Source organism: Populus trichocarpa, chromosome 8 (assembly GCF_000002775.5).
Source record: "Populus trichocarpa isolate Nisqually-1 chromosome 8, P.trichocarpa_v4.1, whole genome shotgun sequence".
NCBI lineage: Eukaryota > Viridiplantae > Streptophyta > Magnoliopsida > Malpighiales > Salicaceae > Populus > Populus trichocarpa.
Genome location: NC_037292.2, coordinates 15,456,693 through 15,600,871, shown reverse-complemented (window position 1 = coordinate 15,600,871; position 144,179 = coordinate 15,456,693). Strand labels below are relative to the sequence as shown.

Below are 144,179 nucleotides of genomic sequence, written 5' to 3'. Positions count from 1 at the left end.
AACATGTTGAGCTTCATGATCCCTTACTCCTGACACGTGATGAGGAAGATAAAGATAATCATAATTTACTAGATGATGAGGATCAGCCCAACACCAAGCGTAATCATGCCAACAACCCATTGGAGGTGCCAATTGGGCCAATTACAGATTTTTCCTTTCCTAAATTCTCTTTTCTTCCTAGCTTTTCCCTTTCTTTATTTTTAATTCTTAACTTATTTCTTTAAAGCTTCTTTCTTACTTACTTTAATTCTTTTTGTTCATTGTTCTGCATCATCTTTGCTCATTGGTGAAACGTTTTCATTATTTTGGATAAATATCATGCATGTCTCTAGTGTAACTGAAAGGTTTGACCACAAGAATCCCAACCTTTCCAAGTTGTAGTGATGCGAACCTCGTGATCACTTGGTCACGCAACCCACGTGCAAAGACAACAATTTCCAGAAAGCCACATAAATGAGGTTTGATAGGAGTGTGACATAAAGATAACTTGTACCTAGGCACCAGCACTATTGGAAATGGAAAACCCCTACCTAACGAATATTGATTCGCGAACGAGAAGTATAAGGATGACGCTACGAAGCTAGTTGTTCTTTGATAAGTCATTTTCAGTTCTTTAAAGAACCATGGAAAGGAGATTATCTCACCAACACACACACACATAAAGTACGACAAACAAAAAGTTTTATTAATCTGAATTGTCTAACCTTTCATGTTTGCTTATGTCTTTATTTATACCGACTCTAGACTTAAACAAACCCAAATGTGAACATATATGAAGCCCACTTACAATTGATCCAAATAAGTAATAATAACCCAAAGACTAAGAAGAAAATAGTAAAAATAATAAAAATCTGAAAATTATCATCCTGAATATGCTAGAATCAGATTTGTCACCATTAAGAAGTCCAAAATAGACTAGGAAATCTGATATGAAGGTAGAATTTATTATGAAGTCTTCTTTCCTTTTTGTAGCTAGGATGAATAAGGAATCCTTGTGAGAAAAAGATTTTGAAACATTTATGAATCTTTGCCACACTTGGAAACCACGTTGCAGCCCATTAAAGATATTTGTAGAATTAGAAGATTTCCAAAATAAGCTGCCACATCCTTTTAGGAAAATAATCGTATCCAAATAGGAAGTCCACAAGTCAAAAGAAAGTAAATAACAAAATTCATACAGCCTCTGGTGACCCGTATTGCAAAGCCTTTCCTAACTCGGATTACCTGAAAGTTTAACCCAAGGTAAGACAATATGTTAGGAGACTCTACATAAAATTTCAGTCAGATCCAACGGTCGGATTGCGAATTATGATTGTTGGCGTAAAACTGGATAGTTGCATATTTTACATCAAAATCCGAATTTGACCTTTCTTGGATCGTATCATGTAGCTTGTATAATCCTCATGAATTAATAACCTCGTGTTTTTCCTGAGTTATGCATGTTATTTTATGAGTTGCTTTTGTTTTTATTGAATGAGAATTAAGTTGACAAGCAATACTGAATTGAATAATAGATACTGATTGTAAAAGTGCTCGATAATAATTTTCCCTTTAAAAGTAAATGGCCTTGTGATGCAAACCTCGTGATCACGTGGTCACACAACCCACAATCAAGATTGAGATCTGATCCCGGAAAGCCGAAATAGGTCTGATAGGAGTGTGACACAATGGAAACCTGCCCCAAGGCACCAACACTATTGGATTGAGTAGAATGACGCCACGAAGCCAGTTCATCTTCTATAAGTCAGATTCAGTTTGTTCAAGAACTGAAGAATGCAAGAATCACTCTCACACGTTAAAACTGAAAAATTCAGAAGTGATTGTCATCAAAGCTGCCGAAAATTTGGCTTACATGAGTTTAAATAGTTCTTAAAATAATGGATATATCCTTGTGGGCTGAATTGACCCAAAAACCCTAAACTGAAAAGCTCATAACCAGATCCAAACAAGCCTTGGATCCTAGCTCAAAACAAAGTTTTAATTAAGCCCAAACATGAAAGAAAATAATAAAAATAACTAATGTGTCATTAAATACCACTAGTCTTTCTTTCCTTGTTGTGTAGGTAGGATGAATAAGGAATCCTTATAAGAAAAGAATTATGAAACATTAATGAATCCTTGCCACACTTGGAGATTATATTGCAGCTCATTAAAGATCCTTGTGGAACTAGGAAATTCCCAAAACCAGTTGCCACATCCTTGTAGGAAAAGAATCTTAACCAAATAGGAAGTCCACAAGTCAAATAGAAGTAAATAACAAAATTCGTACAGCCTTTATTGACCAGTATTGAGGTGCCTTCCCGAACTCCGATTGACCTGCAATTTTAACCCATAGTAGGAAAACATGTCCGGAGAGTCCACATAACATTTTAGCCTGATCCAACGGTCGATTTGAGAATTATGATTGTTGCCGTAAACCTGGACTGTTGCGCTTTTTACGCCAAAATCCGATTCTGACCTTACTTGGGTCGTATCACAAGGCTGAACCGTATCACCTTGTTCATGCATAACTATAGGTTTTTCTCAGTTTGATGTTAGTGTCTGGTAGATCTTTACTATATCCGACTTTGCATCTCATGCAGGGCAGCACTCCTTGTATCGTGAAGTTATGGAACAACACCAGTTGTTGTGGTGGTACCCATGTTAATTTTTGCTATTTTAAAGATTATAAGTGATGTGATCCAAGCAATACCAAAGGATCCGAGGCTTGTTGGGATCGGGTTATGGGTTTTTTTTTTTGCTTAAAGTTTTTGGATCAGTTTTGTAAGTGGGCCAAATCAGTCCACTAGGGTAGATTCATTAGGATTAAATTTTTAAAAACTATTTAAACTCATGTAACCTAAATTTTAGCAGTCATTGATGAATATTACTTTTGAATTTTTTAGTTTTAACGTGTTAGAGTGATTCTTGCATTATTCAGTTCTTGAACGAACTAAATCTGACTTTTCAAAGATTAACTAGCTTTGTGGTGTCATTCTACTTCATTTCAATAGTGTTGGTGCCTTGAGAGAGGTTTTTATTGTGTCATACTCTTATCAAACCTATTTCAACTTTTCGAGATCAGATCTCAATCTTGATTATGGGCTGTGTGACCACGTGATCACGAGGTTCGCGTCAGTTGGTATCATGATCTCTTATGTCTAGGTACCCAAACCCCTTGTATGATCAATTTGCGGCAGAATTGAACCTCAAATTAAAACCTTAATCAAACGATATCACCATATACTGAAATTTAATGTATGGTGCAATCTCACCCCTAATAGACAGAATATAAAGTTTCAATTGATTCTGAGGTGGTTAACTTATGGTTCACTAAGAGTTGTATTTCTGCGATAGAATTGAACCTTGAATTAAAACCCCAAGCAAATGATGTCAAAATAAGACCAAATTTAGTATATGGTGTATCACCCCCAGTAGATAAATTGTGAAGTTTTAATTGATTTTGAGGGGTTTGATTATGGTTCACTAAGAGTTGTGTTTCTTTGGCAGAATTGAACCTCGAATTAAAACCTCAAGTAAACAACGTCAAAATAAGCCCAAATTTAAGATATGGTGCGATCTCATATCATAGGCTTGTTCTTTAGGAAGTTGTACGTTTGCATGGCATTTCTAGGAGTATAATGTTAGATCGTGATGTTAAGTTCTTTAGCTACTTTCAGAAGACTTTGTGGGGAAAGTTGAGAACTAAACTTTTATATTTACAACTTGTCATTCTCAAACATATGGACAAACTGAAGTAGTGAATAAAACTTTATCCCAACTTTTGTGTGTTGTTATTCAAAAGAATCTGAAAAGTTGGGAAGAATGTTTGTCTTTTGTTGAGTTTGCTTATAATAGAACTATCCATTCGACCACTTGCTTTTCTCCTTTTGAAATTGTTTATAGGTTTAATCCACTAATTCCTATGGACTTAATTCTTTCACCTTTTGAAGGAAGGGTAAGTTTGGATGGTGAAAAGAAGGTGAAGACGGTGAGACAACTCCATGAGGAAGTTCGACTGCAAATAGAGAAAAAGAACAGACTATACATTTCTAAAGCAAATAAGGGGCATAAACAGGTTGTTTTCCAATCCGATGATTGGGTTTGGGTGCACATGTGTAAGGAACGATATCCTAACCAAATGAAATCAAAAGTATAACCTCGTGGTGATGGTCCATTTTAGACTTTATAGAGAATCAATGACAACGCATATAAAATTGATCTTTCATGTTAGTATGGTGTTAGTGATACCTTTAATGTTGTTGATCTTACTTTGTTTGACACAGGTTTTGATTTGAGGTCGAATCCTTTCGAGGATAGAGGGGATGATATGGACAAGCCTAGAAACACCGGCAAGGATGCATGTTCCAAATGGTCCAATGACTTGGTCCAAGATAAAGGCATTGAAAGAGGCATTGAATGCATTGATTTTAAAGGTTTCGACCAAGTCAGATTTGAAGGGTCCATTGAAGTATTAAGAGGAGGCCCTAATACATCTTATCCATGTGCAAGAGGGGCCCAATCCAACCTTATTTGGTCCATGAGGTGAGGACAGCAAAGGACACAAAAAAATCCTACTATAACTTGGAAACAGTATGGGTGACTACCTTTTTAATGGAAGGCAATAAGCTTTGAATCAGTTCTGTAATATTTTATTTCCTTCTCTTCAACCCAAGGCTTGTTTGGGCTTAATTATTATTATGTTTTCATCTAGGATTCAAGGCTTGTTGGGATCGAGTTATGGGTTTTTTTGAAAAAAGTTTTTGGATCAGTTTTGTAAGTGGGCCAAATCAGTCCACTATGGTAGATCCATTAAGGTTAATTTTTCAACTATTTAAACTCATGTAACCTAAATTTCAGCAACTATCAATGAATATTACTTCTGAATTTTTCAGTTTTAACATGTGAGAGTGATTTTTGCATTCTTTAGTTTTTGAACGAAGTGAATCTGACTTTATCAAAGTGAACTGGCTTCATGACATCATTTTACTTCATTCCAATAATGTTGGTGGCTTGGGGCAGGCTTCCATTATGTCACACTTCTATCATACCTATTTCGGATTTCCAGGATCAGATCTCAATCTTGATCGCGGGTTGTATGACCACGTGATCATAATGTTTGCATCACTTTGGGCCAGAAGCAGCTATACCTAATCAGCCAGCTTATAGGAGCAACCCAGAAGGGACTAAAGAACTATAAAGACAAGTGGAGGAGTTGTGATGCGAATCTCGTGATCACATGGTCACGCAACCCACACGCAAAGACACCAATTCCCGGAAAGCCAAGTAAATCAGGTTTGATAGGAGTGTGACACAAAGATAACTTGTACCTAGGCACCAGCACTATTGGAAACGGAGACCCCCCACCCAATGAATATTGATTCGCGAATGAGAAGTATAAGGATTACGCCACGAAGACAGTTGTTCTTCGATAAGTCATTTTAAGTTCTTTAGAGAACCAAGAAAGGGAGATTATCCCACCAACACACAATAAGTGCAACAAAGATGTTTATTGATCTGAAAAATTGCGTAACCTTACATGTTTGGTTATGCCTTTATTTATACTGACTCAGACTTAAAGAAACCCTAATGGACCCCCCTTAGGTGGGCTTATATGAAGCCCATTTACAATTGACCCAAATAAGTAATAATAACCCAAAAACTAAGAAGAAAATAATAAAAATAATAATAATCAGAAAAATATCATGCTAAATATGCTAGAATCAGATTTTTCACTCTTAAGAAGTCTTAAATAAACTAGGAAAAATCTGATTTGGAAAATTTGTGTTGTTGCCCCCCTTTGATGTCTTTGATTAGCTTGGATTTCCTTGTTTAACTTGGACAAACAAGAAAACAAATTTCCTCCTTTGTTACTGATTTAATTACTTTCCTTTCTAAGTTAGGAAAAGCATTAAATAGTCCTCCCCTCTTTAGGAATAATGATGCGAACCTCGTGATCACATGGTCACGCAACCCACACAAAAGACACCAATTCCCGGAAAGCCAAGTAAATCAGGTTTGATAGGAGTGTGACACAAAGATAACTTGTACCTAGGCACCAGCACTATTGGAAACGGAGACCCCCACCCAACGAATATTGATTCGCGAATGAGAAGTATAAGGATGACGCCACGAAGACAGTTGTTCTTCGATAAGTCGTTTTAAGTTCTTTAGAGAACCAAGAAAGGGAGATTATCCCACCAACACACAATAAGTGCAACAAAGATGTTTATTGATCTGAAAAATTGCGTAACCTTACATGTTTGGTTATGCCTTTATTTATACTGACTCTAGACTTAAAGAAACCCTAATGGACCCCCCTTAGGTGGGCTTATATGAAGCCCACTTACAATTGACCCAAATAAGTAATAATAACCCAAAAACTAAGAAGAAAATAATAAAAATAATAAAAATCAGAAAACTATCATGCTAAATATGCTAGAATCAGATTTTTCACTCTTAAGAAGTCTTAAATAAACTAGGAAAAATCTGATTTGGAAAATTTGTGTTGTTGCCCCCCTTTGATGTCTTTAATTAGCTTGGATTTCCTTGTTTAACTTGGACAAACAAGAAAACAAATTCCCTCCTTTGTTACTGATTTAATTACTTTCCTTCCTAAGTTAGGAAAAGCATTAAATAGTCCTCCCCTCTTTAGGAATAATGATGTGAACCTCATAATCACATGGTCACGCAACCCACACACAAGACACCAATTCCCGGAAAGCCAAGTAAATCAGGTTTGGTAGGAGTGTGACACAAAGATAACTTGTACCTAGGCACCAGCACTATTGAAAACGGAGATCCCCACCCAACAAATATTGATTGACGAACGAGAAGTATAAGGATGACGCCATGAAGACAGTTGTTCTTCGATAAATCGTTTTTCAGTTCTTTAGAGAACCATGGAAGGGAGATTATCTCACCAACACACACACACATAAAGTGCGGCAAACAAGAAGTTTTATTAATCTAAATTGTCTAACTTACATGCCTGGTTATGCCTTTATTTATACTAACTCTAGCCTTAAATAAACCCTAATGGACCCCCTTTAGGTGGACTTATATTAAGCCCACTTACAATTGACCCAAATAAGTAATAATAACCCAAAGACTAAGAAGAAAATAATAAAAATCCAAAAATTATCATCCTAAATATGCTAGAATCAGATTTGTCACCATTAAAAAGTCTCAAATAGACTAGGAAATATGATCTGAAGGTAGAATTTATTCTGAAGTTTTCTTTCCTTTTTGTAGCTAGGATGAATAAGGAATCCTTGTAAGAAAAGGATTCTGAAATAATTATGAATTCTTGCCACACTTGGAAACTATGTTGCAGCCCATTAAAGATCTTTGTAGAATTAGTAGATTTCCAAAATAAGTTGCCACATTCTTTTAGGAAAAGAATACTAGCCAACTAGGAAGTCCACAAGTCAAAAGGAAGTAAATAACAAAATTCATACAGCCCCTGTTGACCCGTGCTTTGATACCTTCCTGAATTCTGATTGACCTGAAATTTTAAACCAAGGTAGGAAAACATGTACGGAGACTCCACGTAAAATTTCAGCTCAATCCAATAGTTGGATTGAGAATTATGACTGTTGCAGTAAAACTGGATAGTTGCACATTTTACGTCAAAATCTGAATTTGATCTTTCCTGGATCGTATCAAATAAGATATGGCCAAATTCCTTACTTAATTAGGAGAATAAATTTCTAACTTTTTATCCTTGTAGCATTAGGAAAAATAACAAGCCTAACAAGGCTGGTATTGGGTTGGACACATCAACCCCTTGTTCCACACGAATTGGGCTCTTCTTAGACCTGAACTAGATAAATTAAAGGCTATCCTTCATGCTCCTTAAATTTTCCAAGCCCCTCTAGGTCCATTTTGCTCCATATGTTCTGAACAAGTCCATTCAATGCTTCTTTAAGCTTCTTTGCCCTAGCTCTTGTGATTGGCCCAATTGGCACCTCCAATGGGTCGTTGGCATGATAACGCTTGGTGTTGGGCTGATCTGCATCAAGTTGACATCAAAGGATTACATTCGAGAGAGCATGAGTCATTGTATAGTTCATCGGTTTGGTATACATGGTCCCAATAGGTGCTCACTCTGTCTCCGCAACAATGAAGATCACAACCACTTGTTCTTTGAATGTTCCTATACTAAAGCAATATGGTGGGATGTTTGTGACAGATGCGACATTCCAAGAATGACAAAAGGCTGGGATGAATGGATTCGATGGGCTATTGTCACTTGGCATGGCAAAAGTTTCGTCAATTTTTCTCGTAAACTGGGTTTCGCAGCTACAGTGTATTATATCTGGCAAGAACGGAATGCAAGGACCTTTGCATGAATGTTTAGAACTTCGAATTTGATCTTTAATCAAATCGAATGTATCATTCGCGATAAGCTTGATTTGATGAGGAACGTTCTACCAACAGATGAAAACATAAGGATCCAAAGAGCTTGGAGGGTCAATAACATAGACTCTTAATTTGATATTTAGCTGGTTTTATTGGTGTCCCTAACAAGTCTAGTTAGGTCTCAGTATTCTGTTCGGTGGCTAGCTTGTAGCCATTTGTTGTTTTACGTTTCTGTTCACATTGTAAATCTGGGGAATGCCCCTTATAATCTTTGTATCTTCTTCTTTTAATACATTCGTCAACTTACCCAAAAAAAGAGTCATTGTACAGTTCCTATACTTCTAGTGCCCAAGAAAGACCATACTTGGCGAATGTATACTAATTACAGAGCCATTAATAATATCACTGTAAAGTATAGACATCATATCCCTAGATTAGATGATATGTTAGATGAATTGCATGGTTCTAATTTGTTTTCAAAAATTGATTTGAGAAATGGTTAAATTAAGATGAAAAAAGATGATGAATGAAAAACTGCTTTTAAAACTAAATATAGTTTGTATGAGTAGTTAGTTATGACTTTTGGACTTACTAATGCACCTAACACCTTTATGAGTTTAATGAATCAAGTTTATATGCATTTATTGGTAAGTTTGTGTACTTCGATGATAAACTCTTTTATAGTAAAGGATTAAATGAGCATATATGACATTTAAGATAGGTTCTTGAATTGCTTAGAAAGAAATCATTGTATGCTAATTTACAGAAGTGTGACTTTTGTATGGATAAGATTATATTTCCTAGTTATGTTGTTAGTGTAAAGTGCATAGAGATGGATGGGGCTAAGGTTAAGGCTATACAAGATTGACCTATGCCTAAATCAATCATAGAAGTTAGGAGTTTTCATGGTTTGACTAGTTTTTACAAGAGGTTTGTTAAAAATTTTAGTACATTAGCTGCCATTGACTGAAATAATTAAGAAATTAGTGGGATTCAAATAGGGTGAAGAACAAGAAAATGCGTTTAATTTATTGAAATCAAAATTAATTTTGGCACATTTGTTATCTTTACCTGATTTTAATAAAGTCTTTGAGATTACATGTGATGCTTCAGGAATATGTATTGGCGCTGTTCTAATGGAAAAGAAACGACCCATTGCTTATTTTAGTGAAAAACATAATAGTGCAACTTTTAATTATCCAACTAATGACAAATAGTTATATACATTAATAAGGGCATTGGAAAATTGACAACATTATCTTTGGTCAAGAGAGTTTGTGATACATACGGATCACCAATCATTGAAACATTTGAAAAGCCAAGGTAAGTTAAATAGGCGACATGCCAAATGGATTGAATTTATTGAGACATTCCCATATGTGATTAAGTAGAAGTAAGGTTAGAAAAATATGGTTGCAGATGCTTTATTACGAAGGTATGTTCTTCTTAATACTCTGAATACTAAATTATGAGGATTTAAGTATATTAAAGAATTGTGTCCTGATGATAATGATTTTGGTACCATATATGTTGAGTGTAGAGTTTCGGCCAAGGACATATGTTTTAAGCATGATGGATTTTTGTTTAAGGAGAATAGATTATGTGTGTCTAAATTGTTTTATGCATGAATTGCTTGTAAAGGAAGCTCATTGGGGAGGTTTAATGGGGCATTTTGGAATTGCTAAGACTTTAGAAGTTTTACATGAATATTTCTATTGGCCTAACATGAAAAGAGATGTGCAAGGAATTTGTGATAAATGCATAACTTGTAGACATGCTAAGTCTAGAGTAAAGGCTCATGGGTTATATATACCTTTACCTATTCCTAGAAAATCTTGGGTTGATATTTCTATGGATTTTATCTTGGGTTTACCCAGGTCTAAGAAAGGAAGAGACTCCATATTTGTTGTTGTGGATAGATTTTTTAAAATTGCACATTTCATTGCTTGCTATAAAACTGATGATGCTACAAATATCGCAGGTCTTTTCTTTAGAGAGGTCATTTGGCTACATGGTGTTCATAGGAGCATTATGTTCGATCGAGATGTTAAGTTTTTGAGTTACTTTTGGAAGGTTTTATGGGGTAAGTCAGGGACTAAACTTTCATTTTCTACTTCTTGTCATCCATAAATAGATGACCAAACTGAAGTTGTAAACAAGACTTTAATTCAATTATTAAGGGCTATCATTTAAAAGAATCTTAAAAATTGGGAAGATTGTTTACCTTATATTGAATTTAATATAATTGTAATGTGCATTCTACTGCTAATTATTCACATTTGAGATTGTTTATGGTTTTAATCCTTTAACACCATTCGATTTGATTTCTTTACCTATTGATGAAAAAGTTAGTCTTAATGGTGATAAAAAAGTATAGGTGGTGAAGGACTTAAATGCAAAGATTTGGTAGCAAATAGAAAAAAAGAATGAAAAATATGCATTCAAGGCTAATAGAGGATGAAAATTAGTAAGGTTTGAACCAGGTGATTGTGTTTGGGTGCATATGAGGAAGGAAAGGTTTTCTGAACAAAATAGATCTAAATTAATGCCTGAAGAAGATGTTTCTTTTTAGATCATAGAGATGATTAATGACAATACATATAAAATAGATCTACTAGGTGAATATGGTGTTAGTGCTACATTTAATATTGTTAATCTTATTTTTTTTATGTAAGTGATTATTCGATGTCAAATTCTTTTAAGGAGAAAGGGAATGATGCGACCCAAGCAACACCAAAGGATTCATTGGAGGTTCCAGTTGGTCCAATGACAAGGCTAAGGGTTAAGAGGTTCAAAAAGGCTTTCAATGAGCTTCTTCAAGATACATGGGCTAAGCTGGACTTCAAGAGGGTAATAAATAGTGAACAACAAGTCTTGATTAATCTGATTCATGTTTAGGAAGGGCTTATTGGTGGAACCATGGCCATTACACAATAATTGGGATACGAAGACTCAAATCGGATAGTTTGCCCTTGCGATACTGTTTTGATCATAACCGAAGCTAGATGTTGAATTTGGATGTGATTCTAGTTGGGCTGGAAACTAGACTTTCATACATTTCCAATAATATATGGCACGTCTTCTAATTCATTACGACGAGAGAGAACCATTTATTTGAAGTTGGGCTTTGATGCTGCCAACAAATTACGAGAAAAATTGACCTTGTCTTATTTTAATTAGTTGGGCTATTGATCTATCTTTGTTTCATGCAATAATACTTGTTTAAATTTTAGACTTGTTTATGTTATTTATTTTAATTAGTTTGGGCTAGTTTTAGTTTGGTTTGAGTATTATTTAAATTGAATTTATGTGTGATCCATTAGGGAAACTAGGGTTACTTAGCTTCTAGTATAAGTAATCTTTTTGAAAAATATTGAAAAAAATGAATTTTACAAAATAAAAATATTGCCTCTCTTGATTCTTGATTGGATTTCGACTCTTCAAATAATTGATCAATCTTTGCTAGTGATTTTATATTTCTTTTGCTCATCTCCAAGTCTAGACATTATGATTGAGTGGTGTATAGTCTTGTTGACTTGGAGCAAGTCTTCCATTATAATAAACTCAATTTCATACTCAAACTTGGATTAGATAGATTTTAAATTCACGAATTCCATTAAGTTCTGCTAGGTTTCGCATCAATAAGTTTGCAAGTATTTGTAGCTGATTGCTTGTTTCTGTCTTAACTGGAATCATGAACTCCTTGAAATAGGATGGTGAAAGAAATGCCTGAACACCATTTTGTCTTTTTTATTTAGAGTATGTTTGGAAATATGGTACAAAACGCGTTACTAAAAATTTTGAATTTTTTTGTTTAATTTTTAATATATATTTTTAAATCGTTTTAATGTGCTGATGTTAAAAATGATTTTTTAAAAAAATATTTTTTTTTTATTTTGATGCATTTTTAAATAAAAAGCACTTTGAACCGTCACTGCTATCATAATACCAAACCTGATGAAGAAGCAACATTCATGTTTGATTATGCATCAGGATTGCATACATTTGCATCGGTACCCTACACAATATGCTGTGATGCCACAAAAAGTACATTTTTTATTTCTGTCTTTTTTTTTTACATTGTAAAATGCCAAGGAAATTAAAAGAATATGGATCCAAGGATAAGCAACTTTGAAATGTCATCTGCATGGTTTATCACCGCAAGTGAATTTGGGTTTTATGATTTCTTCATGTTTTTGTATATTTATATTTTTTATTTTATTTTTTAGTTTAACGTGGGTGTTCGGGCCAGTTTGCGTGCATCTCGACTAATCCCACGGGCCCTGAAGTTAACGACCATGTAAGCCTCCAGTGGCCATCATATGAGCAACCACAGGGCTCGAAACTGAGACCACAGAGGGAGCAAACCTCTTAGTCCCAAGCTCTTACCACTGGGCCACCACCTAGATGGTTTATTTTCTATATTTTGATGGCTAGAAAAAGAGAAAAAAATGAGTTAAATGAGAAAATAATTTTATACAACATCTTATAATTTATTTTTATTTTTTAATAAATTTATCATTGTCTCGTATATAAAGTAGATCTAAGTTGTTGAAACATATATACTCTTATATGATTTGTTTATTTTTTTTTATATATTTATTCAATATTAGTTTGAGATTTTAGAGCTCTTCAACAACAAATAATTTAGCATTTGGCAAAGTTGACGTATAGTTTAGCAGCCAGAGCTGATTCAACAATTGTTGTCTTGGCTCTGGGACTCGATTTGCCTGGTAGATTCTGGCTAAAGCTGATTGAAAACATTTCTTCTCTATATATATATGTTTCAAACAACTGTGCTTTCCACCCCCTAAATCTGTGTCTTATTATGTGATCTTTTGTAAAAAGTTTTCAATGGTGCTGTCTGTCTTCTCATTGTTGTCAAACTCAATTGTTCAGCATCCAAATGATCTATTATGGTCACATTTCTAAGTAAAATCTGTTAAAATAGCCTTAGAATAAGGACATGTAAAGAAAAGATGGTCCCTGTCTTCACCAGCTTGATCACTAAGAAAACAACAACCATTGGTTCTACCCTTCATATTTCGCATGACCTCTGCTGTCAGACGAATAAGCACTGGTTGCTCCTGATACGCATGGTTGATGTGTTCCACTGACCAGCATGAAGAAGTACTTATCCAGTGCCGTTTAAATATCCAGTCTGGATGACCTGACCAGACGCCAAATGCATGGAAAATAAAGAGGGCAACAATTCATGACAAGCAAACACTGGAATATCACAATCCATAAATGCTTGGTCCTGTGGTTCAAAATTCACTGTCTTTATAGGAACACACGTGTGTAGTCAAGAATGCAGCAACTGTGGACTACATGCACCTTTGTGGTCCGCACATATACCTAGAACCATAGTTTTTAAACCCAACCCGGTAGTCGACCCGGTCTAATGATCGGGTCACTGGTCAGATGGGTTGACCCGGGTTAACCCGGGTCAACCCAAAAAAAAAAAATCCCAATAAAGTAAGCCTTCTCCTCAATCTCTTCACTTCCAGGGATGCCCACTAGATCAACCATCCCCAAATCCATAAGTCACAGATAGAGCTAGAAGGAAGAGATGATCCTCCCGATTAAGGTCAGCTCTTGAAATTCCTAAACCTGTACAAGTTCCTTTATTGAATGGAAAAGGTGGAATTTTGCATTGTGAGTAGAGATTATTTGGTAAAGAAAGAAAGGTAACCCAAAACGGTCCTTGCCTCGCCTGGGTTTTCATGTTTTTAACTGTGAGTGGAGATTAGTATACTTGTCAACACATGAAAATCCAGGCGAGCCAAGGACAAGTTGAGCTGCAGTGTACGCAACCGGGGTGACTCGGAGACTCACCCCACATGAAATTGCTGATTTTAGCTTTGCAGTCTCTCCTTCTGGCGTAAACACAGTTGTCACTTCTTATGGAGAGAGAGGATGGAGCGGTGAAGTGGAGGAACTCAGCACAAACATCTATTTATTCTTGACTCGTGATGGGACGAACTGAGTTAAGGTGGTCGAACACGGAGGGTGGCCGAGCTGGGTCGATGAGTTAGTGATCGTCAAGCGAGTTACACCACCTGGTCTTCACGCGTTCACCCCAGCTACTTCTCCAAGTAACAAGAAGTTTATAGCAGTAGCCACGAGAAGATGAAGAGCAAGACAGTTGCAAAAAAAAAAATAAGGCCCGGTCTCAGTCGGGTTTACCCGAGTCGACCGGGTTCCGGGTCGACCCGCCGGGTCGACCGGGTTTCACCGGGTCAAATCCCTGACTGTTTTTTACTTAAACCCGGCCTGGCTCCAGGTCCGGGTCGGCCGGGTTCCGGGTCGACCTGCCGGGCCGGGCCGGGTTTCAAAACTATGACTAGAACATCCAATTTGGGGCTCTGGTCTATTGATGGGTCATCTTCTCCTGTGCCCAGTCCCTACCATATCTCTTTTTTGGTTTAAAACAATCTTTAATAACACCCTCCCGTGTCAGCATGGTGGTCTTGGTTTCAAATTTTAAATTAAAAAAATTGAAGTATACCTTCATAATAACCAAATCAACTCCTTAATATTACTGTTAGTTTTATAATGAACTCCCACATAAAAAGTTATTTTCTTTCTTTCTTAAAAAAACATAAAAAAAACCCCACAAAGATATGTCTATCATTTGTGGTTACTTCAAAGGAGATATTCTAATCTTGTGCTCGAATAAAAAAAACTTAAATTTTAATCAAGTTAAAAATTAACGTATCAATTTAAATTAGATTAATTTTAAATTAATTTTTTTTACATTTAATTCAAGACAAGTACCAATTTAAAGGTTTGAAGTCAACCTAGCAGAGGTTGGACTAATGGTAAAGGTCTTGAGCTTAAGATTAAGTTTAGGGTTTGAATCTCACTAGCTATATTTTTTTGTGATCATGTCGCATAGTGTAAAAAACCAGTAATTTATCCTATTCTTGTGTAAGAAATTTCTGTTAGCACGAGCATAAAAACCTGAAAATTTAGTTAAAATACACGTAAATTCACCCAACATATCAATTACAAATAAAAAGAATATATTTAATTATAATCAACAACACAACACACTAACTTCAATACCATTATTCATTTAAAGGAAATGCACAGAAGGGTATTACTAAATTTTCATCCCTATAGACTCCATGCTAATCAACTTAGACCCTTAAATTTTGGGATCAACTCTAATGCAAGAATTGATGTTTCTAAGAATTTTCATTTTTCCACAAATACTTTAATGGCTCAATAAAGCTAATTACGGGCAAGGAACACTTTTAAAATTAATTTTTGTAAATGAAAAATTACTCTTATTCTTTCAAAGATTTGAACCAAATTTCATTTTTACTTTATAATTTTAGAAATTACACTTTACATGTAAAGTTGTTTTTTTATTAAATTTTGACTCAATATATAAAGGATTATCAACTATATAAATACTATGATATAAAATATAATTTCTAAAACTACGAAGAGAAAGTGAACTTGCATTTAAATTTTGGGAGGGCCAAAGTGATTTTTTCTTTTGAAAATTTTAAGTTTTTTTTATTGGATATTATCATATGTATGATGGCCTAGAAGAAAAAGGATAAAAGAAAAACATGAAAAGTGAGAGAAAAAATTGGGGCTGAAACTTTTGGAAACAAAAGAGTTGAAATCGGAAAAAGTTAAAGTAAACTGTAGGAATCTAAGTTGAATATTTTGAAAATCTTAGGGACTAAAATATAGTTTGGAGCTTGGAGTTCGGAGGAGATAGCGAGAGGTCGAGAGCCGAGAAGAGAGTTCAAATAGAACTCAAAAAAGGGGATTACTGGTTAACGTGAACCAAGCAAAAGAAAAGAAAGTTCCTCTTGTTTTCCTTTATATATATATATATATATATATATATATATTCTCCACCACCTAAAATATAATCTTTCCTTCTATATCTTTCTCTCTTAGATGTCTTGCCTTGCCTATTATTAGTACTTCTTGCCCTTTTATCCACACCTTTTCACTTAAGAGACACAACAAGCTTACATTCTCTGTCTGGTCCCTTGTTTTGGGCCAAACTACTGAGGTGGGAATTCATTTTTTAGCTCTTTATGTTCTGTTTTTCATTTGAATTTTGATTACTGTATGGATTTGGCTTACTGTTTTGATACCATCGGTGTTTTCTTGAATACTTGAATGTTTTTCTTGTTTTCTTGTTTAATTTGGTGTCTGTTTCTTGATTAGGAGATTTTGGCTTTTTCTTTGTTGAAGTAATCATCTATCTAGTCTTTAATGGTGCTTTCTTGTCAGCCAACTTCAGAAGTTAATTCAATATAGACAATAAATCTTTAGAGGAATATGAAATCCATGGAATGGCCAAATATAAATATGGATCATGATTACTGAACAAATTCAGAATTTCTTGATAGACATGATATATTTTTATTGGATCTTCTCATGCTTATTGAACTTAGATGCTTAAAATCTAAGAAATAGCTATTGAATGGGGTTTACAGTTGCATAAAATAGGGTTGAAATTTGGATGTGTATAAGCTATTTCTAAGTGCTTTTAGGTTTTTAAAGGCTAAAGCCCTCCTCCATCTGCATCTCTAGGATCCCTTTTCAAGTTGCCTGATATTACCTTGCAATCATCTTCTTTGGGAGACAATTCTAACATGGGGGGTGAAACTTGATCGATTCTGACAATCTCTTGATGAGCAAATGGACCCAAGGTGTTCTTTTAAGATTTACATAGCTTTCTGAAAGGACCTCTCGTCCCTATTATAAGTTTTGAACCCAAGGTGTTCTAAGGATCTCTAGTATCCGGTGGCTGATTCTTATTTATGATTTATCATGTGTTATAGTCATTAGCATGCGTGTGTTAATCTATTAATTTTGATTAATTTGTAAAATTTTACATCTTGATGTTCTATATTGAGAGATTAATTGCAGGTGCTTTCCTTATTTCATTGAAAAATAATGCTAGGAGAAAATACAGTTAATCCTGAAGGAGAATTCAAGATCAGTTTTGGTTATGAATGCAATGCCCATAACGGTTGCTCTTGCATGGTTCCTAGTGGATTTGAAAGTCTTCCTGGAAAAATCCCTAAGAATAGCAGCTTCTCTCGCTTGTCTGGTGCTGCCTTAAGTGCGAATGCCACATTGGCCAACACAAATATCTGCAATGGTGTAATAGGGGCAGAAATACTTCCCAGCTGGGATTCCCCTAATTCGTTTCGTAGGATTCCTTCATCACCAACTCTTTCAAGGTTGGATGTATTATCATCTTCTCTTCAAAGCAGTATGTCAAACCTAAGTTGTAGTCCACCCACCCCAAGTCCACCTGAATATGATTCTTGTTCATTTAGATCCATGAGTGCTCCTTCTAGAAATGAAGGTTTTCTTAATGCAATGGAAGTTCAAGTGGCAGGTGGAGCTGCTGGTGAAGACAGGGTTCAAGCTGTCTGTTCTGAAGAAAATGGCTGGCTCTTTTGCGCAATCTATGATGGCTTCAATGGAAGAGATGCAGCTGATTTTCTGGCTGGGACATTATATGAGAACATCATACATCAGACTAGATTATTAGATTGTGACTTGAAGCAGGATGTTACCGGAGCTTCGAATGTTTTCTATCCGCAGGGTCCCTTTCAACATGCTTTCAAGGGAGCTAATAATAGTCATGTAGAGAAACCACCGACAGGAACTTTTGATAAGAACAATTCAAGTATAAAAAAGTCCATTAATAATGCTCTAGTTCATGATTCATCTGATTCATTTAGACAGGGGATGCTAGATAGCCTTCAGCGTGCCCTTAGTCAGGCTGAGAATGATTTCTTGTACATGGTAGAGCAGGAAATGGAGGATCGCCCTGATTTAGTATCTGTTGGTTCATGTGTCTTGGTCGGCCTTCTTCACGGGATGGATTTGTATACACTTAATCTGGGTGATAGCAGAGCTGTATTGGCAACATACGATGAGGGCAGCAATATGAAGGGCTTTGGGCGAATAAAACCTATCCAGCTCACTGATTCTCACACTGTAGATAATGAACTTGAAAGAAGTAGAGTGTTGTCTGATCATCCCGATGACCCAGCAGTGATTGCAGGTGGAAAAGTTAAGGGAAAACTGAAGGTCACTCGAGCCTTGGGAGTTGGATACTTAAAAAAGGTTTGTAAAATATTCATTCAATTTATCTCCATAATCAAGTTAGCAATGACATTCCAAAAGAACCATTGTACATGTACCTGAAATTCTTACTCTATTTGTAATGTTTGCCTTTTCTTTTTCATGCAGAAAAACCTAAACGATGCATTGATGGGTATTCTTCGAGTTCATAACCTCATAAGCCCTCCATACATTTCTACTGAACCATCGCTGAATGTGCATAGGATATCAAAATCAGATCACTTTGTTATCGTTGGCAGCGATGGTTTGTTTGATTTCTTCAGTAATGATGAGGCAGTAAAGCTTGTGCATTCTTACATCATGAGCAACCCCAATGGTGATCCAGCAAAGTTTCTACTAGAGCAGCTTGTAGGGAGAGCTGCTGATTGTGCAGGTAAATTCCTTGATACCACATATGTCCTTCTTTTTCCAATTTATTCGTTATAAATTCCTCAACAATTTAGCATTGCTATTGCAGGTTTCAGCATGGAAGAATTGATGAATATTCCAGCAGGTAGGAGGAGAAAATACCATGATGATGTGACTGTAATTGTGATTATTCTTGGAATAAACCAGCGCACCTCAAAGGCATCAACTTGGGTGTAAGTTTTATGGGACTGTTCTCTGTCTTGCAATAGAGTATTTGGTTGTCTCTATTCTGTAGTTATAGGTTTCAAATTGTACATATCTGATGCAAAGAAACAAGATATATTTTCTTTTATTTTTTTATGATCTCAGAATTAGCACGAGTGTTTTTTTTTATTTATTTATTCTTTGAACTGTGCATGAGTGTCTAAAATAGGACTTTTTATATTTTCTTTTGGTCAAAATGAATTGGACTTTTCCTATAAACAAAAAAGAAAGGAAGAACAAAAACTTTCTCATCAAAATAATCAGTCTGTATATTTTATTAGAGACCCATTCGTGCTATATCAGAGGTTCCCTTTAAGATTAAGAATCACTTTCGAAAGGATGGTCCAGCATGGTTGCAGCTTCCTGTCTTTTCATGTCAATTCGATCCCACTAGTTTTTGCTCCTGTCTTCTTTTTGGTTTCTCTGCCTTGCAAGCTTCTGAAAGTGGAACTACTATTATTAACATGCTTCTGCTTTTCGTGTTTTTTGAACTTTATTTCACTGGTTTCTGCAAGCTCGTAGGCCCACAAACAAACGCTCCTCTTTTAATCACACAAAGTAGTTGCTTTAGAATCTTAAAAACTCGGATTGCCGATGATTGTGGGATTGAATTCTGCCTTCTCTCATGCTGCCTTTTCATCTTCATGCAAAGAAACATGAAAACTACTGAGCATTTTATATTATTGTCAAGACAACAAGCAAAATTAACACAAAATCCTGCAGAATAAAGTCACCACACAAAAGTTCTATTTTGAAATTTTATTACTCAATATTTTCTTTAATAAAAAAATCAATATCACAAATTTTCTAGGCTGATTATATACTAAGAAAAATGTTCTGAAAAAATATTGAGTTCTAAACTAAACAGGGAAAATAATCCTAATTAACTAAGAAAATATACATTCTAAATTGTAATATCTAGGTCTAATTTGAAGGTTTGATCTAAGATGGTTATGAAATTTTAACGTTTTTAAAATCTTTGAAAATTTTAAAATGATCAAAGCATTATATCAAAAGTTATACCTATATATTGGAGGAAAATTTTATACATCAATTTTTTTAGATTAGAGAGAACTTGTCATCGAAGTTTAAATTACTGTCTTAATTTTAAAGATATTCAATTCAAAAGTTACCAATTCTTTACATATTCAACATTTTCATTCATACCTACTAGAAACTTCATCATAATGTTAATTAGGGTATGCCATGTTTGTATTTTAGTTTACAGAAATATGCAAAAAAAAAAAGAAAATATAAAATATCATAAATATCACAAGAAATGATAAAGTTGAAAATAAATAGAGTAAAACATCAAAATAAAAATAAAAAAGGCATGGTTTGTTGAACAATGTTGTCCATTTCAAGTTTTAGGAGGGAGCAAAATAAACAATAGTAAAATAAAGTATTAACAAAAAACTAAAGGGGGAGGGGTCTATAATATACCCCTCCATACATTATATTATTTATTTTAATAGTGTTTTTTTTAATTTATATATTTTTTAAAATTTTAATTTCATCATTTAATATTAGGTTTATTGAGGAATGAGCTATATATTTTTTTAATTAATTGTTTTATGAGATTATCTCAGATTCATGACCCAAACTGCAAGTTTAATAGGTTAACTCGGTTGACTCGATTTTTTTTTCATTTTTTCAATTGACTTTTTTTTTCTTAGTTATATCCCTCAACATTAGGTTGATTGGAAAATAGACTTCGTGATTTGTTTTGATTTGTCTTTTATGAGGTTATTTTCTTCTCATGACCCAAGTCATAGATTTAGCGGATTACCATTGGTTGAATTGAGTTATTTTTTTGTTCATTTTTAATCGATTTTTTTTTTAATTTCATTTTTCAAAATTGAGTTGATTGAGAATTGAATTTCATAATTTGTTTCAATTTGATCTCTATTAGACTATCCTAGTCTCATGACTTGGATCGTAAGTTTGACAAGTTGACTCGAATTATTTTTTTTTCTTTTTTTTAATTTGTTTTTTTTTCAGTTTCATCTTTCAACATTGTGTTTATTGAAAATTGAGTTTCGTAATTTGTTTTGATTTGCTTTTTATAGGGTTATCATGATCTCATGACTTGGTATGTGTATGGGCAGGTTAACCCGGGTTGACCCGAATCGATTCAATATATTGTTGTCTTATTGTTTATTAAAAAATCTTATCTTAAATATTTACTTTGACCCAGACTATATTTTTACCGGTTATCTAAGTTGCCTTTAAATTTATCAAGATGATCAAGCCACATCAAATCAATTCCTACACAGTTTAAAAAACAATTAGCAATGTCTAAATATTTTTTTACATTAATTTTTTTTATATATGATCCACATTGAAGCGCTGAAAATAATCTAGCTGTATAATATATAATGAAAGCTGCTATCAAGTTACAAAATAAATAAACTTCCCTTCTTGTGAGCACCACGGACTTATGAGTGATTATGCAACCAGTGAATTGGGATATTTGTGCAAAGCCCTTGTACATGAGAAGTTAACGTTAGCTACAGTGAAAAAGCTGAAAGATACTTTAGATTGTGCTCTTGAACGAAATTTTATATTCCTTTAACTCATAAGTACTGAATAAAGTAAGTCAAGTTAAACTCTTATGCTTTTAAAAGGAATACAGTTACATGATGTATGGTTAAGAGTATGAAAAAAAAAAGGCTAGTCAAATTATATTCATCAAGGATTCTACAAGGTAAATGATAAGTGAAGGATGGAAGACTTTCCTGACTATGAGCATGCACAAGAAGGTACTACATTCTCCTGGAAGAACATGCAAAATTTCTCCGACTCCGGAGTTAACTAAATAAATACCAAGCCATGTATAAAATCTAAGTCGGCAGCCCATGAACCGGCCCAAGATTCAGGTCAACAATTAGATAAGTCAGCTAAGTTCATCTAGGTTAATTGAAAATGAAATTGTTTAAAAAAAAATAAAAAAATTGAACTAAATTTTACCTGGATTTTGATCTGGTCGCTAATTAATTGTTTGATTGACTAGGTTTAATTGAGTTAAATTTCACCTCGTTTGATTGAAATCAAACTTAAACTAGGAGTTAACTTATAGGAGCTAAATCAAGTTTAATAACACTACACGAAACCAAATTCATATATTAAAACACTAATAAACTTCTTCGGGGAAAAGTTGCACAATTCAATTTCTTAATTGGGATATACTAACTTGCTATAAAACCATACCATGCAAAATGTTTTTCTTATCGTCATATATATTCTAATGTCTCCCCTAGCAATATGTATTAATTATCCTACATTTTATGTATCTTTCTACAAGCCATCATGCACTCTCCATCACCATTCGTACAAAATCACTCCCCATACTGACTACACGATAGAGCATCCATTGACATTTTCATCACTGAAAATGTAGAAAGAATCCAACTGTGTTATTTGACATGCATTTGCATGTGTACATGGTGATGGAGGAGCGGGACTTCCATAAGGATATGCCATGTTATAACTTGAGGCATGCACTTGCGGAATGGATTAATCATGTCACCATGGAATGAATGCTGACGTGTAGGACTGAGATTACTCGGGCCCACAACTTGATTCATCCCCATATCTTGAGTTTGATATCCAGATATACCAGAAGATGCTGAGCCTGCCCCCGTAACATTGCTGCTGTTATAACCTTTCTACTCTATATAATTGGAATAATAAATTAATTGATGGTATATTTCATATTTATAAACGCATTCCAAGCTCTCGAGTCTTTACTAATCTCGTAAAATTTCAACTCAGATGGTCCTTGAAATTTCAAACTCTGAATATCGAATTAATGTGTCTTTAATTAGGTACCATTCTTACATTCTGATATTGATAATTGTGTTTCTTTTTTCCTTTGTTTTTTTAAATATAATTATTTATCCTCTTATCAACTTTTACCTATAAAAACTAAATTACGATTTCATGATTTTCAACACATCAAGAATTGCTATGCATAACAAAATGATTGATGAATTTGGGGAGTTATGAAACAACAATATGAAAAATAGCCCCCCAGAATGGAAATGTTACACTTTATGATGTGGATTAGCATGCAAACACCAAAAACTCATTATACGTTTCAAGTGAGCCCATCAGAAGGTCCAAAATAAAGACATTGAATAGATTGGTTGTGCAAGTGTCAACCAAGGATGAACTTGGGGTCTTTTGGAGCATCAAGACGAGGCCTTAATACATTTAATATATGTGCAAGAGGGGCTCGATCAACTCTTATTTGGGTCATGAAGTTTCGACAACAAGGCTGCACATTTTGTATCAGTTTCAGCTAGCCTTGCTATGTGATTTTTTCATGTGTTTTGTGGAATCTTAACTTGTAAAACCTAAAATAGTATTAGGCCAGCCTATGCTAGGAAGAAATTAGGGGAAAAGACCTGCTGCTCTAAGGGAAATTGTAGGAGGGGAAACCGGCCTACCCTAGGTGGGAATTGTGGGGGGAGGAAACCAACCCTAAGATAACCCAAGAGAGGGATAAGAACAATAATTACTAGCACCCAAACACCCCATCTCATTTAAAAGAATATAAATGCAGCCTCTCCCTCAAAACCAGCAGCCTTAGCTGCAGCAACAACCACCCTTTCCCAAGAAGAATACCTACCTAAACCCAGCTACATGTTGCCTTTATTGAGTGTTTGAGTGAAAGAAGAGTTGAGAGAAAGGGTGATGACCGAAACCATGGAAGAAGAAGGAGCATAGAAGGCTGGCTGGTGCAACAGGAGAAGAATGGAAGAAAACCAAGAGGAAGAGAAGAACAAATCACCAAAACCTTTCCTAGAGTTGTTAAAAACATGAGGTAAGAGTAGTATCATCTCCTTGGCTGGGTGTTACCTCATGGTTCGGACAAAGGAGAGGGGGGGAACTTAAAATGGGAGATTAGGGTTCTTACACTTTAACTCAAGAATCAACAACTAAATGAAAAGATCTAAGTAGAATAAGGGAGGAAAGATATGTGCAGACCCTTTACAAAGAAATATGAATGAATATGAATGATTTTGAGTGTATGAACCTAAGGGAGGATCGACCATGTTGAAAGGATGCATGGATTGTGATCTTGTTAAACTCATAGGAACATACTTGAGCTGAAACATAATTCATGTTGATGTTAATGTCTTGACTTTTCATATATGATTGATGAACTTGTATGGAATGTGAAATGAAATGATGAAATGCATGGATTGTGATCTTGTTAAACTCCTAAGAATATACTTGAGCTGAAAACAGAATTCATATTGATGTTAATGCTTTGCTTTTGTTATGTGATTGATGAATTTGCATGGTTGTGAACCAAGTGAATGAAGGTATGGTTGTAGCATGTTGTTGTGAATATACTTGTGATAAAAATAATGAATTGCATGTGTAAATTAGGAGGAATGGGTCATCAATGTCCGACCAAAGGAAATAGGAGGAAACCATGAAGGAAACCTTGCATGATGAACACCTTTAGAAAAAGAAGACATGGGATGGAAATGGAGCCCTTGTGTAATGTGAATTGACTATTAATTTGTGTTGATGAATTTTTCATGATGGAATTGAAAACATAGAATATATGATTGTAGCAACATTAGGTTTTGGTCTTAAAGTGATGGTGAAGAGAAACTTTGTAAAATATACATGTTGAAACTTGGTTGTGTATTGTTTGATAATCTTGTGATAAATTAGATGTGATTTGGTAACGGTCTATGTCCAACTAGGTTGGAGTATGTTATAAAAGGGAAAAACTTAGCGTAGACCTTATGCTTAGCCTAGGGAAAAAATAAAACCAGAAACGACTCAACTGTCACTAACGATTTTTGAATTGGTAGCAACATAGTTTTCGTTGATGATTTATGGGTTAACAGCAACTCAGTTTTCGTTGATGATTTCTGAGTCAACAATGATTGTATTCGCTGACGAATTCATGTGTCGGTAGCGACTCAGTTTTCATTGAAAATTAAGAGATTAAAACAGAAAAGATCAAACAAAATAGATGAATGTTCTTCATCTTCTCACAAAACATAATTCTCAATCCAGAGCAGATTTCAAACAAAGTAATGGATGTTTCTATTTGTAATCCTCCACAGGTCAAGAATCAAGGGTTCATTTGTTTTAATGATCAACAAAATCATGCAATTTTGCTAAAATAGGTCTCAGTCTGAAACTAAAACCCTAGGATTTAAATAGATTAAAACCTATTATTAATGTGAAAAACTCCTAGATTACTTATCAAAGATGATATGCGAACCTATTTGAACCACAAATTAAACCAAACAAGCCCTGAAACTAGAATCTAAGGCAAGATTCAAAGGATGATTCTCCTTACAACCTAGAAAAGGCTACTCATAAACCTTAGAGGCAAAATGCACCCAAAATGGCCTTTTTTGGCCTCTAAAGCGTGTCCTTCTTATCACCACATACCATACTATTGGTGAGGAACATGATTATGGCCAAAGAAACAACAACACAAAAACTAAAAAAATGCATTGATTTTCAATCCTAAAAGCTACCACCTCAAAACAACAACCATTCTTTAACAGAATGAGCTTTAAAATCTGACCATTTTCACATCAAAAGCTCATACCAGCTACTTAGAAGCAGGGGCTATCCTTTCATTAACAGAAAGTGCCCCTACCACCTTTGACATCCATTAAACTAAAGTTTCATGCAATAAAATGGTAGAAAAACAATCAAGAGCATTTCAAGGCATCCAAGACTTCGTATTGAATAAAAAAAAAAGGATCTAGGCGGCCTCATGAACTCCACTTTCAAGGTTTGAATATTTATACCTTCTTAGCTTTGAAAATCTGAATCTGAATGGATTCTTGGTTTTGCCTGCCTTTCTTCTTGTTTTCAGACCTCCCTAGACCAGAGCTGAAGCTTCAAAAACTTTCTAGATAAGACCCTTGCTCCTTAGCCTAAGTTTTTTTCTTCTTCTTTTCTTTCCCTTCTTTCCCTCTGTTTTTCTCTATTTTCTCCTCTTCTTCTTCTGTTCTTCATCCCCTTCTTTTATAGGCAGATTTATGTCTTCTAGATGGGTTGACTAGGGTTCCAATAGACTAAAACCTACTGGTTTTGCCATGGAGCTGCTGGTTTTGGGTGTAGGTGGTTTTGTAGGGTGCTTGGGGACCAATGTGAGGTGTTTTCTGCCCTCGGATCCAGAGAAAAAGGTTTTAAACCCCTTGATGTAATCCTTCTGGAGGCTTCTAAGTGGGAGCAAATGAAAAGGCTGAACGTTCTTCTACAAATGAGTGTTCTTGTCACGACTGACTGGGTTAACTACTTTCAAGACCTTGTTGGAGTATTTCTGATGTGAACATCGCCTGAGACCACCTGGACTTGGTAGAAGCATATGCCTTTTGATCAGACCCACTCTTTCTTGATTTGGAGGTCTGTAGTCCACATTCAAATATTTAAAAGTGTCGGCCCAAACAATATAATGTCTGAAACTGTGGCTTTGGATGATTTCATTTGCAAGTGCCCACCCACATTCGATCCCTTATCTTCTGATTTTGTTTTATTTTATCCTTAATTCCCCTTTTTCTTTCTAATTTCATGCAATTACATCCCTAACAACTTCATTCGTCACCCCCAATTTTGAGCACCTTTTACAAGTTGATCCTTGGTTTCTGACTTGTTCAATTACACCTCTAAATGACCATTAAGCTTTTAATTTTTTTATTTGACCCCTAATTTTCTTGATTCCAGTCCCTGAAGTTGCGCGCGTTTTGCAAATTGATTCTTATACACATAAAGTTCAATTAAACCCCTATTTGCTCACCATACTTTGAATTTTATGCAATTAAGCTCCTGATTTTGATAATTTAAACTTTCCAAGCTTCTAATTGAGTCCTTAAACTTCAATTGTTTCAATTGACCTCAAATTTGACTTCTAAAAGTTGATTTCCCTTGCAATTAAACCCTCAATTAAATAATTAAACTTTTGAAAATTCTAATTGAGTCTTTAAACTCTAAAAACAAATATTTTTACTAATAGGCATTGTCAATTAAAACCTTTGATTGCTACTTTGGCCTATCAACTTCACTTGGCATTCTTGTCTTTTATCATTGGGCCCATGCATTTCTTTTTAGGCTTGCTTCAGGTTCCTTGCACTTATCTTATATATATATATATATATTATTTTTATTTTTATTTTTTATTATAAAATGGGTAGCAACACATGCATTTTAATTTCTTTATAATGCTGAAAAAGCAAAAATTAAAGTTTTTGCACAGTGAGCTTGTAAAAAAAAGTGTCTACTTGACAAAAAGGTGGGTGACATACCCTTTCTAAAATTAAAAAACTAACCTACTTTTAAGGGCGAACAACCATTTCTGAATTTTCAAAAACTGATATATTTTCATGGGCGACCTCCCTTTTTTTTTTAAGACGGTCTACTTTCATTGGCGACCTACACTTTTTGAAATTTAAAAACTGGATTATTTTCATGGGCGACCTGCCCCTTTTTAGAAGATTGTCACCTGCCTTTTTTGAAATTCAAAAACGGGTCTATTTTCATGGGTGACCTAGCCTTTCAAAAGATAATCTATTTTCGTGGGTGACCTGCCCTTTCTAAAATTCAAAAACTGGTCTATTTTTATAGATGACCTACCTCTTTTTAGAAGATGGTCTATTTTCATGGGCGACCTGCCCCTTTTCAGAAGATGGTCTATTTTCACAGGTGACCTGCCATTTCTGAAATTAAAAATTAGTCTATTTTCATGGGCGACCTGCCCCTTTTTCAGAAGATGATCTATTTTCACAGGCGCCTTACCTTTTCTGAAATTAAATTATTTTCATGAGCCACCTGCTGCTTTTCAGATCATGGTCTGTTTTCATGGGCGACTAGTCCTTTTTTAAAATTCAAAAACTGGTCTATTTTAATGGGATAACCTGCCTTTTTTTCAGAAGATAGTCTATTTTCATGGGCGACCTGCCCTTTTTAAAATTCAAAATCTGGTCTATTATTATGGGTGACCTGACCCTTTTCAACTTAGTACTAGGATCAAATCCTTTCATTTTTTTCAAAGAACAAAAAGCAAAGTACTCTTTTCGGGTATATTGTTAACAAAAATTACCAGTTTTTGGAGCCTCTTGTCTTCTGCTCATAAATTCCATTATTCTTCTTCTTGAAAGTCAAACAATATTTTAATCTTGAGGTTAGATCATATGCAATGCAAATTGTTTTTTGAAATACAAGCCCCCTTTCCTTTTCTTCACAATCTTCGTTGAGATTTGTGATTTTTAGGATGGTCGTTATGGTTGGCTTTTCTTTCCATTTCACCTGAGTAGGTCCATGCGAGTTACTAGAGCATCGAGTTTGCCTTGTGTAGCCTTTTTTGTGTGGCTACGACGAATATCATCCCGAATTGGGAACGCCTTGGAAATTCTCTGTCTTGTGACAATGTTGTGAGCTTTTAACATTTCTAACACGCGGTTTGAGGGGTTTATGGTGATTTTCCTAACAAATATCTTGCAAGATTTACCTTGTCTTTTCAAAAATCCGAGATTCATTAATGTTGTGTCAAAATTATTTTATCACGGTGCTTGGTGTAGGAGATGACCTACTTTGAGAATGGTCAAGTACTCATTTGAAGTCTTGTGTTTGGATTCTCTCAATGTGAACAAAAGACGAAAGGTTTTTTTTTTATTTCATTATCATTTTCACAACTGATTCTTTAAGCGCGCCATTTATTCGTCTATCCCACTTGCTTGAATAGAAAGGTCATTTTAGGTGCAAAATGAAGGCTGGGTTGCATGGTCAAGAAAGAAAAGAGTTTAGAAATTCAAACGACGTTTAAAGGATTTTTAACTTGGGATTACCATCAACCACTCACTAGCTATCTTTGTGGAACAAACATCATATGACCACCATATTTTATTGGCAAGTTTTGTCTTTTCAAAATTGGATAGGAAACATCATCATAATCCAAAAAAATGTTTCCTTTGTACCAAACAAGAATTCTCAATGTCATCAAAATCAAATGGTTGGCATATGATCCATTGCCCATATCAAAACTTGATTTAAAGGGAAAATCAGGGTTTCCTACCCATCTTTAACATCATTAGTTCTTTTTTCTTATTTTATCATCTTTGTAAAAGAAAACATACAACTACGCTACTCATTCCATGTTTACCTAAAAGATGCAACTCCAAGTTCTACTTTGGTGGATAACCAATTATTTGAAGGTGCTAGAGGCTTCATCTTAGGGTTTTTTTTAAGATGAAACTTTCAGTATCGACTCTAAGTAACAGAACCTAATTTGTCTCTAAGTACGGGGAATGTTTGCTTTGGGCTTTCTTGCAGCCCTCTTTTAGGTTTTCTTGGATTCTTCCTAGTTTAGGGCTTTTCACTTTTAGTCCTTTCTAAAACTTTAGGTTTAATAATCTCTTTTCCACCAATTTTGTTGTGGTCTTCATCTTTTCGAACATCATTTCTCACTTGCCCTAGCACGAGGTGTTACCCAGGTTAAGGTTTCTTTTTGAAAAAAAGGATTCTTTTGGGCCCAAAAGGGGATTGCAAATGATATATTTACTTTATGAATATCAAAGATGGTCTTTTTTCATTTCAAGCAAGACTATTTAGGACTGATAAATTTTGACTTTACCGCTATAACGGTCTTTTGTATTTATTTTGCAATTATTGTGATGTATAAAAAATTTCATTGTTGTTTGTTCCGAATAGTTTTCTCTCAATAAGAACCTTATGGTTAGGTCATCTGTTTTGGTTTTTGGGCATTTAGCCACCTTCTAGGGGTTGCGTTTTAACATATCATTAATTTCCTCAAAATTATTTAGATAAAAACCACATAAAAAAATTGTTTTGGAGAAATTTTGATATCATTCTTTGCAAAAAAAAAAATACATAAGATGTATTGAGAATGAGAGATCAAATTTTATTAGTTCAAAGCAGAACGAGTACATTATGCATTACGAAGTCAGAATTCATAGGCCTAAGCAAGTCATCGCCATCCATCCTTGTTAACATGAGGGCTCCCCTGGAGAATTATTTATTTACCATGTAGGGGCCTTCTGATACGATCCGAGCAACGAAAAGACAATCAGATTTGGATTCTAACGTAAAATGCGCAACTGTATAGTTTCACAGTAACAATCATAATTCTTAATCCGACCATTGGATTGAGCTGAAAGTTTACGTGGAGTTTCCTGATATGTTGTCCTACCCTGGGCTAAACTTTCAGGGCAATCGGAGTTCAGAAAGGCATCACAATACTGGTCAATAGAGGTTATATGAATTTTATTATTTACTTCCTTTTGACTTGTGGACTTTCTATTTGGCTAGGATTATTTTCTTACAAGAATGTGGCAGCTGGTTTTAGGAGTTTTCTAGTCTTGCAAGGATATTTAATAGGCAACAACATAATTTACATGTGTGGTATGGACTCCATATTAATGTGGAATCCTTATGGAGTATGGAAACAACTATTCTATCCTTATTATAGTAGGAATCTATCATTAAATAAGTTTTCAAGTTAGCTAAGAATACTTTGCAAACAAGAAAACTAAAGAGGAGGCAACTCAGATTTGATTCTCCTAGCTTATATGGGACTTCTAAAAGGCATCAAATCTGATCCTATCATATCTCCTAGTTTAGGGTTTATTTATATTATTTGAATTTAATTGTAAGTGAGTATCATATAAATCCACAAAAGGGGTTCAATACGGTTTATTTTAGTCTAGAGTCAGTATAAATAAAGGCATAACCAGACATATAAGTTAGACAATTTAGATTAATAAAACATCTTATTTGCCGCACTTTGTGTGTGTGTGTGTGTGTGTTGGTGAGATAATCTCCCTTCCTTGGTTCTCTAAAGAACTAAAAAACAACTTATCGAAGAACAATTGACTTCGTGGCGTTATTCTTATACTTCTCGTTCACGAATTAATATTCGTTGGGTGGGGGTTTCCGTTTCCAATAGTGTTGGTGCCTAGGTACAAGTTATCTTCGTGTCACACTCCTATGAAACCTAATTTACTTTGCTTTCCGAGAATTGGTGTCTTAGCGTATGGGTTGCTTGACCGCATGTTCAAGAGGTTCGCATCACCTTCGTAGTTGGGTGCCCATTTGTCTCTTCTAACTCAGATTTTTCAATATTCTGAATGATGGGATTTCCATTTCCAAAGGCAATACTTCTTCCATTCCATATACTAAAGAATACAGGGTTGCTTCTATTAACGTCTTAACTACAGTGCGATATGCATGAAGAGCAAATGGCAACATCGCATGCTTGTCCTTGTAAGTGACCACCATTATCTGAATGTTCTTCTTCATGTTTTTGTTGGCAGCTTCCATAGAACTGTTCATCTTTGGTATGTCTGGGGATGAATTCGAGTGTTTCATCTTCCATTTTGCGCAAAGCTCTACTATCATTCTCTTATTAAAGTTTTGAGCATTATTATCAATCATTATTTTTTCAGGAGTTCCATAGCGACAGATTAAATCTCGTTCAATGAACCTCCTTACCATCTTCTAGGTTACATAGGCATATGAGCTGGCTTCTACACAACCACTAAGATAAATCAACGCTTGTTACTGGCTTTTGGATTGATAGGCTTACATCGATTCCCCACATCGTAAAGGGCCATGAAGATGTTAAGTTGAAAGGGGGAGTTGGGGTGAGTTTATTTTATCACTGTATATCTGGCATTTATGGCATTTCCTGACATATTCTATACAATCCCTTTCCAAGGTCAACTAAAAGTACCATGATCTTTGTATTTGTATGGCTGTTATATTCTGCTAGCATAAGTTGTGCAAACCCCTTCATGACCTTTTATACAAAATCTCTTCATCGAGATAATAGTCCAAGGCTAATCTTTGTAGGGTTTTCATATTTGTACTAAATACCTCCCGAGGATGCTCCTGGTATTGGATAAACCATTTGATATCATGATACCATGGATTTCCATTCATTTCTTCTTTGACTAAGCAGCAATAAGCCGAAGAATTTTTTATATCTATATTTAGAGGTTGTATTCTGTTTCCACAATCAATTTTGGCCATGGAAGATAAGGTAGCCAAAGCATTGGCAAATTGGTTTTTATCTCTTCCCATATGAGTGAATTTTATCTCGATTCCTCTGTTAGTTTGGACAAATGTTCTTAATACAACCTTAGCTTCTCGTTTTTTGTCCGCCATTCCCCTTTTACTTGGCAGATTATCAGCATTGAGTCTCCATAGATGTCAAATTTCTTTGTTTTCATTTCTAACACAACTTCTAACCCAATCATGCAAGCTTTATATTCAGCGGTATTATTGGTGCATTCAAACTGTAGTTTTATCACTGCTTTTTATTAGGAGAAATTATCATTGCTTCTGCCCTGTTACCATACACATTTAGTGCTCCGTCGAAGTACATTGTCCACCAGTCTAGCTCTCTTTCCTCTTCTATTATCAGCACATCTTCATCAAGGAAATAAAAGTTCAAAGGCTCATAATCTTTGATTGTATTGTCTGCCAAATGATCAGCAATGACACTTCCTTTCATGGCTTTCCTTGTCATGTATACTATATCGTATTCGACCAACAACACTTGCCATCTTGTTATTCTACTCGACAAGTAAGGCTTTTCAAAGATGTATCTGAGAGGATCTAGCTTTGAAATTAGCCACGTGGTGTAATATAGCATGTACTGTTGAAGTCATTTTGTGGCACATATAAGTGTGCAATAAAGCTTTTCCACTGCCCTTTCCTTCATGCTAGACTCATCATATTGCCCGAGTACATATCTTATCACTCTTTTAGTTGTTGTCAGATACAAAATCAATAGTTTGTTAGGTATTAGGTGAACCAATAAAGGCGGATTTTGCAGATATCCATTAATCTTATCAAAAGCCTCTTGGCATTCTTCATTCCATGCCCCCAAGATTCTTTTTTCGAAGTAGCTAGAAGAATGGTTCACAAGTTGCTGTCATTTAGGAGATAAAACGGGTAATGTAATTTAGACGATCTAAGAATCCTCTAACTTCACTTTTGGTTTCAGGAGCCGACATACCTTGAATGTCTTGAATTTCCTTCACTTTGCGCAAACCCCTTAATGGATTTTACCCCGATAAGCACTTCGCAGGGTTCTACATCAGTTGATACCTTCTTAACCTTTCAAACAACTTTCTCAAATTTTGACTGATACGATCCAAGCAAGGTCAGATTCAGACTTTTGTGTAAACTTTTCTACCGTCCAGTTTTACGCTATTGAGCATAACTCTAAATCCAACCGTTGGATTGAGCTGAAACTTCACCAGAAAATTCCAAAGATATTTGTCTATATTAGGATAAACTTTCAGGTGAATCGAAGTTTGGAAAGGACTTGCAATATAGGTCAGAACAGGTTGTACAAGTTTTGTTATTTACTTGCTTTTGTCTTGTGGACTTCTTATTTCGCAATGATTCTTTTCCTACAAAGATGTGGCAGCTTGTTTTTAGAAATCTCCTAGTTCTACAAGGATCTTTAATGGGCTACAACATAGTTTTCAAGTGTGGCAAGGATTCATAAATGTTTCAGAATCCTTATTCATCCTAGCTACACGAGGAAAAATGGCTGGTGGTATTTAATGACATTTTGGTTTCTAGGAAGGAAACTAAATTAGCAAGTATAAAAGAGGGAGATTTTTTCTAAGTCTTTGGTTTATTATTACTTATTTGGGTCAACTGTAAGTGTGTCACATATAAGTTCACATCAGGGCGGTCCATTAGGGTTTATTTTAGTTTACAGTCAGTATAAAAAAAAAAGTCATAATCAAGCATGTAAGGGGGACAAAAATTTCAAATTAATACACATCTTTCACCACAACTTTGTGTGTGAGTGGTGAGATATTCTCCCTTCTTTGGTTTTCTAAAGTACTAAAATGACTTATCGAAAAACAACTGACTTCATGACGTCATCCTTATACTTCTCGTTCACGAATTAATATTCATTGAGTAGGGGTTTCTGTTTCCAATAATTCTGGTGCCTAGGTATAAGTTATTTTTGTGTCACACTCCTATCAAACCTGATTTACTTGGCTTTCTAGGAATTTGGTGTTTTTGTGTGTGGGTTGCATGACCACGTGATTACGAGGTTTGCATCAAAAGCTATAAATACCGAAACTTAAGCTTCTAAACCCTAGACCCAAGCTGTATACTTGTATAAGGCCTCCTTACAATCAGACCCAAACCCTTAATTAAACAAGCCCAAAATTAAAATTAAAATAAAGGTTCAGAGTTGTTGCCGTAATAAACAAAGAAAATAAAAGATTATATGGTGTTATAGTCGAATAAGCCTTCTTTTCATGCTTAGGAAGAGTTGTTGTTCCAAATAGACTAGGGAAATCAATTCTAATTTGGAAACCTTTTGTGTTCCCTCTAGCTTTTCCTTGTTTTAGTTGGATAAAAATAATGATTCTTTCCTTTTTAGTTGCTGAAATAATTAGTTTCCATCCTAGACTAAGAGAATCATTAAATAATTCTCCCTATCTTAGGAAACAAATTTTTCGCCCATTTGTTTCCTTGGTAGACTAGGAAACTTCTTCTTTTGAATGATAAGAATCCTCTCTCATTAAGGATCAGATCTGGCCAAATTACCTTGCACAAAATAGGAGAACAAGTGTTGACTTTTAATCCTTGTAACATTAGGAAAAATAAGCCCAAATAAGGCTGACTTTTGGGTTGAACACATCAGCCCTTATTAAGACTTGGACTAGGCTCTTCTTGTATTTGGATTAGATGAATTAGAGGCAGTCCTTCAAGCTCCTTTGGCACCCCAAACTCTTCTATGTCCATCTTGACCCATATGTTTTGAACAAGCCCATTCAATGCCTTTTTAAGTTTCTTTGCTCAAGTTCTTGTAATTGGTCCACTTAGCCACCGCCAATGGATCTTTGATGTGATTAAGATTGGTGTTGGGCTAGTCCTCATCAGTATGTAGGCTAGAACTTTGAATTTATATTATTTTTAAGATTGAATATATATTTAGTATGCATGCTCGAATTGTATTTGTGTTGAAAGCATGTTTGCCATGAGTTTTTATTTTGCATGCTTGTAGATTTAAACTTGTATGAACCTTAGGCTTTCCTTTAATATCTTTTATGTTTCGAATGCTTTTGTTACAATAAACTAAACATCCTTTTTTGTTAGTCTAATACAATTAAATCTTTGAAAAATAATCTTAAAGCTTTATTTTTTTTAATTAAACTTTGTTTAGTTTATCTAATGGAGAAAAAAAAACAATATAGATTACATGTTTAAAAGGTTTTTAGCATCTTTAAAATTTAAGTCATATATAGATTTAGTTTTAATTCTATATGTTAAAAAACCTATAACTGTTTGGTTTTTTTTATATATATAGCTTTATGATTTTGTTCTCTTTTTTAATTTTAGAAGGTTGTTATATATCTTAGTTTTAAATTTATAGTTTTCTTCTAAAATTATTTTTTTATGCAATTTGAATGTTTTAATGCATGCTCTTATAGACTTATATTTTCAGCAAGTGAATTATTATTTTGTTTATGATATTTTATGCTATTTTTCTTATATGATCATGTTTTTGCTTAATATTCTTAAACATTTTATAATGATATGATGCATGTTAAAAGGAATTTAAGCTTTTAAGAGGTGACAACAAAAGATGTTGTTCTATTTTGACCACCTAGAACTGGTAAAGTTTTTGATCGAGGAAGTGCTAAAATCATTCAAAAATTAATTTGACCCTACGATTGTAGCAACAGTGGATGAATGGAATCATATTGACTTCATGTGCAAAAACTACAATGTGAATGAGTTGGACAATACACTATATGATTTGTATAATTTAATAAATAGTGCAAAAGCACCATGAGAAGCTTTAGACAAAAATTACAAAGCTGAAGATGTCGGTATAAAGACATTCATAGTCAGTAAATTTATAGATTTCAAAGTGGTTGATTCTTGGCATTCTTGTCTTCCATCATTGGGCTCATGCATTTTTTTTTAGGCTTGCTTCAGGTTCCTTGCACTTATCTTATTTATTTTACACACACACACACACTGAAGGTATTTCTCTAAGTGAGTCTTTTCAAGTGGCTATAATCATTGAAAAATTACCACTAATCTCGGAAAGATTTCAAGAACTATTTTAAAGCATAAATGCAAGGAAATGAGAATTGAAGATCTGATTTTAAGATTGAGGAGAAAAGAGGATAATAAATTATCGGGAAGGAGAGCCATCTCTTCTAGTTTCCTAAAAGAAGATATTATGGAATAAGCGGTAAAGTCCCACAACAAAAATCAAAATAAAAAGCTTGTTGTGAAAGAAAAATGAATTGTCAATAAGTTCAATGACAGGTGTTTTATCTGCAACAAGACTAGGTATCTGGCCCAAGTTTTAAAAAATAAGGTTCAACAAGAAAACTCTAAAAGAAGCATTGCTCAACCCAATGTTATCGAGGTTGATCACCTTACAAATAATGTTTCAGAAATGAACCTATTTGTAGTTATTTCTAATAAATACCCTAGATCCCATAAAAAAGATAGAAACAACTCAAAAGGCTAAAATCAGATTGAAGATAAAACACGACACAATGATTACCTGAATCAAGACACCAAAGTTCTTGAATGAAAGATCCCCAACTCGTTGATTATAAAGAATAAAAAACTGAAGATATAAGATAGAATGCCATAAAGACAATTAATCTTTGATAAGTTCAAGATAGTTCAATAAAGAATGAATAGGCATGTGCAATCCTCGCACAAGCACACAAAGTATTATTCTAAAAGCAAAGCCTACAAAAAACCTAAATACAAGTTAAATAACCTTATTTATAATAGGTAAACACATCCTAAAAAAGGATGGGAAAATAACAAAATATTTCTAAATAAAATAGAAAAAAGAATCATAAATTAACTAGAAAACTAATGTGAATTTCACATTGTGACTTATGATTTTTATCGCAAGGCCTTCTCGATGTCTGATTTCCATGCAATTTTAAGTCTATAGAAAACAAGACATTTAGAATCTTTTATCAAAATTTTAGCCCAATACAACTGTCAGATCAAAAGTTATGTTTGTTAGCATAAAATAATCCGTTAGGAAAAATATGCCCAAAACCCGTCTAATGTCTTAGAATAATAAGGATTATTATTGCATAAATCCTTGCAAAATAAAAACTGTTACTTATTTGATATTCCTGGAAGGTAAGTAATCTTTGTAAAATAAAGATTCTACATGTAATAAAATCCTTGCCTTGTAAGATTCCAAAAATCATATTGAAAACAATTCTTTTTTTGAATTTCCTTGTTTGCTTATAAATTTCAATCATAATTTCAAATATATTGTTCTCTCTCATCTGGATGAGTTACTGGGCTTACTAAGTACGGATGGAAAGCTTAATGTTTAGTTTTTAGCTCAATAAGAATTGCAGCAAATTTCCACAAGTAGCTTCAGATATAGCCCGAATAGCACACAAAGGTCTAGTCTGATATATATGCAATGTGTTAACACAAACATCTAAAATAAGCCCAATCAATTCCTCTTAGATCCTCTTAGTTTTAAATCTTGTAACCTAATTGGTACCTTTAATGAATCTGACGTGAACCTCGTGATCATATGGCCACACAACCCGTAATAAAAATTGAGATCTGATCTCGAAAAGCCAAAATAGGTGTGATAGAAGTGCAACACAATGAAAACTTATCCTAAGGCACCAGCACTATTGGAATGAAGTCGAATGACGTTATAGAACCAGTTAATCTTTGATAAGTTAGATTCAGTTCGTTCAAGAAACAAAGAATGCAAGGATCTCTCTCACGTATTAAGACTTTGGAATCTTGTTGGTATCAGTTGGCACCAACTGATGTGATCCTCATGATCATGTGGTCACGCAACCCACACTCAAGATAAAGATTTAATGATGGAAAGCTGAAAGAAGCATGATGGGAGTGCAATACAATAGAAACTTGCCCCAATGCAATTGAGCATAACTCCGTATTAAACTGTTGGATCAAGCTAAAACTTTACCAGAAGATACCAGAGTTATTTTTTTATGTTGGGTAAAATTTCAAGTGAATTGAAATTCAGGAAGGACTTGCGATATAGATTAGAATAGACTGTATGAATTTTGTTATTCATTTCCTTTTGATTTATGGACTTTCTATTTAGAAAGGATCCTTTTCCTAATGGTAAACTTCAACTTCTTAATTCCATCCTCTTCTATTCAGGTGTATTGGTCTTCTCTTTTTATTCTACCTAAGGCAACATAGTGAAAATCACCTCTTTATTGAGGTTTTTTTTATGGAAGGGTTGTGATCTTTCTTCTGGTAATGTAAAAGTTGCTTGTAATATAGTATGTCTGCCATGTTAAATCATGTTTGTTCTCTTCATAATAGTCATTGATCGTTTGAATAAGATTTGAAACTCTTTTCAAATCTTATTCCACCTTGGCCAAAGATTTCTCAGTCAATATTATTTGAGAACATATGAAACATTTTTTCTAATTCACCTAGTGATGCGAACCTGTTGATCACGAGATCAAGCAGCCCACACACAAAGACATCAATTCCCTGAAAGCTAAGTAAATCAGGTTTGATAGGAGTGTGACACAAAGATAACTTGTACCTTGGCACCAGCACTATTGGAAACGAAAACCCTCACTCAACGAATATTGATTGACAAACGAGAAGTATAAGGATGACGCCACGAAGCCAGTTGTTCTTCGATAAGTCGTTTTCAGTGCTTTAGAGGACCAAGGAAGGGGGATTATCCCACCAACACACACATACAAAGTGCGGCAAATAAGAAGTTTTATTAATCTGAATTGTCTAACTTATATGTCTGGTTATGCAGGTTTATACTAACTCTAGAATTAAATAAACCCTAATGGACCACCCTTGGGTGGACTTAAATGAAGCCCACTTACAATTGACCCAAATAAGTAATAATAACCTAAAGACTAAGAAGAAAATAATAAAAATAATAAAAATCTGAAAATTACCATCCTAAATATGCTAGAATCAGATTTGTCACCATTCAAAAGTTCCAAATAGACTAGGAAATATGATCTGAAGGTAGAATTAGTTATAAAGTCTTCTTTCCATATTGTAGCTAGGATTAATAGGAAGTCCTAGAAAAGGATTCTGAAACATTTATGAATTCTTGCCACTTGGAAAGTATATACAGCCCATTAAAGATCCTCGTAGAACTAGAAGATTCCCAAAACAAGTTGCCACATCCTTGTAGAAAAAGAATCCTAGCCAAATAGGAAGTCCACAAGTCAAAAGGAAGTAAATAACAAAATTCATACAGCCTTTGATTAGCAGTGTTGCTATGCCTTCTCAAACCCCGATTGACCTGCAATTTTAACCCAAGGTAGGACAACATATCAGGAGACTCGACATAAAATTTCAGCCTGATCTATTAGTTGGATTGAGAATTATGACTGTTGCCGTGAAACTAGATAATTGTGCATTTTACGTCAAAATCCGCATCAGATTGTTTTTTTATTGCCCAGATTGTATCATTCCCTCTCTCTTTAAGATGATTCATCCTCGAATCATTAACAGGGATAAAGGAAAAAGTTTTAGCATTTTTTTGAAGCATTTGGAGTTCTTTTCTTGCCAACAACTTTGGATGAAGGTAGCAGCCCTTTTGTCTATCGTCATTGCGGTGTTTTTGCTCCTCTCTTTCTGAAGATTGCTGGGGACTAATGCCGTTAACACATCAAGTTCTTGCTGCATCTCCCCTAGAATATGCCATAGACTCTTGGTTTCTTTTTTTAGAATACTAATCTCTTTATTTCTCTCCCTTTGATACCACCTCTCATTTTGAATCCTCCTCTTCTTTTGCCATAATATCTTGTCAGAATACATGAAAATTGTAATACTTTCTTTAAATTTTTTTATATCAGAACCTAAAACGAAAGCTAATGACAATAAAGAAAGTAAGAAGACACTGAGGACTGAAAATTAGCAAAAAATTACATGGACTTTCAATTGACGAACGTAACAAACCCCTTTAGATCCAGAAAAGGACCCTGAACCAACCGACTTCCAAATGGTCTGAAATTTCATATTTAAAGCGAATTCACGCCAGAAAACCAGAATATAAAGTTTGATTTAATTCCAAATTGATTTGGTATATAGACACGAAACTAACGCAAATCAACCCCTTTAAAACCTGAAGTTGGAACCTAAACCAAACGATATCCAAATGTGTTGAAATTGATCTATTCTGCGATTTCACCCTAAATAACTAGAATATCAATTTTGACATAATTACAATATGGTTTGATAAGTGGACGCAAAACAGAAGCCAAACAAATCCCTTTGTCCTAAATAACGATTTCTGATTATTTTTTTTACTATAAAAAGAAATTCTGGAAAGAAAGAATAATATGACACCCCTTTTTTTTAATCCCAAAAGACTCAATTCAACGCAACTAATCAAGAATAACATAGGAAGAAGACAATCTGACTGAAACTGATTTTCAACAAGATCAGACCCGAAACAAAAACACAAAGAAAAATTGACGCGGAAGGTAAAAAATAAAATACAAGAAATAAAAATATATAACCTGATTATTGGAGCCAAGCTCTGATACCAAATGATACGAACCTCGTGATCACGTGGTCACACAACCCACATGCAAAGACATCAATTCCTGTAAAGCCAAGTAAATCAAGTTTGATAGAAGGGTGACATAAAGATAACTTGTACCTAGGCACCAACACTATTGGAAACAGAAACCCCCACCCAACAAATATAAGGATGATGCCATGAAGTCAATTGTTTTTCGATAAGCTATTTTTCAGTTCTTTATAAAACCAAAGAAGGGAGAGTATTCACCAACACACACAAAGCGCGGCAAACAAAAAGTTTTATTAATCTAAATTGTCTGACTTAGATGTCTGGTTATGCCTTTATTTATACTAACTCTAAACTTAAAAAAACCCTAATGGATTCAGAGGTGGTTTTCTTATGGTTCTCCAAGAGTTGTGTTTCTGCGGCAAAAATTGAATGATTCTTCAAATTTCAATTAATCCCTCTCTCTTTTCTTTTGTTTTTCTTTTTAATATACTGATATGATTAGAGACAGTAACAAGATGAAATATAACCTTTTTTTTTTGCTTAGATGACGCAGACACGAAGAACAAGAAGATGGACGCAAACACTAAAAAACTTAAAGGAACAAAAAAAACAAAAATAACAGAAGGATATGACCTTGTTTTGGAGCCTAGCTCTGATACCAACTGATGCAAACCTCGTGATCACGTGATCATGCAACTCACACAATCAAGATTGAGATTTGATCTCAAAAAGCCGAAATAGGTCTGATAGGAGTGTGACACCATGGAAACCTGCCCCAAGGCACCAACACTATTGGAATGAGTAGAATGATGCCACGAAGCCAATTAATCTTCGATAAGTCAGATTCAGTTCGTTCAAGAACTGAAGAATGCAAGAATCACTCTCACACGTTAAAACTGAAAAATCTGGAAGTAATAATCATCAAAGCTGCCGAAATTTTGGTTACATGAGTTTAAATAGTTCTTGAAAAATTTAACCCTAATGGACCCCTTATGTGGACTTATATGAAGTCCACTCAAAACTGACCCAAAACCCTAAATTGAAAAGCCCATAACTTAATCCAAACAAGCCTTAGATCCTAGCTTTTCACAAACTATTAATTAAGCCCAAACAAGCCTTGGGTTGTAGCTAACAAAATAAAATAAAGCTCCTAATATTAAATCCATGTTCTGCCATGAGAAGAAAAGAATGAAGTAAAATATTACAGAACTGATTCAAGGCTTATTTATAGCATTCTATGCAGCCCCTTAATCCAAGAAACAAAAGGAAAAGATAGCCACCCATGTTGTTTTCAAGTTGTAATAGGATTCTTTTGTTTTCTTTGATGTCCTCACTTCATGGACCAAATAAGGTTGTATTGGACCTCTTTTGCACATGGATAAGATGTACTAGGGTCTCCTCTTGATATTCCAATGGACATTTCAATTCTGACTTGGTTGAAACCTTCAAAACCAATGCATTCAATGCCTCTTTCAATGTCTTTGTCTTGGACCAAGTCATTGGACCATTTGGAACATGTAATGGGTCCTTGCTGGTGTTTCTGGGCTGGTCCACATCAAGATCCTTGTAGAACTAGTAGATTCCCAAAACAAGTTGTCGCATAGAAAGTCCATAAGTCAAAAGGAAGTAAATAAAAAAATTCGTACAGCCTATGTTTAACCTCAGGTAGGAAAACTTGCCAGGAAACTTCACGTAAAATTTCAGGTCAATCCAACGGTCAGATTGGAAATTATGACTATTGCCGTGAAACTGAATAGTTGTGTATTTTGCGTCAGAATCTGCATTTGATTGTTTTTTTGTTGCCGGATTGTATCAACATCCAAAGTCTTAGAAATTTCAAAATGCCCCATTAAACCACCCCATGAGCTTCCCTTACAAGTAATTAACGCAATGTACAATTAGGCACACACAATTTATTTTTCTTAAACAAAATTCCATCATGCCTGAAAAACCTATCCTTAGCCGAAACTTTGCACTCATCATGTATATAACCAAAAGCATTATCATCAAGATACAAATCTTTAATATACTCAAATCCTAATAATTTAGTATCAGAATATTAAGAAGAATATAACTTCACGACAAAGCATCTGCAACCATATTTTCCTGACCTTGCTTGTATTTAATCATATATGGGAAAGTTTCAATAAATTCAATCCACTTGGCATGTCGCCTATTTATCTTACCTTGACCCTTCAATAGTTTTAATGACTGGTGATCAGTATGTTTAACAAACTCTCTGGGCCATAGATAATGTTGCTAAGTTTCAAATGCTCTCACTAATGCATACAACTATTTGTCATAAGTGGGATAGTTAAGAGCTGCACCATTGAGTTTCTCACTAAAATAAGCAATGAATCGTTTCTCTTACATTAGAATAGCTCCACTACCTATTCCTAAAGCATCACATTCAATCTCAAAAGTTTTATTAAAATCAGGTAAAGATAGTAATGGTGTCGAAATTAACTTTGATTTTAACAAGCTAAAAGCACTTTCTCGTTCTTCACCCCACTTGAACCCTACGGATTTCTTAATGATTTCAGTTAATGGAGAGGCTATCGTACTAAAGTCTTTAACAAATCTCCTAAAAAACTAGTCAAACCATGAAAACTTCTAACTTCTGTTATTGATTTTAGTGTAGGCCATTCTTGAATAGCCTTAACCTTAGCCTCATCCATCTCTATACCTTTTGAACTAACAACATGTAACAACCCCGATTTCCTACATCTTTTTCCACGATACAATGGAAATTTTCAGGTAATTTTTTTATATACAGGTTAAATCAAAATTTCGACAGTCTCCCCTCTACTGGGAGGTCCCAAGTTATCGACAAAATTATATTACACTTCCAATTTTATTTCACATCTCGATCTAATCATCCTGGATCTCACCCTAACCCAACTCATCATCATCAACACAACACATCTTATTCAATAAAATCATATAATGTAATTCAAGTAAAAGAATCGATTTCAACTATAAACATGCATTGTTAAATTGGTACTTAGAGTTACAAACATTAGATTAAAGTCATACATTCAAATTTACGGATTAATATTACATTTCAAGTTTTAGGAGACAAGACTCTTAATTTATAAATAATTACATGGTCAAAAGCAAAAGGTAACTAAACCAATATCATTCCTGACACGACCCTAATGGACCTCAAAATAGAAATTAACGTGTACACATAAATATAAAAATGTAATAATAAGCAATAACAATGACAGGTAATAATCTTCATAGAATTTCTTTTGATACATAAAATTGCCGATACTAATGAATCTCATTAGTATCATTAGTCTTCCTAATATTGGGTTAGACTAATCAATTACATTCACGTGTCGATATCCTTCCCCAAAATAGTTTATCAAATCTTATTCATATCTGGTTTACCATCAAAGTTATCGATGTTAAGAACGCTTGACATCATTAGTCTCCTTACTTGGAGTAACTAATCACACCCAAAATGGTTGTCGATACCAATGTGACCCATTGATATCATTAACTATTCTCGACCCGGAATAGTTAATCAACTTATCTTTTTCACTTAACCAGGAGTAACCATGCCGATGTTATTAATCTTTACTAACATCATAAGTCACCCAATTGCCTGGGATCGACTAATCAATGTAAGAAATGTCGGCACCGATAAAACCTCATTGATACTATTAACTATCCAAACCCGGATAACTAATCAATGCCATCTGAATCTTCCATTCGTACCGAACCCCTTTCATTTTTTCTTCTTATTAACATCATATACATTGTAACCACGGTTGCCAAGTATCGTTCACACATAATCTTAGTTATCGACATTATGGTCACTAAGCATCCTTCACATAACCTTGGTCACCTTCATCACAGTGCCAAGTATCAATTTATGCCCTTAGCCACCATCACTATGGTGCTAAGTATCATTGTAATGTATCCTTAGCCACCAACACTATGGTGATCAATTATCTATCAATTCCCCTCCAATCTCCAAGTCATTGTGTATACCCAATAACCACAATAATTAATTTACTCAATATCTTAGTCATATATTAATTATTTTACTCATAACCTTTAGAATTTACTACTTCTAACTTCAATCAATTAATTGACATAATCTCTTCAAAACTTAAATATCCGGCTAACTCATCTTGATTGCCAATAATTCTGGTAATTTCATATAATTACCCACAGATTTGGTTAGCCTTCCTTGGTTACCAATAAATCCGGTAATTCTATACGAATTACCCAACCTCCAGCTAACCTCTTTTGTTAGCCAATCAATCCGGTAATTTCATACGAATTACCCCATATCCGGTTAATTTCCTTGTTAGCCAATAAACTCGGTAATTCTCTTAATTACCCAAGAAATCCAGCTAACCCATCTTGGTTGCCGCAATCAATCCGGTAATTCTATATGAATTACCCAGCATCTGGCTAGCCTATTTTGTTAGCCAATCAATCTGGTAATTCCATACGAATTACCGCATATCCAGTTAACTTCCTTGTTAACTAATGAACCCGGTAATTCTCTTAATTACCCAAGAAATCTGGCTAACCCATCTTGGTTGCCACAATCAATCTGGTAATTCCACACGAATTATCCAGCATCCAGCTAACCTTTTTTATTAGCCAATCATTTTGGTAATTTCATATGAATTAGCAATAATTCTCATTCATAATAATCACATCAATTAAATAAACAACACAAATATTTAAGGAAAACTAATAATTACAAAATAAGATGATGAATCACCTACCTAGAATAGGTGCACGTGCTGCAACTCCATGTAATTGTCCAGTCCCCACAGCTCCCCCTATACCACCAGGGATTCAATTTTTATCAACAATACAACCAACATCACATCTTCATTTAATTCTCATTCAACTAGTATTCTCAAACCAATCATAAGGAATTTTCTTAGGATCCCATACTCTTACTCATTTTCATGTTCATATTCATTCTTATAATTCTGTTATTAAAATCATCACTCCACAGTGATTCCAAGCAAAGATTAAAAATTATCTAGCTTAACCAACTCAAAACACTATTTAGTGTTTTTATCATAACTAAAGCTGTAAAATATTTCTACTATTCTGCATTTTTAGTTCTGGAACTATGGAGAAGTGGTGAAGTTGCAGCATAGTGAATGGATTTTCTTCATGATTTCTCTTATGGCTGTCATAGACATGAAGGCCTTTTCCATATGTGAAGATTAAATCACAGTTCTTTGGAAAAAGTTTCATTTTTCTTTGCTAGTTTTAGAGTGGTTTGTTGTAGCTTGATCGCCTTTGTTCACCGTTGGATCGTTACCATTTTTGAGTATGTTGTTCTTCGGAACCTACTCTACATCTTGACCGAACGGATCATTGTTACAATCAGTGTGCTGGGAGATATTGGCCTCGTAATTCTGTAATTCTCTTCTTCCTTCGTGAACTAATCTGCATCTTGTTGTTTATGAGTTAGGTTGCTTCTTGGACTCAGTTTATCTTCTTAGAATTTTGTTCTCTCTAGTATTTGTATGCTACCATAATGTCTCTATGTTCTTCTGTGGAAAATGTTCCAATGGTTAGCTCTAACATTGAACAACACAATCAAGTTAAGTCTGGACATACATTAAGATTAGAACTGCAAGATATGTTGAATAGCCATGGGATGAGGATTGCTCAGTTTCAAGCTGATTCTGATGTTAGTATAGAGAAACACTCTACTGTCCAAGCTTCTAATGTTGCTCCAGAAATGAACCATGTGTTGGGTTCTAAAGTAGATGAGGTGAAGGTAGGGTCTCATCAACAAGAACAACTAAAACTTAGACCCAAATTGAATTTTTTAAATGCTTTGAAGGGTTCTGATGTTGATGATAATGAGGGTAGCAAGACCCTTGGCATTAGTTGAGTCTGTAATCTGCACTTTGCTCCCCCTACTATGACTGATGGTCGTGTGACAGTAGCTCCTCCACTTGATGTGTTTGAAGATGGATGCAAATTTTGGAAATCCACCCTAGTTGGTCATTTTGTGGGGCAGAAATTACCGTATCCTGTGGTTAATTCTATTGCCAAAAGAATATGGAGCTCCTACGGTCTATCAGAAGTTTTGTCTTCGGATAATGGTTTCTTCATCTTCAATTTTGATTCTGTTGATCATGCCACTAATGTGCTGGAAAGAGCCCCATGGCACATGGCAGACCTTTGGTGCTTAAACGTTGGCAACCGAACATGCAATATTTGAAAGATGATTTGGCCAGAGTTCCGGTATGGGTTCGGCTGTATAATGTCCCTCTCGAGTATTGGACTATTAAGGGGTTGAGCTGTGTAGTGAGTGCTATTGGAGTCCCCCTTCATGCGGATCATACGACATTGTTGCGTAAAAGGCTTAGTTACGCAAGAGTTTGCGTTGAAATAGATGCTTCGAAGACGTTGGTTAAGGAATATGATCTTCGCTGTCCAAATGGGTTATTCATAACAATTTCAGCTGAGTACGAATGGATACCGTCGAAGTGCAGTAATTGCAATGTCTTTGAACACACCACAGCGCTATGTGCTACTAATAACATTGATAATCTTAAAGTGGTGGCAGAGGGTAAGAGGAATCTAGGAGCTATGAATTCTAAATCTGCGGATAACAAGCAGAATCAGTTTCAGTGGCAGGTAGTTGGTAAACGAAACAAGGGTTCTGTGAGTGGGGAGAATGCTCCCTTGGCATCTAAAGTGGGTAATTATAATGAGAATGGTTGTTCAACATCTGGTATACATATGTCTGATTGTAATATGATTGATCATGCGGCATCAGATGTGCGCAATGCTGCTTGTCATGAAGATGAAAATCCTTCCTCTCCTCTTGTCTTGAAGAGTTTACGAGAAGACATGAAACAGGAGCAAGGGGCTGCAAGTACTGCTTTAGATCAAGATATGGACGTAATGGGAGGTGATACAGATGGGGAACAAACCGATAAGGAGTTAACGTCAACGATCCTGACAACCCCTCAAACCCTGAATTCCACTGAAAGGGAAACTGTTAATCAGTTAGCTATTAAGGCTAGAGACTCTCTAGAGAAAAAGAAAAAGGGTTCAAAAGCCTCTTCAAAGAAGAATAAGAATTCTGGCTCCTCTCCAGGAGGCACGTCAAGGTAATCTTTGTGTTGCTGTTTGTACTCCTCTCTATTTTCCTATGATTATTGGATGTTGGAATTTTGAGGTTTGAATGATCCTATAAAGCATTCAGAATTGCGTCGGCTCATCCATCAAGAGAGGATAGCTCTTTTTGGTCTGGTTGAAACTCGAGTTAAAGACAAGAATAAAGAGAATGTTTCTCAACCTCTTCTGCGTTCTTGGTCCTTCTTGTATAATTATGATTTCTCTTGTCATGGGTGTATTTGGGTTTGTTGGAATGCTGATACGGTGAAGGTGGATGTTTTTGGAATGTGAGACCAGGCTATTCATGTTTTTGTCACTATATTAGCTACCAATATCAGTTTCAATACTTCAATTATTTATGGAGACAATAATGCTTCCTTACGTGAGGCATTATGGTCTGATATAGTGAGTCGTAGTGATGGATGGGAGTCAACCCCGTGGATTCTTATGGGTGACTTTAATGCTATCCGCAACCAGTCGGACAGGTTAGGAGGGTCTACTACGTGGGCTGGTACTATGGACAGATTGGATACATGTATTCGAGAAGCGAAAGTAGATGATCTTTGGTATTCAGGTATGCATTATACTTGGTCGAACCAATGTCCTGAGAATCTGATTATGCGGAAACTAGATAGAGTGCTTGTCAATGAGAAGTGGAATCTGAACTTCCCATTATAGGAAGCGAGATTTTTGCCTTCGGGTATGTCAGACCATTCTCCTATGGTGGTAAAGGTTATTGGCAATGATCAGAACATAAAGAAACCATTCAGATTCTTCGATATGTGGATGGATCATGACGAGTTCATGCCCTTGGTGAAGAAGTTATGGGATCAGAATTCGGGGGGTTGTCCAATGTATCAGCTGTGTTGCAAACTAAGAAAGCTAAAGCAGGAATTGAAACTTTTCAATATGGCTCACTTCTCCAACATTTCAGATAGAGTTAAAGATGCAAAAAACGAAATGGATAAGGCTCAACAGGCTCTGCATACAGCGCATGAGAATCCAATTTTGTGCATGCGAGAAAGGGATGTTGTTCATAAATACGCTTCTACCGTCAGGGCTGAAGAGAGTTTTTTCAAACAGAAGGCAAGGATACAATGGCTTAGCTTGGGGGATCAGAATACTAGCTACTTTCACAAATCAGTAAATGGAAGACAGAATAGAAATAAGCTTCTATCACTTACAAGGGAGGATGGAGAGGTTGTCGAAGGACACGAGGCAGTCAAATCAGAAGTAATTGCATACTTCCATCGTGTGTTAGGAATGGATCAAATGCCTAGGGTTCTGAACGAGGAAGTGATGGAATCGGCAATTAACTTGAAACTGTCTTCAACGCAACAGCTTGTACTCGCACAAGATGTAACAAGGGAGGAGATTAAGCATGCTATGTTTAGTTTGAAGAACAACAAAGCCCCTGGTCCGGATGGCTTTAACGCAGGTTTCTTCAAAAGAATGTGGCACATAGTTGGGGAAGATGTAATCAACGCTGTTAGATCCTTCTTTTAGACTCATAGAATGCTTAAAGAAATGAATGCTACATCCATTTCCCTTATTCCTAAAGTTGCTAATCCTACAAGGTTGACAGATTTTCGTCCTATATCTTGCTGCAAGAACAAATCAGCAATGTTAGTGGCATCATCGGTTTTATGACATGGAATAAAGTGTGCCATCTTTGAAAACCTATCAACAACTACAAAAATTGAATCCCTACCCCGTTTTGACCTAGGTAAACCTAAGACGAAATCCATCAAAATGTCTACCCATGGTTCCTTAGGTACAGGCAAAGGGGTATACAAGCCATGTGGTTGAGTCCTAGACTTTGCTTTCCTACAAGTTATGCATTTATCACATATGCGTTGCACATCTTTTTTCATTTTAGGCTAATAAAAATGCTCATACAACACATCCAAAGTCTTAACAACACCAAAATGCCCCATCAACCAGCCCCCATGTTCTTCACGTACAAGCAATTCACGCATAGAACTTAATGGAACACACAATCGACTCTCTTTAAACAAATATTCATCAAGTCTATAAAACTTTCCAAAAGCCGAAGTTTCGCAAGTATTGTAAACATTAGCAAAATCACTATCATCCTTGTACAATTCTTTTATGTGTTCAAATCCTAGAAATCTAGCATCCAAAGTAGATAAAAGGACATACCTGCGTGAAAGTGCATCAGCCACAATGTTTTCTTTTCCTTGCTTATACTTGATCACATACGGAAAGGTTTCAATAAATTCCACCCATTTGGCATGTCTCCTACTCAACTTATCTTGCCCTTTCAAGTGCTTCAATGATTCATGATCAGAATGTATCACAAACTCCTTAGGCCACAGGTAATGCTGCCAGGTCTCTAGAGTTCTTACCAAGGCATAGAGCTCCTTGTCATATGTAGGGTAATTCAAAGCTGCCCCATTAAGTTTTTCGCTGAAATACACAATGGGCCTCTTATCCTGCATTAACACAGCTCCTATACCAATACCTGACGCATCACATTCAACTTCAAAAGCTCTCGTAAAGTCTGGCAAAGCTAAAACAGGCGTCGAACAAAGTTTATCTTTCAACAAATTAAAAGCCTTATCCTGTTCATCATTCCATTTGAATCTAACAGACATTTTCACAATTTCAGTTAAAGGTGCAGCAATAGTACTAAAATTCTTCACAAACCTTCTATAAAAACTAGCAAATCCATGAAAACTCCTTACCTCACTTACCGATTTTGGTGTAGGCCAATCCCGGATGGCCTTAACTTTCTCCTTGTCCATCTCGATACCCTGCGCAGTTACGACATAGCCAAGAAACACAATTTTTTCCATACAAAAGGTGCACTTCTTAAGATTAACATATAATTGCTCACTACGCAACACACTAAGTACATTATGCAAATGATCAAGATGCTCATTTAAATTCTTGCTATAGATCAAAATGTCATCAAAATACACAACAACAAACTTACCTATAAACGCACGCAATACAAGATTCATTAAACGCATAAACACATGCTAGGCGCTTTTGTAAGTCCAAACGGCATGACTAACCATTCATACAAACCATGCTTAGTCTTAAATGCAGTTTTCCACTCATCACCCTCTTTCATCCTAATCTGATGGTACCCACTTTTTAGACATCTTAGAGAAAATACATGATCCATGTAACTCATCTAGCATGTCATCAAGCCTAGGAATAGGATGTCGATATTTTACCGTTATGTTATTGACGGCACGATAATCAACACACATCCTCCATGCTCCATCCTTTTTAGGCACAAGTAGCACTGACACAGCACAAGGACTCATACTCTCACGAATGTACCCCTTCATCATAAACTCATCTACTTGCCTTTGAAGCTCCTTTGTCTCCTCGGGGTTGCTTTTATAGGCTGGACAGTTAGGAATCGAAGCTCTGGGCACAAGGTCAATTTGATCTTCAATCCCCCTTAATGGTGGTAATCCATTAGGGATGTCTTCAGGGAATACATCATCTAACTCCTGCATCAAAGAAACAGCCACACTAGGAATAGCACAATCAAGATCGTTAGTGTTAAAATAAGCCTCCTTATACACAAGTAAGACCATTGGCTTATTAGTGAAAAATGCAGATCTGATTTGAGATCCTTTTGCATAAAAATTAGGTTGTTTCTTTAATTTTTCCACACTACTATCATCACACGAGCTTACTTTCTTCACTCCTCGGTTTTTACCTCCACTCTCAACCGGTTTAATTAATGATTTAGGTTTAGCCGAATCTGATGGTTTTCTCTCACCATTGTCCTCACATGAATTTTCACTCTTCCCATCCTCACATTCTTTTTTTAATTTTATTTGATCATCATACACTTGTTTTGGAGAAAGAGGTACAAGAGTGATGGTTTTACCATCCTTTACAATAGTGAACCTATTTCTAAACCCATCATGAATCGCTTTCCGATCAAACTGCCATGGACGCCCCAAAAGTAAGTGAGTAGCATGCATTGGGACTACATCACACAAAATCTCATCAGAATACTTCCCAATAGCAAACACAATCAAAACCTGCTTAGTAACCCTCACTTCACCACATTCATTCAACCATTGCAATCTATAAGGCCTAGAATGCTTAATACAACTCAGATTCAATTTCTTCACAAGGGTATCACTAGCAACATTAGCACAACTAACTCCATCAATTATCATGCTACATACCTTGTTTTGGATGTGACATCTAGTGTGAAATATATTTTCCCGTTGCTGATCTACATCATCTTCTTTGATTTGCATGTTCAGCGCACGCCTTATAACCAAGGCCTCTCCCTCAACAGGATATGCAATCTCCTCATATCTACAATCCACCAAAGGTGGCATCTCTTCACTTTCAAATTTGTCACTTTCAGATTCAACCTCCCCATTGTCTCTTGTAAGCATAACTCTTCGGTTTGGACACTGAGATGCAATGTGCCCCTTCCCTAAACACTTAAAGCATTTAATATCTCTATCACGAGTAGGTTAAAATTCAGATTTACCTTTTCCATCCGTATGAGTATCCTTTTTCGCCTTAGGTGGTTCGGCATTTGCATAAGGCTTTGGTTGGACAACCCCCTCTCTCTTCAAATTCGGCCTCCATATTGAGGAAGATGAAGCCGAATTGGTCTGAAAACGTGTACTGCCCCTTCTCTTTATTTGCCTCTCCACCTTCGTTTCCATATGGACCATGTCCTCCAATTCCACACAATGTTGTAATTCTACAACATTCGCAATGTCCTTATTCAGCCCATTTAGAAATCTAGCCATAGTAGCTTCCCGATCCTCAATCACATTGGCCCGAATCATGGCGATCTCCATCTCCTTGAAATACTCATCCACAGACGTAGAACCCTGATTCAAACCCTGCAATTTCAGATACAAATCTCTATAATAGTGGTTAGGCACAAATCGCCTTCTCATCAACACTTTGATCTCCTCCCACGACGCTATCGGCCTCTCTCCACTCCTCCTTCTACTAATAACATTCTGATCCCACCAAATCAGTGCATAATCCGTGAATTCGATGACTCCAATTTCACTTTCTTTGCCTCCGAATAGTTATGGCAATCGAAAATTCAATCCACCTTTTTCTCCCACTCCAAATATGCCTTGGGATCGTTTTTACCTTGAAAAGAAGGTATTTTCAGTTTGATAGCATCCAAATCACCATCTAAATCAGCATGTCCCCCAACACTACGGAAATTTTCCCTTTGGCCGAATTGGCCCCTAGTTCTATTCCCATAATCCCTTCGGTTTCTAGGCTGCCGAAAACCTTCCCGATGGCCTATGGCCTCATCCTCAAAACCACCATCACCAATATCATCAACGGCCTCCTCAAAATCCTCATAATCAGCCCACCTTGGCCTTTCGGCCCTACTGCCACTATTTGCTTTCGGTTCAGACCCAAGCTTCCTCACATTTTGGGTGCTTGTACCAGCCTCGTTACCACTTTTCTCCAACCTATCAAGTCTATCACACACGTTTCCCATCACAAAATTCATCCTCTCTGTCGCACGTGAGCGACGTCGCGGCGATCGTCCACCCACAAAAAATGTAATATGGGGGATATATATCTGGTCAATGTAGGGAGACAAGGAATTCGTTGTCTCTTAGCAGTGAAAAATGGTGTGGGAGTCGCCACCTAGTATTTTGGTCACTAGGAACCCTAACTGGTCTCAGAGATCGGGTACGGGGACTGGTTGCGTAAAGGGAAGGTATTAGCACCCCAAATACGCCCTACCTAAGGTAAGCTGCATCGTTTAATTGTCTGATAAAATTTAAGGTGTTTTCGTTGTGTTTCCTAGTTGTTGGTCCGTCTATGGTTCAAGAAAAGTCCTCCTCAATAAGGAGGTCCTTATCTTATCGGGTAAAACCTAACCGTTCTAGCGTCTATGTAAAAAAACATATTTTTAATTTCAGGAATACGTTTTACGTATAAATTCGTAATCCCATATACTAACAGAGGACAAAAAGATTTTTTAGAATTTTTGGAATATTGGCCTAGTTCTCATGGCTTGAATAAACTGGTTATTAAAGCCAAAATGCATGCTACTACATATATTGTTTTGAGATTTCTTTTGTTGTGTGAAAATATGATGTTATAATATTTATATATATATATATTGGAGAGACTAGGCCGTATTTTAAAACAAAACATTTTTTAAATATGTATTTTGTACGTTTTGACGCAAATCGGGTATTTTAATACTGGGTTTGTATCCTTGCGGTATAAAAATACAACCAAATATTAATCTACTTTGATAAAGCAAATGCAGAAAAATCAACAATATTTTCAAAGATATTTTAGAAAATTTTTGAAAGCAAAAGACATTTTTTATTTTGAAAATCTTTGATGTTTTGATGAAAACCGGGTATGTTAATACCGGATTTATATCTTTACAGTATAAAATACCAACCAATATTAATCAAAATACAGTAATAAAATTACAGAAAATCACATATTTTTTTGAAATAATTTTTGAAGAATTTTTGTAATTTTTTCATATATATATATCTATATAAATAATACAAAATATAATATATATAATATAATATATAATATTAAATGGGCTGGGCTGGTCCGGCCCAACCGACTGGGCCGGACTCAACCCAAAATTGTTGGGCCGATCTCGGCCCAAAACAAAAAACACATTATCTTCTGGGCCAGACCCGGCCCAGAAGACAGGGCTGGGCCAGGATCCGCCTGGCCCAAGCCAAAACGGGGCGGGGGGGGAATTATTTTCCCCCCACCCCTGCATGCAGAACGCTACTCGTTCTGCATGCAGGGAACGAAACGAGAAAATAAACGCGAGGGAGAAGGGGAAGAAAAGTTACCTGGCGCGGAGGCGGAAGCGGTGGCTGGCTGCGTTTCTGGCGGTTCTGTGGTGGAGGCTGGTAGCGGTGTCGCTGCTCCCTGGCGGCGACTCCAAGCAGCGGCGCTGCTGTCTCAAGCGGCGGAAAGAGGGATTCTTCCTCTTTCCTTCTCCTCTGTTTCCTTCCCTTTTCTTCTCCTTCTTTGGTTTTCTTTCCCCCTGTTTTCCCTTCTTTCGGTTCTCTTCTCCCTCTCCCCTTTCTCTCTCTTTCGGTTTTTTCCGTTCCTCTCTCTCTCCTCTGTTTTTCGTTTTCTCCTTCTTCCCCCGTCTGTTCTCCTCTCCTTTTTTTTCTGCTGTCGTGTTGGTTGTTATTTATAGAGCCAAGTGAGTGGCTTTTCGCTGTGGAGCATGGGGAGCAGCCGGCCGGTCGGCCATTGGGCGCGACTGCCAACGCTCGGCCCCCCTCCCCGGCTTTCTGGCAGGTGCGCGGTGGGTGGTCGGCCATTGTGTTCGGTCGGTGGGCTCCAGGCGAGAGAGAGGGGCCGGCAAAAATTTCAAAAAAAAGCACCATTTTTCCCTTCTTCCCCGCTGCATGTTCGGGGGGGAAGAAGAAAGATGAACAGTGTCGTTCAAAACGACACCGTTCTGCCCTTTTCCCTTTTTTTTTTTTTTTTGAATGGATGAAACGGCGTCGTTTTGGATAAAACGCGTCGTTTCATTTAAATCCTACAAGACGCCAAAACGCATCAATTTGCAAAGCAGCCCTCAATTATCTTTTGTCCCTTCAATTGCATCCCTGCCGAATTCGAACCCCGTCCCTATATTTGGCCGCGTTTTTCACTTTGGTCCTTGGCCTTTGAATTATGTAATTGAGCCCTTAATTGATCAATAAACTTCCAATTTCTTCAATTAGGCCCCTGAATCAATTAATTCCAGCCCCTATACTTACGCGCCTTCTTCAATTTGGTCCTTGGTTTCGGATTCCTTCAATTAAGTCCCCAATTGGCCCTTAAACTTCAATATTTATGCAATTAAGCCCCTGATTTGACCTAATAAATTCCTAAAAAATATATTTTGGCCCCAAAACTTAAATTTCTTCTAATTAAAGCCCAAATTGACTTAAAAATCAATTTTTCTTGCAATCAAATCCCCTTTAAATTCATTTAAAAATCAAATTAAGTCCATAAACATCTAAATTTGGGCTTTTCTCCTCAAATTTCAAATTTTCCTTGTCAACAGGGCTCTCCTCCTTCAAGAATATATTATCAAAAATTCCATCTTTGTATTTTTAACCTTATCGACCAATTTTCCAACCATTTTCTGAGCGCTTCTGCCTCCTGTTATTTTTCTAACCTCATTTGGCTATATATTTTTATATATATTTTGTGGGGACCCAAAAATGGGTTACAACAGATGCCCCCTCTTTATAATGCTTACGGAGCAAAGGTTTTGCGCAGTAAGTTTTATAAAGATAAACCAAAACTGAGCTCCCGAAACTGATCTAGTCGGAGCTCGATTGCTCTGAAACTTTGTCCTTACAGCAATCCTCCTTAACCCAAAAACTATGATCAAAATTTAGTCATCTCGAGATCCCTTCTGGTGATCTCCTTTAACCCCAAAAACTCGGAATCTCATCTGGCGATTCCTTTACCCATACCCAAATACAAAAACACGTGTGTGGTCTCATTATGACGGGTGACCTGCCCGAATGGGAAAAGGAAAGAGTGGTCTCATTATTATGGGTGACCTACCCAGGAAAAATAATGGTCTCATTGTATGGGTGACGAACCCAGGAAAAATGATGGTCTCATTGTATGGGTGACTAACCCAGGAAAAATGCTGGTCTCATTGTATGGGTGACGAACCCAGGAAAAGTGATGGTCTCATTGTATGGGTGACTAACCCAGGAAAAATGCTGGTCTCATTGTATGGGTGACGAACCCAGGAAAAGTGATGGTCTCATTGTATGGGTGACTAACCCAGGAAAAATGATGGTCTCATTGTATGGGTGACTAACCCAAGAAAAGTGATGGTCTCATTGTATGGGTGACTAACCCAGGAAAAATGATGGTCTCATTGTATGGGTGACTAACCCAGGAAACATGATGGTCTCATTGTATGGGTGACGAACCCAAGAAAAATGATGGTCTCATTGTATGGGTGACTAACCCAAGAAAAGTGATGGTCTCATTGTATGGGTGACTAACCCAGGAAAACTGATGGTCTCATTGTATGGGTGACTAACCCAGGAAAAATGATGTGAAGTGCGGTCTGATTATAATGGGTGACCTACCCAGGGGAAGAATTCTTAGTAAACTCCATGCTTTTCTAAGAAATAGTTTCAATACGAGGTCCCTTCTAGCGACCTTCCTTGATGAATGCCGAAGTACGAGATCTTTTCTGGCGATCTCAAATAACTTGGAATCCCATCGGGCAATTCCTTTTACTAAAGCTAAAACATAAAGTTCCTTCTGGCGACCTTCATCGAAATACAAGATCCCTTCTGGCGATCTCATTTATCCAAACAACTTGGAATCCCATCTGGCGATTCCTTTTAACCAACATGTAATACGAGGTCCCATCTAGCGACCTCCAAATAGCGAAACACGAGATCCCTTCTGGCGATCTCCTTTAATCAACTTGGAATCCCAATCTGGCGATTCCTTTTAACCAACATGAAATATGAGGTCTCATCTGGCGACCTTCATCAACTTGGAATCCCATCTGGCGATTCCTTTTATTCAAAGCTGAAATACGAGGTCCCTTCTGGCGACCTCCTTTGACCAATATTGAAATACGAGATCCCTTCTGGCGATCTCAAACAACTTGGAATCCCATCTGGCGATTCCTTTTATTCAATATGAAATATGAGGTCCCTTCTGGCGACCTCCTTTAACCAATATCGAAATACGAGATCCCTTCTGGCGATCTCAAACAACTTGGAATCCCATCTGGCGATTCCTTTTTCCGAAGCTGAAATAATGAGATCCCTTCTGGCGATCTTCTTTAATCAAAAACCAAAAAATCTATTTTGTAAATCGGTCAACCTGGAATCCCATCTGGCGATTCCCTTTAACCGATTGCTCGATGTCGTTCCTCCTGATGGCAGGGTTTGAAAATTATTATCTTCTCTTCTCGTTGTTCTAGAATCAACTCAATGATTCTTTCTTCATCTCCAATTTTGTTGGAATGCATTAAGGTCTCCTCCTGTAATGATCCAAAAAACATATATGCAATGATTTATGATTAGATGCCATGCATGCATTTGTACCTGGTTTTGAAACATAGGCCCCATCATCTTCTTCTATTTCATGAAACTCTCTCTTGATATGAGCTTGCTTTTGAAGTCGTATGCTGGATTCATTTCTCGTGCTGCCTCTCATATCTTTGAGAAGAAGCCTTTGACTTTCTTCAAGTATTCCTTTTCTCAAAATGTATGACTTGTATTTGCCTCTTTGTCATGCTTTTGTCAAATGCTTTAGCTTGGTTTTCAAATCTATGGGCTTCCAACCAATTTTAAACACGTAAAACTTTTCAAAAAAACAACTCGTTTTGCCCCCAGTGTAGGGGTGTGATCCTAGTCTGGGCTTTTATAGAGAATAAATTCATTCAGCCAATGATAAACTTTTTTAGTGCGTGAAGGGATAATGATGATTTTTTTTTTTCAAAATGCACATTGTTATGGTTGATAAAGACAATTACAGATGATTAATCATTCATTACGCTATCAGAGGTAGGGATGTACTTTAGGGTTAGCTTTTCTTAAATTTCATATTAAAACATTTTATGATATAACCACTCAAACTTGTTCAAAAAGTGCATAATCTCATCATTTATTAAAAAAAGGTAGGCTCAAACATAAAATGGCTGAAAACATGAGCCCTGACTGCCCAATAAAAGTAATGACAAAAGCAAATGACAAAAACATGCTAAGGCAAATAAAGTTGTTTTACATTTTGAAAACTACGAGAAGTTCTTGGGTCAACCCGTTCTGGAAAGTCAACCGAGGCAATGCTTCATCTTCCTTCCCCATTTGCGTTTCCTTGTCTTCTCTTTCGATCTCGCCTTCTTCATTATTGACGATTCTTGACCAAGGTTTTCCAACCCTTTATCCCCTATTACTTTTGTCATGACTAGGCAATAGATTTGAATTGATATTGGGTGTGTCTTCAAACGACACCCATCCTATCTTGATGAGCTTCAACAACATGTTCTTGAAAGCGTAGCACGTTTCAAGACAATGTCCGGGAATACCAGCATGGTACTCGCAAGTCAACTCGGGCTTATACCAGATGGGGAATGGTGGTTGTAGTGGTAATGTAGGGATAGGAGCTATTTGTCCAATGCTCAGTAGTTTGGCATACATTTCCTTCAAAGGCATGGGTAATGGCGGTAGTTGTTCTGCAATGTATCTTGTGTTTGGTCTTTGATCGTTGTTTTGGATGTTTGACTGGTTATTTGCTTGATTAGAGGAAAAAGGTTTGTTAAAGTTTATGTGGGCCACATAAGGGTTATATGAATCCGTTATCTTGTCATTGGACCCACCTTCAAAGTCGTAAATGTGACCTTCCATTTTTCTTCCAATAAAACCTTTTGTCTCCAATGGCTCAGCTATACGTCCAGCTTTAATCCCTTGCTCTATTCTTTCAGCTATGCGGACCGCCTCATAGAAATGCTGAGATGAGCTACCCATTAGGTGCTCGTAATATGGTGCTTTGAAGGTATTGGCAAACAAGGTCACCATCTCCGTTTCTATCAAAGGGGGTTGGACATGCATTGCCTCATCCCTCCACCTTTGCGCATAGGCCCTTACCGACTCGTGGCTCATTTTCTCCATTGACATTAGACTTGTTCGATCAGGAGCGATTTCCATGTTAAACTTGTACTGCTTAAGGAAAGCCTCCACCAAGTCTCTCCAGCTCCTGATCCTGACACTGTCTAACCTCATGTACCAGCTCAAAGCGGATCCTGCTAGGCTATCTTGAAAGAAATAGATTAGCAATTTATCATCATGGATTACTTCTGCCATTTTGTTGCAGTAGGATCGAAGGTGAGTGTTTGGGCATTCCAAACCAGTATACTTAATGAACTCAGGTATCCTAAAATCTTTTGGTACCACGATGTTTGGTACTAAACATACTTCGGCTGCTCGCACAGGGTCAAACCAATCATTACCCTCAATTGCCCGTAATCTTTCTTCCAAAGCAAACAGCTTGTCTTGGTCCATCAAACTAGGAGACCTATTATCCGGTATTCCCTCCGCTGTTAAGTCCACAGTGACTGGAGCATGAGTTGGCTGGATAGGGGCGATAGGCACAAAATATTGTTCATTGGCCGAGTTTGCCCCCTGGTTTTGAGATGCTTGAGGGATGTGAGCTGCTGGCGCTCCTTTAGGTTGTTGGGCTGATGTTCCCTCCCCATTCTTAGCTCTTAAAAGCTGCTTGAGTAAGTCGGTTAGTCGAGAAACTTCATTTTTTACGGACTCCAACTCGGTCTGATAATGTGACTCTAAGTGAGCTCTTTCTTCGTTCTCCATTCTCGATCTAGACCGGGTGTTGTGGACTTTAGATGTGGGACCTATGTTTCACGATCTGTCGTGCATATGATGAATTAAAAACAAATGCGTGATGAAAATATGATGCTCGTGCGAATGTATATCTTAAAGTCGATTCATGACTTTCGTAATCCTTTAGGCAAGATTTCGGCTTAAAAACCTGAATTGATGAATTATTAATCATGATGAACGTAAGATAGATATCCTAAGGACAAGTTCTATTTATTAGGTGAGAATGGGTAGGTTTTCTATTTGGTCTTTAAAAGGGTCTCATATCTGCCCAGTGACGTTCTTCGTAAAGACAGTATGGGGGCGTTGCAAGGAACAGTTAAGGTAAGTATACCCACCATTACCAAGCAGGCACTCAGATATGAGTTGGGTGTTTCACGCATCTGAACCCTGACCAATAGTCATAGGGCAGATCGCTAATCCCCCTCCTAGCTTAAAGCTTGTGTGTGCTTTTCAAAATAAAAGCAAGTGATACATGAGACAATTTTATACAATGCATAAATAATACGTGTAAAATAAAAAACAAATATGCAAATAAATGGAAAGGCATATTAACAATAAACACATGGAAACACAAACACATCAGACAAAAACAAAGCTTAGTCTACAAGGTCCCCAGTGGAGTCGCCATTCTGTCGCACGTGAGCGACGTCGCGGCGATCGTCCACCCACAAAAAATGTAATATGGGGGATATATATCTGGTCAATGTAGGGAGACAAGGAATTCGTTGTCTCTTAGCAGTGAAAAATGGTGTGGGAGTCGCCACCTAGTATTTTGGTCACTAGGAACCCTAACTGGTCTCAGAGATCGGGTACGGGGACTGGTTGCGTAAAGGGAAGGTATTAGCACCCCAAATACGCCCTACCTAAGGTAAGCTGCATCGTTTAATTGTCTGATAAAATTTAAGGTGTTTTCGTTGTGTTTCCTAGTTGTTGGTCCGTCTATGGTTCAAGAAAAGTCCTCCTCAATAAGGAGGTCCTTATCTTATCGGGTAAAACCTAACCGTTCTAGCGTCTATGTAAAAAAACATATTTTTAATTTCAGGAATACGTTTTACGTATAAATTCGTAATCCCATATACTAACAGAGGACAAAAAGATTTTTTAGAATTTTTGGAATATTGGCCTAGTTCTCATGGCTTGAATAAACTGGTTATTAAAGCCAAAATGCATGCTACTACATATATTGTTTTGAGATTTCTTTTGTTGTGTGAAAATATGATGTTATAATATTTATATATATATATTGGAGAGACTAGGCCGTATTTTAAAACAAAACATTTTTAAATATGTATTTTGTACGTTTTGACGCAAATCGGGTATTTTAATACTGGGTTTGTATCCTTGCGGTATAAAAATACAACCAAATATTAATCTACTTTGATAAAGCAAATGCAGAAAAATCAACAATATTTTCAAAGATATTTTAGAAAATTTTTGAAAGCAAAAGACATTTTTTATTTTGAAAATCTTTGATGTTTTGATGAAAACCGGGTATGTTAATACCGGATTTATATCTTTACAGTATAAAATACCAACCAATATTAATCAAAATACAGTAATAAAATTACAGAAAATCACATATTTTTTTGAAATAATTTTTGAAGAATTTTTGTAATTTTTTCATATATATATATCTATATAAATAATACAAAATATAATATATATAATATAATATATAATATTAAATGGGCTGGGCTGGTCCGGCCCAACCGACTGGGCCGGACTCAACCCAAAATTGTTGGGCCGATCTCGGCCCAAAACAAAAAACACATTATCTTCTGGGCCAGACCCGGCCCAGAAGACAGGGCTGGGCCAGGATCCGCCTGGCCCAAGCCAAAACGGGGCGGGGGGGGAATTATTTTCCCCCCACCCCTGCATGCAGAACGCTACTCGTTCTGCATGCAGGGAACGAAACGAGAAAATAAACGCGAGGGAGAAGGGGAAGAAAAGTTACCTGGCGCGGAGGCGGAAGCGGTGGCTGGCTGCGTTTCTGGCGGTTCTGTGGTGGAGGCTGGTAGCGGTGTCGCTGCTCCCTGGCGGCGACTCCAAGCAGCGGCGCTGCTGTCTCAAGCGGCGGAAAGAGGGATTCTTCCTCTTTCCTTCTCCTCTGTTTCCTTCCCTTTTCTTCTCCTTCTTTGGTTTTCTTTCCCCCTGTTTTCCCTTCTTTCGGTTCTCTTCTCCCTCTCCCCTTTCTCTCTCTTTCGGTTTTTTCCGTTCCTCTCTCTCTCCTCTGTTTTTCGTTTTCTCCTTCTTCCCCCGTCTGTTCTCCTCTCCTTTTTTTTCTGCTGTCGTGTTGGTTGTTATTTATAGAGCCAAGTGAGTGGCTTTTCGCTGTGGAGCATGGGGAGCAGCCGGCCGGTCGGCCATTGGGCGCGACTGCCAACGCTCGGCCCCCCTCCCCGGCTTTCTGGCAGGTGCGCGGTGGGTGGTCGGCCATTGTGTTCGGTCGGTGGGCTCCAGGCGAGAGAGAGGGGCCGGCAAAAATTTCAAAAAAAAGCACCATTTTTCCCTTCTTCCCCGCTGCATGTTCGGGGGGGAAGAAGAAAGATGAACAGTGTCGTTCAAAACGACACCGTTCTGCCCTTTTCCCTTTTTTTTTTTTTTTTTGAATGGATGAAACGGCGTCGTTTTGGATAAAACGCGCCGTTTCATTTAAATCCTACAAGACGCCAAAACGCATCAATTTGCAAAGCAGCCCTCAATTATCTTTTGTCCCTTCAATTGCATCCCTGCCGAATTCGAACCCCGTCCCTATATTTGGCCGCGTTTTTCACTTTGGTCCTTGGCCTTTGAATTATGTAATTGAGCCCTTAATTGATCAATAAACTTCCAATTTCTTCAATTAGGCCCCTGAATCAATTAATTCCAGCCCCTATACTTACGCGCCTTCTTCAATTTGGTCCTTGGTTTCGGATTCCTTCAATTAAGTCCCCAATTGGCCCTTAAACTTCAATATTTATGCAATTAAGCCCCTGATTTGACCTAATAAATTCCTAAAAAATATATTTTGGCCCCAAAACTTAAATTTCTTCTAATTAAAGCCCAAATTGACTTAAAAATCAATTTTTCTTGCAATCAAATCCCCTTTAAATTCATTTAAAAATCAAATTAAGTCCATAAACATCTAAATTTGGGCTTTTCTCCTCAAATTTCAAATTTTCCTTGTCAACAGGGCTCTCCTCCTTCAAGAATATATTATCAAAAATTCCATCTTTGTATTTTTAACCTTATCGACCAATTTTCCAACCATTTTCTGAGCGCTTCTGCCTCCTGTTATTTTTCTAACCTCATTTGGCTATATATTTTTATATATATTTTGTGGGGACCCAAAAATGGGTTACAACAGATGCCCCCTCTTTATAATGCTTACGGAGCAAAGGTTTTGCGCAGTAAGTTTTATAAAGATAAACCAAAACTGAGCTCCCGAAACTGATCTAGTCGGAGCTCGATTGCTCTGAAACTTTGTCCTTACAGCAATCCTCCTTAACCCAAAAACTATGATCAAAATTTAGTCATCTCGAGATCCCTTCTGGTGATCTCCTTTAACCCCAAAAACTCGGAATCTCATCTGGCGATTCCTTTACCCATACCCAAATACAAAAACACGTGTGTGGTCTCATTATGACGGGTGACCTGCCCGAATGGGAAAAGGAAAGAGTGGTCTCATTATTATGGGTGACCTACCCAGGAAAAATAATGGTCTCATTGTATGGGTGACGAACCCAGGAAAAATGATGGTCTCATTGTATGGGTGACTAACCCAGGAAAAATGCTGGTCTCATTGTATGGGTGACGAACCCAGGAAAAGTGATGGTCTCATTGTATGGGTGACTAACCCAGGAAAAATGCTGGTCTCATTGTATGGGTGACGAACCCAGGAAAAGTGATGGTCTCATTGTATGGGTGACTAACCCAGGAAAAATGATGGTCTCATTGTATGGGTGACTAACCCAAGAAAAGTGATGGTCTCATTGTATGGGTGACTAACCCAGGAAAAATGATGGTCTCATTGTATGGGTGACTAACCTAGGAAACATGATGGTCTCATTGTATGGGTGACGAACCCAAGAAAAATGATGGTCTCATTGTATGGGTGACTAACCCAAGAAAAGTGATGGTCTCATTGTATGGGTGACTAACCCAGGAAAAATGATGTGAAGTGCGGTCTGATTATAATGGGTGACCTACCCAGGGGAAGAATTCTTAGTAAACTCCATGCTTTTCTAAGAAATAGTTTCAATACGAGGTCCCTTCTAGCGACCTTCCTTGATGAATGCCGAAGTACGAGATCTTTTCTGGCGATCTCAAATAACTTGGAATCCCATCGGGCAATTCCTTTTACTAAAGCTAAAACATAAAGTTCCTTCTGGCGACCTTCATCGAAATACAAGATCCCTTCTGGCGATCTCATTTATCCAAACAACTTGGAATCCCATCTGGCGATTCCTTTTAACCAACATGTAATACGAGGTCCCATCTAGCGACCTCCAAATAGCGAAACACGAGATCCCTTCTGGCGATCTCCTTTAATCAACTTGGAATCCCAATCTGGCGATTCCTTTTAACCAACATGAAATATGAGGTCTCATCTGGCGACCTTCATCAACTTGGAATCCCATCTGGCGATTCCTTTTATTCAAAGCTGAAATACGAGGTCCCTTCTGGCGACCTCCTTTGACCAATATTGAAATACGAGATCCCTTCTGGCGATCTCAAACAACTTGGAATCCCATCTGGCGATTCCTTTTATTCAATATGAAATATGAGGTCCCTTCTGGCGACCTCCTTTAACCAATATCGAAATACGAGATCCCTTCTGGCGATCTCAAACAACTTGGAATCCCATCTGGCGATTCCTTTTTCCGAAGCTGAAATAATGAGATCCCTTCTGGCGATCTTCTTTAATCAAAAACCAAAAAATCTATTTTGTAAATCGGTCAACCTGGAATCCCATCTGGCGATTCCCTTTAACCGATTGCTCGATGTCGTTCCTCCTGATGGCAGGGTTTGAAAATTATTATCTTCTCTTCTCGTTGTTCTAGAATCAACTCAATGATTCTTTCTTCATCTCCAATTTTGTTGGAATGCATTAAGGTCTCCTCCTGTAATGATCCAAAAAACATATATGCAATGATTTATGATTAGATGCCATGCATGCATTTGTACCTGGTTTTGAAACATAGGCCCCATCATCTTCTTCTATTTCATGAAACTCTCTCTTGATATGAGCTTGCTTTTGAAGTCGTATGCTGGATTCATTTCTCGTGCTGCCTCTCATATCTTTGAGAAGAAGCCTTTGACTTTCTTCAAGTATTCCTTTTCTCAAAATGTATGACTTGTATTTGCCTCTTTGTCATGCTTTTGTCAAATGCTTTAGCTTGGTTTTCAAATCTATGGGCTTCCAACCAATTTTAAACACGTAAAACTTTTCAAAAAAACAACTCGTTTTGCCCCCAGTGTAGGGGTGTGATCCTAGTCTGGGCTTTTATAGAGAATAAATTCATTCAGCCAATGATAAACTTTTTTAGTGCGTGAAGGGATAATGATGATTTTTTTTTTTCAAAATGCACATTGTTATGGTTGATAAAGACAATTACAGATGATTAATCATTCATTACGCTATCAGAGGTAGGGATGTACTTTAGGGTTAGCTTTTCTTAAATTTCATATTAAAACATTTTATGATATAACCACTCAAACTTGTTCAAAAAGTGCATAATCTCATCATTTATTAAAAAAAGGTAGGCTCAAACATAAAATGGCTGAAAACATGAGCCCTGACTGCCCAATAAAAGTAATGACAAAAGCAAATGACAAAAACATGCTAAGGCAAATAAAGTTGTTTTACATTTTGAAAACTACGAGAAGTTCTTGGGTCAACCCGTTCTGGAAAGTCAACCGAGGCAATGCTTCATCTTCCTTCCCCATTTGCGTTTCCTTGTCTTCTCTTTCGATCTCGCCTTCTTCATTATTGACGATTCTTGACCAAGGTTTTCCAACCCTTTATCCCCTATTACTTTTGTCATGACTAGGCAATAGATTTGAATTGATATTGGGTGTGTCTTCAAACGACACCCATCCTATCTTGATGAGCTTCAACAACATGTTCTTGAAAGCGTAGCACGTTTCAAGACAATGTCCGGGAATACCAGCATGGTACTCGCAAGTCAACTCGGGCTTATACCAGATGGGGAATGGTGGTTGTAGTGGTAATGTAGGGATAGGAGCTATTTGTCCAATGCTCAGTAGTTTGGCATACATTTCCTTCAAAGGCATGGGTAATGGCGGTAGTTGTTCTGCAATGTATCTTGTGTTTGGTCTTTGATCGTTGTTTTGGATGTTTGACTGGTTATTTGCTTGATTAGAGGAAAAAGGTTTGTTAAAGTTTATGTGGGCCACATAAGGGTTATATGAATCCGTTATCTTGTCATTGGACCCACCTTCAAAGTCGTAAATGTGACCTTCCATTTTTCTTCCAATAAAACCTTTTGTCTCCAATGGCTCAGCTATACGTCCAGCTTTAATCCCTTGCTCTATTCTTTCAGCTATGCGGACCGCCTCATAGAAATGCTGAGATGAGCTACCCATTAGGTGCTCGTAATATGGTGCTTTGAAGGTATTGGCAAACAAGGTCACCATCTCCGTTTCTATCAAAGGGGGTTGGACATGCATTGCCTCATCCCTCCACCTTTGCGCATAGGCCCTTACCGACTCGTGGCTCATTTTCTCCATTGACATTAGACTTGTTCGATCAGGAGCGATTTCCATGTTAAACTTGTACTGCTTAAGGAAAGCCTCCACCAAGTCTCTCCAGCTCCTGATCCTGACACTGTCTAACCTCATGTACCAGCTCAAAGCGGATCCTGCTAGGCTATCTTGAAAGAAATAGATTAGCAATTTATCATCATGGATTACTTCTGCCATTTTGTTGCAGTAGGATCGAAGGTGAGTGTTTGGGCATTCCAAACCAGTATACTTAATGAACTCAGGTATCCTAAAATCTTTTGGTACCACGATGTTTGGTACTAAACATACTTCGGCTGCTCGCACAGGGTCAAACCAATCATTACCCTCAATTGCCCGTAATCTTTCTTCCAAAGCAAACAGCTTGTCTTGGTCCATCAAACTAGGAGACCTATTATCCGGTATTCCCTCCGCTGTTAAGTCCACAGTGACTGGAGCATGAGTTGGCTGGATAGGGGCGATAGGCACAAAATATTGTTCATTGGCCGAGTTTGCCCCCTGGTTTTGAGATGCTTGAGGGATGTGAGCTGCTGGCGCTCCTTTAGGTTGTTGGGCTGATGTTCCCTCCCCATTCTTAGCTCTTAAAAGCTGCTTGAGTAAGTCGGTTAGTCGAGAAACTTCATTTTTTACGGACTCCAACTCGGTCTGATAATGTGACTCTAAGTGAGCTCTTTCTTCGTTCTCCATTCTCGATCTAGACCGGGTGTTGTGGACTTTAGATGTGGGACCTATGTTTCACGATCTGTCGTGCATATGATGAATTAAAAACAAATGCGTGATGAAAATATGATGCTCGTGCGAATGTATATCTTAAAGTCGATTCATGACTTTCGTAATCCTTTAGGCAAGATTTCGGCTTAAAAACCTGAATTGATGAATTATTAATCATGATGAACGTAAGATAGATATCCTAAGGACAAGTTCTATTTATTAGGTGAGAATGGGTAGGTTTTCTATTTGGTCTTTAAAAGGGTCTCATATCTGCCCAGTGACGTTCTTCGTAAAGACAGTATGGGGGCGTTGCAAGGAACAGTTAAGGTAAGTATACCCACCATTACCAAGCAGGCACTCAGATATGAGTTGGGTGTTTCACGCATCTGAACCCTGACCAATAGTCATAGGGCAGATCGCTAATCCCCCTCCTAGCTTAAAGCTTGTGTGTGCTTTTCAAAATAAAAGCAAGTGATACATGAGACAATTTTATACAATGCATAAATAATACGTGTAAAATAAAAAACAAATATGCAAATAAATGGAAAGGCATATTAACAATAAACACATGGAAACACAAACACATCAGACAAAAACAAAGCTTAGTCTACAAGGTCCCCAGTGGAGTCGCCATTCTGTCGCACGTGAGCGACGTCGCGGCGATCGTCCACCCACAAAAAATGTAATATGGGGGATATATATCTGGTCAATGTAGGGAGACAAGGAATTCGTTGTCTCTTAGCAGTGAAAAATGGTGTGGGAGTCGCCACCTAGTATTTTGGTCACTAGGAACCCTAACTGGTCTCAGAGATCGGGTACGGGGACTGGTTGCGTAAAGGGAAGGTATTAGCACCCCAAATACGCCCTACCTAAGGTAAGCTGCATCGTTTAATTGTCTGATAAAATTTAAGGTGTTTTCGTTGTGTTTCCTAGTTGTTGGTCCGTCTATGGTTCAAGAAAAGTCCTCCTCAATAAGGAGGTCCTTATCTTATCGGGTAAAACCTAACCGTTCTAGCGTCTATGTAAAAAAACATATTTTTAATTTCAGGAATACGTTTTACGTATAAATTCGTAATCCCATATACTAACAGAGGACAAAAAGATTTTTTAGAATTTTTGGAATATTGGCCTAGTTCTCATGGCTTGAATAAACTGGTTATTAAAGCCAAAATGCATGCTACTACATATATTGTTTTGAGATTTCTTTTGTTGTGTGAAAATATGATGTTATAATATTTATATATATATATTGGAGAGACTAGGCCGTATTTTAAAACAAAACATTTTTAAATATGTATTTTGTACGTTTTGACGCAAATCGGGTATTTTAATACTGGGTTTGTATCCTTGCGGTATAAAAATACAACCAAATATTAATCTACTTTGATAAAGCAAATGCAGAAAAATCAACAATATTTTCAAAGATATTTTAGAAAATTTTTGAAAGCAAAAGACATTTTTTATTTTGAAAATCTTTGATGTTTTGATGAAAACCGGGTATGTTAATACCGGATTTATATCTTTACAGTATAAAATACCAACCAATATTAATCAAAATACAGTAATAAAATTACAGAAAATCACATATTTTTTTGAAATAATTTTTGAAGAATTTTTGTAATTTTTTCATATATATATCTATATAAATAATACAAAATATAATATATATAATATAATATATAATATTAAATGGGCTGGGCTGGTCCGGCCCAACCGACTGGGCCGGACTCAACCCAAAATTGTTGGGCCGATCTCGGCCCAAAACAAAAAACACATTATCTTCTGGGCCAGACCCGGCCCAGAAGACAGGGCTGGGCCAGGATCCGCCTGGCCCAAGCCAAAACGGGGCGGGGGGGGGAATTATTTTCCCCCCACCCCTGCATGCAGAACGCTACTCGTTCTGCATGCAGGGAACGAAACGAGAAAATAAACGCGAGGGAGAAGGGGAAGAAAAGTTACCTGGCGCGGAGGCGGAAGCGGTGGCTGGCTGCGTTTCTGGCGGTTCTGTGGTGGAGGCTGGTAGCGGTGTCGCTGCTCCCTGGCGGCGACTCCAAGCAGCGGCGCTGCTGTCTCAAGCGGCGGAAAGAGGGATTCTTCCTCTTTCCTTCTCCTCTGTTTCCTTCCCTTTTCTTCTCCTTCTTTGGTTTTCTTTCCCCCTGTTTTCCCTTCTTTCGGTTCTCTTCTCCCTCTCCCCTTTCTCTCTCTTTCGGTTTTTTCCGTTCCTCTCTCTCTCCTCTGTTTTTCGTTTTCTCCTTCTTCCCCCGTCTGTTCTCCTCTCCTTTTTTTTCTGCTGTCGTGTTGGTTGTTATTTATAGAGCCAAGTGAGTGGCTTTTCGCTGTGGAGCATGGGGAGCAGCCGGCCGGTCGGCCATTGGGCGCGACTGCCAACGCTCGGCCCCCCTCCCCGGCTTTCTGGCAGGTGCGCGGTGGGTGGTCGGCCATTGTGTTCGGTCGGTGGGCTCCAGGCGAGAGAGAGGGGCCGGCAAAAATTTCAAAAAAAAGCACCATTTTTCCCTTCTTCCCCGCTGCATGTTCGGGGGGGAAGAAGAAAGATGAACAGTGTCGTTCAAAACGACACCGTTCTGCCCTTTTCCCTTTTTTTTTTTTTTTTTTGAATGGATGAAACGGCGTCGTTTTGGATAAAACGCGCCGTTTCATTTAAATCCTACAAGACGCCAAAACGCATCAATTTGCAAAGCAGCCCTCAATTATCTTTTGTCCCTTCAATTGCATCCCTGCCGAATTCGAACCCCGTCCCTATATTTGGCCGCGTTTTTCACTTTGGTCCTTGGCCTTTGAATTATGTAATTGAGCCCTTAATTGATCAATAAACTTCCAATTTCTTCAATTAGGCCCCTGAATCAATTAATTCCAGCCCCTATACTTACGCGCCTTCTTCAATTTGGTCCTTGGTTTCGGATTCCTTCAATTAAGTCCCCAATTGGCCCTTAAACTTCAATATTTATGCAATTAAGCCCCTGATTTGACCTAATAAATTCCTAAAAAATATATTTTGGCCCCAAAACTTAAATTTCTTCTAATTAAAGCCCAAATTGACTTAAAAATCAATTTTTCTTGCAATCAAATCCCCTTTAAATTCATTTAAAAATCAAATTAAGTCCATAAACATCTAAATTTGGGCTTTTCTCCTCAAATTTCAAATTTTCCTTGTCAACAGGGCTCTCCTCCTTCAAGAATATATTATCAAAAATTCCATCTTTGTATTTTTAACCTTATCGACCAATTTTCCAACCATTTTCTGAGCGCTTCTGCCTCCTGTTATTTTTCTAACCTCATTTGGCTATATATTTTTATATATATTTTGTGGGGACCCAAAAATGGGTTACAACAGATGCCCCCTCTTTATAATGCTTACGGAGCAAAGGTTTTGCGCAGTAAGTTTTATAAAGATAAACCAAAACTGAGCTCCCGAAACTGATCTAGTCGGAGCTCGATTGCTCTGAAACTTTGTCCTTACAGCAATCCTCCTTAACCCAAAAACTATGATCAAAATTTAGTCATCTCGAGATCCCTTCTGGTGATCTCCTTTAACCCCAAAAACTCGGAATCTCATCTGGCGATTCCTTTACCCATACCCAAATACAAAAACACGTGTGTGGTCTCATTATGACGGGTGACCTGCCCGAATGGGAAAAGGAAAGAGTGGTCTCATTATTATGGGTGACCTACCCAGGAAAAATAATGGTCTCATTGTATGGGTGACGAACCCAGGAAAAATGATGGTCTCATTGTATGGGTGACTAACCCAGGAAAAATGCTGGTCTCATTGTATGGGTGACGAACCCAGGAAAAGTGATGGTCTCATTGTATGGGTGACTAACCCAGGAAAAATGCTGGTCTCATTGTATGGGTGACGAACCCAGGAAAAGTGATGGTCTCATTGTATGGGTGACTAACCCAGGAAAAATGATGGTCTCATTGTATGGGTGACTAACCCAAGAAAAGTGATGGTCTCATTGTATGGGTGACTAACCCAGGAAAAATGATGGTCTCATTGTATGGGTGACTAACCTAGGAAACATGATGGTCTCATTGTATGGGTGACGAACCCAAGAAAAATGATGGTCTCATTGTATGGGTGACTAACCCAAGAAAAGTGATGGTCTCATTGTATGGGTGACTAACCCAGGAAAAATGATGTGAAGTGCGGTCTGATTATAATGGGTGACCTACCCAGGGGAAGAATTCTTAGTAAACTCCATGCTTTTCTAAGAAATAGTTTCAATACGAGGTCCCTTCTAGCGACCTTCCTTGATGAATGCCGAAGTACGAGATCTTTTCTGGCGATCTCAAATAACTTGGAATCCCATCGGGCAATTCCTTTTACTAAAGCTAAAACATAAAGTTCCTTCTGGCGACCTTCATCGAAATACAAGATCCCTTCTGGCGATCTCATTTATCCAAACAACTTGGAATCCCATCTGGCGATTCCTTTTAACCAACATGTAATACGAGGTCCCATCTAGCGACCTCCAAATAGCGAAACACGAGATCCCTTCTGGCGATCTCCTTTAATCAACTTGGAATCCCAATCTGGCGATTCCTTTTAACCAACATGAAATATGAGGTCTCATCTGGCGACCTTCATCAACTTGGAATCCCATCTGGCGATTCCTTTTATTCAAAGCTGAAATACGAGGTCCCTTCTGGCGACCTCCTTTGACCAATATTGAAATACGAGATCCCTTCTGGCGATCTCAAACAACTTGGAATCCCATCTGGCGATTCCTTTTATTCAATATGAAATATGAGGTCCCTTCTGGCGACCTCCTTTAACCAATATCGAAATACGAGATCCCTTCTGGCGATCTCAAACAACTTGGAATCCCATCTGGCGATTCCTTTTTCCGAAGCTGAAATAATGAGATCCCTTCTGGCGATCTTCTTTAATCAAAAACCAAAAAATCTATTTTGTAAATCGGTCAACCTGGAATCCCATCTGGCGATTCCCTTTAACCGATTGCTCGATGTCGTTCCTCCTGATGGCAGGGTTTGAAAATTATTATCTTCTCTTCTCGTTGTTCTAGAATCAACTCAATGATTCTTTCTTCATCTCCAATTTTGTTGGAATGCATTAAGGTCTCCTCCTGTAATGATCCAAAAAACATATATGCAATGATTTATGATTAGATGCCATGCATGCATTTGTACCTGGTTTTGAAACATAGGCCCCATCATCTTCTTCTATTTCATGAAACTCTCTCTTGATATGAGCTTGCTTTTGAAGTCGTATGCTGGATTCATTTCTCGTGCTGCCTCTCATATCTTTGAGAAGAAGCCTTTGACTTTCTTCAAGTATTCCTTTTCTCAAAATGTATGACTTGTATTTGCCTCTTTGTCATGCTTTTGTCAAATGCTTTAGCTTGGTTTTCAAATCTATGGGCTTCCAACCAATTTTAAACACGTAAAACTTTTCAAAAAAACAACTCGTTTTGCCCCCAGTGTAGGGGTGTGATCCTAGTCTGGGCTTTTATAGAGAATAAATTCATTCAGCCAATGATAAACTTTTTTAGTGCGTGAAGGGATAATGATGATTTTTTTTTTTCAAAATGCACATTGTTATGGTTGATAAAGACAATTACAGATGATTAATCATTCATTACGCTATCAGAGGTAGGGATGTACTTTAGGGTTAGCTTTTCTTAAATTTCATATTAAAACATTTTATGATATAACCACTCAAACTTGTTCAAAAAGTGCATAATCTCATCATTTATTAAAAAAAGGTAGGCTCAAACATAAAATGGCTGAAAACATGAGCCCTGACTGCCCAATAAAAGTAATGACAAAAGCAAATGACAAAAACATGCTAAGGCAAATAAAGTTGTTTTACATTTTGAAAACTACGAGAAGTTCTTGGGTCAACCCGTTCTGGAAAGTCAACCGAGGCAATGCTTCATCTTCCTTCCCCATTTGCGTTTCCTTGTCTTCTCTTTCGATCTCGCCTTCTTCATTATTGACGATTCTTGACCAAGGTTTTCCAACCCTTTATCCCCTATTACTTTTGTCATGACTAGGCAATAGATTTGAATTGATATTGGGTGTGTCTTCAAACGACACCCATCCTATCTTGATGAGCTTCAACAACATGTTCTTGAAAGCGTAGCACGTTTCAAGACAATGTCCGGGAATACCAGCATGGTACTCGCAAGTCAACTCGGGCTTATACCAGATGGGGAATGGTGGTTGTAGTGGTAATGTAGGGATAGGAGCTATTTGTCCAATGCTCAGTAGTTTGGCATACATTTCCTTCAAAGGCATGGGTAATGGCGGTAGTTGTTCTGCAATGTATCTTGTGTTTGGTCTTTGATCGTTGTTTTGGATGTTTGACTGGTTATTTGCTTGATTAGAGGAAAAAGGTTTGTTAAAGTTTATGTGGGCCACATAAGGGTTATATGAATCCGTTATCTTGTCATTGGACCCACCTTCAAAGTCGTAAATGTGACCTTCCATTTTTCTTCCAATAAAACCTTTTGTCTCCAATGGCTCAGCTATACGTCCAGCTTTAATCCCTTGCTCTATTCTTTCAGCTATGCGGACCGCCTCATAGAAATGCTGAGATGAGCTACCCATTAGGTGCTCGTAATATGGTGCTTTGAAGGTATTGGCAAACAAGGTCACCATCTCCGTTTCTATCAAAGGGGGTTGGACATGCATTGCCTCATCCCTCCACCTTTGCGCATAGGCCCTTACCGACTCGTGGCTCATTTTCTCCATTGACATTAGACTTGTTCGATCAGGAGCGATTTCCATGTTAAACTTGTACTGCTTAAGGAAAGCCTCCACCAAGTCTCTCCAGCTCCTGATCCTGACACTGTCTAACCTCATGTACCAGCTCAAAGCGGATCCTGCTAGGCTATCTTGAAAGAAATAGATTAGCAATTTATCATCATGGATTACTTCTGCCATTTTGTTGCAGTAGGATCGAAGGTGAGTGTTTGGGCATTCCAAACCAGTATACTTAATGAACTCAGGTATCCTAAAATCTTTTGGTACCACGATGTTTGGTACTAAACATACTTCGGCTGCTCGCACAGGGTCAAACCAATCATTACCCTCAATTGCCCGTAATCTTTCTTCCAAAGCAAACAGCTTGTCTTGGTCCATCAAACTAGGAGACCTATTATCCGGTATTCCCTCCGCTGTTAAGTCCACAGTGACTGGAGCATGAGTTGGCTGGATAGGGGCGATAGGCACAAAATATTGTTCATTGGCCGAGTTTGCCCCCTGGTTTTGAGATGCTTGAGGGATGTGAGCTGCTGGCGCTCCTTTAGGTTGTTGGGCTGATGTTCCCTCCCCATTCTTAGCTCTTAAAAGCTGCTTGAGTAAGTCGGTTAGTCGAGAAACTTCATTTTTTACGGACTCCAACTCGGTCTGATAATGTGACTCTAAGTGAGCTCTTTCTTCGTTCTCCATTCTCGATCTAGACCGGGTGTTGTGGACTTTAGATGTGGGACCTATGTTTCACGATCTGTCGTGCATATGATGAATTAAAAACAAATGCGTGATGAAAATATGATGCTCGTGCGAATGTATATCTTAAAGTCGATTCATGACTTTCGTAATCCTTTAGGCAAGATTTCGGCTTAAAAACCTGAATTGATGAATTATTAATCATGATGAACGTAAGATAGATATCCTAAGGACAAGTTCTATTTATTAGGTGAGAATGGGTAGGTTTTCTATTTGGTCTTTAAAAGGGTCTCATATCTGCCCAGTGACGTTCTTCGTAAAGACAGTATGGGGGCGTTGCAAGGAACAGTTAAGGTAAGTATACCCACCATTACCAAGCAGGCACTCAGATATGAGTTGGGTGTTTCACGCATCTGAACCCTGACCAATAGTCATAGGGCAGATCGCTAATCCCCCTCCTAGCTTAAAGCTTGTGTGTGCTTTTCAAAATAAAAGCAAGTGATACATGAGACAATTTTATACAATGCATAAATAATACGTGTAAAATAAAAAACAAATATGCAAATAAATGGAAAGGCATATTAACAATAAACACATGGAAACACAAACACATCAGACAAAAACAAAGCTTAGTCTACAAGGTCCCCAGTGGAGTCGCCATTCTGTCGCACGTGAGCGACGTCGCGGCGATCGTCCACCCACAAAAAATGTAATATGGGGGATATATATCTGGTCAATGTAGGGAGACAAGGAATTCGTTGTCTCTTAGCAGTGAAAAATGGTGTGGGAGTCGCCACCTAGTATTTTGGTCACTAGGAACCCTAACTGGTCTCAGAGATCGGGTACGGGGACTGGTTGCGTAAAGGGAAGGTATTAGCACCCCAAATACGCCCTACCTAAGGTAAGCTGCATCGTTTAATTGTCTGATAAAATTTAAGGTGTTTTCGTTGTGTTTCCTAGTTGTTGGTCCGTCTATGGTTCAAGAAAAGTCCTCCTCAATAAGGAGGTCCTTATCTTATCGGGTAAAACCTAACCGTTCTAGCGTCTATGTAAAAAAACATATTTTTAATTTCAGGAATACGTTTTACGTATAAATTCGTAATCCCATATACTAACAGAGGACAAAAAGATTTTTTAGAATTTTTGGAATATTGGCCTAGTTCTCATGGCTTGAATAAACTGGTTATTAAAGCCAAAATGCATGCTACTACATATATTGTTTTGAGATTTCTTTTGTTGTGTGAAAATATGATGTTATAATATTTATATATATATATTGGAGAGACTAGGCCGTATTTTAAAACAAAACATTTTTAAATATGTATTTTGTACGTTTTGACGCAAATCGGGTATTTTAATACTGGGTTTGTATCCTTGCGGTATAAAAATACAACCAAATATTAATCTACTTTGATAAAGCAAATGCAGAAAAATCAACAATATTTTCAAAGATATTTTAGAAAATTTTTGAAAGCAAAAGACATTTTTTATTTTGAAAATCTTTGATGTTTTGATGAAAACCGGGTATGTTAATACCGGATTTATATCTTTACAGTATAAAATACCAACCAATATTAATCAAAATACAGTAATAAAATTACAGAAAATCACATATTTTTTTGAAATAATTTTTGAAGAATTTTTGTAATTTTTTCATATATATATATATCTATATAAATAATACAAAATATAATATATATAATATAATATATAATATTAAATGGGCTGGGCTGGTCCGGCCCAACCGACTGGGCCGGACTCAACCCAAAATTGTTGGGCCGATCTCGGCCCAAAACAAAAAACACATTATCTTCTGGGCCAGACCCGGCCCAGAAGACAGGGCTGGGCCAGGATCCGCCTGGCCCAAGCCAAAACGGGGCGGGGGGGGAATTATTTTCCCCCCACCCCTGCATGCAGAACGCTACTCGTTCTGCATGCAGGGAACGAAACGAGAAAATAAACGCGTTCTGTGGTGGAGGCTGGTAGCGGTGTCGCTGCTCCCTGGCGGCGACTCCAAGCAGCGGCGCTGCTGTCTCAAGCGGCGGAAAGAGGGATTCTTCCTCTTTCCTTCTCCTCTGTTTCCTTCCCTTTTCTTCTCCTTCTTTGGTTTTCTTTCCCCCTGTTTTCCCTTCTTTCGGTTCTCTTCTCCCTCTCCCCTTTCTCTCTCTTTCGGTTTTTTCCGTTCCTCTCTCTCTCCTCTGTTTTTCGTTTTCTCCTTCTTCCCCCGTCTGTTCTCCTCTCCTTTTTTTTCTGCTGTCGTGTTGGTTGTTATTTATAGAGCCAAGTGAGTGGCTTTTCGCTGTGGAGCATGGGGAGCAGCCGGCCGGTCGGCCATTGGGCGCGACTGCCAACGCTCGGCCCCCCTCCCCGGCTTTCTGGCAGGTGCGCGGTGGGTGGTCGGCCATTGTGTTCGGTCGGTGGGCTCCAGGCGAGAGAGAGGGGCCGGCAAAAATTTCAAAAAAAAGCACCATTTTTCCCTTCTTCCCCGCTGCATGTTCGGGGGGGAAGAAGAAAGATGAACAGTGTCGTTCAAAACGACACCGTTCTGCCCTTTTCCCTTTTTTTTTTTTTTTTGAATGGATGAAACGGCGTCGTTTTGGATAAAACGCGCCGTTTCATTTAAATCCTACAAGACGCCAAAACGCGTCAATTTGCAAAGCAGCCCTCAATTATCTTTTGTCCCTTCAATTGCATCCCTGCCGAATTTGAACCCCGTCCCTATATTTGGCCGCGTTTTTCACTTTGGTCCTTGACCTTTGAATTATGTAATTGAGCCCTTAATTGATCAATAAACTTCCAATTTCTTCAATTAGGCCCCTGAATCAATTAATTCCAGCCCCTATACTTACGCGCCTTCTTCAATTTGGTCCTTGGTTTCGGATTCCTTCAATTAAGTCCCCAATTGGCCCTTAAACTTCAATATTTATGCAATTAAGCCCCTGATTTGACCTAATAAATTCCTAAAAAATATATTTTGGCCCCAAAACTTAAATTTCTTCTAATTAAAGCCCAAATTGACTTAAAAATCAATTTTTCTTGCAATCAAATCCCCTTTAAATTCATTTAAAAATCAAATTAAGTCCATAAACATCTAAATTTGGGCTTTTCTCCTCAAATTTCAAATTTTCCTTGTCAACAGGGCTCTCCTCCTTCAAGAATATATTATCAAAAATTCCATCTTTGTATTTTTAACCTTATCGACCAATTTTCCAACCATTTTCTGAGCGCTTCTGCCTCCTGTTATTTTTCTAACCTCATTTGGCTATATATTTTTATATATATTTTGTGGGGACCCAAAAATGGGTTACAACACTCTCCATCATCTGCGTCATAACTTGCATTTGTAATGTAAGTTCTCCCTCGGGATGGGGTGGTGTGTTGTTTTGATCTGACATGATAGTATCTGCAAAAATTGGTTAGTGGTAAAAAAAAAAATTATCCTCACGTCGCTCGTGTTTCGCTCAATCACTCTTAATGTCCTCACACGCTCACACCTCTCGTCTCACCTTCTTGCGGTTCTTGCGAAACTGAAACCAACACCAAATAAAACCAACTTGGCAGCGCAGTCCAAATATATATATGAATCAAGAAGCAATAAAAACTAGAAAACAAGCAAAACAAAACTGCGATGATAGTCTCGTGAGTAACAAGCGAGTCTATCCGAAATATGAACGAAACTGAAGACTCGAATAAAAACAGAAACAAAAAATATGCAAAATCATGAAACAACACCCAAATATGTTGGATATGATGAAAATAAACTACAAGAAACAAAAACAACAGAAAGCAAGCGAATTTCAAAAGTTGACGCAAAACAGACTCGTTTACGACGAGTTAAGTCTGAATCTGGAACCTAAAGTAAATGATGTCCAATTGAGTTAAAATTTCATACATAGTGCGACATCAACCCAAATAGACAGAATATAAATTTTGACCAATTTATGACAAGGTTTGATATACTGACGCAAAAACATTATGAATCAGACCTGATTAGACCCGAATTTGAAACCCAAAACAAACGATATCCAATTGACCCCAAATTTGATATGTGGTGCTATTAGGACATCAGTAATTAGATTATAAAATTTGAGCTACTTCCGAGTTGATTTGATCCAATTTTCTCTTGTTTAGTTTTCTGTGACAGAATCCAATAAACGTCTTTTTGAACGATTTTTTTTTTGCTTTTCTCTTTTCTCTCTTTTTTTTTATGCTACTGATATATTTTGAACAATAACCTAATGAAATAGCTAATTTTTTTTTTATTTTTTTGATATGCTGCAAAATCAAGGAGAAGATGAAATTGGACACTTAGGAATTTTTTGCGGAAACAACAAGAAATGAAAATTTTAGAAGGATATATCCTGATTAATGGAGCCAAGCTCTGATACCAAATGATGCGAACCTCGTGATCACGTGATCACGCAACCCACACGCAAAGACACCAATTCCCGGAAAGCCAAGTAAATCAGGTTTGATAGGAGTGTGACACAAAGATAACTTATACCTAGGCACCAGCACTATTGGAAACGAAAACCCCCACCCAATGAATATTGATTCGTGAACGAGAAGTATAAGGATGACGATGTGAAGCCAGTTGATCTTCGATAAGTCGTTTTCAGTTCTTTAGAGAACCAAGGGAGATTATCCCACCAACACACAACAAGTGCAACAAAGAAGTTTATTGATCTGAAAATTGCGTAACCTTACATGTTTGGTTGTGCCTTTATTTATACCGACTCTAGACTTAAAGAAACCCTAATGGACCCCCCTTAGGTGGACTTATATGAAGCCCACTTACAATTGACCCAAATAAGTAATAATAACCAAAAAACTAAGAAGAAAATAATAAAAATAATAAAAATCCGAAAATTACCATCCTAAATATGCTAGAATCAGATTTGTCACCCTTAAGAAGTCCTACATAAACTAGGAAAAATCTGATTTGAAAATTTGTGTTGCTGCCCCCTTTCCTTTGATGTCCTTGATTAGCTTGGATTTCCTTGTTTAACTTGGACAAATAAGAAAACAAATTTCCTCCTTTGTTGCTGATTTAATTACTTTTCTTTCTATGTTAGGAAAAGCATTAAATAGTCCTCCCCTCTTTAGGAATAAGATATGGCCAACTTCCTTACTTAATTAGGAGAATAAATTGCTGACTTTTTATCCTTGTAGTATTAGGAAAAAAACAAGCCTAACAAGGCTGGTATTGGGCCGGACATATCAACCCCTTGTTCCACACGAATTGGGCTCTTCTTGGACCTGAACTAGATGAATTAAAGGCTGTCCATCATGCTCCTTAAATGTCCCAAGCCCTTCTAGGTCCATCTTGCTCCATAAGTTCTGAACAAGCCCATTCAATGCTTCTTTAAACTTCTTTGCCCTAGCTCTTGTGATGAGCCCAATTGGCACCTCCAATGGGTCGTTGGCATGATTACGCTTGGTGTTGGGCTGATCCGCATCCGTTTTGAGTAGACCTCATATAAGTCCACATAAGAGGTCCATTAGGGTTAGTTTTTCAAGAACTATTTAAACTCATGTAAGCCAAAATTTTGGCAGCTTTGATGATTATTACTTCTGGATTTTTTCAGTTTTAACGTGTGAGAGTGATTCTTGCATTCTTCAGTTCTTGAACGAAATAAATCTGACTTATCAAAGATTAACTGGCTTCCTGGCGTCATTCTACTCATTCCAATAGTGTTGGTGCCTTGGGGCAGGTTTTCATTGTGTCACCCTCCTATCAGACTTATTTCGGCTTTCCGGGATCAGATCTCAATCTTGATTGTGGGTTGCGTGACCATGTGATCACGAGGTTCGCATCAGTCTTTCATTATTTTGGAATTGTACCTCTTTTTCGCATGAAGCTTGAAGATCAAAGAATAATCTTGTACACTTATCAACTTCTCATTCTAAAACCCCCAAACAATGGCTTAGTTTTTCGCATCGTTGATCTACAATCCTCCTCTGTTCCCTCTCCCTTGGTGAATACATGACACAAATAGGGGGGAACAAGAAGAAGATGAAGACAAGAATAGAGTTTATAACAGGAAGAACAATGATTTAGACTCGAAATTACAAATCTGACTATCGTTTGAACCAGAACTGATCGAAATCAAACAAATATGAAATTGATGAGAGTGCCTCAAACAACAGCCAAGTATCCCAAATATAATGATAATATAATGGAAGGAACAAAATCAACAAAAATAAAACAAGTTTTGAAAGACAACGCAAAACAAACTCGTTACAACAAGACAAAACCCGATTCTGGAACCTAAAGAAAACGCAATCCAAATGACCTTGAATTTAATATATAGTATTAGGATACCAATAAAACAATAAATCTCAGTTTATAGGTCGTTCTATTATGTCTAGGTACCCAAACCCCGTGTATGATCAATTTACGGTAAAATTGAACGTCCAATTAAAACCTCAAGAAGACCATATCAAAATAAGTCCAAATTTAATATATGGTGCGCTCTCATCCCCAATACATAGAATATAAAATTTCAATTGATTCTAAGATGGTTTACTTATGGTTCACTAAGAGTAGTGTTTCTGCGGCAGAATTGAATCTCGAATTAAAACCTCAAGCAAACAATATCAGAATAAGCCCAAATTTTACATATGATGCGATATCACATCCAATAGACTGAATATGAAGTTGCAAATGATTCAGAGGTGGTTTTCTTCTGGTTCTCCAAGAGTTGTCTTTCTACGGCAAAAATTGAATTATCCATCAAATTTCAATTAATTCCTCTCTCTCGCTTTCTTTTTTTTCCTTTTAATATATTGATATGATTAGAGACAGTAACAAGGTGAAATATAACTTTAGTTTTTTTTTTTTGCTTAGATGACGCCAACACGAAGAACAAGAAGATGGATGCAAACACTGAAAAACTTAAAGGAACAAAAAAAAACGAAAACAACAGAAGGATATAACCTTGTTTCAGAGCCTAGCTCTGATACCAACTGATGCGAACCTCGTGATCACGTGGTCACGCAACCCACAATCAAGATTGAGATCTGATCCCGAAAAGCCGAAATAGGTTTGATAGGAGTGTGACACAATGAAAACCTGCCCCAAGGCACCAACACTATTGGAATGGGTAGAATGAGGCCACGAAGCCAGTTAATCTTCGATAAGTCAGATTCAGTTCGTTCAAGAACTGAAGAATGCAAGAATCACTCTCACACGTTAAAACTGAAAAATCTGGAAGTAATAATCATCAAAGCTGCTGAAATTTTGGTTATATGAGTTTAAATAGTTCTTGAAAAAATTAACCCTAATGGACCCCTTATGTGGACTTATATAAGGTCCACTCAAAACTGATCCAAAACCCTAAATTGAAAGCCCAAACAAGCCTTAAATCCTAGCTGAAAACAAACTATTAATTAAGCCCAAACAAGCCTTTGGTTGTAGCTAACAAAATAAAATAAAGCTCCTAATATTAAATCCATGTTCTAAGAAGAAGAGAATGAAGTAAAATATTACAGAACTGATTCAAGACTTATTTATAGCATTCTATGCAGCCCCTTAATCCTAGAAACAAAAGGAAAAGGTAGCCATCCATGTTGTTTCCAAGTTGTAGTAGGATTCTTTTGTTTCCTTTGCTGTCCTCACTTCATGGCCCAAATAAGATTGTCTTGGACCCCTCTTGCACATGGATAAGATGTACTAGGGTCTCCTCTTGATACTCCAATGGACATTTCAATTCTGACTTGGTTGAAACCTTCAAAACCAATGCATTCAATGCCTCTTTCAATGGTTTTGTCTTGGACCGAGTCATTGGACCATTTGGAACATGTAATGGGTCCTTGCTAGTGTTTCTGGGCTATCCACATCATCCCCTCTCTTCTCGAAAGGATTCAACCTCGAATTAAAATCTATGTCAAACAACATAAGATTAGCAACATTAAAGGTAGCACTAACACCATACTCACCTGGAAGGTCAATTTTGTATGCGTTGTCATTGATTCTCTCTAAAATCTGAAATGGACCATCACCACAAGGCTGTAATTTTGATTTCCTTTGGTTAGGAAATCATTCCTTACGCATGTGCACCCAAACCCAATCACCGGGTTGGAAAACAAACAATATACGTCCCTTATTTGCTTTAGAAGCATAAAGTCTGTTCTTTTCCTCTATTTGTAGTCGAACTCCCTCGTGGAGTTGTCTCACCATCTTTGCCTTCTTTTCACCATCTAAACTTACCCTTTCTTCAAAAGATAAAGGAATTAAGTCCATAGAAGTTAGTGGATTAAAACCATAAACAATTTTAAAAGGAGAAAAACCAATGGTCGAATGCATAGTTCTATTGTAAGCAAACTCAACAAAAGGCAAACATTTTTCCCAACTTTTCAAATTCTTTTGAATTACAACACATAAAAGTTGGGATAATGTTCTATTCACTACCTCAGTTTGTCCATCTGTTTGAGGATGACATGTTGTCGAAAATAAGAGTTTAGTTCCCAACTTTCCCCGTAAGGTCTTCCAAAAGTAGCTAAGAAACTTAACATCACAATCTGACACTACACTCTTAGGAATTCCAAGCAAACGTATAATCTCCCTAAAGAACAAGTCTGCGATATGAGATGCATCATCTGTTTTATGGCATGCAATGAAATGTGTCATTTTAGAAAACCTATCAACCACAACAAAATAGAGTCTCTACCTTTCTTTGACCTAGGTAAACCTAAAACAAAGTCCATAGAGATATCTACACAAGGTTCAGTAGGCACAGGTAATGGAGTATATAGTCCATGCGGTTGTACTCTAGATTTTGCCTTTCTACAAGCAATGCACTGTTCACAAATTCGTTGCACATCTCTTTTCATCTTTGGCTAATAGAAATGCTCATGTAATATGTCCAAGGTTTTCGCAACTCCAAAGTAACCCATTAAACCACCCCCATGTGCTTCACAAACAAGCAATTCACGCAAAGAACTAGTAGGAACACACAATTTATCCTCTTTGAACAAATAACCATCCATCAAATAAAACTTACTTGTCCTACTGAACCTTGCTTATACTTGATTATGTAAGGAAAAGTTTCAATGAATTCAACCCATTTTGCATGCCTCCTATTCAACTTACTTGTCCTTTCAGAAGTTTCAAGGACTCATGATCCGAATGGATTACGAACTCTTTTGGCCATAAGTAATGCTGCCATGTCTGAAGTTCTCTTACCCATGCATAGAGTTCTTCATCGTAAGTGGGATAGTTCAAGGTCGCTCGACTTAACTTCACACTGAAATACGCAATAGGTCTCCAATCCTGCATCAAAACAGCACCATTCCCATTCCAACGCATCACATTCTATTTCAAATGCTTTTGTAAAGTCAGGTAAAGCCAAAACAGGTGCAGAACATAATTTCTCTTTCAAAAGAACAAAAGTCAATTCTTGTTCCTCCCCCCATTTAAACCCAACTGACTTTTTAACAACTTCATTCAAGGGTGCAGCTATTGTACTGAAATCTTTCATAAAATTCCTCTAAAAACTAGCTAACCCATGAAAAAGGCCTTAACTTTCTCCTCATCCATCTCGATACCCTGTGCACTTACAACATAGCCAAGAAACACAATTTTCTCCATGCAAAAGGCACACTTTTTAAGATTAGCATACAATTTCTCACTACGCAACACACTAAGTACATTACGCAAATGATCAAGATGCTCAGTTAAGTTCTTGCTATAGATCAGAATGTTATCAAAATACACAACCATAAACTTACCTATGAATGCACGCAACACATGATTCATTAAACACATAAACGTACTAGGTGCATTTGTAAGTCCAAACGGCATTACTAACCATTCATACAAACCATGCTTAGTCTTAAATGCTGTTTTCCACTCATCACCTTCTTTCATTCTAATTTGATGGTACCCACTTTTCAAGTCGATTTTAGAGAAAATACAGGATCCATGCAACTCATCTAACATGTCATCAAGCCTAATAATGGGGTGTCTATAATTTACCGTTATGTTGTTGATGGCTCGGCAATCAACACACATCCTCCATGTTCCATCCTTTTTTTTTGGGTAAGTTGACGAATGTATTGAAAGAAGAAGATACAAAGATTTTAAGGAGCATTCCCCAGATTTACAATGTGAACAAAAACGTAAAACAACAAATGGCTACAGGCTAGCCACCGATAGAATACTGAGACCTAACTAGACCAATATAACCAGCTAAATATCAAATCAAGAGTCTATGTTATTGACCCTCCAAACTCTTTGGATCCTTATGTTTTCATTTGTTGGTAGAACGTTCCTCATCAAATCAAGCTTATCGCGAATGATACATTCGATTTGATCAAAGACCAAATTCGAAGTTCTAGACATTCCTGCAAAGATCCTTGCTTTCCGTTCTTGCCAGATCAAATCCTAGTTTACGAGAAAAATTGATGAAACTTTTGCCATGCTAAGTGACAGTGGCCCATCAAATCCATTCATCCCAGCCTTTTGTCATTCTTGGAATGTCACAGTAGCACGGGTACAGCACACGACTCATACTCTCACGAATGTAGCCCTTTTCCATCAACTCATCAAGTTGCCTTTGAAGCTTCTTCGTCTCCTTGGGATTGCTTCTATAGGCTGGTCGATTAGGAATTGAAGCTCCGGGTACAAAATCAATCTGATGCTCTATTCCTCTAAAATCATTGGCTTATTAGTGAAAAATGCAGATCTGACCTCACCCTCTCTAGAATAAAAATTGGGTTGTTTCTTTAGTTTTCCACACAATTCTCATCACCCTTCCTAACTTTCTTCACTCCTCTTGTCTTACCTCCACCCTCGACCAGATTTGGGTGTTTTTGAGTTGTGGTCGAATGCTTTGATTTGTTTGGAGTGTTGGCCGAATATTTATTTGTGTTTGGATGGGTGGCCGAATGGGTTGTAGTGGTTTAGGTTCTAGCCGAATTTGATGGTCTTCTCTCCCCTTGTTCCTCACCTTGATTTTCTCTCCCCATCGCCTCATGCTCACGTTTTAGCTTTATTTGATCATCATACACCTGTTTGGGTGTAAGAGGTACAAGAGTGATGGTTTTACCATCTTTTACAATGGTATACCTATTTTTAACCCCATCATGAATTGCCTTCTTATCATATTGTCATGGTCTCCCCAACAAAATGTGACTTGCTTGCTTTGGTACCACGTCGCACAGAACTTAATTAACATATTTCCCAATCGAAAATGGAACCACAACTTGTTTAGTCACTTTCACTTCACCACTATCATTCAACCATTGCAATCTCTATATGGTTTAGCATGCTTAACAGTACACAAATTCAGTTTACTAACAAGGATGGCACTACAAACATTAACACAGCTTCCACTATCTATAATTAAACCACACACCTTGCTTTATACAAAACAATGCATATGAAAGATCTCCCTTTGTTGATTAGTTTCATCTTCCTTGACCTGAACCGAAAGTATTTGCCTTATAACCAAGGTGATACAGTTCAGCCTTGTGATACGACCCAAGTAAGGTCAGATTCGGATTTTGGCGTAAAAAGAGCAACAGTCCAGGTTTATGAAAACAGTTATAATTCTCAATCCGACCGTTGGATCAGGCTACAATTTTCTGTGGACTCTCCAAACATGTTTTCCTACTATGGGTTAAAATTTCAGGTCAATCAGAGTTCTAGAAGGCACCACAATACTGGTCAACATAGGCCGTATGAATTTTGTTATTTATTTCCATTTAACTTGTGGACTTCCTATTTGGTTATGATTTTTTTCCCACAAGGATGTGGCAGCTGGTTTTGGGAATTTGCTAGTTCCACTAGGATCTTTAATGAGCTGCAGTATAATCTCCAAGTGTGGCAAGGATTCATTAATGTTTGAGAATCCTTTTCTTATAAGGATTCCTTATTCATCCTAGCTACACAGGGAAAGAAAAGCTAGTGGTATTTAATGATAAATTAGCTATTTTTATTATTTTCTTTCATGTTTGGGCTTAATTAAAACTTTGTTTTGAGCTAGGATCCGAGGCTTGTTTGGATCAGGTTATGGGCTTTTTAGTTTAGGGTTTTTGGATCAGTTTTGAGTGGACCTCATATAAGTCCACATAAGGGGTCCATTAGGGTTAATTTTTCAAGAACTGTTTAAACTCATGTAAGCCAAAATTTCAGCAGCTTTGATGATAATTACTTCTGAATTTTTCAGTTTTAACGTGTGAGAGTGATTCTTGCATTCTTCAGTTCATGAACGAACTGAATCTGACTTATCGAAGATTAACTGGCTTCGTGGTGTCTTCTACTCAATCCAATAGTGTTGGTGCCTTAGGGCAGGTTTCCATTGTGTCACATTCCTATCAGACCTATTTCGGCTTTCCGGGATTAGATCTCAATCTTGATTGTGGGTTGCGTGACCACGTGATCATGAGGTTCGCATCACAAGGACTCCTCAACCGGTAATGCTAACTCATCCCCATCACTATCCTCCAATGGTGACATGCCTTCACAATCAGATCTGTCACTTTCAGATTCCATATCACCATTATCTCTAATCATCATGATTCTCTTGTTTGGACTCTCTGAAGCATAATGTCCATGTCCTTGACACCTGAAACATTTAACATCACGAGTACGTTTAGGTTGAGTTTTAGATTTACCTTTGGCATCAGTAGGGACATCAACTTTAGCCTTTGGTGGTTCAGTTCTAGAAGGAACAAAGGATCTCGGCCGGATAGTACCCTCTCTCTTTAGATTCGGCTTCGAAGATGATGAAGAACCCGAATTAAACGCTGACCGAGCATGTCCCTTCCTAAGTTGTCTCTCCACCTTCGTAGCCATTTCGTAGCCATGTGAACCATGTCCTCTAGCTCCACATAGTGCTGTAGCTCAACCACATTGGCAATGTCCCGATTCAACCCATTAAGAAATCTAGCCATGGTGGCTTCTCTATCCTCAACAATATTGGCCCGAATCATTGCTATCTCCATCTCTTTGTGATATTCATCTACTGTCTTATAACCTTGATTCAGACCTTGGAGCTCCAGATATAAGTCTCTGTAATAGTAGTTTGGCACAAATCGTCTCCTCATTAAGACTTTCATCTCCCCCCATGTCTGAACGGGACGCTCCCTATTCCTCCTCCTACTGATCACAATCTGATCCCACCAAATCAATGCATACTCCGTAAACACAATTATCACCAATTTCACCTTTTTTATTTTCAGAATAGCTATGGTAATCAAAAATCCAATCTACCTTTTTCTCAAACTCCAAATAAGCCTTGGGATTATTTTTACCTTGAAAGTTAGGAATTTTTAGTTTAATGGTGTCCAACTCCCCTTCCATATCTTCATAAGTTCCTATGCACGGAAATTCACATTCCTCCTCGCCCTGTTTGGTCCAGACCTGATTCCTTGGCCAGCAGATGCAAAATCATAGTCTTCTTCACCCGCATCTGCGTTTTCATAAGGGAAATGGATGTAGCATTCATTTCTTTAAGCATTCTACGAGTCTGAAAGAAGGATCTAACAGCGTTGATTACATCTTCCCCAACTATGTGCCATATTCTTTTGAAGAAACCTGCGTTAAAGCCATCCGGACCAGGGGCTTTGTTGTTCTTTAAACTAAACATAGCATGCTTAATCTCCTCCCTTGTTACATCTTGTGCGAGTACATGTTGTTGCGTTAAAGACAGTTTCAAGTTAACTGCCGATTCCATCACTTCCTCGTTCAGAACCCTAGGCATCTGATCCACTCCTAACACACGATGGAAGTATGCAATTACTTCTGATTTGACTGCCTCGTGTCCTTCGACAACCTCTCCATCCTCCCTTGTAAGTGATAGAAGCTTATTTCTATTCTGTCTTCCATTTACTGATTTGTGAAAGTAGCTAGTATTCTGATCCCCCAAGCTAAGCCATTGTATCCTTGCCTTCTGTTTGAAAAAACTCTCTTCAGCCCTGACGGTAGAAGCGTATTTATGAACAACATCCCTTTCTCGCATGCACAAAATTGGATTCTCATGCGCTGTATGCAGAGCCTGTTGAGCCTTATCCATTTCGTTTTTTGCATCTTTCACTCTATCTGAAATGTTGGAGAAGTGAGCCATATTGAAAAGTTTCAATTCCTGCTTTAGCTTTCTTAGTTTGCAACACAGCTGATACATTGGACAACCCCCCGAATTCTGATCCCATACCTTCTTCACCAAGGGCATGAACTCGTCATGATCCATCCACATATCGAAGAATCTGAATGGTTTCCTTATGTTCTGATCATTGCCAATAACCTTTACCACCATAGAAGAATGGTCTGACATACCCGAAGGCAAAAATCTCGCTTCCGATAATGGGAAGTTCAGATTCCACTTCTCATTGACAAGCACTTTATCTAGTTTCCGCACAATCAGATTCTCAGGACATTGGTTCGACCAAGTATAATGCATACCTGAATACCGAAGATCATCTACTTTCGCTTCTCGAATACATGTATCCAATCTGTCCATAGTACCAGCCCACGTAGTAGACCCTCCTAACCTGTCCGACTGGTTGCGGATAGCATTAAAGTCACCCATAAGAATCCACGGGGTTGACTCCCATCCATCACTACGACTCACTATATCAGACCATAATGCCTCACGTAAGGAAGCATTATTGTCTCCATAAATAATTGAAGTATTGAAACTGATATTGGTATCTAATATAGTGACAGAAACATGAATAGCCTGGTCTGACATTCCAAAAACATCCACCTTCACCGTATCAGCATTCCAACAAACCCAAATACGCCCACGACAAGAGAAATCATAATTATACAAGAAGGACCAAGAACGTAGAAGAAGTTGAGAAACATTATCTTTATTCTTCTCTTTAACTCGAGTTTTAACCAGACCAAAAAGAGCTATCCTCTCTTGATGGATGAGCCGACGCAATTCTGAATGCTTTATAGGATCATTCAAACCTCTAATATTCCAACATCCAATAATCATAGGAAAATAGAGAGGAGTACAAACAGCAACACAAAGATTACCTTGACGTGCCTCCTGGAGAGGAGCCAGAATTCTTATTCTTCTTTGAAGAGGCTTTTGAACCCTTTTTCTTTTTCTCTAGAGAGTCTCTAGCCTTAATAGCTAACTGATTAACAGTTTCCCTTTCGGTGGAATTCAGGGTTTGAAGGGTTGTCAGGATCGTTGACGTTGACTCCTTATCGGTTTGTTCCCCATCTGTATCACCTCCCAATGCGTCCATATCTTGATCTAAAGCAGTACTTGCAGCCCCTTGCTCCTGTTTCATGTCTTCTCGTAAACTCTTCAAGACAAGAGGAGAGGAAGGATTTTCATCTTCATGACAAGCAGCATTGCGCACATCTGATGCCGCATGATCAATCATATTACAATCAGACATATGTATACCAGATGTTGAACAACCATTCTCATTACAATTACCCATTTTACATCCCAAGGGAGCATTCTCCCCACTCACAGAACCCTTGTTTCGTTTACCAACTACCTGCCACTGAAACTGATTCTGCTTGTTATCCGCAGATTTAGAGTTCATAGCTCCTAGATTCCTCTTACCCTCTACCACCACTTTAAGATTATCAATGTTATTAGTAGCACATAGTGCTGTGGTGTGTCCAAAGACATTGCAATTACTGCACTTCGACGGTATCCATTCGTACTCAGCTGAAATTGTTTTGAATAACCCATTTGGACAGTGAAGATCATATTCCTTAACCAACGTCTTTGAAGCATCTATCTCAACGCAAACTCTTGCGTAACTAAGCCTTTTACGCAACAATGTCGTATGATCCAATAGCACTCGCTACACAGCTCAACCCCTTAATAGTCCAATACTCGAGAGGGACATTATACAGCCGAACCCATACCGGAACTGGCCAAATCATCTTTCAAAAATTGCATGTTCGGTTGCCAACGTTTAAGCACCAAATGCCTGTTTGCCATGTGCCATGGGGCTCTTTCCAGCACATTAGTGGCATGATCAACAGAATCAAAATTGAAGATGAAGAAACCATTATCCGAAGACAAAACTTCTGATAGACCGTAGGAGCTCCATATTCTTTTGGCAATAGAATTAACCACGGGATACGGTAATTTCTGCCCCACAAAATGACCAACTAGGGTGGATTTCCAAAATTCACAGCCATCTTCAAACACATCAAGTGGAGGAGCTACTGTCACACGACCATCCGTCATAGTAGGGGGAGCAAAGTGCAAATGACGGACTGAACTAATGCCAAGGGTCTTGCTACCCTCATTGTCATCAACATTAGAACCCTTCAAAGCATTTAAAAAATTCAATTTGGGTCTAAGTTATAGTTGTTCTTGTTGATGAGACCCTACCTTCACCTCATCAACTTTAGAACCCAACACATGGTTTATTTCTGGAACAACATTAGAAGCTTGGACAGTAGAGTGGTTCTCTATACTAACATCAGAATCAACTTGAAACTGAGAAATGCTCATCCCATGACTATTCAACATATCTTGCAGTTCTAATCTTAATGTATGTTTAGACTTAACTTTATTATGTTGTTCAATGTTAGAGCTAACCATTGGAACATTTTCCACAGAAGAACATAGAGACATTATGGTAGCATACAAATACTAGAGAGAACAAAATTCTAAGAAGATAAACTGAGTCCAAGAAGCAACCTAAACTCAGAATTAACAGCAACCTAACTCATAAACAACAAGATGCAGATTAGTTCATGAAGGAAGAAGAGAATTACAGAATTACGAGGCCAATATCTCCCAGCACACTGATTATAACAATGATCCGTTCGGTCAAGATGTAGAGTAAGTTCCGAAGAACAACATACTCAAAAATGGTAACGATCCAACGGTGAACAAAGGAGATCAAGCTACGACAAACCACTCTGAAACTAGCAAGAAAAAATGAAACTTTTTCCAAAGAACTGTGATTTAATCTTCACATATGGCAAAGGCCTTCATATCTATGACAGCCATAAGAGAAATCATGAAGAAAATCCATTCACTATGCTGCAACTTCACCACTTCTCCATAGTTCCAGAACTGAAAATGCAGAATAGTAGAAATATTGCGAGATCAATATCTCTTACCTCGTTGATTGGATAACAAATCTGTTTGGTCAATGTTGAGAGAAGGTTGGAAGGAACAACATAGTCAGAAATGAGAACAATCCAACGATGGACGGAGTAGATGTAGCTCCGACAGCACCACACTCTCTCTCTTTCTCTCTTTTCTCTCTCTACGCCCCTTATTTGAAGTCCACAAGTCAAATAGAAGTAAATAACAAAATTCGTACAGCCTCTATTGAACAGTATTGTGGTGCCTTCCCGATGTCCGATTGACCTCAAATTTTAACCCATAGTAGGACAACATGTCTGGAGAGTCCACATATAATTTTTAGCCCGATCCAACAATCAGATTGAGAATCATAATTGTTGCTGTAAACCTGGACTGTTGCGCTTTTTACTTCAAAATCCGAATCTAACCTTACTTGGGTCGTATCACAAGGCTGAACCGTATCATAAGGACTCTTTTCTAAGCACATCAAGAACTTGTCTTAAATGATCCATATGCTCATCAAACTCTTTACTATAAATCAAAATATCATCAAAGTAAACAACTACAAACTTACCAATGAAAGCACGCAAAACATGACTCATCAATCTCATAAAAGTACCAGGTGTATTAGTAAATCCAAAAGGCATAACCAACCACTCATACAAACCATATTTAGTTTTAAAAGCAGTTTTCCATTCATCCCCTTCTTTCATCCTAATTTGATGATAACAACTTTTTAAATCAATTTTCGAAAACATTTTAGAACCATACAATTCATCCAACATATCATCTAATCTGGGAATAGAATATTAATACTTTATAGTGATGTTATTGATAGTCCTCCAATTGACACACATTTGCCAAGTCTTGTCTTTCTTTGGGACAAGAAGCATGAGAACTGCACAAGGACTCATGCTCTCACGAATGTATCCTTTCAACATCAACTCCTCCACTTGCCATTGGAGTTCCTTAGACTCTTTGGGATTGCTCCTATATATTGGCCTATTTGGTATAGATGCTCCTGGAATAAAGTCCATTGGATGTTCAATTCCACTAATTTGCGACAAGACACCAGGAATCTCTTCTGGAAAGACATCTTTAAATTCCTGTAAAAGAACTTTAACAACACTAGGAGCACATGAATCCATATTATCAGAGTTAAAGTATACCTTTTTATACACAAGTAAAATTATTGGCAATTCAGAAAGATAAGCATGTTTAAGATCACTAGATTTTACAAAGAAATTAAGGTCTTTCTTGTTTTCTCACCTTTTCTTTCTTCTCTCCAGTCATTTTCTCTCCACTCTCTTGTTTTCTCACCTTTTCTTTCTTCTCTCCAGTCATTTTCTCTCCACTCTCGGCCTCCCTTTTTTTTTCTTTTTGGTCGTGACCCTCCCCTAATTTCCTAAGAGCCAAAAATTTGTCCCCTTTTGTTTCCAACTCATGGCTCACTTTATTTTCGCTCTTCCTCACATTCTCGCCATGTTGTTCGGCTTTTTCTTCCACTTTGGGTGAATCTGAATGCTCCTCCTCATAGCTTTTCTTCAACTGAATTTGATCTTCATACACTTGCTTTGGTGTTAGTGGTGCAAGTATATAAATTCTACCATCCTTTTCTAATGAATACATGTTCTTAAACCCATCAAGCTTGGCACAACATCACATAACACTTCATCCTTATACTTGCCTACTGAAAAAGAAATCATCACCTGTCTATTCATCCTAACAACACCACATTCATTCAACCATTGAAGCTGATAAGGCCTCTCATGCTTTATGGTATTCAATCCCAACTTTCTAACCAAAGCAACACTAGCAACATTAGTACTGAAAAAGAAATCATCACTTGTCTATTCATCCTAACAACATCACATTCATTCAACCATTGAAGCTGATAAGGCCTCTCATGCTTTATGGTATTCAATCCCAACTTTCTAACCAAAGCAACACTAGCAACATTAGTACAACAACTACCACTATCAATGATCATACTACATACCTTATCGTTGATTAGGCATCTAGTATGGAAGATGTTCTTACTTTTGTTGCTCCACATCATCCTTCTTAGTCTGAACACTGAGAGACCTTATAATCACCAAAACTTTATCACCAACAACATACTCTAAATCACTAGCATCCTCAAGTGGTGGCATGTCATCACAATCAGACTCCTCACTAGTGGACAAAATCACTCCATCATCCCTTAGAATCATAACTCGATAATTTGCACACTCTGATGCATAGTGTCCCAATCCCTGACACTTGAAACACTTTATATGATGATTACGCTTCGATTGGACTTCTCCTTTAAGTTTTTGATCATTAGCCGAAACTTGCTTCTTCATGGAGGTAGGTTTGGCAACTTTAGAAGTCACCAAAGGCTTCGATGGCGCACTACCCTCTCTCTTATAATTCAACTTCCAATCCAAAGAAGACTCCGAATAAGCTCCAGATACTACCCTTCCTTTTCAACTGTCCTTCAACCTTAATGGCCAAATGCACTAACTCTTTCAATTCAATATAAGATTGCAACTCCACAATATTAGTTATGTAGATTCAAGCCATTCAAAAACCTAGACATGGTAACTTCCTCATCTTCATTAACATTAGCTCTAATCATAGCCACCACCTCTAATTCTTTCTGATACTCTTCCACACTCTTATTACCCTATGTAATCATTTGTAAATGATCAAACAACTCTAAAATTTCAGCTCGATCCAACGGTCAGATTGAGAATTATGATTGTTACCGTAAAACTGGATAGTTGCACATTTTACGTCAAAATCTGAATTTGACCTTGCCTGGATCGTATCATTCCCTCTATCTTCAAGATGATTCGTCCTTGAATCACCAACAAGTTGAATGGACAATTCCTTAGCCTCTTTTTGAAGCCTTTGGAGTTCTTTTCTTGCCAACAATCGTCGCCAACAACTTTGGATGAAAGTAGCAGCCATTCTATTTCGTATATCATCATTGCAGCGTATTTTCTCCTCTCTTTCTGAAGCTTGCTGGGCATCGACTGTTGCTGCTAACACATCAAGTTCTTGCTTCATCTCCCATAGAATATAGGATAGACTCTTAGATTCTTTTTTTAGAACACTAATCTCTTTATTTCTCTCCATTTGATACCACCTCTCCTTTTAAATCCTCCTTTTCTTTTGCCATAACACCTCATCAAAATACATGAAATCCCTTCGGTTTCTAGGCTGCCGAAAACCTTTCCGCTGGCCTATGGTCTCATCCTTAAAACCACCATCAACAATATCATCACCGTCCACCTCAAAATCCTCATAATCAGCCCACCTTAGCCTTTCGGCCCCACTGTCATTGTTTGATTTCGGTTCAGCCCCAACTTTTCTCACGTCTTGGGTACATGTTCCGGCCACATTACCCTGTTTTCTCACCTTGGCAAGTCTGTCACACACGTTCCCCATCACGGAATTCATTCTTTCTATCATCTTCGTCATGGCTTGCATTTGGAATTTAAGTTCTACATCGTGAGGGGGTGGTGTGTTGTTTTGATCTGACATGATAATAAAACAAATCCTCACATCGCTCGTGTTTCGCTGAAACACTCTTAAGATCCTCACAATCTCACACCTCTTGTCTCACCTTCTTACTGTTCTTGCGGAACTCAAACCAACACCAAATAGAACCAACTTAGCAGCGCAATCCAAATGTATATATGACTCAAGAAGCAATAAAAACCAGAAAACAAACAAAACAAAACTGCGATGATAGTCTCGCGAGTAGCAAGCGAATCTATCCGAAATATAAACGAAACTGAAGACACGAATAAAAACAGAAATGAAATATGAAAAAAATGATGAAACAACACCCAAATATGTTGGATATGTTGAAGATATACTGCAAGAAATGAAAATAACAGAAAGAAAGTGAATCTCAAAAGTCGACGCAAAACAGACTCGTTTACGACAAGTCCGAATCTGGAACCTAATTTAAATGATGCCCAATTGATCTACAACTTCATATATAGTGCGATATCAACCCAAATAGACAGAATATAATGTTTGAGCAATTTACGATAAGGTTTGATATACTGACGCAAAAACGGTAAGAATCAGACCTGATTAGACCCGAAATTGAAAACCAAAGCAAACAATATCCAATTGACCCGAAATTTGATATGCGGTGCGATTAGGACCCCAGTAATTAGAGAATTAAATTTCCTGGTTCTCTAAAGAACTGAAAAACAACTTATCGAAGAATAACTGTCTTCGTGGCGTCATCCTTATACTTCTCGTTCGCAAATCAATATTCGTTGAGTGGGGGTTTTCCATTTCCAATAGTGTTGGTGCCTAGGTACAAGTTATCTTTGTGTCACACTCCTATCAAACCTGATTTACTTGGCTTTCCGGGAATTGGTGTCTTTGCGTGTGGGTTGCGTGACCATGTGATCACAAGGTTTGCATCACTAACTGGTCTTTCTCTACTCCTTTCTATCACCAATCTCTCCCACCAAACCGTGGCATAATTAGTAAACTCCACTACATCTAATGATTAGTACTTAAAGGTGGATTTTTATCAGGTAAATGTTCATCTTAAATGCAGGCCTATCACATAAATCAAAGGATTGATTGATGAGTTTAATTACTGAAATTGAGAAGACAAAGCTGGGCTAAGCTTAAAAAAGAGATGCTGGTTCAGTTCAAACTGGAACACCATTCGGTTATTGGATAATAACTGGAGCTGTAGAACTTGGATTTAGGTCTGGTTTATATGTATTGGGAAGCTAAGACATAGGCCTAAAACTTTAATGAGGAGTCCAAGATTTAAAAGTGTCATTTTCGAGTGTAAATGGTAGCAACAACAGAGAAGTTGGAATCTGTCCTGCAGCCTAGACACTGTTCAGTGTTCCGCCCATATCTTGAGTTCTAGAAGTCCAAATGCACCGATTCTTATTTTGTTGGAAAGCTGAGACAATTTCCTAGAACTTACATAAAGACAATCTGTTCAAATTCTGACGTTAGGAATGACGTTTCGTTCAGACAAGAAGATAAGGATTGTCATCAAGTCAAGATGTGGCCACCCACCCAACAATTAGTCATCAAATCAATAGTTCCGAATTTTAGCGTATAAAAGGAGGCATTTGTCATGCATTTAGGCATCTTGGTTGTTCAGATCAAGATCATGTTCTTGCTCTCTTTCTTTATATTTTTGTAATATTTAAGTTTTGCTCTCATTAATATCTTGTTTATGATTTTCATCATAACTATGTTCTTATCTAGTTTGTTTATGTTTCTCTTTTTAATCATGTTTAGCTAAGTTTATCATGTCAAGGTGAAACGGGTACACTAATACTGTAAGAATAAGTATAATATAAACTTAACATGGACTTTAATGTTTGATACTAACATGTTTTGTATTTGTTATCTTATTCACTCTTAATACTTTGCTTGTTAAATGTTTAATCTAGATTTATGTTGTATAACCCTTGGTACAACAAATACTTGGCACTTTCATAGCCCAATTGTATGGTATAACCAACACCTGTGCTATGAAAGGAACTTGATTTGTTGTTAACATAAATTAACATCATGAATATCTGACAACATTTACAAGTATTAGCATTATTCGAATAAGATAATAATGTAATCATGTGAACAATTTATAATCCGATTGGAACCTTATTTGTGTGTGGTTTGAAGTTGAGTAATAAAAAGAGTTTATACTATATTTATTTGAAATACCATTAGTGGATCCTCTAACCTTGACAATTGTTTTATATTTGTTTAAATCCTTATATCAATATCACATCTCAAAGCTCTCTTCAACGCCTTTTCTGTTATTATCTATTTCTTTATTTATAGTTTATATAGTTAACCTCCTTGTGGTTCGATCCCGGTCTTGCCGGGTTATTTATTACTTCGACACTCCTGCACTTGGAAGAAGACATCAATCTTTTGGTCGTGTCAAGTTTTTGGCACCGTTGCCGGGGAGGTAAGTTATTGTATAAATTATATATTTTCTTTTATTTTATTTTCTTTTCTTTTCACTTTTATTTGTTTTTCTAGTCTTTGTTTCTTCTTTTTCTTTTTCTTCTTTTTTCTTCTTTCTTTCTGCACTTACATGAGAGTTTGGACATGCACATTAAGTGGTAAATTTTTTAGGAAATCCTCATCATTTTCAGAAAACATGGCTGAAGAGGATAATCAGTCGCTTCATAATGAGAACAATCTTGTTAGAACACTTAGAGACTACATGAATCCAACAAGAACAAGTGCGCGATCATGCATAGTTTTTCCTCCTGATGCATCTCATTTTAATTTTAAGTCAGGCATTATTCAACTTTTACCTTCTTTTCATGGGTTAGATCTAGAAAATCCATACTTGCATTTGAGAGAATCTGACGAGGTTTGTAACATTTATAATAACTTAAATTGTAACATGAACACCATCAGATTAAAGCTTTTTTCTTTTTCATTAAAAGATAAAGCTAAAACATGGCTACAAAAATCTTAGGTCAGGATCCATTCGTGCTTGGAATAAAATGCAACAATAATTTTTAAAGAAGTTTTTCCCGTCTCACAGAAAAAACTCTTTCAAAAGACAAATCACCACTTTCACTCAAAAACTAGGAGAAACATTTTACCAATGTTGGGATAGGTATCGAGACTTGCTTAATACTTGCCCTCATCATGGTTTTGAAACACGGAGATTGGTTTCATATTTTTATGAAGGGTTAACACCTAAAGATAGACAAATAGTAGAATTGATGTGCAATGGAACTTTTGAAGATATAGACCCTGATGAAGCAATGGAGTACCTAGATTTGTTAGCTGAAAATGCTCAAAATTAGGACACTACAGGCACTTATGAGGCACCAGGTAAAACTCAAGCTCATACATCTAGTAGAGGCATGTACAACCTTAGGGAAGATCATGACCTCCAAGCCAAGTTTGCATCTTTAACTAGAAATGTCGAGGCACTAGAATTAAAAAAGAGTGGTCAATTAAAATCTGTTCAAGAAATTGTATGTCAAATCTGTGAAACCAATGAACACTCAACAAATGATTGTCCAACTTTGCCTTCTTTTAGGGAATGCCTCCATGAACAAGCTCATGCTTTAAACAGTTTCCAAAGGCCCAATCATAACCCATACTCACAAATGTATAACCCTGGTTGGAGAAATCACCCAAATTTCAGTTGGAAAATGGTAACAATAATGCACAAACTTCACAGCCACCATTTAAAGCCCACCATAATTTCCAAAATTTTCATGGTTATGCACTTCCTTATACTCCTCCCAGAAGAAATATTAAGGACACATTGCATGCATTCATTGAAAAGCAAGAGACAAATCAACACTCAACTTGCTCAAAGCATGACAGATTTTAAAGATACTCTTGCAAAAGTCACATCTACTCTCAATTTTCAAGAGAAAGGTAAGTTTCCATCTCAACCACAACAAAATCCAAAGAAGCAATACAATGCTAATGCAAGTAGTTCCGGAAGCCAACACATGGATCAAGTCAAATCAGTCATTATTACTCTCCACAGTGGTGTAAGGTTATTGAAAAACCCATTCTTGAACCTTGTGAGAAAGATGATGAATCAATCTCTAAGGGTAAGGAAAGGGTTAAACCTGAACATTGCAAAGAAAAGATCCCCACCAGTACTTCTATTTCCTCATGCCATGACCAAACAAAGGGAAGTCAATCACGATTCTGAAATCTATAAAACTTTCAAACAGGAAGAAATCGAGGACGAAAAAGGCACCGAAAATGTTGTCGTGGATCATTTGTCAAGATTGCCAATAGATTCGATATCCAACATCACACCAATCGATGATTACTTTCCTGATGAATCTTTACTTTCTCTTAGTTCAATGCCTTGGTTTGCTAAAAATATCAATTTTCTTGATTCAGGATTTTTGCCAGCTCACTGGAATTACCAAAGACAAAGGAAAGTTTTTGAACGAAGTGAACTTTTATTGGGATGACCCTTACTTATTCAAATATTATCCTGATCAAATATTTCAAAGATGCATTTCGGACAATGAGGTAAGTAGTGTCATTAAACTTTATCATTCCGAGGCATGTGGGGGTCATTTCTCGTCAAGAAAGACAACTGCAAAAATCTTACAAAGTGGATTTTACTAGCCCACCATGTTCAAGGACTCATATGCTGCAAAACCTGTGAAAATTGTCAAAATATGGGATTTATTTCAAAACATAGAGAGTCTTTAGATAATCTTCTAATGACTCTTTAGTCTCATTATAGTGGAGATGTACATCGTGCAATTCATGATTTAAAGCCCCATTTTCATAAAGAACATGCTCATCATTTTCAGCTCGATCCAACGGTCGGATTGAGAAATATGATTGTTGCCATAAAACTGGATAATTGTACATTTTACATCAAGATCCAAATTTGACATTGCCTTGATCGTATCACATGTGATCATACATTTTGCAATAAAAAACTTGTTTGTTTCTTTAGTTTCTGGCAATGGTTACAGTCTTGATCAGTTGTTGGAATGATTCAAAGTTGCTTTTTATCTTGATTATAAGAAGAAATCATTATCAAATCCTTCAAACCTTGCCTTTTCAATTAATAAGGATTGTAAGAATTCTTTTATTTACTCAAGTTAATTATGATTTGTATGATTGGGTAATATATTTGTTTGAACTTATATGAAAAAAATCATGTTGGTGTTTTTTATTTTGAAAAACTTGCACATTCATATATTGGACTAATTTGAAACATCATGTTTGTAACAAGGTGGAAATCTTCCTCAAAATCAGCCAAGACAAGCATTTCAAGATTTTTGATTAGGTTCAATCGAGTGACTTGATTGTCCATTGGGTTTAAAAAGGATTTCAAGATTTCTATAGAGCACATGTTGAACAGTTCCTCTTACTTTTAGAGAGAGAATAGAATCTGCCAGTCAAGATGAAAATTCCAAATGGTACGCAGATTGAGAAAGTGGTTCCTGATCTTATCCTGTTGCTACCCAAGTGTATGTTTTTATTGAATAAACTACCATCCCAAAAATATTCATAACTCCTTTTGAGCATGAATATAATAAAAAATTTAGAGAGCATGGGTGTGGATGCTCTCATTCATCTCTATACCTTTTACATTAACAATATATCCAAGAAAAACAACTTTTTTCATGCAAAAAAATACACTTATTTAATTTAGCATATAATTTTTCATTCCTTAAAGCATTAAGCACATAACGAAAATGTTCAATATGTTCATCTATACTTTTACTATATACTAGATATCATCAGAATAAACAACAAAAAAATCTGCCTATAAGTGCACACCAAACAATTCCCATCAATTTCATAATTGTGCTAGGTGTATGAGTACGACTAAACAACAAGACTAACCATTCATACAAACCATATTTAGTCTTAAAAATGAACAATGCAATTCATCTAACATGTCATTTGGACAATGAACACATATCCTTCAAGATCCATTATTTTTAGATACAAGTAACACAAGAACCTCACATGGAATTATGCTCTCTCTTATATACCATTTAGATATAAGCTCCTCAAGTTGCCTTTGAAACTCTTTTGTCTTTATTAGGGTTACTTCTATATTGGTCGATTAGGAATTGCAACTTCAGGTATAAGATCAATTTGATGTTTTATTTCCTTTAATGGTGGCAAACCGCAATGAGTTGTTACCCATTATTGCTATCCATTTTTTACCCCTATTTTTTTAAAAAAAAACCAAAAATAGCAAAAAATAACAAAAACCCAAAAAATATGTTATTGACGTATTCGCGTCATTTTCAGCAACTTTTCCAAAGAATTTTAAAAAAAATAGAAAAAGAAAAAAATGCAGTTAATTTTTAGTGATCTAATTATAATTGTGAAAAGAAGAGGAACAATTTGAAAATTGAAAACCCTCTCACCAAACAACTCATTTTTTTAATCAAATAGTCTACAAGAATTCTCTTAATTCAAGGGTCCATTTTTCTTTGCTTTGTCTCCAAGTTATCAAATGAATGGTTGATATTTATTTTTGAAATTCAATTGTTAATGTTGGTTTGCTTTGCCTTCAAACCAAAGAAATTTATTTACCTATAAATATATGGTTATACCACACACAAAAAACGAGGGGGGATCTTTTAGGAAAACCAAAAAAAAAATAAAAAAGTATCCACACATATTGTCCTCATACTCGCACAACACAAAAATCCTAGACCCATACATACACAAGTTGCTAACATAGGCTAAAAAAAACCATCTGTCTTATCCGATAAAAAAAAGAGAAGAAAAGAACTAGACCATCTATGTGGCCCCCATCTCCCCCATCTCTCCTGAACTAACTTGAGCTCATCCTTCACAAGCCATTAGCCACCACTAGTTTTCCATACTCCTCTACTGCGTCGCCAAAACTGGCACCCCATTAACAACCTACCTCCTATCTCCTTCATCAGCCCACAACTACCACCCACCCAGTCACAACAATAGCCCTCACATCTCCTTTCCACAAACAACAAACCCAACAAATCATCACTAACACAGATACATGGCTAGTTTCTGAGATCTTCTCAAACCAACACCGACAGATTAGCCCTCCATTCACTCTTCACCTCCGTAGCTCTGGCTGATCTATCTCATTCTCCTTTAGCCGAGGACCTCCGCGACCACCCATCATTGAAATTCCAGTAGAGAAGGAGAGCAATGACAAACCTTCTCTAGCCTTGATCTGCTTCTTTCGACGATGGTAAGGTGCACCACAGGTATAAGGAGAAAGAAGAAGAAGTTGTGCATCTCGTGGATTGGTCCTGATACGAATCTCGTGATCACGCAACGAATATTGATTCGTGAATGAGAAGTATAAAGATGATGCCACGAAGCCAGTTGTTCTTCGATAAGTCATTTTCAATTCTTTAGAGAACCATTGAAGGGGGATTATCTCACCAATACACACACACACACACACACACACACACAGAGTATAACAAACAAGAGGTTTTATTAAATTGAATTGTCTAACTTACATGTCTGGTTATATCTTTATTTATACTAACTCAAGACTTAAATAAACCCTAATGGACCCCCTTTAGGTGGACTTATATGAGGCCCACTTACAATTGACCTAAATAAGTAAAAATAATCCAAATACTAAGAAGAAAATAATAAATCCAAAAATTACTATCCTAAATATGCTAAAATCAGATTTGTCACCATTAAAAAGTCCCAAATAGATTAGGAAATCTAATCTGAATGTAGAATTAATTCTGAAGTCTTCTTTCCTTGTTGTAGCTAGGATGAATAAGGAATCCTTGTAAGAAAAGGATTCTGGAACATTTATGATTCCTTGCCACACAAATATCATCAATGTCCTCCTCATAATCAGCCGACTAGCCTTTCGGCCCCACTGCCATTATTTGATTTCCGTTCAGCCCCAACCTTTCCCGCGTCTTGGGTACATGTTCCAGCCAAGACCCATCGTATCAAATCCCCTGCCCCCTAAAACCCATCGTCGTGTGTACTGACGCGCCACCAGTCATGAACCTCTTCAGATGAGTACACTCGACGCACCACCAGAGACCGACCCACCACAACCAAAAATCACAGCCTCATCCTTTCTTTTTCACTGCCAATAACCACTCGAGTTGATTAAAACAAATCAAAGGCACCAACACTATTGGATTGAGTAGAATGACGCCACGAAGCCAGTTAATCTTCGATAAGTCAGATTCAGTTCGTTCAAGAACTGAAGAATGCAAGAATCACTCTCACACATTAAAACTGAAAAATTCAGAAGTAATTATCATCAAAACTGTCAAAATTTTGGCTTACATGAGTTTAAATAGTTCTTGAAAAGTTAACCCTAATGGACCCCTTATGTGGACTTATATGAGGCCCACTCAAAACTGACCCAAAACCCTAAACTGAAAAGCCCATAACTTAATCTAAACAAGCCTTGGATCCTAACTGAAAACAAAGTATTAATTAAGCCCAAACAAGCCTTGGGCTGTAGCTAACAAAATAAAATAAAGCCTCTAATATTAAATCCATGTTCTGCCATGAGAAGAAGAGAAGGAAGTAAAATATTACATAAATGATTCAAGGCTTATTTATAGCCTTCCATGCAGCCTCTTAATCCTAGAAACAAAAGGAAAAGGTAGTCACCCATGTTGTTTCCAAGTTGTAGTAGGATTCTTTTGTTTCCTTTGTTGTCCTCACCTCATGGCCCAAATAAGATTGTATTGGGCTCCTCTTGCACATGGATAAGATGTACTAGGGCCTCTTTTTGATACTCCAATGGACCCTTCAATTCTGACTTGGTTGAAACCTTCAAAACCAATGCATTCAATGCCTCTTTCAATGCCTTTGTTTTGGACCGAGCATGTTGTTTTCAAGTTGTAGTAGGATTCTTTTGTTTCCTTTGTTGTCCTCACCTCATGGCCCAAATAAGATTGTATTGGGCTCCTCTTGCACATGGATAAGATGTACTAGGGCCTCTTTTTGATACTCCAATGGACCCTTCAATTCTGACTTGGTTGAAACCTTCAAAACCAATGCATTCAATGCCTCTTTCAATGCCTTTGTCTTGGACCGAGCATGTTGTTTCCAAGTTGTAGTAGGATTCTTTTGTTTCCTTTGTTGTCCTCACCTCATGGACCAAATAAGGTTGTATTGGGCTCCTCTTGCACATGGATAAGATGTACTAGGGCCTCTTTTTGATACTCCAATGGACCCTTCAATTCTGACTTGGTTGAAACCTTCAAAACCAATGCATTCAATGCCTCTTTCAATGCCTTTGTCTTGGACCGAGTCAGGGAACCATTTGGAACATGTAATGGGCCCTTGTTGGTGTTTCTGGGCTAGTCCACATCACAACATATCAATTTTTAATTAATTATGATAAGTTTTGATATGTTGCTACGAAACAGATGTGTTACAAACCTCTCTTAACCTGATGCGAACCTCTTAAACACATGGTCAAGCAACTCACACACAAAGACACTAATTCTTGGAAAAGCCAAAGTAAATCAGGTTTGATGGTTTGATGGGAGTGGGATATAAAGTTAACTTGTACCTAGGCACCAATATTATTGGAAAAGGAAACCCCTTCCCATTGAATATCAATTTGTGAACAAGAAGTAGATGACGCCACGAAGTTAGTTTTTCTTCGATAAGTCATTTCAGTTCTTTAGTGAATTAAGGAAGAGAGAATATCTCACGAACTCGCACAACAAGGTGGGGCAAAGAAGTTTTATAAATCTGAATTGTGTAACCCAACATATCTGATTATGGCATTATTTTTACTGAAATAAACTCTAATGGGCCTCTTATATGGACTTATATGAGGTCTACTTACAATTAAACTCAAATATAACCCAAAACATAAAGAAATAAAACTAACCAAAAGCCTGGTATTGTTGTCGCATATAGCAAAGAAAATAAAAGCTAAATAATCTGATTTTCCTAGTTTATAAGTTGTTATAGCTGAATAACCCTTCCTTGCATTCATAGGAGTAGTTGCCACAACTATAAGTCCTTTGTAGACTAAGAAAATTCTGACCTGATTTGCCACCCCTTTAGTGCCTTGTTTAGCTTGGATTTCCTTGTATAACTTGAACAAATAACAAAGCCAATTACCCCCTTTGTTTCTGATTTAATTACTTTCCTTGGTTATTTAGGATATTAAATTGCTCACTTTCTATCCTTGTAACATTCAGAAAAACAAGCCTAATAAGGTTGTTATGGGGCTGGACACATCACTCTCTTGTTCCACACGAATTGGGCTCTTCTTGGACTTGGATTAGATGAGTTAGAGGTTGTCCTTCATACTCCCTAGGTGTCTCAAGCTTTTTTAGGTCCATCTTGCTCTATGTATTATGAACAAGCCCATTCAATGCCTCTTTAAACTTCTTTGCCCTTACTCTTGTAATTGACCCACTAGGCACCTCCAATGGGTCTTTAGCATGATTAAGCTTAGTGTTGGGCTGATCCTCATCACCCCTTCTTGATGGGAACCTCGTGATCACGTGGTCACGCAACCCACAATCAAGATTGAGATCTGATCCCGGAAAGCCGAAATAGGTTTGATAGGAGTGTAACACAATGGAAACCTGCCCCAAGGCACCAACACTATTGGATTGAGTAGAATGACGCCACGAAGCCAGTTAATCTTCGATAAGTTAAATTCAGTTCGTTCAAGAACTGAAGAATGCAAGAATCACTCTCACACGTTAAAACTGAAGAATGCAAGAATCATTCTCACACGTTAAAACTGAAAAATTCAGAAGTAATTATCATCCAAGCTGCCGAAATTTTGGCTTACATGAGTTTAAATAGTTCTTAAAACGTTAACCCTAATGGACCCCTTATGTGGACTTAAATGATGGCCACTCAAAACTGACCCAAAACCCTAAACTGAAAAGCCCATAACTTAATCCAAACAAGCCTTGGATCCTAATTGAAAACAAAGTATTAATTAAGCCCAAACAAGCCTTGGGCTGTAGCTAACAAAATAAAACAAAGCCCATAATATTAAATCCATGTTCTGTCATGAGAAGAAGAGAAGGAAGTAAAATATAATAGAACTGATTCAAGGCTTATTTATAGCCTTCCATGCAGTCCCTTAATCCTAGAAACAAAAGGAAAAGGTAGCCACCCATGTTGTTTCCAAGTTGTAGAAGGATTCTTTTGTTTCCTTTGCTGTCCTCACCTCATGGCCCAAATAAGGTTGTGTTAGACCCCTCTTGCACATGGATAAGATGTACTAGGGTCTCCTCTTGATACTCTAATGGACCTTTCAATTCTGACTTAGTTGAAACATTCAAAACCAATGCATTCAATGCCTTTTTCTTGGACCGAGTCATTGGACCATTTGGAACATGTAATGGATCCTTGCTGGTGTTTCTGGGCTGGTCCACATCATCCCCTCTCTCCTCGAAAGGATTCGACCTAAAATCAAAATCTGTGTCAAACAACATAAGATCAGCAACATTAAAGGTAGCACTAACACCATACTCACCTGGAAGGTCAATTTTGTATGCGTTGTCATTGATTCTCTCTAAAACCTGAAATGGACCATCACCACGAGGCTGTAATTTTGATTTCCTTTGGTTAGGAAATCGTTCCTTACGCATGTGCACCCAAACCCAATCACCGGGTTGGAAAACAACCAGTTTACGTCCCTTATTTGCTTTAGAAGCGTAAAGTCTGTTCTTTTTCTGTATTTGCAGTCGAACTCCCTCATGGAGTTGTCTCACCATCTTTGCCTTCTTTTCACCATCTAAACTTACCTTTTCTTCAAAAGGCAAAGGAATTAAATCCATAGGAGTCAGTGGATTAAAACCATAAACTATTTCAAATGGAGAAAAACCAGTGGTTGAATGCACAATTCTATTATAAGCAAACTCAACAAAAGGCAAACATTCTTCCCAACTCTTTAAATTCTTTTGAATTATAGCACTCAAAAGTTGGGATAATGTTCTATTCACTATCTCAGTTTGTCCATCTGTTTGAGGATGACATGTTGTCAAAAATAAGAGTTTAGTTCCCAACTTTCCCCGTAAGGTCTTCCAAAAATAGCTAAGGAACTTAACATCACGATCTGACACTATACTCTCAGGAATGCCATGCAAACATACAGTCTCCCTAAAAAACAAGTCTGCGATATGAGATGCATCATCCGTTTTATTGCATGCAAAGAAATGCGCCATTTTAGAAAACCTATCAACCACAACAAAAATAGAGTCTCTACCTTTCTTTGACCTAGGTAAACCTAAAACAAAGTCCATAGAGATATCTACCCAAGGTTCAGTAGGCATAAGTAATGGTGTATATAGTCCATACGATTGTACTCTAGATTTTGCCTTTCTACAAGCAATGCACTGTTCACAAATTCGTTGCACATCTCTTTTCATCTTTGGCCAATAAAAATGCTCATGCAATACATCCAAGGTTTTCCCAACCCCAAAGTGACCCATTAAACCACCCCCATGTGCTTCACGAACAAGCAATTCACGCAAAGAACTAGCAGGAACACACAATCTATTCTCTTTGAACAAATAACTATCCATCAAATAAAACTTACCAAAAGCCGAATGTCCACATGCATTATAAATCTCGGCAAAGCCAGAATCATTATCATACAATTCCTTCACATATTCAAAGCCTAACAATCTAGTATTCATTGTGTGTAAAAGAACATACCTGCGCGAAAGTACATTAGCTACGATGTTCTCTTTGCCTTGCTTATACTTGATTACGGAAGGAAAAGGTTCAATGAATTCAACCCATTTTGCATGCCTCCTATTCAACTTACCTTGTCCTTTCAAATGTTTCAAGGATTCATGATCCGAATGGATTACGAACTATTTTCGCCACAAGTAATGTTGTCATGTCTCAAGTGCTCTTACCAATGCATAGAGTTCTTTGTCGTAAGTGGGATAGTTCAAGGTCGCTCCACTTAACTTCTTACTAAAATATGCAATAGGTCTCCAATCCTGCATCAAAACAGCACCTATTCCCATTCCAAACGCATCACATTCTATTTCAAATGCTTTCGTAAAGTCAGGTAAAGCCAAAACAGGTGCAGAACATAATTTATCTTTCAAAAGAACAAAAGCCAATTCTTGTTCCTCCCTCCCATTTAAACCCAACTGACTTTTTAACAACTTCATTCAAGGGTGCAGCTATTGTACTGAAATCTTTCACAAAACGCCTATAAAAACTAGCTAACCCATGAAAACTCCTTACCTCACTTACCGATTTGGGTGTAGGCCAATCCCGGATGGCCTTAACTTTCTCTTCATCCATCTCGATACCCTGTGCAGTTACAACATAGCTAAGAAACACAATTTTCTCCATGCAAAAGGCACACTTTTTAAGATTAGCATACAATTTCTCACTACGCAACACACTAAGTACATTACGCAAATGATCAAGACGCTCGGTTAAGTTCTTGCTATAGATTAGAATGTCATCAAAATACATAACCAAAAACTTACCTATGAATGCACGCAACACATGATTCATTAAACGCATAAACATACTAGGTGCATTTGTAAGTCCAAACGACATTACTAACCATTCATACAAACCATGCTTAGGCTTAAATGTTGTTTTCCACTCATCACCTTCTTTCATTCTAATTTGATGGTACCCACTTTTCAAGTCGATTTTAGAGAAAATATAGGATCCATGTAACTCATCTAACATGTCATCAAGCCTAGGAATGGGGTGTCTATACTTTACTGTTATGTTGTTGATGGCTCGGCAATCAACACACATCCTCCATGTTCCATCCTTCTTAGGCACAAGTAGCACGGGTACAGCACACGGACTCATACTCTCACGAATGTAGCCCTTTTCCATTAGCTCATCAACTTGCCTTTGAAGCTCCTTCGTCTCCTCGGGATTGCTTCTATAGGCTGGTCAATTAGGAATTGAAGCTCCGGGTACGAAATCAATCTGATGCTCTATCCCCCTCAATGGTGGTAATCCGCTAGGAGTATCGTCGGGGAACACATCATCAAACTCCTACAACAAAGTAATAGCAACACTAGGCACAATATGATCAAGATCATTAGTATTAAAGTAAGCCTCTTTGTACACAAGTAAAATCATTGGCTTGTTAGTGAAAAATGCAGATCTGACCTTCTTACTGACTTTCTTTAGTTTTTCCACACAATTCTCATCACCCTTACTGACTTTCTTCACTCCTCTTGTTTACCTCCACTCTCGGCCAGATTTGGGTGTTTTTGAGTTGTGGTCGAATGGTTTGATTTGTTTGGAGTGTTGGCTGAGTATTTGTTTGTGTTTGGATGGGTGGCCGAATGGGTTGTAGTGGTTTGAGTTCTAGCCAAATCTGATGGTCTTCTCTCCCCTTGTTCCTCACCTTGATTTTCTCTCCCCATCGCCTCATGCTCACTTTTTAGCTTTATTTGATCATCATACACCTGTTTGGGTGTAAGAGGTACAAGAGTGATGGTTTTAACATCTTTTACAATGGTATACCTATTTTTAACCCCATCATGAATTGCCTTCCTATCATATTGTCATGGTCTCCCCAACAAGATGTGACTTGCTTGCATTAGTACCACGTCGCACAGAACTTCATCAACATATTTCCCAATTGAAAATGGAACCACAACCTGTTTAGTCACTTTCACTTCATCACTATCATTCAGCCATTGCAATCTATATGGTTTAGCATGCTTAACAGTACACAAATTCAGTTTACTAACAAGGGTGGTAGTACAAACATTAACACAGCTTCCACTATCTATAATTAAACCACACACCTTGCTTTGTACATAACAACGCGTATGGAAGATGTTCTCCCTTTGTTGATTAATTTCATCTTCCTTTACCTGAACCTGAAGTGTTCATCTTATAACCAAGGACTCCCCAACCGGTAATGCTAACTCATCCCCATCACTATCCTCCAATGGTGGCATGCCTTCATAATCAGATCTGTCACTTTCAGATTCCATATCATCATTATCTCTAATCATCATGATTCTTTTGTTTGGACACTCTGAAGCATAATGTCCATGTCCTTGACACCTGAAACATTTAACATCACGGGTATGTTTAGGTTGAGTTTCAGATTTACCTTTGGCATCAGTAGGAACATCAACTTTAGCCTTTGGTGGTTCAGTTCTAGAAGGAACAAAGGATCTGGGCTGGACAATACCCTCTCTCTTTAGATTCGTCTTCCAAGATGATGAAGAGCCCGAATTAAACGCTGGCCGAGCATATCCCTTCCAAAGTTGTCTCTCCACCTTCATAGCCATGTGAACCATGTCCTCTAGCTCCACATAGTGCTCTAGCTTAACCACATTGGCAATGTCCCGATTCAACCTATTAAGAAATCTAGCCATGGTGGCTTCTCTATCCTCAACAACATTGGCCCGAATCATTGCTATCTCCATCTCTTTGTGATATTCATCTACTGTCTTATAACCTTGATTCAGACCTTGGAGCTTCAGATATAAGTCTCTGTAATAGTGGTTTGGCACAAATCATCTCCTCATTAAGACTTTCATCTCCCCCCAAGTCTGAATGAGTCGCTCCCCATTCCTCCTCCTACTGATTACAATTTGATCCCACTAAATCAATGCATACTCCGTAAACTCAATTATCACCAATTTCACCTTCTTTTGTTCAGTGCTATGGCAATCAAAAATCCAATATACCTTTGTCTCCCACTCCAAATAAGCCTTGGGATTGTTTTTACCTTGAAAGTTAGGAATTTTCAGTTTAATGGTGTCCAAGTCCCCATCCATATCTTCATAAGTGCCCATGCCACGGAAATTCACATTCTAGCCCTGTTTGGTCCAGACCTGATTCCTTGGCCAGCAAATGCAAAATCATAGTCATCTTCACCCGCATCTGCGTTTTCGTCAACAAACTCTTCAAAATCAGATCTGACATTCCGTACGGCCATACGGACTGCATTTCCTTGACGATCAGCCCCACTATTAAGTTGCTTTATTGAATTCACCTCATCTTTCAGATCCTTGTATGTTCTAGACTATTGCTCAAGTTGCTGGCCTATGGCTCGCAATTGGAAAGCTACGTCAGCGTTTTGTGTAGCTGATTCATTGTTTTCAGACATTCTTTGAATCTTCAAAATTTGGTTAGTAGCACAAAATATATCCTCACACCTCTCATGTATCACGCACACAAAAATCAAGGCTTTTCACTCTAATAAGCTCACTACGCCTTTTACCTCACAACTTGCTTTCTTTTGGTTCTTTAGGAACTGAAATCAACAAATCAAAGTCAGTAGCCTTCGCAGCGCACTCTAATTATAATTTTCAGACTCAAGAATCAATAAATATACTGAAAACAAAGCAAAAAAAAACTACGATTATGATTTTGCGAGTAGCAATGCAAATTCGTACGAATTGTGGACGAAACAAAGACACAAAATAAAACAGAAGCGAATATTAGCGAAAACAATTCCTTGACTCCTAGATAACCCAAATATAATAGAAACAAAAAGATTTGGACAAAACTAAACAGTAAGGATCACGTTTTGAAACTTGACGCAAATCTAACCTGTTACGCAATTTTTACGTAACAGAATTGAAACCCAGACCAAATAATCTCGAAATGACCTCAAATTCAGTATTTAGTATTATAAAACTAAAAAAACCACAAAAATAAATTTATAGATCGTTCTTTTATGTCTAGGTACCCAAACCCCTTGTATAATCAGTTTGCGGCAAAATTGAACCCCCAATTAAAACCTCCAGAAGCCGATATCAAAATAAGCCCAAATTTAATATATCATGATATCTCATCTCCAATACACAGAATATGAAGTTTCAATCTATTCTAAGGTGTTTTGCTTATGGTTCACAAAGAGTAATGTTTCTGCGGCAGAATTGAGCCTCGAATTAAAATCTCAAGCAAACAATATCAGAATAAACCCAAATTTGACATATGATGCTATCTCACCCCCAATAGACTGAATATGAAGTTTAAATTAATTTTGAGGTGTTTTGCTTATGGTTCACAAAGAGTAGTGTTTCTGCGGCATAATTGAATGATCCTTCAAATTTCAACTAATCCCTATCTATCTTTCTTTTTAATATACTGATATGATTAGAGACAGTAACAAGATGAAATATAACCTTTTTTGCTTAGATGACGCTGACACGAAGAACAAGAAGATGGACGCAAACACTGAAAAACTTAAAGGAACACTGAAAAAAAACAAAAATAACAGAAGGATATGACCTTGTTTCGGAGCCTAGCTCTGATACCAACTGATGCGAACCTCGTGATCATGTGGTCATGCAACCCACAATCAAGATTGAGATCTGATCCTGGAAAGCCGAAATAGATCTGATAGGAGTGTGACACAATGGAAACCTGCCCCGAGGCACCAACACTACTGGATTGAGTAGAATGATGCCACGAAGCCAATTAATCTTCGATAAGTCAAATTCAGTTCGTTCAAGAACTAAAGAATGCAAGAATCATTCTCACACATTAAAACTGAAAAATTCAGAAGTAATTATCATCCAAGCTGCCGAAATTTTGGCTTACATGAGTTTAAATAGTTTTTGAAAAGTTAACCCTAATGGACCCCTTATGTGGACTTAAATGAGGTCCACTCAAAACTGAGCCAAAACCCTAAACTGAAAAGCCCATAACTTAATCCAAACAAGCCTTGGATCCCAACTGAAAATAAAGTATTAATTAAGCCCAAACAAGCCTTGGGCTGTAGCTAACAAAATAAAACAAAGCCCATAATATTAAATCCATGTTCTGTCATGAGAAGAAGAGAAGGAAGTAAAATATTATAGAACTGATTCAAGGCTTATTTATAGCCTTCCATGCAGCCCCTTAATCCTAGAAACAAAAGGAAAAGGTAGCCACCCATGTTGTTTCCAAGTTGTAGAAGGATTCTTTTGTTTCCTTTGCTGTCCTCACCTCATGGCCCAAATAAGGTTTGTGTTGGACCCCTCTTGCACATGGATAAGATGTACTAGGGTCTCCTCTTGATACTCTAATGGACCTTTCAATTCTGACTTGGTTGAAACATTCAAAACCAATGCATTCAATGCCTCTTTCAATGCCTTTGTCTTGGACCAAGTCATTGGACCATTTGGAACATGTAATGGGTCCTTGCTGGTGTTTCTGGGCTAGTCCACATCAATCACCGCCAGCACAAGGTGTGAGAAGAAGGGAAATCGCTCCAGATCCACCAATTCCTTGGGTTTTGCTTACGGCAGAGCGTGAACCCATGCACCACAACTGTTCTTGCAATTTCAGGATCTTCTAGTGTGGGTACTGATTTGTGTTTAATTACAATGTTGTGTAAATATTTGTAATTGAATGGGAATAAGGGTTAATTAGTAAAAAATACGGGTCTATGTGTTTGAATTTTCTTATATGTTTTTGAATGTTTAAAACCAAAAAAGACAAAAAGAATTAAATGTTTTAATTGCATACAACTAAGTTTCTCAAAAATATAAAAATCATATCTAGTTTAAAAAATAAAAATACATGGTATGTTTTATTTCTTAACATGTTTTTTGGATTTAATAATCAATTTATTGAATCCATGAGAATTTAGCCAATATTCTAATAATCACTAAAATTTTAATTTATGAGGTTTCATGGTTAATATTTTGGTATAAATATTGGACCTACAAGTGAGACTGGTATTTAAATATCAGGAGTTGACCAGAAAATTCTAAGAGTTCTTCTAAATATTCACCAATTTTAATTGGAAGTATTTTTCACCACGATACACGAGTTGTGGAAAACCCATTCGCCATCTAGAATAGGTGAACCCCGTCAGAGTACTTACAAGGATTCTTTCCATAAGAATTTGTTTGGGCACACGAGCCCATAATAAAATTCAAAACACTTGGTTTACCCACAAGAATAAATCTTTATTCTAAGCCATAAATAGACTACTGGTTAGAAACCCATCGAAACCTTTAAACCACATTCAGACCATACAATGCAACTTACCTCAGGTAAGGTGTTTTAGGGGTGCTAATACCTTCCCTAGCCAAAACCAGTTCCTTACCTTTAGAATCTTTGATAAAACCAGTATACCTGAGTTTCTTAGCAATCTTGGATCAAACAACTAGGTGGTGACACCAACGATCCCTCGGCATTGTGTGTCCATGTGCAACACCCATTTTGAGGCCCCACATAAATATACAAAAAATCATAAAAAAAAAAGAAAGTACAAAATACAAAAAAAAAATGAAAAATGAAAAAGTTGGAAAAATAAAAAAAAATATCAGTACGAAGAATGTTAAAAAAATTATCAAAAACTGGTCAAGAAGGATCAAAATATCTAAAGTTGAAAAATTGACAGGTCAATTTTGAATGATGATGGAGGCCTTATTAACAAGAAAAATTCAAAATTGGATGTTTAATAACTTGATTGGAATTTTTTAGGGTTTAATTGAATTTATTAAGGGTTTAATTAGAAGGAAAATTGGTTTTTAGGTCAATTTAGGCTTTAATTGGAAGGAATTGAAGTTTGAGGGTTGAGTTGCAATTTTGAAATGCTAATTTGGTCAAATCAGAGGCTTAATTTCATAAATGTTGAAGTTTGATAGGCAATTAAGGCCTTGATTGAGAAATTCAAAACAAAGATTCAAATCGTAAAAGGCGCGAGATTTCAAGAATTGAAATTGGCAAAATCAAGGGCCAAATTGAAGAAAATTGAAAGTTTAATGGTGAATTGAGGGTCAATATGCGTAGATTAGGAACCAAGAACCGAATTGAAAAAGGCGCTGAACTTTAGGAATGACAATTGAGTTTGACATGGTTAAAATTGCATGAAATTGAAAGTTGGAAGGTAATTATGGGTGAAATTAAAAGAAATTAAAAGATTAGGGTCTCAATTGAAATTGACCAAATCCTAAATTAAAAACATTAATCTTTAGGGTTTAAAATAAATGGTGCGTCGTTTAGTTTTAATGAAGGTATTGGGTGACATGTTGTTCGGCCACTATTCATCTTCTTCTTTGGTAGTTTTGGCTAATCAAGTAGACATCTTCAAGCGAATTATTTGGCAACTCCAACCACTCGAGGGGACCTAAAAACACCTTCTCTACAAGGATCAACTACTCCCATCAAACGCTTACATCCTATTTTCTTTAACGAACTCGACAACATCTTCTCCCTTATCATCCATCCTTGCATTGGCAGGTTCTGGGCTTATCGAGTTGGGACTTTTAAATGAATGAATGTGAAGCTATAAACCTCCAAATCAAGCAAGGTTGGATCCAAACAAAAGATGTCCACCCCTCTACAAAGTTCAAGTGGTCTCCGATGACAATGATGTCAGAGTTGCTTTGATGATGAGCCTTTGAAAGTGGTCAACTCAGTCAACTATAATTGTGATACCCATTATGCAAAAACCACTTATGTCTTTAATGTATTCATACTACAAAGCTTCTCATTGGGTTATTATCAAAGGTTCAAAGCCTTTATCTCAAGATCAAAAGGCAAAAAATAGCTTCTTGCCCTTTATGTTGAGCAAAACCACCATGAATTCCGATAACCAAAACCACCATTGCAAAACCAGCTTAGTACAAACTTTCAAGTTAATATTTGTTCAAAACCCTCCTATTTTGATCAGATGGTCAAACATTGATTACTCATAATCAATCCTTGATTGAATCCATAAAAACTAAAAGCCCTTAACAAAACCCTATGAATACCCCCTGGAAAATCAAAGCTAAGGAGGATGATGCGGATCAGTCCAACACCAAGCGTAATCATGCCAACAACCCATTGGAGGTGCCAATTGGGCCAATCACAAGAGGTAGGGCAAAGAAGCTTAAAGAAGCATTGAATGCGCTTGTTCAGAACATATGGAGCAAAATGGACCTAGAGAGGCTTGGGACATTTAAGGGGCATGAAGGACAACCTTTAATTCATCTAGTTCAGGTCCAAGAGGAGCCCAATTCGTGTGGAACAAGGGGTTGATGTGTCCGGCCCAATATTAGCCTTGTTAGGCTTGCTATTTTTCCTGATGCTACAAGGATAAAAAGTCAGCAATTTATTCTCCTAATTATGTAAGGAAGTTGGCCATATCTTATTCCTAAAGAGGGGAGGACTATTTAATGCTTTTCCTAACTTAGGAAGGAAAGTAATTAAATCAGCAACAAAGGAGGAAATTTATTTTCTTATTTGTTCAAGTTAAACAAGGAAATCCAAGCTAATCAAGGACATCAAGGGGGGCAGCAACACAAATTTTCCAAATCAGATTTTTCCTAGTTTATTTAAGACTTCTTAAGGGTGACAAATCTGATTCTAGCATATTTAGCATGATAATTTCAAATTTTTATTATTTTTATTATTTTCTTCTTAGTTTTTGGGTTATTATTACTTATTTGGGTCAATTGTAAGTGGGCTTCATATAAGTCCACCTAAGGGGGGTCCATTAGGGTTTCTTTAAGTCTAGAGTCAGTATAAATAACGGCATAACCAAACATGTAAGGTTACGCAATTTTCAGATCAATAAACTTCTTTGCTGCACTTATTGTGTGTTGGTGGGATAATCTCCCTTCCTTGGTTCTTTAAAGAACTGAAAACGACTTATCGAAGAACAACTATCTTCGTGGTGTCATCCTTATACTTCTCGTTCGCGAATCAATATTCATTGGGTGGGGGTCTCCGTTTCTAATAGTGCTGGTGCCTAGGTAAAAGTTATCTTTGTGTCACACTCCTATTAAATCTGATTTACTTGGCTTTCCGAGAATTGGTGTCTTTGTGCGTGTGTTGCATGACCATGTGATCACGAGGTTCGCATCATTTGGTATCAGAGCTTGGCTCCATTAATCAGGTTATATACTTCTGAAATTTTCGTTTCTTATTGATTCCGCAAAAATTCCTTAGTATCCAATTTCTTCTTCTCCTTGAATTTGCGGCATATAAAAAAAATTGTTATTTCATTATGTTATTGTTCAAAATATATTAGTAGCATAAAAAACAAAACAAAAAGAAAAGAAAAGAGAAAAGCATTAAATAGTCCTCCCCTCTTTAGGAATAAGATATGGCCAACTTCCTTACTTAATTAGGAGAATAAATTGCTGACTTTTTATCCTTGTAGCATTCGGAAAAATAACTAGCCTAACAAGGCTGGTATTGGGCCGGACACATCAACCCTTTGTTCCACACGAATTGGGCTCTTCTTGGACCTGAACTAGATGAATTAAAGGCTGTCCTTCATGCTCTTTAAATGTCCCAAGCCTCTCTAGGTCCATTTTGCTCCATATGTTCTGAACAAGCGCATTCAATGCTTCTTTAAGCTTCTTTGCCCTAGCTCTTGTGATTGGCCCAATTGGCACCTCCAATGGGTCGTTGGCATGATTACGCTTGGTGTTGGGTTGATCCGCATCAGAGGGGGGGATAATAAAGAGAGAAAAAATTGAAAAAATACCTTAGTTGTGAAGGTTCATGAGCGTAGCGTAAGAGTTTCTTTGCTTTGAAAGGGTAACAAGTTTATAAAAGTAAAACTTTACAAAGGAAAGCAAAGAGGGTAGTAGTTGTTCCAGGGGTTTGAATGTATATTTCTTAATCTAAAAGTGAAGTCTGTATGGCCTGCATGAGTTGTTTTTTTAATGGTAATTTAATCTGCATTTATATTCACAAACATGGTGATGAGGTTTGGAATGATTAAAAAGTAGGGATGTGTTTGTCTTTTCTGTTGTTGTGATTATTTATTCTATGATTTGATGTTGTTCTTTGAAGCATTTTTAGGATGTGCTTGGTTTTCTTCATATAATAAAAGCTTTTTAGTTAAGTCGGTTTTTATAAAATAATGTTTGTTTTTTTAGTTTGATTAATGCATTTAGAAGTAATATTGTTAGTCCTAGGTTTACAAGGTTTGTTCATGACCAAAATATGCTTAGAAAACTAATTTTGAATCCAAATTGTATGGATATGCTTGTTGTTTCCATTTAGTAGTTTTGGAGAATGGAACCTCATGCATGATTTTGATAATTTGTTGTTTTTTGTTGTTTCTTTTTATTTAAATGTGTGTAACAATGGCAATGTGGTTTGTATAAACCAAAAAGGTTTGGTTTAGAGGCCTAAAAGGCCAAATCTAGGTTTGACGGTGTGCTGGGTATGTTTGGGTTTGCCAGGTTCGTGTTCTTCATGTTCTCCCCAAGAACATTGCCTTAGTTTCCGTGATTTTGTCTTGTCTTGTTTCATTTCTTTGCATCTGCATCTTCACATGACATCGTTAGACAATAATGTAGGGTTCTTTTGCATCAATAACCTGTATTTTAGTGTTTTAATCTTAGGGTTTTGGACCATAACCTTCTCAAACCAAATTATGATAATTCATTGATAATTAAAGTGAATGGATGCTAAATTATTGATCCTTGCATGATTTCCAACCTCTCTACATCTCTGGATTTGCTATATTTGATCTGGTTTCCAATGCGTGCTTCTAGGTTTCATGAAGACCATTCTTCGTTTTCTTGTTTTTTGTGTGTTTGATCTTTTTTTTTAAAAAATATTTTATGTTTTAGTGTTTCTTTGAGTTTTTATATGTTTTTGGTTTAATGGTTTGTTTTAGTTTAGTTTCGGGTCAAACCAAAGATTTTCAATTCGGTTCATGGTTGAATTGATGATTTTGTGTCAACCCAATCAATTTGGTTTTTGGTCAATTGAGTTAGGCCATGTTTGGTTTTCATCTATTTTGAAAACGTGCCCTTAAGCCTACTATGGCAATTTTGATTAAAGGAAGTGCCAAACAAAGCCTTAAAAATTTATAAAAAAAGTATATATTTTTTAAAATTTATTAAAGTTTTTTTTGCATATGAAATCCTATAAAATTATTTGAGTATTTTTTAAAAAAAAATCTAAAATACTTTAACATGTTTTGAAAAAAAAATGTTGCATGGATTTTACAAGTTTGTAAAATTCCAAAGGATTTTGGCCTATATTTCCAAATTTTATTTTTGACAAGAAAATATATTATCCACTTTTAATATAAGGATAAAAAACCTACAAAAGGGTTAATATCTAAAATATTATTAGGAGTAATACAATTTATTCACTTCTAATATAAGGATAAAAACCACAAGAAATTTTATCTGAAATATTATTTAGAATGACACAGTAGCCAAAAATTCCAAATTTGTCCCAAAAAAGTCTCAATGATAATGGAGGAAATTTCAACCTTTCAAACCAGGTTCTTGACTTAGAAAACCAAACTTTGTTCATTGTAACAAACTCACCATTGTAGGCTGATAGGAATAGAAACACCATTAGACCATAGCAAACAAAGAAAAACAATGCAGCTTACTTCGTGTAAAGCGTACTAGGAGTGCTAATACATTTCCTTAACGCAACCATTCTCTTGCCTATAATCTCTAAAGACTAGATAGGCTTTCTAGTAACCATAATACTAGGTGGCGACTCCTTATCAATCAAGGATCTCTCGAACCGCTTGGGAAGGATCGTCGCGACATCGTGCTCTCACGAAAGGTATGGAAAAATGATCAAGTTCATTAGCATTAAAATAGATCTCTTTGTACAAAAGTACAAACATAGGATGGTTAGAATAAAAAAACACTTTCAATCTCATTTTTGTTTTGCATAAAAAAACTCATTTGTTTTTTTATTTTCCCCTCAACATTCTGTTTTCTCTTCTCTTCTTTCTTTTCTCCTTTATTTTTCTCTTAACTTTTGGCCAACTCTCTAATTCTTTCTCTATCGACCAAATTTGAATTTCCTATATCTTTTAAAAGCTCACAATCAACTCTATATTTTAACTCCCCTCGGCTGTATTCTCTCCTTTTAATTTCAATTGGTCCCCATAAACTTGTTTTTATGATAATGGTATAATAGTGATGAGTTTTCCATATTTCACTGAATACCTGTTCTTAAACCTATCACGATACGATCCAGGCAAGGTCAAAATCATACAACCCTCGTATAAAATTACCATGACTTCCTAATAAAAAATAATATGCATGCGCATGAACAACATTACACAAAACTTCGTCACTATATCTCTCATTAAACATTCATAATTACTTCACTATATTCATTTAACCACTGAAGTCCATAAGGCCTAAGCTATTTTTTAGTATTCAAATTTAACTTACTGACAAGTGTAGTGCTACTACATTAGCATATCTTCAACCATCTATAATTACACCATACACTTTATTACTGATGTGGCATCTTTTATGGAAAATAGTCTCTCTTTGTTGCATCAAATCATCCTTATTAACTTGAACATTTAATGCTTGTCTAATCACAAGTAATTTACCCTCAGCTGGATACTCTACATCATTATCACTAGCATCCTCAAGTGGTGGCATCTCTTCATTATTGTTGTGACTTTCAATTTCAACCTACCCATGATCATGTAAGATTATAGCTTTCTTGTTTGGACATTGAGAAGTTATGTGATCTACTCCCAAACATAAAAAAAAAAACATTTAATATCACGATTACAAGGTGTTTGAGTATAAGATTTACCCCTCCTCCATTCTCTAATTCGACCTCCATGTAAAAAATAACTTGATTGTTAAACTTGCCCTGAACCACCCTTTCTCCTCATGATTGCCTTCATCTTATCTCCCATATATCAACAGGCCTCTCCAGATTCCTCCTCCTACTAAAATGATGCAAATCTCGTGATCATGTGGTCACGCAACCCACATGTAAAAAGACCAATTCCCGGAAATCTAAGTAAATCAGGTTTGATAGTAGTGTGACACAAAGATAACTTGTACCTAGGCACCAACACTTTTGGAAACGAAAATCCCCACCCAACGAATATTGATTCACGAACGAGAAGTGTGGCAATGATTCATTAATGTTTCAGAATCCTTTTCTTATAAGGATTCCTTATTCATCCTAGCTACACAAGGAAAAAAGGGCTTGTGGTTTTAATGACAAATTAGTTATTTTTATTATTTTCTTTCATGTTTGTGCTTAATTAAAAATTTGTTTTGAGCTAGGATCCGAGGCTTCTTTGGATCAGGTTATGGGCTTTTCAGTTTAGGGTTTTTGGGTCAGTTTTGTATGGGGGTCAGTTCAGCCCACAAGAATAGATCCATTAGGGTTACTTTTAAGAACTATTTAAACACATATAACCTAAATTTCAACAGCTTGAATGAATATTACTTCTGAATTTTTCAGTTTTAATGCGTGAGAGTGATTCTTGCATTCTTTAGTTCTTGAATGAATTGAATCTGACTTTTCGAAGATTAACTGGCTTCGTGGCATCATTCTACTCATTCCAATAGTGTTGGTGCCTTGGGATAACTAATGCGAACCTCGAGATTACGTGGTCACGCAACCCATAATCAAGATTGAGATCTGATCCCGGAAAGCCAAAATAGGTCTAATATGATTAGAGACAGTAACAAGATGAAAATAACCCTTTTTTTTTGTTTATTTTTTGCTTAGATGACGTAGAAACAAAGAACAAGAAGATCGACGCAAACACTAAAAAACTTAAAGGAACACTAAAAAAAAAAACAGAAGGATATGACCTTATTTTGGAGCCTAGCTCTGATACCAACTGATGCGAACCTCGTGGAGTGTGACACAATGAAAACCTGTCCCAAGGCACCGACACTATTGGAATGAGTAGAATGATGCCACAAAGCCAGTTAATCTTCGATAAGTCACATTCAGTTCATTCAAGAACTAAAGAATGCAAGAATCACTCTCACACGTTAAAACTGAAAAATTCAGAAGTAATAATCATCAAAGGCTGCTGAAATTTTAGATACGTTAGTTTAAATAGTTATTGAAAAATTAACCCTAATGGACCCCTTATGTAGACTTATATGAGGCCCACTCAAAACTGACCCAGAACCCTAAACTGAAAAGCCCACAACTTAATCCAAACAAGCCTTGGATCCTAACTGAAAACAAAGTATTAATTAAGCCCAAGCAAGCCTTGGGCTGTAGCTAACAAAATAAAATAAAGCCCCTAATATTAAATCCAAGTTCTGCCATGAGAAGAAGAGAAGGAAGTAAAATATTACATAACTGATTCAAGGCTTATTTATAGCCTTCCATGCAGCCTATTAATCCTAGAAACAAAAGGAAAAGGTAGTCACCCATGTTGTTTCCAAGTTGTAGTAGGATTCTTTTGTTTCCTTTGTTGTCCTCACCTCATGGCCCAAATAAGGTTGTATTGGGCTCCTCTTGCATATGGATAAGATGTACTAGGGCCTCTTTTTGATACTCCAATGGACCCTTCAATTGTGACTTGGTTGAAACCTTCAAAACCAATGCATTCAATGCCTCTTTCAATGCCTTTGTCTTGGACCGAGCATGTTGTTTCCAAGTTGTAGTAGGATTCTTTTGTTTCCTTTGTTGTCCTCACCTCATGGCCCAAATAAGGTTGTCTTGGGCTCCTCTTGCACATGGATAAGATGTATTAGGGCCTCTTTTTGATACTCCAATGGACCCTTCAATTCTGACTTGGTTGAAACTTTCAAAACCAATGCATTCAATGCCTTTATCTTGGACCGAGTCATTGAACCATTTGGAACATGTAATAGGCCCTTGCTGGTGTTTCTGGGCTAGTCCACATCACAACATATCAATTTTTAGTTAATTATGATAAGTTTTGATATGTTGCTCCGAAACAGATGTGTTACAAACCTCTCTTAACCTGATGTGAACCTCTTAAACACATGGTCAAGCAACTCACACACAAAGACACTAATTCCTGGAAAAGCCAAAGTAAATCAGGTTTGATGGTTTGATAGGAGTGGGACATAAAGTTAACTTGTACCTAGGCACCAATATTATTGGAAAAGGAAACCCCTTCCCAACGAATATCAATTCTTGAACAAGAAGTAGATGACGCCACAAAGTTAGTTTTTCTTCGATAAGTCATTTCAGTTCTTTAGTGAATTAAGGAAGAGAGAATATCTCACCAACTCGCACAACAAGGTGGGGCAAAGAAGTTTTATAAATCTGAATTGTGTAACCCAACATGTCTGATTATGACATTATTTATACTGACTCTATACTAAAATAAACTCTAATGGGCCTCTTATGTGGACTTATATGAGGTCTACTTACAATTAAACTCAAATATAACCCAAAACATAAAGAAATAAAATAACCAAAAGCCTGGTATTGTTGTCGCATATAGCAAAGAAAATAAAAGCTAAATAATCTAATTTTCCTAGTTTATAAGTTGTTATAGATGAATAACCCTTCCTTGCATTCATAGGAGTAGTTTCCACAACTATAAGTCCTTTGTAGACTAAGAAAATTCTGACCTGATTTGCCACCCCTTTAGTTCCTTGTTTAGCTTGGATTTCCTTGTATAACTTGAACAAATAACAAAGCCAATTACCCCCTTTGTTTCTGATTTAATTACTTTCCTTGGTTATTTAGGATATTAAATTGCTCACTTTCTATCCTTGTAACATTCAGAAAAACAAGCCTAATAAGGTTGTTATGGGGCCGGACACATCACTCTCTTGTTCCACACGAATTGGGCTCTTCTTGGACTTGGATTAGATGAGTTAGAGGTTGTCCTTCATACTCCCTAGGTGTCTCAAGCTTTTTTAGGTCCATCTTGCTCTATATATTATGAACAAGCCCATTCAATGCCTCTTTAAACTTCTGTGCCCTTACTCTTGTAATTGGCCCACTAGGCACCTCCAATGGGTCTTTGGCATGATTAAGCTTAGTGTTGGGCTGATCCTCATCACCCCCTCTTGATGCGAACCTCGTGATCACGTGGTCATGCAACCTACAATCAAGATTGAGATCTGATCCCGGAAAGCCGAAATAGGTCTGATAGGAGTGTGACACAATGGAAACCTGCCCCAAGGCACCAACACTATTGGATTGAGTAGAATGATGCCACGAACCCAGTTAATCTTCGATAAGTCAAATTCAGTTCGTTCAAGAACTGAAGAATGCAAGAATCACTCTCACACGTTAAAACTGAAAAATTCAGAAGTAATTATCATCCAAGCTGCCAAAATTTTGGCTTACATGAGTTTAAATAGTTCTTGAAAAGTTAACCCTAATGGACCCCTTATGTGGACTTAAATGAGGTCCACTCAAAACTGACCCAAAACCCTAAACTGAAAAGCCCATAACTTAATCCAAACAAGCCTTGGATCCTAACTGAAAACAAAGTATTAAGTAAGCCCAAACAAGCCTTGGGCTATAGCTAACAAAATAAAATAATAAAAATAACTAATTTATCATTAAATAGCACCAGCTCTTCTTTCCTTGTGTAGCTAGGATGAATAAGGAATCCTTATAAGAAAAGGATTCTGAAACATTAATGAATCCCTGCCACACTTGGAGATTATATTGCAGCTCATTAAAGATCCTTGTGGAACTAGGAAATTCCCATAACCTGCCACATCCTTGTAGGAAAAGAATCCTAACCAAATAGGAAGTCTACAAGTCTAATGGAAGTAAATAACAAAATTCATACAACCTCTGTTGACCAGTATTGTGGTGCCTTCCGAAACTCCGATTGACCTGAATTTTAACCCATAGTAGGACAACATATCTGAAGAGTCCACATAAAATTTTAGCTCGATCCAACGGCCGGATTGAGAATTATAACTATTGCCGTAAACCTGGATTGTTGCGCTTTTTTACGCCAAAATCCGAATCTGACCTTACTTGGGTCATATCACAAGGCTGAACCGTATCAGAATGATATGATCCAAGCAAGGTAAGATTCAGACTTTTGCGTAAAATTTCCTACCGTCCAGTTTTACGCTATTGAGCATAACTCGAAATCCAACCGTGGATCCAGCTGAAACTTTACCAGAAGATTCCAAAGGTAGTTTTATATATTGGAATAAACTTTCAGGTGAATCAAAGTTCGGGAAGAACTTGCGATATAGGTTAGAACAGACAATACGGATTTTGTTATTTACTTCCTTTTGACTTGTGGACTTCCTATTTGGCAAGGATCCTTTTTCTACAAGGATGTGACAGCTTGTTTTGGAAATCTCCTAGTTCTACAAGGATCTTTAATGGGCTTCAACATAGTTTTCAAGTGTGACAAGGGTTCATTAATGTTTCAGAATCCTTTTCTTACAAGGATTCCTTATTCATCCTAACTACACAAGCAGTGGCGGAGCCAGAATTTTTCAAATGAGGGGGCAAATTATTAACAAATACTATATTATATAGACATGTATTAGAAATCAATTCAAAACATATATATTAATTCATATCAAGTAAAATTAATTTAAAAATACTTTTAAAATAAAAAAACTTACATTATAATTGTTCTCTTCGAGTTTTCATATTTTGAAACCGCTTCATAATAGCTTCATTATCAATCTTATCAAAAATATCTTTAATATAAATACTTGTCTAGTGACATGTTAATTTAATATGATTGACTCTTCATCCTCAAGGGATTTACGCTTGAAATACTTGTCTAGTGACATAATAATTAACACAATTACACAATAATTCACTGTTAAACAAAAGTCAGTTGAGTTACACAATAATTCTAAATCTTCCATATGAAATTAATAGTAAAATACACGTCAATTCATCAAAATCAAAACCTATTTCAATTCATATCTATATGCATATAATAAGTATGTTGATTAAATTATACTTAATCATTTCTAGACATTTAATTAAGGAACAATGCCTAGTGTATGTGTAAGAGGAATAATGCTTGAAAAACATACTTTCTACTTGATATTTTACTTACAAACAAATCATGTGAAAATGTTAAATTTCAATAAACTACTCTGTCAATGCAAGATATGTCAAGAATAATAGTTTTGCATGAATATTAATTTATTTCTTTATAATAAGAAAAGAAACACTTAATTGATTAAATTAGCAAATTTAAATATTTATTTTGAACATATTCATAACAAAACCCTTAAAGTATCATAAACCCTAATATTTTTAATAACTAATTATAAAAAAATAAAACTAAAATTAGATAATGAAACAAATAGAAAAGATAAAGAAAATTTACCTAAAGTATAAAGCAAAAGGCAAAAAAGATTAATGGATGAGAAATTTGCATATAGGAAGACTAGGAGATGCAGGAACGGCAGCTTGAAAAAAAACCCTCTTTGTTTTGTTAGACAGGGGAGGATAAAGAAACAAAAGGGAAAAGGAGAAAAATTGAGAAGCTGTAACATATATATATATATATATATATATATATAGACACACACACGAGTCAAGTTGGTCAACAATAATAAAAGATTAAAACTTTCGTAGCAACAATTCACATTTCACACCCACTAATATATTGATATTTTAATTAAAAAAAATAAGGGGGCAATTGCCTCCTTTTGACCCATTGTGGCTCCGCCACTGTACACAAGGAAAGAATAGTTAGTGGTATTTAATGATGTTTTGGTTTCTAGGAAGGAAACTAAATTGACAGGTATAAAAGAGGGAGATTTTCTTCATCAATTATCTATGCAAAATAAGAAAACCACAACAAGGCAAGAAGACTTCAGAATTAATTTCATATTCAGATTAGATTTTCTAGTCAATTTGGGACTTAGGGGTGGCAAATTTGATTCTAGCATATATAGGATATTAATTTTGGGTTTTTATTATTTTTTTCTTAGTATTTGGTTTATTATTACTTATTTGGATCAATTGTAAGTACGTCTCATATAAGTTCACATAAGGGGATTAGGGTTTATTTCAGTTTAGAGTCAGTATAAATAAAGCAATAATCAAACCTGCAAGGGGGATGAAATTTTCAGATTAATAAACATCTTTTGCCACAACTTTGTGTGTGAGAGGAGTGAGATAAATGACTTATCGAAGAACAAACTGACTTCGTGGTGTCATCTTTATACTTCTCGTTCGAGAATTAATATTCATCGGGTGGGGGTTTCGATTTCCAATAGTGCTGGTGCCAAGCGACTTAGTTTTCGTTGATGTTCTGAGGCCACAGGGCTGATTGCGCTGTCAAATCCATGCGTCACCCGTGGAAGCAGTTTTGATGATGATTTTTGAGGCCACAGGGGCTGTTTGCGCTGTCGAATCCATAGGTCACTCGTTGAAGCATTTTCGTTGATGATTTCTGAGGCGACAACGACTCAATTTTCATTGATGTTTTGAGACCACAACGGCTGATTGCGTTGTCGAATCCATGCGTCACCCGTAGAAGCATATTTGTTGATGATTTCTGAGGCCACAGGGGCTGATTGTGCTGTCAAATCCATGCGTCACCCGTCGAAGCAATTTCGTTGATGATTTCTTAGTCCATACGGGCTGATTGCGCTGTCGAATCCAGACGTCACCCATAAAAGCAGTTTCGTTGATTATTTATGAGGCCAGAGGGGCTGTTTGCACTGTTGAATCCACGTGTCACCCATGGAAGTAGTTTCGTTGATGATTTCTGAGTCCCTAGGGGCTGTTTGCGCTATCGAATCCATGCATCACCTGTGGAAGAAGTTTCGTTGATGATTTATGAGGCCAGAGGGGCTGTTAGCACTGTCGAATCCATGCGTCACCTGTGGAAGCAGTTTCATTGATGATTTCTGAGGCCACATGGGCTGTTTGCGCTCTCGAATCCATGCGTCACCTGTGAAAGCAGTTTCGTTGATGATTTTTGAAGCCACAGGGGTTGATTGCACTTCGAATCCATGCGTCGCCCGTGGAAGCACTTTCGTTGAAGATTTCTGAGTCCCTAGGTGTAACATCCCCCAATTCCGGGATAAAAATAACCGTCTCATGTCAACCGAAAACAGAGAAATTTTTTTTCTTCCCTTATATATATATATATATTTATGTTTTTCATATTAAAATCTACCAAAATTTCGACGGAGTCCCCCCTATACCGGAAGGTCCCAAGTTATCGACATGTAACCTATTTACACTTCTAATAACTCACATCTCATAACTTAATCCCGACCCAATCATCTTGGGTTTCAATTTCCACAAATATTCTCACACCTATTACCCACAATATTCATGATATACATTATATAACAAAATATCATTATGGATGGATAAAAAATAAATACTTAGACATGAAAAATGGTTATATGAACTACAGAGATTAAGTTCATTCAATCAAGTTTAAACATTAATTATACAAATTAAGTTATACAAATATTTTCATGTTTACAAAATACAAGGGTATACCCCCTATAACCTAAAATACAAGAAGGTAACATAAGCTAGGATCTACTCCTGTCGTGCATGTGATGTTCCTGAAACAAAATACATATTATTGAAAGGTGAATATCACATAAAAAAATAATAACACGAATATCTACAATTTCAACAGGGTAACATGCATTCATATTTTGTTCACTTCTCCTTTCTGGTTTTTATTAGAATCTCTTCCTTATTCAACTATTAATAACCGTTCTCTCTTTCACTATTAACCTCCATTCCAGACTTTATAAGATCAAACATTATTATCTTTGTTTGACACATTATCGATACCCCTTTCACTAGTATCATCATCCCGTAGGAGTCGATGCAAGGTGATCCCCTTACCCGGGATCCTACCATACACTAAATGTATGCTAGCCAATACATGGTGATCCCCTTACCCGGGATCCTAACATACACTAAATATATGCTAGCCAAAACATGGTGATCCCCTTACCCGGGATCCTAACATACACTAAACGTATGTTAGTCCAAATGTGGCGATCCCCTTACCTGGGATCTTAACATACACTAAATGTATGCTAGTTTACGCCTCAAAATCACACATCTCATATTTCATTTGTCAGTGATAATTTCATCACTTAACAATTCACACAACAACCTTTCCCCTTGAGTACACATACATTCAGTAATTCACATTTCACATCAGTAATATATATTAAATCATGGAATTTAACTAGAAGGTAAAGGTGCGATTCACCTACTTGTAATAGAAGCTCTACTCATGCTCCCCTGCTGCTGCTGTTGCACCACGCCTGTGGTCCCTCCTGCAAATCATAGGTTTATCTCATAAATTTTCCTCATTCAAGGATATGTTTTATAATAACCATATCAACAACCAGTAAGTCTTTCTTTCAGTCATTTCTTAATATTTTACGTTTTTCTCATTTCACTCATTATTATTGTCGTTCTTTGTCCAACCCCAGTTATCATTCCTTTTTTTATATTTGGACTGTCACTGTCCAACTGTTACTGTCTGACCTCTCCTCAGATTTTTAACTATATCTGGAGTTATAGAACTCCGATTCAAGTGAGATTAGTGTCGTTGGAAAGCTAAGACATGAGGCTACAAGTTCTATGATTTAAGGAGAACCCAGTTCTGCCTCTAAGATAGTTAAAATCGCTCATCAACAAACAATTGGACTGTTACTGTCCAACTGTTACTGTCTCATTTTTGAACTATTACTATCTGACATGTCCTCAGATTTTTAACCATATCTGGAGTTATAGAACTCCGATTCAAGCGAAATTAGTGTCGTTAGAAAGCTAAGACATAAGGCTACAAGTTCTATGATTTAAGGAGAACCCAGTTCTGCCTCTAAGATAGTCAAAATCGCTCATCAACAAACACTTGGACTTTTACTGTCTCGTTTTTGAACTGTTACTGTCTGACCTCTCCTTATATTTTTAACCATATTTGGAGTTATAGAACTCCGATTCAAGCGAAATTAGTGTCGTTGGAAAGCTAAGATATGAGGCTACAAGTTCTATGATTTAAGGAGAACCCAATTCTGCCTTTAAGATAGTCAAAATCGCTCATCAACAAACACTTGGACTGTTACTGTCCAATTGTTACTGTCTCGTTTTTGAACTGTTACTATCTGACCTCTCCTCAGATTTTTAACCATATCTGGAGTTATAGAACTCTGATTCAGGCGAAATTAGTGTCGTTTGAAAGCTAAGACATGAGGCTACAAGTTCTATGATTTAAGGAGAACCCAGTTCTGCCTCTAAGATAGTCAAAATCGCTTATCAACAAACACTTGGACTGTTACTGTCTGACCTCTCCTCAGATTTTTAACTATATCTGGAGTTATAAAACTCAAATCTATAATTTAACATCTAGGCATCAATTCATAATCAACTTTAAAACAACTCATAAGACCATGTTTAGAATATCTTACCCGATACGAATCAAGGTCTCGATCCCTCCTTTTCTTTCTAATGACAGCCGACCCTCCCCTCTTCTCTTCTTGTTCAATTTCTCTTGTTAATCCCTTGCCCACCGGTGTTTATTTTGACTTACAACCCTTAATCTTGGATGGGTTCTTGAAATTTGGTGTTTCTTTGTTGATCAGTAAAAATAGATATCAAAACTCCCTTTCTTTCTTCACGATAGTTGCAGATTTGTTTTTGGTAAGAAGAGTAGTATTTATGCTCTATAATTATTCTTATTTGCATTTAGGCCCCATTTTCTTTAAGTGTATTCATTTTGCCCCCACTTCTTTTTAGTTTAGTTTATTTTCTTTAATTTAATCCAGCCTTGATTATCTCGGGATTTACATTAATGTAACACCCCACCCCACTAGCAAGATGTTGTCCGCTTTGGCCCACGGGCCTCACGAATTTGTTCTTGGCAGCCATGCATGGCCCCAAAACGTGTCTTGCTAGTCAAGGTGAGCATGCTCATATAAGGCCCTCCCTCGCCGATGTGGGATATTATAATCCACCCACCTTAAGGAGCTCGAAGACCCCGTCGGCACCATCGGACAGCCAGTGAGCCGGGCTCTGATACCAAATGTAACACCCCACCCCACTAGCAAGAAATTGTCCACTTTGGCCCACGGGCCTCACGGATTTGTTCTTGGCAGCCACGCATGGCCTCAAAACACGTCTTGCTAGTCAAAGTGAGAATGCTCATATAAGGCCCTCCCCCAAGTCCTCACCCGTCGATGTGGGATATTACACCAGGGGCTATTTGCGCTGTCGAATCCATGTGTCACTTGTGGAAGCAGTTTCGACGACGATTTCTAAAGCCACAGGGGCTGTTTGTGTTGTCGAATCCTTGTGTCACCCAGGAAGCATTTTCTTTGATGATTTCTGAGTTGACAGTGACTCAGTTTTTGGTGATGATTTCTTAGGGCATAGGGGGCTGATTGCGCTGTGGAATCCATGCGTCACACGTGGAAGAAGTTTCGTTGATTATTTCTGAGGCCAAAGGGGTTGTTTGCACTGTCGAATCCATGTGTCACCCGTGGAAACAGTTTCGTTGATGATTTCTTAGGCCACAGGGGCTGATGCGCTCTCGAATCCATGCATCACCCGTCGAAGTAGTTTCGTAGATGATTTCTGAGTCCCTAAGGGCTGATTGTGTTGTTGAATCCACGAGTCACACGTGGACTCAGTTTCGTTGATTATTTCTGAGTCCCTATGGGCTGTTTGCGCTGTCGAATCCATATATCACCCGTGGAAGCATTTTCATAGATGATTTCTGAATCGACAGCGACTCAGTTTTCTATAACGTTTTGAGGCCATAGGGGTTGATTGCACTGTTGAATCCAGGCGTCACCCATGGAAGCATTTTCGTTGATGATTTTTGAGTCGACAACGACTCTGTTTTCGTTGATGTTCTAAGGCCACAGGGGCTGATTGCGCTGTTGAATCCACGCGGCACCCGTGGAAGCAGTTTCGTTGATTATTTCTGAGCCCACAGGGGCTATTTGTGGTGTCGAATCCATACGTCACCCGTGGAAGCAGTTTTGTTTATGATTTCTTAGTCCCTAGGACTGTTTGAGATGTCGAATCCAGGCGTCACCCGTGGAAGAAGTTTTGTTGATGATTTCTGAGGCCACAGAGGCTGTTTGCGCTAACGAATCCAGGCGTCACCCGTGGAAGCAGTTTCGTTCAATATTTTTAAGGCCATAGGGGCTATTTGCGCTGTCGAATCCATGCGTCGCATGTGGAAGCAGTTTCGTTGATGATTTCTGAGGCCACAGAGGCTGTTTGCGCTGTCGAATCCATGTGTCACCTGTGGTAGCATTTTCGTTGATGATTTTTGAGTCGACTGCGACTCAGTTTTCATTGATATTTTGAGGCCACAGGGACTGTTTGCGCTGTCGAATCCATGAGTCACCCGTGGAAGCCGTTTCGTTGAATATTTCTGAGTCACTATGGGCTGTTTGCGCTGTCAAATCCAGGCATCACCCATGGAAGCACTTTCATTAATGATTTTTGAGTCCCTAGCAGCTGTTTGCGCTCTCGAATCCATGCGTCACCCGTGGAAGCAGTTTCATTGATGATTTCTGAAGCCACAGGGGCTGATTGCGCTTTGAATCCATGCGTCGCCCGTGGAAGCACTTTCGTTGAATATTTCTGAGTCCCTACGGGCTGTTTGCGCTATCGAATCCATGCGTCACCCGTGGAAGCAGTTTCGACGAAGATTTCTGAGGCCACAGGGGCTGTTTGCACTGTCGAATCCTTGTGTCAGCCGTGGAAGCATTTTCGTTGATGATTTCTAAGTCGATAGCGACTTAGTTTTCGGTGATAAGTACTGAGGGCACATGGGCTGATTGCGCTGTGGAATCCATGCGTCACCCGTGGAAGAAGTTTCGTTGATTATTTCAGAGGCCAGAGGGGCTGTTTGCACTATCGAATCCATTCGTCACCCGTGGAAGCAGTTTCGTTGATTATTTAGTAGTCCCTAGGGGCTATTTGCGCTGTTGAAGAATGCATCACCCATGGAAACAATTTTGTTGATGATTTCTGAGGCCACAGGGGCTGATTGCGCTGTCGAATCCATGCGTCACCCGTCGAAGCAGTTTCGTTGATGATTTTATAGTCCCTAGGGGCTAACTGCGCTGTCGAATCCATGCATCACCCGTGGAAGCAGTTTCGTTGATTATTTCTGAGGCCAGAGGGGTTGTTTGCGCTGTCGAATCCATGCGTCACCCGTGGAAGTAGTTTTGTTGATGATTTTGTAATCCCTAGGGGCTAACTGCGCTGTCGAATCCATGCATCACCCGTGGAAGCAGTTTCGTTGATTATTTCTGAGGCCAGAGGGGTTGTTTGCGCTGTCGAATCCATGCGTCACCCGTGGAAGTAGTTTTGTTGATGATTTTGTAATCCCTAGGGGCTTTTTGCGCTGTCAATCCAAGCGTCACCCGTGGAAGCAGTTTCGTTAATAATTTATGACGCCACAAGGGCTGTTTGCGCTGTCGAATCCATGCATCACCTGTGGAAGCAGTTTCGTTGATGATTTGTGAGGCCAGAGGGGCTGTTTGCACTGTAGAATCTACGCGGCACCCATGGAAGCAGTTTCGTTGATGATTTCTTAGTCCCTATGGCTTGATTGCGCTGTCGAATCCAAGCGTCACCCGTGGAAGAAGTTTCGATGATGATTTATGAGGCTAGAGGGGCTGTTTGCGCTATGGAATCCACGAGTCACCCGTGGAAGCAGTTTTGTTGATGATTTCTGAGGCCACAGGGGCTGTTTGCGCTGTCGAATCCATGCGTCACCCGTGGAAGCAGTTTCGTTGATGATTTCTTAGTCCCTAGGGCTGTTTGAGCTGATGAATCCAGGTGTCACCCATGGAAGAAGTTTTGATGATGATTTATGAGGAAATAGGGTTTGTTTGCGATGTCGAATCCATGCGTCACCCGTGGAAGCAGTTTCGTTGATTATTTCTGTGGCTAGAGGGGCTGTTTGCGCTGTCGAATCCATGCGTCACCCGTCTAAGATGTTTCGTTGATGATTTCTTAGTCCCTAGGGGCTGTTTGCGGTGTCGAATCCATGCGTCACCCGTCGAAGCAGTTTCGTTGATGATTTCTGAGGCCACAGGGTCTGATTGTGTTGTCGAATCCATGCGTCACCCGTCGAAGCAGTTTCGTTGATGATTTCTAAGTCGACAGCGACTCAGTTTTTGTGGATGATTTCTGAGGGCACATGGGCTGATTGCGCTTTGGAATCCATGCGTCACCCATGGAAGAAGTTTCGTTGATGATTTGTGATGCCAGAGGGGCTGTTTGCACCGTCCCATCCATGGGTCACCCGTGGAAGAAATTTCGTTGATGATTTCTGAGGCTAGAGGGGCTATTTGCGCTGTCGAATCGAGGTGTCACCCATGATAGTAGTTTCGTTGATGATTTCTTAGTCCCTAGGGGATGTTTGCGCTGTCAAATCCACGTGTCACCCGTGGAAGCAGTTTTGTCGATGATTTATGAGGCCACAGGGGTTTTGCGCTGTCGAATCCATGCGTCACCCGTGGAAGCAGTTTCGTTGATGATTTCTTAGTTCCTAGGGGCTAATTGCGTTGTCGAATCCAGGCGTCACCTGTGGAAACAGTTTCGTTGATGATTTCTTAGTCCCTAGGGGCTGTTTGCGCTGTCAAATCCACGCGTCACCCATGGAAGCTTTTTCATGGATGATTTATGAGGACAGAGGGGCTATATGTGCTGTCGAATCCACGAGTCACCCGTGGAAGTAGTTTCGTTGATGATTTCTTAGTCCCTAGTGGATGTTTTCGTTGTCGAATCCATGCGTCACCCGTGGAAGGAGTTTCTTTGATGATTTCTTAGTCCCTAGGGGCAGTTTGCGCTGTTGAAGCCACGAGTCACCCTTGGAAGCAATTTCATTGATGATTTATGAGTCCACAGGGGCTGATTGCACTGTCGAATCCATGTGTCACCCGTGGAAGCTGTTTCGTTGATGATTTCTGAGGCCACAGAGCTGTTTGCGCTGTCCAATCCACATGTCACCTGCGGAAGCATTTTTATTGATGATTTCTGAGTCGACGACTCAGTATTCACTGATGTTCTGACGCCACAGGGGCTCATTGCGCTGTTGAATCCAGGCGTCACCCATGGAAGCATTTTCGTTGATGATTTCTGAGTCAAAAGCGACTCAGTTTTCATTGATGTTCTGAGGCCACAGGGGCTAATTGCGTTGTCGAATCCAGGCGTCACCCGTGGAATCATTTTCGTTGATGATTTCTGAGTCGAAAGCGACTTAGTTTTCGTTGATGTTCTGAGTCCACAGGGGCTGATTGCGCTGTCGAATCCATGTGTCACCCATGGAAGCAGTTTCGTTGATTATTTGAAAGCCAATGGGGCTGTTTGCGCTGTTGAATCCATGCGTCACTCGTGGAAGCAGTTTCGTTGATTATTTCAGAAGCCAGAGGGGCTGTTTGAGCTGTCGAATCCATTCATCACCCGTGGAAGCAGTTTCGTTAATGATTTCTGAGGCCATAGGGGTTGTTTGCGCTCTCGAATCCATGCGTTACACGTGGAAACAGTTTCATTGATTATTTCTAAGGCTACAGGGGCTGTTTGCATGGTCGAATCTAGGCGTCACCCGTGGAAGCAGTTTTGTTGATGATTTCTGAGGCCACAGGGGCAGTTTGCGATGTCGAATCCATGTGTCCTCGTGAAAGCATTTTCGTTGATGATTTCTGAGTCGACTGCGACTTAGTTTTTGTTGATGTTCTTAGGCCACAGGGGCTGATTGCGCTGTCGAATCCATGTGTCACCCGTGGAAGCAGTTTCATTGATGATTTATGAGTCCCTAGGGGCTGTTTGCGGTGTCGAATCCATGCGTCACCCGTCGAAGCAGTTTCGTTGATGATTTCTGAGGCCACATAGGCTGTTTGCGCTGTCAAATCCACGTGTCGCCTGTGGAAGCATTTTCGTTGATTATTTCTGAGTTGAAAGCGACTCAGTTTTTGTTGATGTACTAAGTCCACAAAGGCTGATTGCGCTGTCGAATCCACGCGTCACCCGTGGAAGCAGTTACGTTGATTATTTCTGAGGCCATAGGGGCTGTTCGCGATGTCGAATCCATGTGTCACCCGTGAAAGGATTTTTTTTTTATGATTTCTGAGTTGACAATGACTCAGTTTTTGTTGATGTTCTTAGGCCACAGGGGCTGATTGCGCTGTCGAATCCATGCATCACACGTGGAAGCAGTTTCGTTGATGATTTCTGAGTCCACAGTAGTTGCTTGCGTTGTCGAAACCATGTCTCACCCGTGGAAACAGTTTTGTTAATTATTTATGAGGCGAAAGGGGCTGTTTGCGATGTCGAAACCAGGCGTCAACCGTGGAAGAAGTTTTGTTGATGATTTATGAGGCAAGAGGGGATGTGTTGCGCTGTCGAATCCACGTGACACCTGTAAACACCCAAAAGAAAAAAAAAATATATAGATAGATAGAATTGATGACTCAGTTTTCGCTGCCGATTTCTTGATCGGCAGCGATGCAGTTTTCGCTGCCGATTTTTGCATCGGCAGCGAAGCAGTTTTCGCTGCCGATTTCTGGATCGGCATCGAAGAAATTTTGGCTGCCGATTTCTGCATCGGCAGCGAAGCAGTTTTCGCTGCCGATTTCTTGATGGGCAGCGACGCAGTTTTCGCTGCCGATTTCTGCATCGGCAACGATGCGGTTTTTGTTTTTTTTAAAATAAAAATAATTAACTTAGGAGCTAGGAGGGAGGGGTAAAACCGGTTTTAGATAGACTAAAACAAGGATAAGAACACATCTAAACCAACCCCAAACAACCCACCTCATCTAATTGGGAGTATAAATACAAGGAGGAGAGAGAGGATGATCCATCCTCTTCCCAAAGTTGTCTCCAGCAGCTGCATGTCATTCTTCCCTTCCTCTTTCCCAACAGAAACCTAAACCAAACCAGTAGAGAGTGCTTTGTGAACGTGTGAGGGAAAGATAAGACCTTGAGAGAAGAGTGGACAGCTGCCTAGAGGGAAAGGAAAAAGAGGGCTGGAAAACGTGAGAGGAAGAAGAAGGAGGAGAACCAGCAGGAGAAGAGAAAGAATAGTGTCAAACCTTCCTCAAACTTAGTTAGATTCGAAAGTATGGGTCATGAAACTCCCTTCCTCTTCTCCTTAAAACCAGAAACGAAAATGAAGAAGAAAACCCTAAGAAAATTGACCTAAGACCTAAGCTAGCTGTGAAGGAAACTGAAATTAACTAGGAGGACAAGGAAACATAAATGAAATGAGGCCAATTTCAGAACATCTAACAAAGAAAAATGAATAAAATGGAAATAACAAATCATGGTAGAGGGCTGACTTTAACTATGGGGTTGGCCAGCATTCAATGTGTGTGTTCTGCTGGGATTTGTTGAAGGATTATGTGCTGAAATTGATGGTTTTCAATGTGTGTGTTCTGCTGGAATTTATTGAAAGATTATATGTTGTAATTGATGGTTTTCAATGTGTGTGTTCTGCTGGGATTTGTTGAAGGATTATGTGCTGAAATTGATGGTTTGAATGTGTGTGTTCTGCTGGAACTTAGTGACAGTTTATATGCTGGAGTTGTTACAGCATGTGTGGTGTGTGTTCATGCCGAATTGTGTGTTGTGCAGCGAAATTGTGATTCGCTGCCGAAACTGTGTCGGCTGCAGCGAATTAGCATTCGCTGCCGAAACTGAGTCTTCTGCAGCGAATTAGCATTCGCTGCCGAATTGTGTGTTGTGCAGCGAAATTGTGATTCGCTGCTGAAACTGTGTCGGCTGCAGCGAATTAGCATTCGCTGCCGAAACTGAGTCTTCTGCAGTGAATTAACATTCGCTGCCGAATTGTGTGTTGTGCAGCGAATCACAATTTTGCTGCCGAAACTGTGTCGACTGCAGCGAATTAGCATTCGCTGCCGAAACTGAGTCTTCTGCAGCGAATTAGCATTCGCTGCCGAATTGTGTGTTGTGTAGCGAAATTATGATTCGCTGCCGAAACTGTGTTGGTTGCAGCGAATTAGCATTCGTTGCCGAAACTGAGTCTTCTGCAGCGAATTAGCATTCGCTGCCGAATTGTGTGTTCTGCAGCGAATTTGTGATTCGCTGGCGAAACTGTGTCGTCTGCAGCGAATTAACAATTCGCTGCCGAGTGGCGTGTTCTGCAGCGAACTTGCGATTCGCTGCCAAAGTGGAGTTGTCTGCAGCAAATCGCTGCCGAAGTTGAGTTGGATGCAGCGAATTGTGATTCGCTGCCGAAACTGAGCTGTCTGCTACGAGTTAGCATTTGCTGTCGAAATTGTGGCGCCTGCAGCGAAGCAGTTTTCACTGCCGAATTGGCTGCGAGCAGCGAAGCAATTTTCGCTGCCGAATTGGCTGCCTACAGCGAACCAGTTCTCGCTGCCGAATTCTCCAATAAGCCTCCTAGGCAGAAATGACTTAAATGCTAGGAACAATTTCATGGTATGATGGTGTAAAATATGGAACACTTGAATGTGAACATATGAACTCTTGAAATAAGTGTGGTGATGAATGTGATTCAAAAATACAAATGTTGTAACGGCCTGATTTGTTTTTTTCATATATATATATACCTAACACACATGGTGCCGATAATCAGCGAACCTGATCCCTCACATCATCAAAATACAATCCATACATTCAACATTTCATTTAAAAGTGAATCTTACATAAACACGTAATATTATGATTGCATGATTAGAAGTTCATATTAAAAATATACATACATAGACATGAGTTTGCATTCCTATCCTACTAATAGCCATTACGAATTTAAACAAAAGGATCTAATAAAAGTTATACATTCAGTACATTGATTCATACTAAATACATTGTGATTTAGAATCTATCTACATGATTCCTTGCAAAAGTAGGTTCCCGTGTATCGGGTTCCCTAGACATCTCGTGGATGTGACGTCCCTGCAACAGTACAAAATATTTAAGAGAATGGAATTACTTAATAATAATAATAATGGTAACTAAACGGTCTGGCAGTTAAATGAAGCATTAACATTTATAATTTCTTCATGTACTTGGTATAAACAGCTTGTAGTGTATATAAATGCACCATTTTTTTGCAATTAACCATAATCTTAAACCCGGCTATCCTCTTAAGGCATCATTTGCTGAGGTTAACCGTTCACTCACCCCCGTCATCCTCTTCGGATGTCATTAGCCAAAGCTAATCATTCATTTGTCCTGGCCATCCATTCGGATGCCATTAGCCGAAGCTAATCATTCATTTGTCCATATTTAAACGTTCGACAATCTAATATCGGTTCTAACACAATATGGTAATATTCATGTTAAAGCATTTCATTATTTAACCTGTGAAAAAGGAAGGTACAAGCCACCTATCTGCTCCACCTGTGGGTTGTTCTTGTCTTGACGATGGTCCAATCCCGACCGCACCACCTTTCGAATCTAACTAAGTTTGAGGAAGGTTTGACACTATTCTTTCTCTTCTCCAGCTGGTTCTCCTCCTTCTTCTTCCTCTCACGTTTTCCAGCCCTCTTTTTCCTTTCCTCTAGGCAGCTGTCTAATCTTCTCTCAAGGTCTCATCTTTCCCTCACACGTTCACAAGGCACTCTCTACTGGTTTGGTTTAGGTTTCTGCTGTGAAAGAGGAAGGGAAGAACGACATGCAGCTGCTGTTTTGGGAAGAGGATGGATCATCCTCTCTCTCTCCTCCTTGTATTTATACTCCCATGAAATGAGGTGGGTTGTTTGGGGGTTGGTTTAGATGTGTTCTTATCCTTGTTTTGGTTTATCTAAAATCGGTTTTACCCCTCCCTCCAGCTCCTTAAGTTAATTAAATTTTTTAAAAAAAAAAACAGAAACTGCGTCGCTGCCGATGCAGAAATCGGCAGCGAAAACTGCGTTGCTGCCGATCATGAAATAGGCAGTGAAAACTGAGTCATCAATTCATATATATATATAAACATATATTTTCTCTTGGGTGTTTACAAATGTAATGATTTGTGACCATTGATGTCTTAGGTGGTGCGGTCGGGATTGGACCATTGTCAAGACAAGAACAACCCACAGGTGGAGCAGGTAGGTGACTTGCACCTTTTTTTTTATACGTTGAATAATAAAATACTTTATCATGAATGTTACCGTATTGCGTTAGAACAGATATTAGATCATCGAACGCTTAAATGCTGACAAATGGTTAATTAGCTTCGGCTAATGGCATCCGAATGGATGGCCGGGACGAACGACTGATTAGTTTCGGCTAATGGCATCCGAATGGATGGCCGGGACGAACGACTGATTAGCTTCAGCTAATGGCATTCGAATGGATGGCCGGGGTGAGTGAACGGTTAACCTCAGCAAATGATGCCTTAAAAGGATAGTCGGGTTTAAGATTATGGTTGATTGCAAGAATTGGTGCATCTATATGTACTACAAGTTGTTTATACCAAGTACATGAAGAAATTATAAATGTTAATGCTTCATTTAACTGCCAGACCATTTAGTTATCATTATTATTATTATTAAGTAATTGCATTCTCTTAAATGTTTTGTATTGCAGCAGGGACGTCACACCAATGAGATGTCTAGGAAACCCGATACACGGGAACCTACTTTTGCAAGGAATCATGTAGATGCATTCTAAATCACAATGTATTTTGTATGAATCAATGTACTGAACGTAAAACTTTTATTAGATCCTTTTGTTTAAATTGTAATGGCTATTAGTAGGATAGGAATGCAAACTCATGTCTATGTATGTATATTTTTAATATGAACTTCTAATCATGCAACCATAATATTATGTGTTTATGTAAGATTCACTTTTAAATGAAATGTTGATTGTATGGATTGTATTTTGATGATGTGAGGGATCAAGTTCGCCGATTTCTGGCACCATGGGTGTCAAGTATATATATATATATATATATATAAATTTACTGTTATTTTGGGCTTGAAAAGCCGGGTTGTTACAACACCCGTGGAAGAAGTTTCATTGATTATTTCTGAGGCCACAGGAGTTGTTTGCGCCGTCGAATCCAGGCGTCACCCCTGGAAGTAGTCTCGTTGATGATTTCTGAGGCCATAGGGGCTGCTTGCGCTGTCGAATCCATGGGTGACCCGTTGAAGCAGTTTCGTTGATTATTTCTGAGGCCACATGGGGTGTTTGCGCTGTCGAATCCACGCGACACCCGTGGAAGAAGTTTCATTGATTATTTCTGAGGCCACAAGAGTTGTTTGCGCTGTCGAATCCAGGCGTCACCCCTGGAAGCAGTTTCGTTGATGATTTCTGAGGCCATAGGGGCTGTTTGCGCTGTCGAATCCATGCGTGACCCGTTGAAGCAGTTTCGTTGATTATTTCTAAAGCCACATGGGGTGTTTGCGCTGTCGAATCCAGGCGTCACCTGTGGAAGAAGTTTCGTTGATGATTTCTGAGGCCAGAGGGGCTGTTTGCGCTGTTGAATCAGAGCGTCACCCATGATAGCAGTTTCGTGGATGATTTCTTAGTCCATAAGGGCTGGTTGCGATGTCCAATCCACGCGTCACCCATGGAAGCATTTTCGTTGCTGATTTTTGAGTCGACAGCGACTCAGTTTTCGTTGATGTTTTGAGGCCACAGGGGCTCTTTTCGTTGTCGAATCCAGGCGTCACTCGTGGAAGCATTTTCGTTGATGATTTCTGAGTCGAAAGCGACTCAGTTTTCGTTGATGTTCTGAGTCCACAGGGACTGATTGCGCTGTTGAAACCACGCGTCACCCGTGGAAGCAGTTTCGTTGAAGATTTCTGAGGCCATAGGGGATGCTTGCGCTGTCGAATCCATGTGTCACCCGTGAAAGCATTTTCGTTGATGATTTCTGAGTCGACATCGACTCAGTTTTCGTTGATGTTCTTAGGCCACAGGGGCTAATTGCGCTATCTCATCCATGCGTCACCCGTGGAAGCAGTTTCGTTGATGATTTATGAGTCCCTAGGGACTGTTTGCGCTGTCGAATCCAGGCGTCACCCGTGGAAGTAGTTTCATTGATGATTTCTGAGGCCATAGGGCCTGTTTGCGCTGTTGAATCAACGCGTCACCCGTGGAAGAAGTTTCGTTGAGGATTTCTTAGGCTAGAGGGGATGTTTGCACTGTTGAATCAAGGCATCACTCGTGGAAGCTGTTTCGTTGATGATTTCTTAGTCCTTAGTGGATGTTTGCGCTGTCGAATCCATGCGGCACCCGTGGAACCAGTTTTGTAGATGATTTCTGAGTCCCTAGGGACTGTTTGCGCTGTCGAATCCAAGCGCCACCAGTTGAAGCAGTTTCGTTGATGATTTCTGAGGCCACAGGGGCTGATTGCGCTGTCGAATCCATACCTCACCTGTGGAAGCAGTTTTATAGATGATTTCTGAGTCCCTAGGGACTGTTTGCGCTGTCGAATCCATGCGCCACCCGTGAAAGCAGTTTCATTGATGATTTTAGAGTCCACAGGGGCTGATTGCGTTGTCGAATCCATGCGTCACCCGTGGAAGCAGTTTCGTTGATGATTTATAAGTCGCTAGGGATTGTTTGCGCTGTCGAATCCATGCGCCACCCGTAGAAGCAGTTTTTGTCGATGATTTATAAGGCCACAGGGGCTGTTTGCGCTGTCCAATACACGGGTCACCCGTGGAAGCAGTTTCGTCGATGATTTCTTAGTCCTTAGTGGATGTTTGCACTGTCGAATCCAAGCGTCACCCATGGAAGCAGTTTCGTGGATGATTTCTTAGTCCCTAGCGGCTGGTTGTGCTGCCAAATCCACGCGTCACCAATGGAAGCAGTTTCGTCGATGATTTATGAGGCCATAGGGGCTGTTTGCGCTGTCAAATCCACGGGTCACCCGTGGAAGCAGTTTCGTCGATGATTTCTGAGGCCACAAGGGTGTTTGCGCTGTCAAATCCAGTCGTCACTCGTGGAAGAAGTTTCGTTGATTATTTCTAAGGTCAAAAGGGATGTTTGCGCTGTCAAATCCAGGCGCCACCTGTGGAAGTAGTTTCGTGGATGATTTATGAGGCTAGAGGGCTGTTTGCGCTGTCCAATCCACAGGTCACCCGTGGAAGAAGTTTCGTTGAAGATTTCTAAGGCCAGAGGGGCATTTGCGCTGTTGAATCAGAGCGTCACCCGTGATAGCAGTTTCGTGGATGATTTTTTAGTCCCTAGGGGCTGGTTGCGATGTCAAATCCCCGCGTCACCCGTGGAAGCATTTTGTTGATGATTTCTGAGTCGACAGCGACTCAGTTTTCGTTGATGTTCCGAGGCGACAGGGGCTCATTGCGCTGTCGAATCCAGACGTCATTCGTTGAAGATTTCAAAGTCGAAAGCGACTCAGTTTTCGTTGATGTTCTTAGGCCAGAGGTGCTGATTGCGCTGTCGAATCTATGCCTCACCCGTGGAAGCAGTTTCGTAGATGATTTATGAGTCCCTAGGGACTGTTTGCGTTGTCGAATTCATGCGTCACCTGTGGAAGTAGTTTTGTAGATGATTTCTGATTCCCTAGGGACTCTTTGTGCTGTCGAATCCCTGCCCCACCCGTTGAAGCAGTTTCGTAGATGATTTCTGAGTCCCTAGGGACTGTTTACGCTGTAGAATCCATGCGCCACCCGTTGAAGCAGTTTCGCAGACGATTTCTGAGTCCCTATGGACTGTTTGTGCTGTCGAATCCAAGCGTTACCCATGGAAGCAGTTTCTTTGATGATTTCTGAGGCCACATAGGCTGTTTCGCTGTCGAATCCACGTGTCACCTATGGTAGCATTTTCGTTGATTATTTCTGAGTCGAAAGCGACTCAGTTTTCGTTGATGTTCTGAGTCCACAGTGGCTGATAGCACTGCTGAATCCACGCGTCACCTGTCGAAGCAGTTTCGTTGATTATTTCTGGGGCCAGTGGGAATGTTTGTGCTGTCGAATCCAGGTGTCACCCGTGGAAGCAATTTCATTCATGATTTCGGAGGCCACAAGGACTGTTTGCGCTGCCGAATCCATGGGTCACCCGTGA

The 144,179-nt window shown here is 37.8% G+C and overlaps 1 protein-coding gene and 2 pseudogenes across 2 annotated transcripts; 1 reads left to right on the top strand and 2 right to left on the bottom strand.

Annotated features, from left to right (window-relative positions):
- The first annotated feature begins 16,117 nt into the window (after positions 1-16,117).
- On the top strand, positions 16,118-19,214 carry LOC18111035 (probable protein phosphatase 2C 40). Of its 2 annotated transcripts, none has more exons than XM_024607731.2 (4): positions 16,118-16,387; positions 17,254-18,468; positions 18,595-18,859; positions 18,944-19,214. In XM_024607731.2, the coding sequence occupies exons 2-4, from the start codon at positions 17,281-17,283 to the stop codon at positions 19,069-19,071; spliced, it is 1,581 nt and encodes a 526-aa protein (XP_024463499.2). In that variant the 5' UTR covers positions 16,118-16,387; positions 17,254-17,280; the 3' UTR covers positions 19,072-19,214. The 2 variants fall into 2 exon arrangements, with proteins under 2 accessions (XP_024463499.2, XP_024463500.2); XM_024607732.2 differs by having other exon boundaries at positions 16,174-16,387; positions 17,288-18,468.
- A 13,196-nt stretch (positions 19,215-32,410) lies between these two features.
- LOC127905675 (uncharacterized) lies at positions 32,411-88,369 on the bottom strand (annotated as a pseudogene).
- A 4,530-nt stretch (positions 88,370-92,899) lies between these two features.
- LOC127905674 (uncharacterized) lies at positions 92,900-111,205 on the bottom strand (annotated as a pseudogene).
- Between the last annotated feature and the right edge of the window lie 32,974 nt (positions 111,206-144,179).

Coding starts and splice junctions, on each gene's coding strand:
- LOC18111035 (XM_024607731.2), top strand. CDS start 17,281: ATGCTAGGAGAAAATACAGTTAATCCTGAAGGAGAATTCAAGATCAGT. Junction 18,469..18,594: donor GAGTTGGATACTTAAAAAAG/GTTTGTAAAATA, acceptor TTTTTCATGCAG/AAAAACCTAAACGATGCATT. Junction 18,860..18,943: donor GAGAGCTGCTGATTGTGCAG/GTAAATTCCTTG, acceptor TTGCTATTGCAG/GTTTCAGCATGGAAGAATTG.